We start from the raw sequence: 144,179 nt of genomic DNA, 5'->3' as shown, positions 1-144,179 counted from the left end.
TAGATTAGATATGATATAAAAAATCTACCCCATATTCTGTATCTCTTCTATAAACTTCTCCTTCAATCCTCTTTGAATTCACCTAAAAATGGTTTACCTTGAATTCTATGCCACTAGCTCATCAACCTTATCTTCCACCTAGTTCACATAATCCAATAAAACAAACTTGCCAGCTTAGATTCATCAAATTCATGATCTTTAAATAATGCAACCACTTGGCATTATCTAGCTTCTAATGCTCAGCACATACTACATTGCTTGACATCCTCTATTAAATTAAGTGGCATGAACTAAAGCTTACTAGTGCTCAACATTAACTAAAATTTACTTGACACCCATTATTCTTCTCGATGTACACTAGAATGAACATTTACTTGGCTCTAACTAATTTATGCTCAGCTTGCACTAACTTTTTTCGGTACCTACTATTTACTTAGTCAAGCTTGGCAAACAAACTTTATTTCACTTGTTCTTCTAAACTTTCTTAGTGTGACCAACCTTTCTAACCTTAAGTAGATTATCAATACATCATGTTATCACTATCTTAACTAATTATTGTACTTCTTTACATAATCATAACTCAACCTTTCCTCTATGTGCTATTGTTACATCTTTTGGTCAAATCCTCTTCATTAATCAAATAAGTGATAGTACTCAAATTATATAAGTAGTTGTCTTGTCAGCAAATAGTAGGCTTGAAATTAGTGACAAAATAATGATTGAAACATATAATCTCCCTCTTTAACAATCTCCTTCAATCTATTATAAACAATATCCCTCTTTGGCATTAATGGCAAAGCAAACTGATCAACCAAACTGATTAGGTTAAAATAATAAAACAATACCAAAAAGAAAATAATTCCTTGTATTGAAATTTCTTCCTCTACAAATTTCTCCCTCTATCAATAACTTCTGTCTTCTAAATAGGTTACAAAACTTTTTTGAGTCATTCTCTAAATTTTTTTCTTATATCTCCCTCTTACTAGGTAGATGTTAGGATTTCTCTTTCTTTCTTCTCCTAATCAACAACTATCTCCCTCTATGATTATTTTTAATTCATTCTTGTATTTCTCCCTCTAATCCGTAAATCTCTCCCTCTTTGACAACAATGCCAAAGACTTGTCATCTTAACATGTAGATATAGGCTTCTTTAGTTTTTCCCTTTGTCACCTTACCTATAATTGATTTGAAGTGCCTATTCCTTTGTTACTTTTGATAGCTCCTAAAATAGGATTCTCTACATAAATGTGTAACATATGAAGTTCAACGTCTTTGATGTAGGGCACTCTTCTTTTTACTTAGATAGCCTTTGATAGGCATATCATCCCTGATTTACCTCTTAGATACTCATGAGCATCGTTAGGTAATGCTTTTGTGAAGATACCAGTGATTTTCTCTTTTGTGTTAATATATTCCATCTTCACCTCTTTATCTTGAACTAATTCTCTCAAATAATGATACTTGATTGCAATGTACCTAGTCTTTGTGTGCATTGGAAGATTCTTTTATATATTGATAGCACTTGTATTATCACAATAAAGTGTCAGTAGTTTTGTGATGTCTTCCTTTATTTCTTTGAGTAACTATTTGATTCGTACAATGTTTGTACAATTTACAATAGCAGCAACATATTCAACTTCAATTATGTTTCTTGATAGTCCATGTAACCAACCTCTTGTCTAAGAAAAATGCTTCTCCACTGGTGCTTTTTTTGTGATCAATGTTTCTAGCCTAATCAACATCAGACTGGGATCTTAATTTAAATTTTTCATTTTTCTTATAGTATAGACCATACTTCTCTGTTCCTTTCAAATATCTCATTATTCTCTTTCTAGCCATCAAGTTATTCTCCCTGGGATTAGTAGAGAATCTTGCAACTATCCCTACAAATAATGCAATTTTAGGTCTTCCACGTACTACATATTTTAATTTGCCAATCATAAACCTGTATAATATTTGATTTATCTTAGCTGAATCATCATTCTTTGACAACTTGTGTCCTATCACCATAGGTGTACTTACTAGTTTTTGGAATCCTCCAATCCAAAAGTTTTCAGTATTTTTTTGACATATTTTGACTAAGTGATTATATATCATATTTCATCTGATATAGTTGCAAACCCATTAAAAATTTGATCTCTGCAAACATAGACATTTCAAATTCTTTCTTCATTTCATTTGCAAAAGCCTTACATAAAGAATCTTGACCTCCAAATATGTTATCATAAACAAAAATTTTAGATAATAAAACACCTTTGCCTTTCTCTATCTTCATGTATAGATTGTTGTTATCATCAATCCTTTCATATCCAATCTTCACAAGATACTTATGAAGTCTCCCGTACCATGCTCTGGATGCTTGTTTCAAACCATATAGAGTTCTGTGTGTATTATGTTCTTATTGTTAACATCAACAAATCCATTTGGCTCTTCTATGTAAATTACCACTCAAAAATGTAGATTTAACATCCATTTGATAAAATTTGAAACCTTTGTATGTAGAATAATCAAGTAAAGTTCTTACTCCTTCCAATCTTACAACAGGAGCAAATGTCTCTCCATAGTCAATTCCTTCTTCTTGTGCATATCCTTTGAAAACTAATCTTTCCTTGTTCTTTTTTACTTCACCATTTTTATCTAACTTGTTTCTAAATACCCACTTGGTGCTAATCATATTTTATCTTCTAGTCTAGGAACTAGAGTCCATGTTTTATTTTTCTCAATTTGTTCAATCTCTTCTTCCATGGCTTTACTCCAATCTACATTGTCAAAAGAATCTCTCACTGATTTAGGTTCATGCTCAGTGAACATGTATCATTTCTCAATTTTCTTCTTGTCATTGGTCAAGAATATTTATCTCCAATAATTTGGGTAGTAGGATGATATCTCTTGACATATTTGGACGATCTTGGTTCAGCTCTAGTTTTTGCATTTTGTTTTTCAACTTCTAACTAACTATGTACATCTCTATCAAGTAGTTAAACATCTATTTCATGTACACTAATCTTAAAATTATAATTTTCTTCTACTTCATTTTGTAACTTGGCATCTAAATGTAGCTCGATTCCTGAATGCATCTCAACATTCATAGTATGTGACTTAGTAGTCACTAAAACATGTTGTTGATTTGTATCTTGATTTGTAGCATCTTCTTCAGTAGGCATACCTTCATTAAGGTATCCAAATTCTTCTAGTTCTTTCATAGGTTTAACCTTATATACAAATTCTTCTAGTTCTTTCATGTTTTTTATTCTTCTAGTTCTTGCATAGGTTCAACCTTATATACTTCTATATATTCATCAAAATTCACATTTGCACTTTCCACAACTTTGTTAGTGTTAGCATTCAACCACTTATAAGATTTACTTTGTGTGGAATATCATAGGAATATACCTTCTTCAGTTTTTGCATCTAGTTTACTATTTCTAAAGTCTTTAAGAATTTAACACTTGTGTGCAAATACCTTAAAGTATTTTACATTGGGTGAGTATCCATACCATAGTTCAAAAGGTGTTGAATGAGTACCTTTCTTTAATTGTATAGGGTTCAAGGTATAGACAACTGTACTTACAACTTCTCTCTAGTATTTCAAAGCAACATTCTTCTACATCATGAGTGTTCTAGCATATTCCATTATGTATCCATTCCTTCTTTTAGAAATTCCATTTTGTGGAGGAGTTCTAGGTGCATATGTTTGTCTTTTTATTCCTTTGTTGTAGACACCTAAAGTTGATTACACCACTTTGGTAATCCTATTTAGTTATCTCTAAAGGCATCATTAATTAAATTCTTATTTAATTAATCCTTTTCCATCCCCTAGGTAATTAATTTAATTAATCATCTATTGTACTAATTGATAAATCAAATAACCTATTATTTATCAATTAATCCTATTCTTCTATCTAATTCCAAAATCCTCATTTATTAAATAAATCTATTTGATAAATAAAGCCCTCAAATATAATAACCCTTAAACTATCCTAAACCCCTTTTTTTAGCCTAATCCACCCCATCTACCCATACTAAAAAAGCTTAGCCACTAACTCACCCACCCTCATGAATGCCATCCACTTGCAAATCTCTAACAAGCCTAATCTAATCATAAATCACTCCTAATCCCCCCCCCCCCCCCCCTAACCTTGTCACATTTCGTAAGTACGCTTAAGACTTTCTTAAGCCAAGCAAAGTCAACAATCTCAACTCCCTCTAAAATATCCCAACCACTAAGCTTTGAATGCTCTTACAAAGGCCATAAAGACTCTTACAAGCCCATTCATTTCTCTTACAAGCCATTATGAAGTGTCTTTATGAAGATATTATCCCTTGAACTTCCTTTGTTGACTCATCCATCCCCTTGCCTCCATCTACTCATCCTATGACATGTGTCACTCTCTGATTGGTGCTAAACAAGCACAATCCTTGAGTTAAAGTTATAATTCTAGTTTGAGAAACCAAAGCCCTTAACCATACCCTTATGATGCCAAATTGAGAGCTCACAAAGCTACCAATTTTCCATTTTCCATTTCCATTGAAGCTAGTTTTGAGAACCTTGAGCATACATACCAAATCTAAGAAAATAGACTCATCCCTAAATCAAGTGACCATCCTCATTGGGAGAGCCATTCTATGGCTCATATTCTCATTTGAGGGTTTCACTTTGTCTCTCATATATGTTATGGTTTTTATGGTAGTTAATGCTTTTGTTCTTGAATAGATTAGTATTACTTGCTAACATATCTCTCATATATATTTCTTGAATAGAAATTCCATTTTGTGGAGGAGTTCTAGGTGCATATGTTTTTCTTTCAATTCCTTTGTCATTACAAAACATCTCAAACTCATTTGATGTAGATTATCCCCCTCTGTCAAATCTTAAACACTTCAAACTTTTACCTATTTCCTTTTCAACTCTTGCTAAGTACCACATAAACATTTGGAAAGAATTAGATTGCTATTTCAAAAACATAATTGTCATCATTCTAGAATAGTCATCAACATGTAGCATAATGTACTTATCTCCTTTGTATCTTTGCACATCAGTTGGTTCACATAAGTTAGTATGAACAATCTCTACTATTTTTTTAAAGGTATGAGATTTACTTTTAAAACTTGACTTTCTCATTTTTCCTAACTAACATTGTTTGCACATTAGATTATTAGACTTCTTCAACTTAGGCAAACCTCTAACTTTTCTCATGTTACTGATACTAACCAAGTTATCAAAATTAACATGATATAACATTTTGTGCCATAGCTATACATCATCAAACTTTAGAACTAGACAAATAGCATCCTATATATCAAGATAGAATAGATTACTCCTAGTTTGATCACCCTTTCCAATTAGTTTCCCATTACTATCATATATCTTAGCAATCTTGTTTTCAAACACAACCTTACATCCCAAATTATTCAGTTGTGTCACACTCAAAAAATTATAGTTAAGTCCTTCAACATAGTTAGTATTGTCACATATAATTTTATCTATGAGTTTGATAGAACCTTTTTCTTTTATCAAAAATGGTGCATTACTACCAAATCTTACACTATTTCCATCATAACAATTCAAGGTAATGAACTTACTTTTGTCTCTAGTGATGTGATGTGAACATCGACTGTCAATGATCCATCTATCATTCTTGTTCACACAAGTCACCAATGTAGTTGCCTCATCTTTATCAGATTCATCCTTCATTGCAAGATACACCACTTCATCATCATGTTCATCAGATTCATCTTTTGTTTCCTCTTTAACAATATAGAAAGACTTATTTCCTTTGTCTTTGTAGTCCTTATTGTCTTCATCTCTTCTACTTTTGTACTTTTCAGCACCTCTATAGCTCTTCTTCTCTCGGCATCTAGCAACAATATGACCAACATCATTGCAATTGAAACAAATGATAGGTAACTTACCTTTGAACTCACCTATACCTCTATAGAATCTTCTTGCAAGCTATTTCAAATTGTTCTATATCCTCGTCATTTGTATCACTATTATGAGACATTTACTTTATGTTTTAATTCTTCTTCTTCTCACCAAGTTCCTTCAATCCTACCTTTTCTTTGAAATTAGAATCAATATTTTTAGGTTTGTAATTATCAAACTTAGATAGCTCAAAAGTAGTGAGTCTACCTACTAGACCTTCATGTGATAGATTATTCCCTATTATACATCTTAGTTCTTCAATTGTAGAAACTCTAATAGTATATACATGCAATAGTGACCTTAAAATTTTTCTTAGTATGCTCTCATCATATATATTACTAGTAGCTTCTCTTATTTCATTAACATCTTCTTTTATGCTTGCAACATATTGAGCAATATTTTCACCTTCTTCCATTCTCATATCATCAAACTTACCTTTGAGACTTTGAGCTTTGGCTCTTAGAACATTTGCATCTCCTCCATAGATAGTGGTTAGGGAATCCCAAATTTTCCTTGTGCTATCAAGACCTTTGATGTCATCAAATTCAGTATAACTTAGGGTAGAGGCAATCTCCAACATTGCTTGATTGTGTTCTTTCTTCTTTTTCATATCCTCAGTAGTTGGTGCTCCAATAGGATTAACATGATTAGTAGTAATGGTAGATTGTACATGATCTCCAAGTCCTCCAAGGTGTAGCTTTATACAACTTTTCCATTTAAGAAAGTTATCTCTATTAAGCTTGGGTACTTTTCTTTTTGACATCTTTATCTTTGTGCTTCTAGTTCCTTCAAACTAGTCCTCTTAAGTAGATGGCTCTAATACCAATTGTTTGAATACTTTAAATAAAAGGGTGGGTGAATCAGTTATCCAAGGTCTAGATGTATAAATAAAACTTTTCATTTCTTAGTGAATCCATAAAACATTTATCATCATGCATGAATCCATAAGATTATGCAATCACTTAAAACTTTTAGATTACTATTAAATCAACTTGCATAAATGTAAACATGAAACATAAAAAATTCATTAACACACTTGATGCAATGATTTATGTGGAAACCCAATTTGGGAAAAAACACTTGTAACATGCTACCCTTTTTCACTCTTCTAAAGTGATGCCTTATGAAAGGCCAACCCTACTAGAGGTTATAATACACACTATTAAATGTGACTTTGTTAAAGGATTTCAATCACCCTATTAGGAGTGAGCCTTGTTAGAGGACTTTATACCATTCACTTGGAATGTTACCAAATTAAAAGATTTATGAATGACTATTAGGTCAGCCCTAATCAAAAGGATTTACCCTAGACTGATACAATTATTAGAGAGTAATAATAAGGCTTGATCTGGTAACAACTTACAACTCCATTTGTAGATTACAAATCACTATTTCAATCCTCCATTCACACATTTCAGCTTTAATTGCTAGTTCATCCTTCAAGTATTCATACCCTTAAGCCTTCTTGCTTAACATGCCAATACAGACCCTTCTCTTAGGTCACTCAATGAAGCAAAACCCTTGACTCCTTGTCTTCCTTAGGTTCTTGCACATGACAACCTTTTCTTCTAACTAATCATTCATATAAATAGGAAATTAAGATCTTTTGTTTCTCATTCTCCATCATTCAATTTAGGGTTAGGATGAATTAGGTAGGATACAATGAATCTACCCCTCATTCCATACCTCTTCTAGAATCTTCTCCTTTAATCCTCTTTGAATTTTCCTAAAAATGATTTACCTTGAATTCTATGCCACCAAGTCATCAACCTTATCTTCCACCTAGTTTGTACAATCCAAGAAAACAATTTTTTTGGTTTAGATTCATCAAATTCATGATCTTTTAAATAATGTAGCCACTTGACATTATCTAGTCTCTAATGCTCAACACATACTACATTGCTCGACATCCTCTATAAAATCGCTTAGCATGAACTAAATTTTACTAGTGCTCGACATTAACTAAACTTTCCTTGGCATCCATTGTTATGCTTGGCATACACTAGAATGAATGTTTACTCAACTCCAACTAATGTTTTACTCGGCTTGCACTAACTTTTCTCAACACCTACTATCCACTTGATCAAGCTTGGCACACAAACTTTGTTTCACTTGTTCTTCTAAACTTTCTTAGTGTAACCAATCTTTGTAACCTTAAGAAGATTATCAATACATCATGTTATCACTATCTTAACTAATTTTTGTACTTCTTTACATAATCATAACTCAACCTTTCCCTTAGGTGCTATTATTACATGTTTTGATCAAATCCTATTCATCAATCAAATAAGTGATAGTACTCAAATCATATAAGTATTTTTCTTACCAGAAAATAGTAGGTTTGACATTAATGACAAAATAATGATTAAAACCTAAAATCTCCCTCTTTAACAATCTCCTTCATTCTATTATCAATAGAACACCACTCCTTCTTCAATCAAGTACCAGTCCAAGCACTCTCTAAAGTAACTACTAAGGCTCCTCCCATGAACTCCAAAGTAGTCACCAAGAAAACACAAGATGCTCCTACATCATCTACCTAGAGGGGCAGCCTGTTCTAGTCCTAGATCCTTGATTAACTTAAAAGGAATGACTATATTAGATGCACCAAAATCAATCATACATTTTTTCAATGTCTTTTTACTTACAATGATACTTAGGAAGAAAGGATATACACTTCCTAGACATTGGTTCACATAATCATCTAAGTACATAGTTGGAATTTGGGATACGACAACCTTAGTTTCTATTTTCTTTTCAAGCTCATTAGGGATCTGATTTATATTATAGTCATGATTGATCTTACTATCTACACCCTTGGGCCATACAACAACTTTACTCTTATGTTTATGGTGTTAGAAATAGTGAATACTAAGAGGGTGGGTGAATCAATATTCTACAAATTTTTATTGCCAACTAGATATTATTAATTACTTTGAACCATGCATAATAAAGTTAACAAACAATGCTCAATAGTAAAACTAACCATACATAAAGAGAACTCATAACACCATATTTTGTTAACTAGGGAAACCCTAGCCAAAGGAAAACCTTGGTGGGAATGATGCTCACAAAGATATACTGATATATATGTTCCTTGTTAGAGGATGGACCATATTAGGAGTCAATAAGAAAATTAGTATATAGAGTCCCTGTTAGGAGACTTTGAATCCCTATTAGAAGTTGTCGAGTAAAGTATGCAAAAAGAGCTCACTTTCCAGACATGAACTTTCAATTACAAGAAGATCTCACTGCCCAAACAAGTAATTGAACTTTAAGTTCCTAAAATGTAAATCTATAGATGCTATAACTTTTTCTTGGTTGATCTCTAACCTCATCTTGATCTTAGATCACAAAATCAGGTTCTCAAAAACTTTGCATATATTGCTTCACAAAAAGTTTGCAATCACTTTTCACATAAAAAATGCACTCTTAATCTCACAAGATATCCTTTGTATAAATACCATGCCTTTTCAAAAATTGTTGTTGGGTTGGATAAGACCACAATATACTTTTCCAACTTAGAGTAATCATCTAGGATGTTGGCCCTAATTGGTCAAGTAATTATTTTGTAAATAAAATAATTTCTTTACCTTTCACTCTGATGTCCTGTACATCTTAATTATCATTCTTATGTACTATCCATACTAATGTTTTATTTTATACACTTCATTACCAACACGTATACTGTCTCCATCTAACCTCACTAGTCATAATATGACCTTAAAAACACTTTACATATAAACCAATGTACTACTATAAACCATTTTCATACTTAGACAATTTTGAGTACCCAAAAGCTAAGTAACTTTATTTTTAAGGTTTACTACAAGTATATACATCATGTGTTTCCATTAATTACAACATATTCATATCTTTATATAGCCACTTTTCAACAATCTTCCCCTTTGGCATTGATGGCAATAAAGAAAGGAAATTTGGCTAAGTAATAAAAACTTTACTGAAATCTACATTACTTATTATCTATTATAAATACTTCATATTAAAAATGCTCCCCCTTTCAATATGATTACTATATACATAACTTACTACAATTTTCTTCTACAACTTCTTCCCCTTTATCATCAATGACAAAGGTTGGAAGATCCACAAAATGTCCAAACTTCTTGCTACTTCAAGCTGATATTATCTTCATTCAATTATCAAAATTTGTCTTCAAATTGTTCATTCCTTTCTCCCATGTGTCCTTTGTTGCTTTAGCAGAGGCGAGGATTATGTTGGTCTAAATTTTCATATGATAGAAATCCTTTGTCTAGATATAGAAAAGTCAAATTGTACCCATTAATGGATAATAGGGTTTCTAGATAAGTCATCCGTTTGCTACCCTTTGAAAATTTTTGTGAAAACCCTACGTTTCATTCCATTCATAAATGGTCACGCACGAAATATTTAAATTTTCAAATAGGGTAAATATTCTATTGTCTTTTTATCTTCTGCACCCTCGAGCTACTTTTCCTCTCAAATTTCCTAGCCGTCTGATCTAAATAGATCCACCATTGTCATTTCCTCACTATGAAAACATGGGCCCTCTATATGTATAGTGAGGTAGCCAGTTCCATAAAGTTATAAGACGAGATTGCAAAATGAAGACACGACAGTCAAAGAATTATTTTCTAGCCAATTATTCAGTCATGTACACCCTACAAGTATTAGAAAAGGGAACCAGTGAAAGCAGTTAGAAGTCGGCGCCGGAATGAGCATTTTTTCGATACCTCACTACCTCGCTATCAAAAAACTTGGTCATCTCACCGTTAGTGAAGTAGTGAGGTGCCATAAAATTAAAGACATGGTGGCCTCAAAATTTATTAGTAACCATGATTTTTCCAGGTGGCATGACAAGTAATAACTGCTATTGTCAGAAGCAGTTGGTAGGAGCAATAACAATTTCATGGGTCATTATATTTCACGGAGTTGAGATTTATTAAAGTCATCGGAGCTCGCTACCCCACTATTGAAAAAATTTGATATCTTACCATTAGTGAAGTAGTGAGGCACCGTCAAAATCAATAGCCAATGGGACCTCAAGTAATGTGGATGGTGACTAGGACTAAATTAAGGTCTGGTTGGGTGCCAGCAATGCAGATTTTCTTACATCATCATTACCCCAAACCCACACCCCATTCATAAAGTGTACATGAGATCCTGATCGTCAGATCAAAGTAGAATCAATAATCCTCACTATTTCACTTTGCAAACTTATAAGTTGTTTAAGCTATGCGACATAGTGAGTATGGGGCCCACCACCTTTCAGGGAACTTCGTGCGATTTATCCACCTTTGATTTAATCTTAGATCAACGGCTCTCATTGTCTCACCATGAAGAGTTTCTAGGGCGATACATATAGCAAGATGGTGAATGAGGGCCCACCATTATATTTATAAATAGTATAGTAACATATCATTTGCAAAGATCAAGATCAGATCGATGGCTATTGCTACTTCACTGTGGAAAGGTGCTTGTTTTTTATGTATAGCGAAGTAGCGACTTGTTGACACATGTCCTTAGTCACCAGTAGGTCCAGAAAGAAGCACCATCAAGGAAGCAGCTATGTACATGGGAAATTTTCATTGGATCAATTAACCAACTTATCAAGTTCAAAGCCTAGTTGTCTTGCTCCATATCCCATGATCGTAGGATTTTTAAAGATCAACGACACAGATTTAAATGTAGAAGGTGGTGCCACTCTGTGTTTTAATTAGACATGAAAACTTCACATGTGAGGGAAAAAAAAGTATAAGATAGAAGATTTGATTAGTTTCACCTAATCCAAACAAATATTTTGACCTATTCCCAAGTAGAAGCAATTACTGAAGAAAATTGTGCTGGAGTTTGGCAATTTTGTTAAGCAGTTTGTTCACGAAAGAAGTTGTAGGAATACAAAGGAAAATGATGATAGAATTCAAGTAAGTAATCCTACTATAATCTCTATAGGTGTATTATTTCTAAAAATCATAATCAAAGAAGCGTCTGAAGAAGGGATTTTTGAGGTCAATTAAATTACTTAGATAGAAATGTACATGATGACTTGCTTGAGTTGCTGCCTGAGTCTACTGTAGAGACAGTGTAAGTTAAAAAGTTGACCTCATTAAACCCTAGGTTGAGGATAGCTGATGGGTAATTAGATAAGGGTAATTGGGTAAAGGATGCTCAAACCTAGTAAATCTGTTTAAATTGGTTCAAGAAATGGTCTACAAAAAGAAAATTGTATGCCCCACATGCTAATATATGGAATTTCAACCTAGGAAAACTAGTTGTTCTTAGTGTATTCATGGATTATGACCTCCTTGAGGTTGTAGTGAAGAGTTATGATCAAGCCACTAGGGTAGTGAGAAAAGTAGATGGTGAAATTCTAATCACCATCAGTCCATAAGAGATTAGGGAAGTTTTCCATTTGGGACCTCTCACTAGGTATCATGTGCACATTGATTTGATAGAGTTAGAAAAAGAATATATGTCAAAGAAGGATGTAGTTAGACAAGGTGTACTAAAGGCCGACATTGGTAGAATTGGAACCCTACCAACAATAGCATCATCCTCTAAAGAACCTTTCAAGAAATCATGCTTCAATGCCAGGGCAGTAGAGATATACACGACCTTGTCCAGAGTTTTTGGAGAGGGTGAAGAAGACTTTATCCTTGTGAGTTTTATGTATATGACCACTCAAAGCTCCTCATTTGGTGTAGAAATAAATTTTGATTTTTCTTCCTACTTGGCTGATGAGATTCACAATGGATTGGTGGGGATTGCAAAAGGGCAAGGTGGAGAAGGTTTGGGGCCAATACTTCCTGTTAATGAATATGTTTCTGTTTAAGGGTGTTACATACTTTGGTAAAGAAATGGTTTTGAATAGAGAACAAGAGGGGGAAGAACTATCAGTTCAATTATGGAGTGCAAATATGACTGGGGAGGCATAAAATGCTAGTTTTGTTAGATTTGACAAGCACTTTGCCTCAAAACTAAGATGCCTCATATTGAGTGACAATCCAAGAATTCCTAAGGCACTAAAGCACATTATTAGGCCTATGGACAATCCCCATAATTTGAAAGTTTTACATGATTGGGGAGATATTATCCCATATTCAATTTTAACTATTATTAGAATTTATGGATTCAAGGGATCACCCCATCTACTACCTTATCAAGTTCCCTTAAAGGTAGAAGTAGCTAAATTTTGGTGGTAGTTGGGAGGAGTAGAAGAAGCCTTTTTGCACAAAAGGGGAATAGGATCAATTTTTCCCACTTGCACAGTAGCCCGCCACTTCATAATAACCAACGAAGGGTGGGTCTTCCTCTACAATTTTTTGGAGCAGTATAAAATGGTAGTATCTCACTCTCATTTTTGTGATGCAGAAGGTTTCTTTAATTCAGCCCTTAGGCATAGGATCAAACTTCGTCCAGTTGAGCATGAATTCTATTTCCCTGAGGATGTAATAAGGAATGAGTACTCTCTGCAAGAGCAAGAAACAAAGAAAGAAAAATGGAGAGTCTATTCAAAAGTTTTGGATTTTATTAATTGTTTTGAAAAAGGTTACAACCCTCTTAGTAATGTTGTAGCTACTACAGATAGAATTAATAAGCTTATGAGTACATTCCCTGAAATAATGGAGGTAATGAATGAGAAGAAGCAACATTTCATTGATTCTTTTCTAGAAAAAGCTAGGAAAATGATGAGAAGATTGGGTTTCACTCCCAAAATAGGGGCAGGCCCACTAGTTGTGCAAAGGAGGATAGGATATACTATCATTCAAGATCAAACGCCAATTGTGAATAAAGGAAAACAAATAGTTGAATTTACTAGTGCTACTTTTGAAGAAAGACCACCTGAACCCTCTCCTAATAGAAGAAAAATAATAAGGGAAGAGCAACCACATGATGAAAGTTACTCACTTTCCCAAACCCCTATGAGAATTGAGGAGGAGGAGCTCACTGATGAGCAAATTGAACAAATTGGATCACAAAGGGGAGTCTTTGTTACCCAAGAAGAGATTGATGAAGGGAACCCCCAAGAGCCTCCTATGCCAAGTTTTGAGTTAACTATAGTAGATTTCAGGGGAAGGGATTTAGACCTTGTTTTGGAACAAGCCAGTCAACAATTTTTGTTTGATGCTAGTTTTGTAAGGTCTAGGGCTTTCCATTAGTTTTCTTGGAGGGAAAACATGCACATTTTTTAGGAAAGATGTAAAAATATGAACGTAGAGCATCCAAAAATGGATGAAGCCTCCATTCAAAATCAAATAAAGGCACAAATGATACAAGAGTTCTAGAATATAACCCTTGAAGAAGGGAGATAGATGGTAAAGTCTGCAAATATTTTATTATTGCCCAATTGGGACATTGCTGATGCATTGATTTTTAATTTTGTATCAAATAATTTGGGATTGCAAGATCCAGATAAAAGGAGTTCTTAGGAACTACATTCAGTAATGACGAAGCTGTTCTTGTTATGTGGTCATTAAGAAAAGGATCCAGGGCTACTTCATCACAACCTGATGATTCAAGATTAATAGGAAGTATCATTGTGAGGAGAGTATTCATGTACAGGTAGCCCACATGAATGTGAATTACTCTCAATTTTCCTTGGCTACTACAAAAAGGGAGGAAAAGGATATGATTGAGCTATAGAGCAAGTATGAAATAGTGGTGCATGCCTACAATAAAGAGGTAAAAAAGAGAATTGAGCTTGAGAATAAGCTATTGGGAAAATCCACTAGGCCAAGATTAACATACCCTCACCCCCCAGTTGAACCCTTCAAATCCACCCCCCTCATAGAAATACCAGATACACCCCAAAGGCCATAGTCCCACACTGTCAAGGATTTTGAAGAAGAAAAAGGTAAAATGTGGGCCTTACATGTAGAATTGGAATCCAAATATGAAGATAAACTAAGAAAAGCTCTCACATATTTGGGCTAAAAAGTTGAATGGCCACTAATTTATGATTAGCTAGCCAGGGTGATCAGTATCTGGGAGGATTTGAAAGCCAATGCTAAGGCTCTGAAACCTATTGTGAATAAATGGGTAAGAAAAGAGAAAGCAATAACCTTTTTGTGTTTGTCAGTTATAGATGATTCTTTTAATTAAATTGAAAAAACATTTGATATTGTTTCTGATCTTGCTAATTTTGACAATAAAAGGATTCATTTACAAAAAATAATAGTAGGCTACTTGAACAAGTACAAGAGCCAAAAATTTAGTTTGTTTCCTCATGCCGTAGATAAAAGAAATAATTTGAAAAGCAAAGAGGAATGGGCAAAAGAACTTGATGATTTATTCTATTTAAGAATGAATCAAGTCATAAATGAAATAGCACATGCATGGTGGGCTAACACACTAGAAGAAATGGTGAAGGTACAAATATTCTTTGATTCTTTAAACAAAGAATTTGTTGTTATTGATAATGAGGTTGAATATATATTAAAGAGATAGAGGGATATTTTGCAATTCAATTGGCCAGATGACACATTATTTAACAAGTGGATGGCATAAATGGCTCTTGGTGAATAGTTTGATGAAGATGAAACTAACAGTGATGAGGTGTAGGGTAAGGAAATCAAAATCATTGACACCGTCACTACTCAGGCCCAACTAGAAGAAGAAGACAAGAATAATCTGTCACTTTCAGTTGTAGACCCAGGACCACAGGATGTTGGTACAACTAAAGAAGGGGAAAAGGTAGAAGTTGTTCCTACCATATAGGATAAAGATGGTGAAAGCCTATAGGTGGAAGCTAATGTGCCATCATCAGAAAAAACTTCATCATTGGCTAATTTGGTAGTTGCATACAAAGAGGTATCAGATCAATAGCCAACTCATCAACACTACATGTGACAAAAGCTAACCCACCAAAAAGAATGTTTTGATTTGGATATCTTCTTTTACCCACATTTTTATCATTTTGTGATAGGTGTATGTAAATATTCCTTGTAAGGGACTCTTGTTAGTCACATTTTCCTGAAGCTTGTTGCATCTCACACTATATAAGTGAGATTCTAGGGCAAGAGAAAGGGTCCAAATTCTATTTTTTCTAAGTGATATACCTAGTCTGTTTTTGGTCCATTGTTCGGAGCAAGTTTTTGATGTATTTTCTCTATTAGTTCCTGAGAATACATGAATAATAGAATGATCCTTGTGTTTCTTCCAAAGGTCATTCTGAGTTTACTTTAAATGTATACAATTTTCAAAGAAAATGAATACAAATTATGAACTGTCCCCATATCAGTTCTTTCTGAATCTTGTCTCCTTTCGATTACTTGGTTATCTTGATATTGTATAAGTAAAGGCTTGTGCAATTGAATGCAATCTAGTTAGGTTGTACATCTGTTTATCACTACTATTAATTCAATGGGTAGAGTAAAAGCTTTGATTAATTTGATAAGATTGTTGTAGTAGGGGAAATGATTTTTTGAATGATGAATTCTGATAAGAATTGCCGATAAAATTTGTTGTAGACTATGAACCCCAATGGATTAGGCACTAGTCAAATTGATTTAGTTGAAAGAGAGATTTATCACAAATGGTTTTCAAATGTAGAATTATAATCAATTTTACTTTTATTTCCTAAATATTTTCAAAGTTGGCCTATACTTGTTTGCATGAATATTTTAGCTTCAGTTAGCCACTATTGCTGAGAACATCTGCAAACCTAGAGAAGAATTTTGGCTAGATATATTATATGGCATGTGTTTAGCAAATTTTCATGAATTATGCATGTATTTGAGGATTTGAGATGAGAATCAGAATGAAACTAAAATAATCCTCATACAATGTTTCCCAGTCTTGAATCATTCCTAGGTATACCCACCCTAGTTTTACAAAGCCTGAAGAGTAGAAAACCACCCTTGGTTTTATTGAAGTTGGGCCCAAATGGTTTGTGCATACAATTGTTAATAATAATTGGCTAGTCTTTAGATTGTGTGAGTATTTTCATCTTGGTATTGTCACCTTTGTCTAAACTTCTTAGAATTGAAGAACATAAGAGCAAGGCTTTACCGTGGTTGGGAGGGATAGGAAACATTAATATTGTTATAGAATAAACTATTTCCCAACAAACCCCATTACTAGTAGAGGAAAGTGGTATCATATCCCAGATTCCCCAGATGTTTTTAGATGATTCATTAGTGGCATTTATGGAAGATATTGACCCTTTTTTCCTCAGTCTGATGATAAAAGAGAAGACCCTAAAAAATTGCATGATAGACTCAGGAGCTTCTAACACCATAATGCCTTTCAAAGTAATGGAAGCCTTAGGATTGAAGGTGGATACCAAGTAGGGTAGATGTAGAGGAATGGATGCTAGGGAAGTCCTAGTCATAGGAACCATAAATGCTTTACCATTCAAATTAGTTGCATATCCCGAAGTAGAGTTAACTATGTCTATCTTTGTAGTGGATATACCTCCACATTATGGAATGTTACTCTCTAAAAAATGGAGTGTTGCATTGTGGGGAAGCCTACAATGTGATTTGACTTATGCTACTTTCCACATAGGGGATAAAGTAGTCAAGGTAAATAGAGAGCCTAGGGTCAGTCCCATTTTAGGGGGAGAAATTGATAGAGACTCCCCTTGTTTCTTAGATACTGGTGTAAATTCCTTCAGAGCTGAATTGATTATTCAAGAAGTTGAAAATTTACCTGCTATCACTGAACATGAAGTTGAATGTTGCATGAACTCACTAGTATTATGGACAATTTTTTTTGATGGGGCAAGTTAAAAAGAAGGTTCCGGGGTAGGGGTAGTTTTTGTCTCCCTTGAGAAAAATACTTTCAAATATTCATTTACTTTGCAGTTTTCTTGCACAAATAACATAGCAAAGTATGAGGCCTTGTTGCTAGGATTGAAAGTTGCCACACATCATGGGATTAAGAAGTTACATGTCATAGGGGATTCTGAATTAGTTATCTCCCAGATAAAAGAAACTTATGCATCCAAGAATAGGAGATTAAAGTAGCATATAAATGTAGTTTGGGATCAGATAGAATCTTTTGATGCATTTGGTATCTCATGGAGAGATAGGATTCAAAATAAGATGGCTGATTTGTTAGAAAATGTAGCAATCAAGCCTAAGGAGATATTATTTGCAGGAATATCTCAAATTGAGGTACAAAATAGACCTTCCATACATAATAATGTTGAAAATTGACAAGTCTTTGAAGATGACAAAGACATTATAAAATTTTAGTTAAATGAAGACAAGTACCATGGTTAGGAAATGGATTGCAATGAATTAATTATAACCATAGATGGTAGGGAAACCATTTTTGGGTAGGAGATCATGCAGTTGAAAACCAACAAGGTGCCAAAGGGGTTAGTGGTCTTGGAAAATATTTTTGATAACCAGAAGTTAAGGACCCTAAGCCTTAGGAATTAGAAGAGATAAATCTTGGTATTGATGAAGCTCCTAAAAAGGTTTATATTGGCCAAAATCTACCTGCTAAAATTAGAAAAACATTGATTGACTTGCTTAGGAAGTATAGACATGTTTTTGCATGGTCATATGATGACCTTAAGTCTTATAGGGAAGATTTTTTATAGCATGTCATACCATTAAAAGATAATGTAAAACCTTTCAGATTGAAACAAATACCAGTAAACCCTACCCTAGCTCCCAAAATGCAAGAAGAGTTGATGAAACTAAGGGATGGGGGGATAATCAAACCAATTAGGCATTCCACCTGGGTTTCAAATTTGGTACCAACCAAAAAGAAAAATGGATATATAAGATTGTGCATGGATTTCAGGAACTTGAACATTTCATCCTTGAAGGACATTTATGGATTACCAAATATGGAAGCCATGTTGCAACAAGTGACTAGTTCTGAGCTAATGTCAATTATGGATAGTTTCTTTAAATACAATCAAGTTTTGGTAAAGGAAAGTGAACAATTCAAGACAACCTTCACAACCCCATGGGGAACATATGTATATGTAAGGATGCCATTTGTCCTACTTAATGCAGGAGCTACTTTCCAAAGAGCCATGGATGTGGCATTTGATGATTATATTGACAAATGTATGGTTGTATACCAGGATGATCTTACATCATATTCTAAGAAGGTTGAGGATCACTATAGGCATTTGGAGAAAATCTTTATCAAAGCTCTGGAATATGGAGTATCGTTGAACCTAAAGAAATGGACATTCAGGGTCACAGAAGGAAAATTACTAGGACATATCATGTCCAAGGATGTGGTGAAAATAGACCCTGAGAGAGTAGCAGCTATTGATAAAGTCCCCAAGCCAAAGAATGTAAAAGGAATTAAATCCTTCTTTGCGCAAGTCAATTTTCTTAGAAGGTTTGTTACCAATTTTTTTGAAATTAGTAGACCTATCTCAAAGATGCTCAAGAAGGGAGTTACTATAGATTGGAATGGTGATCCTTGAAAAGCATTCCAGGATATTAAAACTACAATAAAAAGTTCTCTAGCACTAAGGACTCTAGATTACACAAAGCCTATGCATTTTTTTTTTTTGCATCCTTTCACACTGTAGCTGTAGTCTTGTTGCAGAAAAATGAAGGACATGAACAGCCCATTGCCTTTTCTAGTAAGTTACTGCAGTCTACTAAATTAAAATATGAGATAAATGAAAAACCAACATATGCTTTGGTAAAGGTTGTAAAGACTTTTAGATGCTACCTAGTAGGTGCTATTATTATTGCCTTTGTACCCAGTGTAGCTGTGAAGGACATATTTTCTCAACAAGAAGTATTAGGAAGAAGGTGTAGATGGATCAATAGGATCCAAGAATTTAATATTGAAATATAGATAACTAAGTTGGTAAGAGGTCAAGGTTTGGCTAAGCTCATGGCTAAATCTAATTTGGATTCCAATTAGATAAATGTGGTGGTCAATGACCTCAAATCAGACTTATGTGACATGGATCGTTGTGATTGGTACACCAATGTTATATATTACTTGCAACACATGGAAGCTCCTCCTCATTTTCCTAAAAAATGAAAAGAGGAGTACTAAATTGAAAACCATTAGATACATAATTGTCCAAGGCAGTTTATGGTGGAGAAATTTTGAGGGAGTGTTGTTGAAGTATGTTGATCATGAAAAGGCAAAAGAAGTCTTGGAGGAAATGCATGTTGGAGTGTGTGGAGGACACTATATGGCCAAGACCACTGCACATAAGGTGATGAGGGCTAGATTTTGGTTGCCTTCACTTTTCAAGGATGCTCAAATTATGATTAGAAAATTTGACCCTTGTCAGAGGTTTTTTGGGAAACTGAAGTTCTCAGGTAATACTCCATTGAAGCCACTGGAAGTCCAAGCACCTTTTCAACAATGGGGTATGGATTTCATAGAAGAGATTTCCCCCAAGTCTAGCATGAGCTATTCTTGGATACTAGTGGCTACTGACTACTTTAGAAAATGGTAGAGGCTATCCCCACAAGAAATGCAACAAGTAAAATTGTCAACAATTTCCTACTGAATAATATTATTTTTAGATTTGGTTGTCCGCAAAAAATTTTAATAGACAATGCAATGTGCTTTAGGTCTGAAGAATTCATCAAATTTTGTGATAAATATGGAATAACAAGATCCTCATCTTCTCCTTATCATCCACAAGGAAATGGACAAGCTAAATCCACAAATAAGAGCTTGTTAAATGTTATTAAGAGAACATTGGATGATAACAAGAAAGCATGGGATTCCAAGTTACAGTTAGCAATATGGGTTGACATGGTAACTATGAAGAAAGCCATTGTTTTAGCCCCATTTGATATGGTGTATGGAATTCAAGCACAAAAGCCTCAGAACAACTTGATAGAACTCTACAATTACATTCAGTTGTATGTTGAAGATACTATAGATGAAATGCAAGAAAGGGTGGATGAATTGGTAGGACTGATAGAAATCAGAAGAGAAGCATCTCTTAAGAACCAAAAGTTGCAACTACAAGTTAAGACACTCTATGATAAAAGAACATTAAGCAAGAAATTTGAAAGTGGAGATTTGGTCCTTATGTGGAATGCCAAGATAGAAGATAAAGGAAAACATGGGAAATTTGATCCTATCTAGTTAGGCCCTTATCTAATTGAAAATTCTTGGGGTGAGGATTCCTATATACTCAAAGATCTATTAGACAATATTCTTGAACTGCCAGTTCATGGACAGTTCTTGAAGAGTTATTTTTCTTGAAAAATACTTATTTTCTCCATGAACAGTAGTCCAGGTTTCCTTCTACATTTTGTGTAATCTTTGTCTTTTCTGTATAGTCCCTGTATATTATTTTGTTCTACGTTCTTGCTCTCTCTAAGTTGTCATTTTAAAGCTCAGGTATGTGGTCTACTTCTCCCCAAAAATTTGAGCCCTCACTTGAATCCATAGGATTCAATGTCCCCAGACAGAGCCACTATTGGTTTGAATTTTTGTATGATAGAAATCCTTTGTCCAGATATAGAAAAGTCAAATTGTACCCATTAATGGATAATAAGGTTTCTAGATAAGTCATCCATTTGCTACCCTTTGAAAATTTTTGTGAAAACCCTATGTTTCATTCCATTCATAAATAGTCAGGTGTGAAATATTTGAATTTTCAAATAGGGCAAATATTCTATTGTCTTTTTATCTTCCACGCCCCTGAGCTACTTTTCCTCTTAGATTCCCCAGCCATCTGATCTAAATAGATCCACCATTGTCATTTCCTCACCATGAAAACATGGGCACTCTTTATGTATAGCGAGGTAGTGAGTTCCAGAATGTTATAAGATGGGACTGCAAAATGAAGACATGACAGTTGGAGAATTGTTTTCTAGTCGATCATTTAGTCATGTACACCTTGCAAGTATTGTTAGTACCAAAAAAGGGACCCAGTGAAAGCAGTCAAAAGTCAGCGCCGGAATAATGATTTTTTTGATACCTCACTATGTCACTATCGAAAAAAAACTTTATCATCTCACCATTAGTGAAGTAGCGAGGCACCATAACATTAAAGACATGGTCCCCTCAAAATTTATTGGTAACCATGATTTGTCGAGGTGGCATGAAAAGTAATAACTTCTATTGTTAGAAGCAGTTGGTAGGAGAAATAACAATTTGATGGGTCCTTGTACTTCATGGTACCGAGATTGATTAAAGTTGTCAGAGCTTGCTACCTCACTATCAAAAAAATTTGACGTCTTCCTGTTAGCAAAGTAGCGAGGTGCCATGAAAATCAATAGCCGATGGGACCTCAAGTAACATGGTTGGTGACTAAGACTGAAGTAAGGTCTGGTAAGGTGCCAGCAATGTAGATTTTCTTATGTCATCATTACCCTAGACCCACACCCCATTCATAAAGTGTACACGAGATATTGATCATCAGATCAAAGCAAAATCAATAGTCCTCACTATCTCACTTTGGAAAGTTGGAACTTGTTTAAGCTATGCAACATAGTGAGTATGGGGCCCACCACCTTTCAGGCAACTTCATGCAATTTCTTCACCTTTGATTTAATCTCAAATCAATGGCCATCACTGTCTCACCATGAACAGTTTCTAGGGTGATACATATACCAAGATAGAAAATGAGGGCCCACCACTATCTTTCTAATTAGTACAATAACATATCATCTGCAAAGATCAAGATTAGATCGATGGCTATCGCTGCTTCACTATGGTAAGGTTCTCATTCTTTATGTATAGCAAAGTAGTGACTTGTTGACATGTGTCCTCAGTCGCTAGTGGGTCTAGATAGAAGTGTCATCAAGGAAGGAGCTGTGTACATGGGAAATTTTCATTAGATCAATTAACCAACTTGTCAAGTTCAACGCCTAGTTGTCTTGCTCCATATCTCGTGATCGTAGGATTTTTAAAGATCAATGGCCAAGATTTAAATGTAGAAGGTGATGCCACTCTTTGTATTAATTAGACATGAAAGCTCCACATGTGAGGGAAAATAGAGTATAACATAGAAGATTTTATCAGTTTCACCTTATGCGAACAAAGATTTCGAGCTATTCTCGAGTAGAAGCAATTACTGAAGAAAATCATGCTGGAGTTTGGCAATTTTGTGAGGCAGTTTGTTCATGGAAGAAGTTGTAGGAATATAGAGGAAAATGATGATGAAATTCAAGTAAGTAATCCTACTGTAATCTCTATAGGTGTTTTAGTTCTAAAAAGAATAATCAAAGATGCCTCTGAAGAAGGGATTTTTTCAGGTCAAGTAAATTACTTGTATAGAAATATACATGATGACTTGCTTGAGTTGTTGCATAAGTCTACTGTAGAGATAATGCAAGTTAAAAAGTTGACCTCACTATACCCTAGGTTGAGGATAGTTGATGGGTTATATGATAAGGGTAATTGGGTCCAAGATGCTCAAACCTCACAAACAAGTTTAAATTTGTTCAAGAAATGGTCTGCAGAAAGAAAATTGTATGCCCCACATGCCAATATATGGAATTTTGACCTGAGAAAGCTAGTTGTTCCCAATGTATTCATGGATTATAACCTCCTTGGGGCTGTGGTGAAGAGTTATGATCAACCCACTAGGGTAGTGAGAAGAGTAGATGGTGAAATTCTAATCACCATTAGTCCAGAAGAGATTAGTGAAGTTATATGTTTGGGACCTCTGACTAGGTATCATGTGCCCATTGATTTGACAGAGTTAGAAAAATAATATATGTCAAAGAAGGATGTACTTAGACAAGGTGTACTGAAGGCCCACATTGGCAGAATTGCAACCCTATGAGCAACAACATCATCATCTAAAGAACATTTCAAGAAATCATGCTTCAATGCCAGGGCAGTAGAGATATACAGGACCCTGTGCAGAGTTTTTAGGGAGGGTGAAGAAGACTTTATCCCTATGAATTTTATGTATATGATCACTCAAATCTCCTCATTTGGTGTAGAAATAAATTTTGATTTTCCTTCCTACTTGGCTAATGAGATTCACAATGGATTGGTGTGGATTGCAAAGAGCAAGGTGGAGAAGGTTTGGGGCCAATACTCCATGTTAATGCATATGTTTCTGTTTAAGGGTGTTACATACTTTGGTAAAGAAATGGTAATGAATAGAGAACAAGAGGGGGAAGCACTGCTAGTTCAATTATGGAGTGAAGATATGATTGGGGAGGCAAAAAATGATAGTTATGTTAGATTTGATAGGCACTTTGCCTCCAAATAGAGATGCCTCATATTGAGTGACAATCACAGAATTCCTAAGGCACTAATCCACCTTATTAGGCCTATGGACAATCCCCATAATTTGAAAGTTTCACATAATTGGGGAGATATTATCCCATATTCAGTTTCAACTATTATTAGAATTTATGGATTCAAGGGAGCACCCCAACCACTACGTTACCAAGTTCCCTTAAAGGTAGGAGTAGCTGAATTTTTGTGGCAGTTGGGAGGAGTAGAAGAAGCCTTTTTGCAAAAAAGGGGAACAGGATCAATTTTTCCCACTTGCACAATAGCCAACTAGTTTGTAATAGCCAAGGAAGGGTGGGTCTTCCTCTACAAATTTTTGTAGTATAAAATGGCAGTATCTCACTCTCATTTTTTTGATGCAAAAAGTTTCTTTAATTCAACCCTTAGGCATAGGATCAAACTTTGTCTAGTTGAGCATGAATTCTATTTCCCTGAAGATGTAATAAGGAATGAGTACTCTCTGTAGGAGCAAGAAACAAAGAAAGAAAAATGGAGAGTCTATTCAAAAGTTTTGGATTTTATTAATTGTTTTGACAAAGGTTACAACCCTCTTAGTAATGTTGTAACTATTGTAGATAAAATGAATAAACTTATGAGTACATTCCTTGAAATAATGGAGGTAATGAATGATAAGAAGCAACATTTCATTGATTCTTTTCTAGGAAAAGCTAGGAAAATGATGAGAAGATTGGGTTTCACTCCCAATATAGAGGCAGGCCTACTAGTTGTGCAAAGGAGGACAGGATATACTATCATTCAGAATCAAAGGCCCATTGTGAATAAAGGAAAACAAATAGTTGAACTTACTAGTGCTGCTTTTGAAGAAAGGCCACCTAAACCCTCTCCTAAGAGAAGAAAGATAATAAGGGAAGAGAAACCGCATGATGAAAGTTACTCACCTTCCCAAACACCTATGAGAATTGAGGAGGAGCAACTCACTGATGAGAAAATTGAACAAATTGGATCACACGGGGGAGTCTTTGTTACCTAGGTAGAGATTGATGAAAGGAACCCCAAGGAGCCTCCTTTGCCAAGTTTTGAGTTAACTATAGTAGATTTCAGGGGAAGGGAATTAGACCCTATTTTGGAACAAGCCAGTCAACAATTTTTGTCTGATGACAATTTTGTAAGTTCTAGGGCTTTCCATAAATTTTCTTGGAGGGCAAACATGCACGTTTTTGAGGAAAGATTTAAAAATATGAAAGTAGAGCATCCAAAAATGGATGAAGCCTCCATTTAGAATCAAATAAAGGAACAAATGATACAAGAGTTCTAGAATATAACCCCTGAAGAAGGGAGATGGATGGTAAAGGCTACAAATATTTTAGTATTGCCCAATTGGTACATTGTCGATGCCTTGATTTTTAATTCTGTATCAAATAATTTGGGATTACAAGATCTAGATAAAAAGGAGTTCTTGGGAACTATATTCAATAATGACCAAGTTGATCTTGTTATGTGGTCATTAAGGAGAGGACCCAGGGCTGCTGCATCATAGCTTGATGATTTAGGATTAATAGGGAGTATCATTGTGAGGAGAGTTGTTGATACCTCAAATGTACAAGCAACCCACATGAATGTGGATTATTCTCAATTTTCCTTGGTTACTGCAGAAAGGGAGGAAAAGGAGATGACTGAGCTACAGAGCAAGTATGAAACAATGGTGGATGCCTATAATAAAGAGGTAGAAAAGAGAATTGAGCTTGAGAACAAGCTATTGGGAAAATCCACTAGGCCAAGAATTACATACCCTCACCCCACAGTTGAACCCTTCAAATCCACCCCCCTCATAGAAATATTAAATATACCCCAAAGGCCATAGTACTACACTGCTAAGGATTTTTAAGAAGAAAAAGGTAAACTGTGGGCCTTACATGTAGAATTGGAATCCAAATATGGAGATACACTAAGAAATGCTCTCACATATTTTGGGGGAAAAAGTTGAATGGCCACTAATTTATGATCAACTGGCCAAGGTGATCAGTATCTGGGAGGATTTGAAAGCCAATGATGAGGCTCTGAAGCCTATTGTGAATAAATGGGTATGAAGAGAGAAAGCAATAACCCTTTTGTGTTTCTCTGTTATAGATGATTCTTTTGATCAAATTGAAAAAAGATTTGATATTGTTTCTGATCTTGCTGATTTTGACAATAAAAAGATTCATTTACAAAAAATAATAGTAGGCTACTTGAACAAGTACATGAGCCAGAAATTCAGTTTGTTTCCTCGTGCCATAGATAAAAGAAATAATTTGAAAAGAAAAGAGGAATGGGCAAAATAACTTGTTGATTCATTCTTTTTAAGAATGAATCAAGACATAAATGAAACATGGCATGCATGGTGGACTACCACAACAGAAGAAATGGTGAAGGACCAAATATTCTTTGATTCTTTAAAAAAAGAATTTGTTGCTATTGATAATGAGGCTGAATATATATTAAAGAGACAGAGAGATATTTTGAAACTCAATTGGCCAGATGACACATTATTTACAAGTGGATGGCAAAAATGGCTCCTAGTGAATAGTTTGATGAAGATGAAATTGACAGTGATGAGGTGCAGCATGAGGAAATCCAAATCATTGACACCGTCACTACTCAGGCCCAACTAGAACAAGAAGACAAGAATTATCTATCACTTTTAGTTGCAGACCCAGTACCACAGGATGTTGATACAACTAAAGAAGGGGAAAAGGTAGAAGTTTTTCCTACCATACAGGATAAAGATAGTGAAAGCCTATAGATGGAAGCTAATGTGCCATTGTCAAAACAAACTTCATCGTTGCCTAATTTGGTAGTTGCATACAAAGAGGGATCAGATCAATAGCCAACTTAGCAAAACTAGAACATGTGACAGAAGATAACGCACCAAAAAGAATGTTTTGATTTGGATATCTTCTATTACCCACATTTTTGTCATTTTGTGATAGGTGTATGTAAATATTCCTTGTAAGGGACACCAGTCAATCACATTTTCTTGAAGCTTGTTGCATCTCACACTATATAAGTGAGATTCCAGGGCAAGCCAAAGGGTCTGTATTCTATTTTTTCTAAGTGATATACTTAGTCTATTTTATGTCCATTGTTTGGAGCAAGTTTGTGATGTATTTTCTCTATTAGTTTCTAAGAATACATGAATAATAGAATGATCCCTGTGTTTCTTCCAAAGGTCATTCTAAGTTTACTGTAAATGTATACAATTTTCAAAGGAAATGAATACAAATTATGAACTGTCTCCATATCAGTTCTTTCTGAATCTTGTCTCTTTTTTATTACTTTCTTATCTTGATATTGTATAAGTAAAGGCTTGTGCAATTGAATGCAATCTAGTTAGGTTGTATATCTGTTTATCACTACTGTTAATTCAATGGGTTAAGTAAAAGGTTTGATGAATTTGATAAGATTTATGTAGCAGGGGAAAGGATTTTTTGATTGATGAATTTTGATAAGAATTGCTGATAAAATTTGTTGTAGACTTTGAACCCCAATAGATTAGTCACTGGTCAATTGATTCAGTTGAAAGAGAGATTTATCATAAATGGTTTTCAAATGCAGAATTATAATCAATTTTACTTTTATTTCCTAAAGATTTTCAAAGTTTTCCTATACTTGTTTGCATGGAATGTTTAAGCTTCAGTTAGCCACTATTGTTGAGAACATTTGCAGACCTAGAGAAGAATTTTGGCCAGATTTGTTAAATGGGATGTGTTTAGCAAATTTTCATGAATTATAGATGTATTTGAGGATTTGAGATGAGAATCAGAATGAAACTAAAATAATCCTCATACATTGTTTCCCAGTCTTGAATCATCCCTAGGTATACCCACCCTGGTTTTGCAGAGTTTGAAGAGTAGAAAACCACCCTTGGTTTTGTTGAAGTTGGGCCCAAATGGTTTGCACATACAATTGTTAATAAGAATTGGCTAGTCTTTAGATTGTGTGAGTGTTGTCATCTTGGTATTGAGCATTTTGTTGCTTGGTAGTTTTAAAACACCAACAAAATGGTGACTCTACTAGGTAGTTGTCCAACACATTTGTGCAAAGTACTGTAGTTTCATTGGTTCTGTTGTGTATGTGTGTGACAAGTTATTTAAGTTTTGCCCATGGTTATAAGGGAATATTTTACTGACATACCTTGAGAATTTAAAGAGGAAATAGCCCAAGTACCATAGCTACACATTGACGTATCCAGCCTACCCAAGTGTCTTATCTAACAAGCAAGAGTTGTAGTCTAATGATCCCAGTGATTGGTCTATCTACGTCAAATATTTCTAGTTCTATTTGTGTGTTTCTCCTTGGAGTCAGGAATAATTGTCATTTTCCCAAAAATAGGGTAGCAACTTAGTCAAGATTTTGAAGCTAGTGCTTGTTTTAACAAAAGGTGAATATGGCTAACAAGAGAAAGAACACAAGAGCTTATATGAAAGCCAATCTTGATGTACCAATGTATGCTGATTTACCCCAAGGTGGTAGGAAGAACCAAAATAAGAGAAGGACAGATCCAAATCCCACCTAGAAACCCAGAGGTAATGCATCCATCAATTCCTAGTATCAACTAGTATTAGGGAGAGAGTCTTCTTTACTTAGTTCTGAATCCAAAACTACAAGACTCTTAGGAGGCATTTTCAGTACCCCATTACCAGATGAGAGAGTTTTCCAGGACAAAGATGTGTCCATGGTAGGAATTGCTTCATCAAGTCTAGATCCCATAGTAGATATGAACTATAGACTAGGATTTAGGAGTTCATTTGATGATCCTTTTAATCTGAGAGCAGCCCCGTATATGGAGCCCAATCTTATAGTTCTTGACGATCCTTCTGATTTAAAGCCTACTTCTACGAATCTTAAAGAAGTACATTCTGAGATAGGAGTTCTAAAGAAATGAATTGTTGAGGAAGAAGCTAAACACATTCATCTTGAAAAGGAGAAGGAGCAAGCCACCTTGGATTCCATAATAGAAAGGGATGTTTTGCTAAGAAGGATGGCTGCCTTGAAGGAGCAAAACAAAACATTAGAAGAAAATACCACAACTCTCCATACTAATGTATTTGGAGATGTAGACAAACAGAGAGCTAAAGTTCAAGAACAAGGAAAATGCCTGAATCAAAGGCAAGAACTAGTTATTGCTCAAGTCCAAGCCTATAAACTTGTTTAAGTGGACCCTGTAGAGCCCACTGTGAAAGCTCCAGATAAAGGGAAAGGCAAAGCTATAGGAATCCAAATAAATGAACCTCAAGCTCTACCAAGAAAACCCATACAACCCTCCATGTCAAAATTAGATCTAGATCTGGAGAAGGCTAGAAAAGAGAAGGGAGATCTTACAAAAGAACTTGAGAAGGTTGAGAATGAAGCTCAAGCCACAGAAACTAGGAGAAAAATTCAATTCATAAAATCTAATTCTGCATTGGCTTCATGGCCCAATTTTTCTATCCCACCTACAACTCCTGCACCAACTAGTGGTCCAATAATCTCAACTCACTGAATATCCTAGTTTGCCCCTACCTCATCTTCAACCATTAGCACCCATGTCCCCTTTGTCCAACCTCAACAATCCCAAGCTACTCCTCTAAACCAAGCTAACATAGCTAGCACCTCAAATGTTCCTGGTTTCCAGAAGAAACTTGTAAACTTGGAAAAGTATAGAAAAATATCATTTGCTGGCATTCCTGGTGCTCCACATCCCATATCATTTGATTTAAGAGACAAAGTGGTTAAGTTCTCCAGGAATAATGTTGTTACTAGTGAAGAACATTTGAGAATTTTCATTGATATATTAAATGATTATGAAGTTGAACATGAAGGTATGGTAATGAAATTGTTTGTGCATTCACTAACTGAGGATGCAAGGGATTGGTTTAGGAGGTTGGTTGATGATAGTATCACCTCATGGAGTGACTTGGAGAAATTTTTCAAGGAGCAATATGGAGACAACACTAATGCAGGATTCATGTTGAATAAATTCAATAACATCAAGAAAAACCCAAATGAGTCTACTTTTGTATGTTTGGTTAAGAGAGTATTGTGGAATCTATCAATCACCTCCATTAATGCTCTTTATAAACTCTTGACTTTCCTATTCTTCTCAATCAATTTTGTCAAAGATGAGATCAAGTCAGTTTGATCATCATCATCACCTGTAAGGTTAGGAGAGATATTGTAATACCCCACCAAGGGATCCAAAATAAATCACCTAAAGTTTTACTAAGTTTGCCGATATTTTTTATTTTGAACAAGAAGAATAACATACACATCAAACATAAAGTAGCATAAGAAAAAGCATACAATCAACTATAAGCATACACAACAACTTACATTCCCTAAGGATCCCATGATGTTGAATCACATTTAATTTAATTAATACTAAGTCTAATAAATGTGTCATCCATATGAAAGAACAATTAAAAGTTCAATGTCCATTTAAATAATATACATTTATTCTAAATGCCTCTTGGAAAATGAAATTTGGAATGCTCAATCATCCACTGTACATGTCATAGGGTATTAAAGGCTAAAAGAATATACATATGTATAACTAAAAATACATCATCCTCCTCAGATCCATGATACTAGTATAAAAATAAAAATGAAACTATCCACCATACATGATATATCCATCCATTGTAAAAGATATAAACATCCATCATAAAATATAACCATCCATCATAATGATACATTGGTAGAATGAAAGGAAATGCAAATAAAGAAGTTCCAGCTATGGTGACTATGGATGGATCTCAATGGTAAGAGTAAAAAAGATCTACCACCCAACCACATGGAACCTAAATGGCACACTCCCACCACATTGAGGAGATAGTCTCAATTCCCAAATAGGATATTAAAAGTACTCTCTAAGTCCAAAAAATCCTAAAAGTATTCTAACTCAAGGGTTCCAAGATAAGTCAACATCTATACCTAGAGGCACACAAGACATGTAGAAAATCTACTATGCAAGTAGGCAAGTGTCATCGCATGAATCATGCTAGAGTTACCCTGGTAGTCTCTTAGGACCTTGACCCCCTAGTGATCCCTATGCAACCACTAGTATCCTCTTGTACTAACAAGGTATACTACATATGCAAGGTCGCAACCAAGCATTTTCTCTACTCCCATCCTAGTCTATATTAGCACTTGAGGCATGGGAAAGAACATAAAAAAACTCTTATTAGGCTCATTTTACTCTCATTTGGTTTAATGTTTTCACTTATTAAACAACTTATAATGGGTCACCCTAGTAGCCACTTAGGGCCCTGACCCCCATTGCAAGCCACTTCCTGACATTTCATATAGATAACCTACCCTAAGCTCATGAAACCACAAATCAAAGAATCATAGTAAAACACCTCAGTCCTATACAAGTGACTAGAAAACATCATAGATAATCACAATACCCTTCAGTTCTCAATGAGCAACTAGAAAGTATCACAATAGTATTGATCAAAGACTCAAAATGGTTAAGTCAAATATATCATAGCACTTATCTTGCTATGCCACAATAACGATGAAACCTAGTAAACAACAAATATAATCACACTCATCAGAGAGCATATCAACACATTACCATGGTTCAGTAAAAAAATCAAGATTGAGTCAGCATACTTTCACACTCACAAAACTCCCAAGCCTCTAGTAGACATCCTAGAACTGGTCAACAATCTAGTCAACCCCAAACTCCAAACATTGACATCACACAGAAAATAAGGTGTAAGTTTCATGTTTTGGTTTGTTTTTGAAAACATAAGGTTGAGTTAAATATAAGGTTTCAGTTTTCATCTCAGTGGATGTTTTAAGTAAAGGGATTCTCTATTTACCCTATAGTTTAACTCATTCATTTAATCAATCAAAATATAGGATTACCCCATTATATTTTAAGTCAATTACCTAAAATATTCTAAGAATAATCATTTATTTATTTATATTACCAAAATAATAATTAATGATCTTTCAATAAAATAGTTTCAATTTTAGAAAAATCAGTATCATTATAAAATAAAAATCTATTAAATATTCCTTATTTGCTAATTAATCTTAATTAAATTATATTTAATCAAATTAATCAATAACAATATAAATTAATTAATTATATTAACATCCTTTATTAATAATGATAATTATAATAATAAATTCATTAATTAAAAATGAATTAAATTGAACTATATTTTAAAATTTTATGAATATAAAAAAATTAATTTAATAATAAATTGTATTGATTAAATTTAACAATAAAATAAATTTGAAAAAATTATAATTTTTTGAAAAAACAAAGGTGTTTATTTTAAGGCCCGTCGGCCTTGGGCACATAGTACCTTGTTATCGCAAGGCCTACGGCAGTAGTGGTACAAAGTACCACTACCATCATAGTACCTACGATAGCAGTATTCGACCACATGTAAAGGCAGGGGGGTATGGGTTTATTCCCAGCTTCCCAAATTAATTTATATTTTTTTAAAATTTAATTTATTATATAATGATTTTGGGTTAAAATATATATTTTTTAAATTAATTTATTTTATAAAATTTTATAGTACAAAATTAAATTAAAAACATTTATTTAAAACCTATTTTTTAAAATCACAAATCTAGCACTAATTTGATGATAAAAATATAATGAACCCTATTATATATATATATATGTGTGTGTGTGTGTGTGTGTGTGTGTATATGTATATATATCTATATGTATATATATATGTATATATATGTATATATATGTATATGTATATGTATATATATATATGTATATATATATATATATATATATATATATATATGTATGTATGTATGTATATAAATATATCTGTGTACATATATAGACATGTCTATATATACATATATATATATGTATATATACATAAATATCTATGTATATATAGATACATATATATATGTACATATATACATATATATACATATATATATATATATAGACATGTTGGATACAATTAAGTAATTGTGTATTGTCTTTGATGTTACACAAATGTCATATCAGTTATCAGACAGAGTCTACCGAGCTCAGGTTGTCAGTAAAAGCCTTTTGCAGTGTATACCGAGCATTCCGGTATGTCACACGGTGAGTTAGTGTTAACCGAGTTAACTCGGTAAGCTAAAAAAAGTTTAGTCCTTACCGAGATCACTCGGGTATCAAAGGATTTTGTGGCGAACGGTTAAGTGTTAACCGAGTTCGCACGGTAAGCTAAGGAAAGCTGAGTTTTCACCGAGCTTACTCGGTAGTCGAAGACAGCTTTTACCGAGTCTAGTCGGTTTCCAAAGGAAGTGGCAGGATTACCAAATTTCTCGGTAATTGTAGTTCTTACCGAGTTCTGCCGGTTAACACAGGAAGGAAGTTTTTGTTCTGTATTGACCGAGCAGCGTCGGCCAGTGAAAGTTTTTTTTAGTTCAAGCCGACTTTAGAATATGTTTAGTCAAGTTGGTTGGGCAAGCTGAATTTGGAATTGTTTTAACAAGTTGGTTGGGCCGACCTGGTATTATGAATAATATATAAAGAGGTGCTCAAGATGAAAAAAAGGAGAGGAGAGAATGAATATACGAAAAGTGCAAGGAAGTGCAAGGAAGAGACTTGCGTGTGCCTAAGCAGAATTGAGCAAAGGGAAATCTTGGAGCTGCAGAGATATATTTGATCAGTAAGGATCTCGTGGAGCTAAACTGAGATCTGTATTCAGCAAGATAAGTTGCATGTATTTTCAGATCATTCATTGTTGCTTTCTAACCATTGTAACAATGATTCCAAAATCTCCTAACAGAGTTGGTTTAACAACCATTTCATAAATTCTTTAACAGGGTGGCAATTCAGTTGAATTGTTCAAAAAGACCTCTTACAAGGCCACTCCTAACAGGGTGATTAAATCCTCTAACAGGGTCACACCTAACAGTGTGTTTTGTAACCTTTAACAGGGTTGGCTCCTAACAGGGCTCACTTCAGAAGAGTGAAAATTGGTGACTAGTTGCTGGTGGTTTTTCCCATATTGGGTTTCCACGTAAATCTGGTGTCTAATGTGTTAATGATTACTTTCTTTTGCATAGTTGCTTATTTTAGTAAATGCTTCATAAATTAACTAAACACCTATCAAGTTTTAAGCAGTGATTTTTGTAGCAGCAGCAACTAAGTTTAAGGCATCTTTGGGACTTTTGAAAATATTTTTGTGGTAACTGATTCACCCCTCCCCTCTCAGTTACACCATCTTCATTTTTCAACAATTGGTATTAGAGCTTTTGGTGCTTGCAGGAGAAGATTTCAAAGATCTAAGCCAAAGATCAAGATGTCTTATAAGAGGGAAATCCTAAGGCTTAACCGAAACAACTTTTCAGCATGGCAGGGATTAATGAGACTTCATCTAGCTTCCATTGGTGACACTGGTTTGAAATATCTTGATGAGAAATATGTAGAACCATCAGGTACATCATCAGTCAATGACATTACTATAAAGAAGACTCATAACATTATGATGATTGATATTGCATCTGCCTTGAGTTATGAAGAGTTTGATGATGTCAAGGACTACACTACTGCCTATGAAATGTGGGAAAGACTGAAAAAGATCTATGGTGGAGATGACAATGTCAGAAGAGCCAAAGCTAAAAGTCTGAGAGGACAGTTCGATCAGATGAAAATGAAAGAAGATGAAAATATTGCCAAATATGTTGAAAGAATTAAAGCATGTGTCAGTGCTATCAAAGCTTCTGGAGGAAGTATCAGTGAAGAGACAGTCATAAGTAAAGTTCTTAGAACTCTACTTCCAGTTTATGCCATCAGGGTATCAGCCATTCAAGAAAGAAGGTGTGAGGCCAATCACAAGATAAACCTAGAGGCCATAGTTGGAAGATTGACAGCATTTGAATTAGATAATTTTGATAATTATGTTCCAGCTGCAAAGAACATTGAGTCTGCATTTGAAGCCAAGCTCTCACTCAAGGACAAAGGCAAAAAGAAGAAGGAATCTCAGTCAGAAAGTGAAGATCAATCAGATCAGAGCTCTGACAGCGACCTTGAAGTAATTGAAGCCCTACTTGCAAAGAAATATTCAAGAGGAAGAGGTAAATACAGAGGTAAAGTACCCCTAATCTGCTTTTCATGTGAAGAAGTCGGTCATATTGTTGCAAGGTGTCCAAACAAGAAAGATAAAGATGAAAAGAAAGATAATAAATGGAACAGTAAGAAAGATTTCAAATCATTTAAAGATAAAAGTAAGAAATCATGTTTTATGGCTAAAGATTCTAATGATTCTAATGATGAAGAAGAGGATGAGATTGTTTACATTTCTGTAAAAGATGAATCTGACAATGAAGAAATGGCACTCATCTCTCACATAAGTAAGAATGATACATGGATCATTGATAGTGGCTGCTCACATCATATGACTGGAGATAAAACAAAGTTTGATCAATTTGAAGAGTATGATGGTGGCAGTGTAAGATTTGGAAACAATGAACCTTGTTGCATCAAAGGAAAAGGAAGAATCACTCTAACTCAGGAACTTGTATGTGATAATTCTTATTGGGTAGAAGGACTAAAGCACAATTTATTGAGTGTGGCACAGTTACTCAACAATGGACTCAAAGTAGAATTCATCCAAGGCAAAGCAAGACTGCTGAACGGTAAAGGAAAGCTGATTGGATCTGGTATTCAAACTAAAGGTAACTTGTTCTATCTTGAACTTGATGAACATTCATGTTTTATTGTTCAAATAGAAGAGAGTTGGTTATGGCATAAAAGATTATGTCATGTGAATTTTGACAATCTAGTAAAAATAAGCAAATTCAAGAAAGTGAGAGGCATTCCTGATTTAAAGAAACCAGAGGTCGGTTTATGCAAGAATTGTCAAATTGGAATGATGGGTAAGTCTAGTTTCAAAAGCAAAAATTATCAGTCTGAAGATTTATTAGAAATTGTGCATACTGACTTATGTGGACCTATTGAAACTGAAAGCTATACTGGTGAAAAATATTTCATTCTTTTTGTTGATGATTATTCAAGAATGATAACCATCATGTACCTAAGGAACAAATCAGAAGCATTTGAAAAGTTCAAATGGTATTTGGCAAGAGTAGAAAAAGAAACAGGGAAAAGATTGAAATGCCTAAGGTCAGATAGAGGTGGTGAATTTATTTCACATGAATTTAATAACTTTTATATTGAAAGAGGAATCAAAAGACAGGTTTCAGCACCAAGTACACCTGAACAAAATGGCATAGCTGAAAGAAGGAATAGATCCATCATGGATTGTGCAAGAACCTTGATGATAGAAAAGAATGTTGCTATCAAATACTGGAAGGAGGCTATCAGTACAGCAGTTCATACTTTAAACCGAGTACAGTTAAAAAAGGACTCATTCAAAACTCCTTACGAAATATGGTATGGCTATAAACCCAATGTAAGTTATCTGAAAGTATTTGGAAGCAAATGTTATATCTTGAAAGAATCTAGAAAAAGAAAATTTGATGTAAAAGGTGATTAAGGTATATTTCTTGGATACTCATGTAAGAGTAAAGCATATAGATGCTTAAACTTATCTACTCACAAAGTCATAGAAAGTATACATGTGAAAGTTGATGAATTTGCAGAAAAGACTGAAGAAGAAAGCAGAAAAGAACCAGAAGATTACAAAAGATTCATCTTCAGTGATTTGGATATAATATCAACTACATCTAAGAATCAGAAATCTTCTTCTACCGAGTCATCACTAACCGAGTTGCAGGAAACATCTACCGAGCCAACATCTACTGAGCCAACGTCTACCGAGTCAGAAAATACTGAGTTAGAGATTATCGAGTCTGAGGTAACCGAGTAGGTACATACCATGCCAGTTGATACCGAGCCAGACCAAACCGAGCAAAGAGGAGAAATGCAAGAAGATAACGACAAAAATTATCCAAAAGAAAAAGAACCTATTCTAGCCAAATATGTCAGGAGACATCATTCAACAGATCAGATCATTGGAAATAAATCTAATGGAACCATCACAAGAAGTAAGTTGAAGGGTACTTGTTTACTTGCTGATTTTGAACCTAGAACTGTCAAAGATGCATTAGAAAATGATAATTGGATTGAAGCAATGAATGAAGAAATAGAGCAGATAGAGAAAAACAAAACATGGACTCTTATACCCAGGCCTAAAGACAAAAATGTAATCGGTACAAAGTGGGTTTTCAGAAATAAGTTGGATGAAAATGGTAAAGTATCAAGAAACAAAGCTAGATTAGTGTGCAAAGGATATTCTCAAGAAGAAGGCATAGATTATGGAGAAAATTTTGCTCCCGTTGCTAGATTGGAAGGTGTTAGAACCTTACTAGCATATGCTGCCTACAAAGGATTTAAAGTTTATCAGATGGATGTCAAGTCAACATTTCTAAATGGTATACTGGATGAAGAGGTCTACATTGAACAACCTGAAGGTTTTATTGATCCAGATAAAAAGAACATGGTTTGCAAATTGCACAAGGCATTGTATGGTCTGAAACAAGCCCCTAGAGCATGGTATGAAAGATTGCATAGCTATCTTATTCAAATTGGATTTCAAAGAAATAATGATAACAGTAGTTTGTATATCAAGGAAGGATCAGAAAATAAGATTGTCCTGGCAGAAATATTTGTAGATGATACTATTTTTACAGGGAATGATGATCTTTGCAAAGAATTTTCAGAACAAATGAGCAAGGAATTTGAAATGTCAATGTTCAGTGAAATCAAATTCTTTGTGGGACTTCAAATTCAGCAGAACAAGAATGGCATCTACATCACTCAAGCAAAATATATCAAAGAGATATTGAAAAAGTTTGGTATGGAAGACTGTAAACCAGTTGGAACTCCCATGTGTACTGGACTAAAACTTACCAAAGAAGATGATTCAAAGGAAATAGATCAGACATTGTACAGATCTATAATTGAAAAGTTGCAATATGTAGTTCATACTAGGCCAGATATTGCTCTTGCAGTTGGAATTGTGGCAAGATTTTTAGCCAAACCAAGAGAAAATCACATGATGGCAATCAAGAGAATAATGAGATATCTGAAAGGAACTGAAGATTATGGATTATGGTATAAACTTGGAGGAAACCTAGACTTAAAAGTGTTTACTGATGCTGATTGGGCAGGAAACCTTGACGACAGAAAAAGCACAAGTGGAGGTGCATTCTTTCTTGGAAAGAGGTTGGTTTCTTGGATAAGCAAAAAGCAAAACTGTACAGCTCAATCAACAGCAGAGGCAGAGTATGTTGCTGCAGCAGTAAACTATTCTAATATTGTTTGGTTCAAGCAATTGCTACAAAGCATGAAGATGGAAATCAAGGAACCAGTCGTCATGTTTTGTGATAACACAAGTGCAATCAGTATATCTAAAAATCCAGTAATGCATTCTAAGACTAAGCACATTGCAATCAAGTATCACTTTGTCAGAGAATTGGTGCAGGACAAGGAAATCGGATTGGAATATGTACATACAAAGGAACAGATTGCTGACATATTCACAAAGCCTTTACCTAAGGATGCATTTTTGTATCTCAGAGGTAAGTTAGGGGTTATTCCCCTATCTGAAGTTCACTAAAATAAGTTTTAGTGATGCATCAGCTCTTACAAAATTGAACAATCATCAGTTGATGCAGCAAATCAAGGAAATATTGCATATGAATCAGTACTAAAGGTACAATGAAATTCATTTGAAATTAGATGGTCTTTGGCATGTGTTGTCAAAGAGGGAGAGTTTTACTGTCATATCTTTTCCGAAATCTGAAATTTGATTAAGTAATTTCTTCATAGAGGGAGATTACTGTAAGAGGGAGAATTTTTAATTGTGTTGTGTTACAGTAGACTTGCTTTCAAATTTCATTTCTGCTATGACATGTTGTGTTGCCATCAATGCCAAAGAGGGAGATTGTTGGATACAATTAAGTAATTGTGTATTGTCTTTGATGTTACACAAATGTCATATCAGTTATCAGACAGAGTCTACCAAGTTCTATCAACCAGGAAAACAGTTTACAGAGTCTACCGAGCTCAGTTGGTCAGTAAAATCCTTTTGCAGTGTATACCGAGCATTCTGGTATGTCACACGGTGAGTTAGTGTTAACCGAGTTAACTCGGTAAGCTAAAGAAAGTTTAGTTCTTACCGAGATCACTCGGGTATCAAAGGATTTTGTAATGAACGGTTAAGTGTTAACCGAGTTCGCACGGTAAGCTAAGGAAAGCTGAGTTTTCATCGAGCTTACTCGGTAGTCGAAGACAGCTTTTACCGAGTCCAGTCGGTTTCCAAAGGAAGTGGTAGGATTACCGAATTTCTCGATAATTGTAGTTCTTACCGAGTTCTGCCGGTTAACACAGGAAGGAAGTTTTTGTTCTGTATTAACCGAGCAGCGTCGGCCAGTGAAAGTTTTTTTTAGTTCAAGCCGACTTTAGAATATGTTTAGTCAAGTTGGTTGGGCAAGCCGACTTTGGAATTGTTTTAACAAGTTGGTTGGGCCGACCTGGTATTATGAATAATATATAAAGAGGTGTTCAAGATGAAAAAAAGGAGAGGAGAGAATGAATATATGAAAAGTGCAAGGAAGTGCAAGGAAGAGACTTGCGTTTGCCTAAGCAGAATTGAGCAGAGGGAAATCTTGGAGCTGCAGAGATATATTTGATCAGTAAGGATCTCGTAGAGCTAAACTGAGATCTGTATTCAGCAAGATAAGTTGCATGTATTTTCAGATCATTCATTATTGCTTTCTAACCATTGTAACAGTGATTCCAAAATCTCCTAACAGAGTTGGTTTAACAGCCATTTCATAAATCCTTTAACAGGGTGGCAATTCAGTTGAATTGTTCAAAAAGACCTCTTACAAGGCCACTCCTAATAGGGTGATTAAATCCTCTAACAGGGTCACACCTAACAATGTGTTTTGTAACCTTTAACAGGGTTGGCTCCTAACAGGGCTCACTTCAGAAGAGTGAAAATTGGTGACTAGTTGCTGGTAGTTTTTCCCATATTGGGTTTCCACGTAAATCTAGTGTCTACTGTGTTAATGATTACTTTCTTTTGCATAGTTGCTTATTTCAGTAAATGCTTCATAAATTAACTAAACACCTATCAAGTTTTAAGCAGTGATTTTTGTAGCAGCAGCAACTAAGTTTAAGGCATCTTTGGGACTTTTGAAAATATTTTTGTGGTAACTGATTCACCCCTCCCCTCTCAGTTACACCATCTTCATTTTTCAACAAGACATACATATATCTACATACATACATATATACACACATACATATATGTATACTTATATATATGTGTGTGTATATATATATGTATATATGTATATATATACACATATATATATGTATATATATATACACATATACATATACATTATATTTATATATGTTTCTATATATATATATATATATATATAAAGAAGCTTTACACTTTAAATTCAAACCTTTCCTAGATTAATTTCTTTTCTTAAAATCTATTGAAAGAGGATTGTGTAGATCTTTTGATTTTCCCGTACACAGAAGATTTAATATTCATATTGGAAATACATAATACTAAAACATTCGTCACAAGAATTCTTTAGAAAAACATTCAACAGACATGATGAAGATAGAAAATAAAGAGTGTAATAAATTTTAGCAAATAATCACAAGCATCTACCTAAACACTGATGCTAATCGCTATGCCCAAGAAAATTGTAGAGAAGTTCCTCCTCTCAAAACCTTCTCCTTTCTAAAAATTCCTTCCTCTTTCAAAATTCATGGTCTCTCTAAAATGAACCCCTAAATTGTGACAGGAAGTTCTCTCCTAAAATCGGGGCACTAATTGTGCCCTCACCTGAGAGAACTCCTTGCTGACCAAACTTCAACTCTAAATTAACTTTTCTTTAACTTTTATTTTTTTCTTTCCCGTGTACATTTATTGAATTATTAAAATTACTTTATTTAATTTTTACTTGATTTTTCTTTTAATTAATTTATTAAATTTAATCTCATGCACGTATCATGCAAATCATGAAACTTTTAATAAATTAATTTCTTTTCCCATTTTTAAAATTATTTTTGAATGTTTAATTGATAAAATATTTATTAACTTAAACAATAATATTATTTAGCATTTATTTAAAAATAAACTCTAAATATATTACTAATAAATTAAATAAATGTAATCACATTCTAAATTTACTCTTATAACTTTCATCTTCAAATTCAATTTTTTTATTTAATCAATTTCCTAATTAATTAAATAAAATTAAATGTTAAAATATTAAAATAATTTCTCATTAAATTAAAACATTAATTTAATATTTTAATTAGACTTAATTAATAGTGAATTACACCAAAGACTAATAAAACAAAATATGAAAATCCATCAGAGAAAAACACATACAAAATCAAACTAAAGTGTTATAATCATGAATTAACATCATTCGATGCATTCAGAGGGTTGTCAACTCAAATACTTGTCCTAATTTTCTAAGACAAATGGTTTAAAGGTTTAGGATTTGGACATAAGAATTTATCTCCCCTCTCTTACCATTGAGATAATGTGATAGGGTACACTCATCCTAGAAATTTAGGAAAGTCGATACCCAGTATCTACAACCTACATAAAATCCACACATGTACAAACACAATATTCTAAGCTAAACAGGCAATGATAGGAAGTGGTGCATTGTGTAGATCCTAACTAGCAAGTGACTACAACTCCCTTCCTTAACCACATCAGAAATGCCATACATAAAGAAAACATACACGTGCACCATACACATGTAGTATGGGTTAAGTATCCAGAAGAGAATACATATGATAATCCATCTAACTAAACATCATCAATAACTGAAAACACTATAATAATCATCATGCATACATGAAGTATAGACTACCAAGTAATCTCATCATAAATCAACTGAATCTAAAATAATATTTGATAATCTCTAAACAATGCTACTAATCATCAAACATAAAACTAGCCTAAAAGAGTTGGGCAATGATAATGTAAACTAGGGGTAGGCACTACATCCACCTTGAGACTTAGGCTTACTCCTAGATGACTACAAACAAGTAGGGATATAAATCTCGTAATCTAGATGCATCCTCCCGTGTAGCTGATGAATCATCAGTAGGGTCCCATTGGACCCTTACTTGCTCTATGGTTTGACCCTTGAGGGTCAACTCTCGCTGCTCCAGAATGCGAACCGGCTCCAAAGCCAACTGCCTATCCTCTACCTGCAATCCATTCCAATCAAGAACATGTGCCACATTAGTTATATACTACCTAAGTAATGAAACATGGAAAACATCATGAATGCAAGCTAGGCTGGGTGGTAAAACAAGATAGTAGGCAATTGGACAAATCCTCTCAAGTATCTCGAATAGTCCCACAAAGTGAGGTGCTAGCTTCAAACCCTTTCCATAATTAATTGGACTCTTCCATGGATACACTCTTAAGAAAACCTTCTCTCCCATAGCAAACTGCTTATCCATCCTATGTGCATTGACATACTTTTTCTGCCTATCTCATGTCATAGTCGAGTGCTCTTAGAGAAGTGCTACATGTTGCTCCATATCTCAAAGTATCTTAGGACCCAATAGGATGTGATCCTCAAGGCTATCCCAACTTAAAGGTGTATGACAAGGATGACCATATAAAGCCTAAAAAGGTGCCATGCCAATAGAATTTTGATATCCATTGCTGTAAGTAAACTCCACTAGGTAGAGATTGTCCTCCCAATGAGTCTGCCTATCCATCACATACATCCTCAACATATCTTGATTCACTCTCTCTATTCTCCCATTTCTCTCTAGGTAATATGCTGAACTAAAATTCAACTGCACTCTAAGATCATGCTACAACAATGTCCAAAATGCGGAAGTGAAGATAGGATCCCTATCCAAAATGATATTTCAAGGAATACATGTAGTCTCACAATGTCACACATGAAGAAATTAGCTACCAAAGCTACAATGTAGGAAGACCCTATTGGTGAAAAATGTGTCACCTTAGTTAATCCATCAACAACGATCATGATAGTATCATGACGATGAGAAGTCATTGGTAATCCTACTATGAAGTCCCACTTATATGAAGGAATGAGATTTTTATTTAAAAGCCCTATTGGATGTTGGTGGTCTACTTTGACTATCAAACACTCAAGACACCTAGCTACAAAATCAGTAATGTCGTGCTTCATCGTTGATACCAGATTAATTTCCCACCAAGGGATCCAAAAGAAATAACTTAAAGTCTTACTAAGTTTGCCAACATTTGTTTTTTTGAACAAGAAGAATAACATACACATCAAACATAAAGTAGTGGAAGCAAAAACATACAATCAATTATAAGCATACACAATTGGTTATTCCTTAAGGATCCCATGACATTGAATCACATTTAAATTTAATTAATACTAAGTCTAAAAAATGCCTCATCCATCTAAAAGAATAATTAAAAGTCTAATGTCCATTTAAATAATATGCATTTCTTCTGAATGCCACTTGGCAAATAAAATTTGGAATGCTCAATCATCCACTGTACATGTCACAGGGTATGAAAGGCTAAAAGAATATACATATGTAGAACTAAAAATACATCATCCTCCTAAAATTCATGACACAAGTACAATAAAATAAATGAAACCATCCACCATACATGATATATCTATCCATCGTAAAAGATATAAATATCCATCACAAAATATAACCATCCAGCTATGGTGATTATGGGTCAATCTCAATGGTAAGAGTAAAAGAGCAATACCACCCAACCGCATAGAACCTAAATGTCCCACTCCCACCACACTGAAGAGATAGTCTCAAGTCCCAAATAGGATATCAAACCAAATATCAGAAGTACTCTCTAAGTCTAGGAAATCATAAAAATATTCTAACTCCAGAGTTCCAAGATAAGTCGTCATCTATACCTAGAGGCACACAAGACACGTAGGAAACCTACTATGTAAGCGGGCAAGTGTCATCGCATGAATTATGCTAGAGTTACCCTAGCAATCTCTCAAGACCCCAACCCTCTAGTGATCCCTATTTAGCCACTAGTATCCTCTTGTATTGAGAAGGCATGGTACGGATGCAAAGTTGCAACCAAGCATTCTCTCTACTCCCATCCTAGACTGTACTAACACTCAAGGCATTGGTGAGAACATACAAAGACTGTTATTATGTTCATTTTGCTCTCATTTAGTGTAGTGTTTTCACTTATTAAACAACTTACAATGGGTTACCCTGGCAGCCACATAGGGCCTCAACCCCCATTGCAAGCCACTTCCCAATATTACATATAGATAACCTACCCTAAGCTCATGAAATCTCAAATTAAAGAATCATAGTAAAATACCTCAATCCTATACAAGTGACTAGAAAGCATAATAGATAATCACAATACCCATCAGTTCTCAATGAGCAATAGGAATGTATCACAATAGTACTGATCGAAGGCTCAAAATGGTTAAGTCAAATATATCATAACACTTATCTTTCTATCCCATAGTAACAATGAAAACTAGTAAACAAAAAATATAATCACACTCATCATAGAGCATATCAACACATTACCATGGTTCAGTAAAAATAAAGATTGAGTCAACATACTTTCACACCCATAGAACTCCCAAGCCTCTATTAGACATCCTAAAACTGGTCAACAATCTAGTCAACCCCAAACTCGAAACATAGACATCACATAGAAAACAAGGTGTAAGCTTCATGTTTTGATTTTTTTTTGAAAACATAAGGTTGTGTTAAATATAAAGTTTCAGCATTCATTTCAGTGTATGTTTTAAGTAAAAATATTCTTCATTTACCTTATAGTTTAACTCATTCATTTAATCAATTAAAATATAGGATTACCCCATTATATTTTAAGCCAATTACCTAAAATATTCTAAGGATAATCATTTATTTATTTATATTACCAAAATAATAACTAATGATCTTTCAATAAAAGAGTTTTAATTTTAGAAAAGTCATTATCATTATAAAATAAAATAAAATAATTTAAAATTTATTAAATATTCCTTTTTTGTTAATTTATCTTAATTAAATTCTATTTAATCAAATTAATTAATAACCATATAAATTAATTAATTACATTAACATCCTTTATTAATAATGAAAATTATAATAATAAATTCATTAATTAAAAATGAATTAAATTTAACTATATATTAAAATGTTATTAATATAAAAAATTAATTTAATAAAAAATTTGAAAAAATATTTTTAAAAAAAAAACAAAGGCATTTATTTTAAGGCCCGCCGAGCTTGTGTACGCAGTACCCTATTGTCACAAGGCCTGTGGTGGCAATGGTACAAATTATCGCTAGCATCACAATACTTGCAACAACAGTACTCGACCACATGTAAAGGCAAGGGGGTACGGGATTATTCCCACCCCTCCCAAATTAATTTATAATTTTTAAAAAGAAGATTTATTTGTTATATAACATTTTCGAGTTAAAATTCTTTTTTTTCAAAATTAATTTATTTTATAAAATTTTGTTATTACAAAATTAAATAAAACAAATTTATTTAAAACCTATTTTTTTAAATTACAAATTCAACATTAATCTGATGGGAAACATATAATGAACCCTATATATATATATATTTTTTATAAAGAAAATTTTACAACTTTAAATTCAAACCCTTCCTGGATTAATTTCCTTTCTTAAAATCTATTGAAAGAGGGTTGTATAGATCTTTTGATTTTCTTGTACACAAAAGATTTAATATTTATGTGGGAAACACATAATACTAAAACATTTGACACAAGAATTCTTTAGAAAAACATTCAAGAGACATGATGAAGATAGGAAAGGAGGAGTGTAATGAATTTTAGCAAATAATCATAAGCATCTACTTGGAAATTGATGCTAATTGCTATGCCCAAAAAAATTGTAGAGAAGTTCCTCCTCTCAAAACCTTCTCCTTTCTGAAAATTCCTTCCTCTTCCAAAATTCATAGTCCCTCGAAAATGAAACTCCAAATTGTGATATAAAGTTCTCTCCTAAAATTGGGTCACTAATTGTGCGTTCACCCGAGAGACAACCTTACTCACCAAACTTCAATTCTAAATTAACTTTTCTTTATCTTTTCTTTTTTCTTTCCCATGCATGTTTAATGATTTATTCAAATTACTTTATTTAATTTTTACTTGACTTCTCTTTTAATTAATTTATTAAATTTAATCTCATGCACACATCACGCAAATCATGAAACTTTTAATAAATTAATTTCTTTTCCCACTTGTTAAATTATTTTTGAACATTTAATTGATAAAATATTTATTAACGTAAACAATAATATTATTTAGCATTTATTTAAAAATAAACTCTAAATATATTGCTAATAAATTAAATAAATTTAATCATGTTGTAAATTTATTCTTATAACTTTCATCTTCATATTCAATTCTTTTTATTTAATTAATTTTCCAATTAATTAAATTAAATTAAATATTAAAATATCACAATAATTTCTCATTAAATTAAATCATTAATGGAATCTTTTAATTAGACATAATTAATAGAGAATTTCACCAAAGACTCATAAAATAAAATACAAAAACCCATCATAGCAAAACACATACAAAATCAAAGGGTAGTCAACTCAGATACTTGTACTAAATTTTCTAGGACAAGTGGCTTAAAGGTTTAAGATTTGGACTTAAGAATTTATCTCCCCTCTCTTACCATTGAGATAATGCAATAGGGCATGCTCATACTGGCAATTTAGGAAAGTTGATACTCGGTATCTGCAACCTGCATAAAATTCATGCATGTACAAACACAATATTCTAAGCTAAATAGGCAATGGCAGGAAGTGGTGCATTGTGTAGATCCTGACTAGCAGGTGACTACGACTCTCTTCTTTAACCACATTAGAAATGCCATACATAAATAAAACATACACACACACACACACACACACACACTATACACATGTAGTAGGGGTAAGTATCCATGAGAGATCACATATGATAATCCATCTAACTAAACATCATCAATATTTGAAAACAATATAATAATCATCATGCATACATGAAGTATAGAGTACCAAGTAATCTCATCATATATCAACTGAATCATAAATAATATCTGATAATCTCTAAACAATACTACTAATAGTCAAACATAAAAGTATCCTAAAAGAGTTTGGCAATGATAAAACAGATGTAAACTACCTAGGTAGACACTATAGATATAGCAATGGATGAGCTAGATGCTTTTACCACATCTTCCTCTTATTTCCTTTATGTTGTTTTATATGATTTCCTCTCTTTTTATTATTTTCCTTCTCTTTATTTTCCTTTCTTTTCTACTTCTTTCTTGTTTTTTTCATTTTCTCTCCTATTTTATTTTTATTTTTGTTTCTTCTCCTCCTCAAGCAATTTCAACTTGGCTTCTTCAACTTTTTAATTTTCTTATTCTAGTTGTCTTTTCTCTTGTTCATTTAGTCTCAATTGATCCTATATATCTTTTGGGCAAGATTCTAGTTGATTGAAAGGGTTTTCATAAATGTTAACATTAACATTTGTCTGATCAATCTACATAGAATAACCACTTACAAATACTTCCAAAGTTTTCTCTACAGTGGTAGTTTATGCCTATTGACTCACTCATCATTTGATTGATGGTTGTTGTAGTTTCACTTCTTATAACATTCTTTTCTCCTCCCATGAACAAAAATGGACTCATCTTACTTCACAAGTAAGGTGCTAGTTTCTTCATCAATTTCTTGATTTCATCTTCATCATCCATCTTGCACATAGTTCTTAGCATTTACTTCTAAAGTTCCATATCTTTTTCATGAATTGGTGTCTTTTTAACTATAAGTCTATCATATACTTTTTGATTTATGATGCTTTTAATATTCTCAAGTTTGAAGTTATTAAGAATCATATATCTCACGGTAGATATATCTATTTGTTCCTTATCAATATCATCGTATAAATTGTAGAACTTGTTCATTTGCACAAATTTTTCTTCATTGACAATGGTTGTATTTATTTTCTATATCTTTGGTTTCCATGGTTGCCTTGTCTTACCTATTGGCTGCTTGGAATGGTAACCTTTTCTATTTGTTTGATTTCTTCTTCTTCTATTTCATCTTCATTAGAATCTTCAATTGTCAACAATTCCTTCTTCCTTTTTCTAGGTCTAGTGGCTTGTTACTTGAGTCTCTTTTCCTTGTGAGTCTCAACTTCTACTAACCTCTTAGACTTCCTCTTAGGTTCACTAGGTTGTTCTATTGATACAACAACATATGGAATGTTTTTTTCTATAGGAGTTTCTACAATAGATCCACTAGATTCTTCACCAACTAATAGAGGTGTCACAACACCTTGTTCGCTAATGTGTTTCAGTCTAAAGATCATTTATCTTACTGCCTATGACTTAGTTTCTATCATATCAACCATACTTAGTTATTTCTTCACCATAGTCTAAAATTACTTATGAGATGATTTCTCTAATGATGCCTAGTAGGACGACTTAATTACCTCCTCATAAGTTCCAAATTTTTATGAAGCTTGATCTATTTTTGGATTTCAACATTAAATCAATGTATCCAATAGTGGCATCATCATTCAACTCATAACCTAAGGGCTCAAGAAATGTTTCCCTTCGTTCCACTACTTAAATATAGGTTAGATCTATATCTACCATAAAACATATATATCATTCCTAAATTTGTCAACAATTGTAGGGGAAATTGTGAATCTCTATTTCATCTTATTCTAAAATGTCTTCATAATTAGACTTTCATTATCTAAGATGCCTTCTACACAAATATGCTATCTTATCCATGGTGCATCATTCACTGCTCATAATATCAATAAATGATAGAAATGGAAATCTCTTAAGTACATGAAAGAAAATGTGATTAATCAAAGATTGAAATCTAAATACACCATTCTTAGTCCTCTTAATCCTTTCCAAATTCTCAAGGAGTTGCACTCTCATAATGTCACTCAAATTCACTTGTTATTTCTCAAAACAAATCTTATAAGCTACATAAATGAAACCTACTAACAACTCATCACCTTTGGAACTTGCACAAATAGAATATGCAATGATTATGCTAAAAAATCTCACATCATTTTGTCTGATGGTGTTTGATCACCATTGCCTTACCATTGTAAATTGCTTTGGTGTTAAGTTCCACCTTCTTCTTTGTAGGAGTTGATGAAATCCAACTCTGTAGCTAATCAAGATCACCTACATGCAAAATAACCTATTGAAGGGAAACCAAGAAGGAAGAGGTGGAGCTTGGATAAAACCCTAAACGGACATGAGAGATAAATAATACAAAAATAAAATGAAAGTGGAATGTGAGATACAATGAGAGAGAGAGAGAGAGAGAGACCTAATATAAAGGCCTCATGGAAGCTTGTAGAACAAGTTGGAAGGTGGTAGAAGATAAGGTTCACAACCAAGTAGACTTCCACAAAAAGGTGAAACATGTTAGAAGGGAACAAACTCCCGTGTTGTCAACAACTCATCACTACATGAATTAAATACTAAATATTAAATAAATGCATTAACCTAAGTAAGTTTAAGTAATAGAATAAATAAATAATAATTAATTAATTAATTATTCTAACATTCCTAACTAGTTTCTCTCCAATAGGTACACTTCCTTGCTTACTAAGACTAATAACCTTATGTATAAGGTCAGCAAAAATATTAACTACACCTTCTCCCATCCAAATCTTTCTATTGTGAATTGTTCTTAATATAATTTGATTCCACTATTTGGTATCAAGTTTATGGTAAAAGTAATATCTAACTAAGTCTAAATCCTTTAGATCCTCATATCTGGACTTTATAGTCATATCATGATTTAAAACAATTTCCATGTTCTTGTTCATGAATTCACTTCCAATAGCCTCAAATTTGTTAGGCAAGTAACTTCCTACATCTTCCAAATATACTACATTGTTCAGAGTAATAGATAATGCCAAATTAGGGTTTTCCTCTAATGTTTTCATAGGAACAACTTTCACTTTGTGTCTATCAACATTATATACATTATGAACTATTGACATATCTAGAATTACACCAAAAAGAAATTTATCCAATAAATTCTACACAAGAAATGATAAAAATACCTTTTTTTGGAGTAGGATTTTTCTCAAAATCATCTTTACAAATCACTTATGCATGCTCTAATATTATGAGATGGTTTTCAATGCGGAAATAATTATGTTTTGTACTCCTTTTATCCAATATTGAACTTAGATTGATTGCATACTTTGCTAACTTGAAAATATTTTTAATTATATTCCAATATCAAATATCCACTTGAGATCATCTATCTGATCTTTAACTACTATTATAGGATAACTATAGCATCCATCCATCATAATAATGCTTCACAAAACTTTGCCTCATGAAATTCACTATAAAAACATAGATTCCGTCTACTATTATAGACTCAACCTTCTTTGATAACAACAATAACTCTTATTTCCTTCATAATTTGTTACTAAAAGATCCACATTACACATGAGCTTAGCCACAATCTAGAATACCTAGAGTTTTGAGTCCTAGTGCAAGCTTGATTCAACTTAGTTGAATCAAACTCAATTCTCGACTTTAATCATTTTATTTCTGCATCATCTAACTTTTCTTTAGAAATATTTAATACTTTTACAAATGCATCATCAAGTTCTTCTCAAAGTTCACTAACTACATTTGTTCAATCTTCATTATCTTAATTTGTTTTAGACTTTCTTTCATGATTCCTTATTTCATTTCCAAATTTTCTTCCATGGTTGATTCTATTCAAGAAGTTTGTTTCATGATTCCTTATATCATTTCTAAATTTTCTTCCATTATCACTTCTATCGATTATGTAGTACTTTTTTGTATGTATGAAGTTGTTGCATAACTAACATACTAGGGATTTTCTTTTGGGATTCTATTGATCAATAAGTGCTTGAAAATTCTAGGACATGTGTCCAAAGTTGTTACACTTATAACACAAAATATACTTTCATTCATGAAAAGGTCTTCTTTCTCTTAATGTCCTCTCATTAGATCTTCTTCTATCTACATGGTTAGTATTTCTAGGCATTCTACCATTCCTTTTATCATTATCATATTTAGGCATTTAACAATGAATTTCTTTATGACCCATACCATGACAATTATGACAATAAAAATTTGTAACATGATTAAATGACTTATTTGTACAATTTCTTTTTATATGACCTATTTCATTACATGAAAAACACTTACCTCTAAATTCATACCTAGTTTCCTTAGGAGATTCTACTTGCTTAGGTTTGTCCAATTTCTTAGTTTCTTTTTGTAGTCCAACTTCTCTAGATTTATCAAAAGATTGACTAGATTCAATCTTATCATCAAATTATATTTTTTTCTAAATTTGATCCACTTTTAGGTTTTTATGGACATATTAAAATAGGTAACCAAGACCAATCTTATCATAGGTAGGTCTTTGTATTGTACATAGATTCATCAAGTTTTTCTCTACTAGAATAAAGCTTTATAAGTTGTACCTTAGTTTGAGTTAGTTGACCTTTCACAATAGTATTGTACTTTTGAAGTTCTCCATGATCTTCTCTTAATGCTTCAAGCTCAGATGTCAAGTTTGCTAGATTGGCCCTAAGATCTAAATTTTGAGTCTTTAATTTTGATTCAACTTTGTTAGGATCACTCTTCAAACTTAGCTTCAAATTAATAATCTTCAACTCATGATTTAAGATCTTGTACTCTATTTTTTGCTTTGAATATTCATCACTGCTATTTTTGATCCAATAGATTCAGTCTTTGATTTGACATTTTCAAATTTTTCCTTTAGTTGTCCAATGCATACTTTGGAGTCTTCATATCTATCCTTCAGCTTATCTATTTCTTCAGTAAGGAGATCAATTTGTTCAAGTGCCTCTTCAAGGTTCTTCATCAACAATTCCATATCCATAGGGATCTTATTCAAGCTATTAATCCTCTTATGAGTAATTGTTCTCTAATACCAATCATTAGAAATAGTGAATATTAAGAGGGAGGTGAATTAGTTTTCTACCTGCTTTTGTCACCAACTAGATATTATTAATTACTTTGAACAATGGATAAAAAAAATAAACAAACAATATTAAATAGTAAAAGTAACCATACACATGGAGAACTCATAATACCATATCTTGTTAACTAGGGAAATTCTAGCCAAAGGAAAACCCTAGTGGGAATGATGCCCACAAAGATATACTGATATATATATTCTTTTTTAGAGGATAGACCCTATTAGGAGTCAATAATAAAATTCAATATATAGAGTCCCTATAAGGAGACTTTGAATTCCTGTTAGGAGATTCCAACCCAATTAGGAGTTGTTGAGTACAGTATGTGTTTTCAAAAAATATTGCTCCCTTGTCCAAAGTTTTATGTAAGGATAGCCTTTTGAAACATGGAAACAACCTTAAAGATGTGGGACTTGAATGATGAGGTTGAGTCTCTAGAGAAGGTTGACTTCCTCTACTATTAGGATACACTTAATCTATTCTTGAAGAGAAAAGGAAGAAGTAATACATGGAAACAACTACCTAATCTATTCTAATGAGGTGATGCACCAAATTAGGGTGTTCAAACCAGCCCTTGCTCATACATGAACAATATTATCATTATGGCATCTTAAATATATACAAATTCAGATTTGCTTTAATCTATAAATTGCATAAAGATCATACAATCACATGAGTGACTTAAGGAAAAATGCTTCATTTCTTATCATTTACGGGCCAAAGAGATATAAAAAATGTAGACTATAGATATCGATAATACATTGAGAAGGGTAGGCAGGCTTGCACATTATGATGACAGTTGAAAGGGATAAGGCAGATAGTCATATAATTCAAAGGCAAAGAGGGAATTTACAGTAGTATTCCAAGGCAACACTAGAGAAAAATAGGGAAGATCCAACCCATAGAAAGAGTACAATGTGTACCTTTATAGTGCTAGTATGTCTTGGATGACTTCTCTCACAAGGTAAATCAACCACTACAATCAAATCTTCAGAGAATATTCACTACAAAATTGGTAAGATCTAATTATTGAGTAAATCCATACATGAGAGGATCACTTCTCCATGAAATGAATGTTTGAGAGGTCAGGAGTGATGGTTACTTAATCTTTAACTAAATGAATAGATTGATTAATGATGGTGGAGTACCCCCTTTTTATTTATTGAGCCTAGGGATTGATGAGGGTACTTGTAGGAGGTTGAAAGATTAGATTTACCATTCAAATAACTATTTTCATAGCCACCAACCTCCAACTTGATCACGATTCTTGATTGACTAAGATTTAATCATCAAGTCTTACTATATAGACCAAACACTTCTTATTATTGTGCCTCTCTATCACCAGTCCAATCCTTACACCTTGCATTAACCATTTATTATTTTAGCCTCACCACTATCCTCCTTGGGTAATGGTTGCTACTTGTGAAACTACAATCCAATAGTTCATCATTACTTCATAACTTCCCTTTAGCATTCCTTACTAACCATTGCAACCCTGAAAAAGCTAAAATCTAACCAAATTTTCATCGTTACCACCCTAAGTTGATGTTACTAAAATTCCCCTATGATCAAATGAAACAAAGAAACTATTCGATCACAAGTCAAAACTTGGCTATCCTTTAATCTGCTTTTTCCACATTGTCGCAGCTTAAACCATAGTATGTCAATGCAATCATGTGATCATGAGAATACAAAGAAAATCACACCTTTGCCATCTTGACCTTGGTGAATCAAAACTATTTTAAGGTGTGATATGAAATAAGAATATGGCCAATGCTAAATCATTTCATAAGAAACCCTAGGTAACTACTGGGTGAATTATCATTTAAATTTGATTTTCTAGTGGGAGGGTATTTTAGTTAACATTTTTGGTGAATTAGAGGGGATGTAAGTCTTCTTAGCATATGACTAGTGACAATCAAAAAATCCATTGGACTATGGAGTCTCTAAAACTATGAAGCTCATCCATTTACCACCTCTACTATATTTTGGGCCATAACATGCCCTCTTCCTCGATAGCTTGCAAAACTAAAAACACCCTCAAAAAAAAATGTGTGCCCATGCACTTCTTGGTAAATAGGAAAGAACAAGAAAGAAAAAATACTCTAACTATATAAATAAAATATTAAACTCCATCAAAAACATAGCTTATGATGTATTCCATTGACTAGAATAGGAAAGAGTTCGCGATTAGGCCTACCCAACTGGAAAGCATTAGATTGTTCAGAACTAGTGATTGTAACATAGGGGCCACTCCATAAGGCATCAAACTTTGAGTGCCTCCTTAGTTTTCTCTGTCTACATCCCACTTAAGCACAAGATCACCTTCCATAAAATGTTTAGTCTTAGCCTTCTTATGAAAACTCCTCTTCATGTATTACTAATGTGCCTCTATGGTCTAGATTGGTTGACTTCCTTTCTTCTCTAGCTCCATAAAATCTGTCATTCTCATAGACATAGCACCATTTTCAATCAATTCCAGCTAATGAACTAGCTTAAAGAGTAATAAAATCTAGTGAGACAGGAAGCCTAGCTTCCCTTCCATAGAGCAACATGAAGGGAGAATTCCCTATGGCTCTTTTGGGTGTTATTCTATTAGCCCATAGGGTGGTCTTCAATTTTTGGTGCCAACACCTTTGGTTGTCTTCAATAGTCCTCTTGATGATTTTTATCAAATTTTAATTGGATGATTCAACTAGACCATTACCTTGAGGATGATAATTGGAAGATGTGCTCAAGTAAATACCATGATCAATTTCCCATGTAAAGATCTAAGATCCTATGAATGATTTAGCATTATCTAAAATGATAGGTAAACAGGCACCAAACCTTGAGAACATTCCATTAAGGAATTCTACAAGAGAAGCTTTTGTAGAGTCTTTTAAGGCTATTACCTCTTTCCATCTTGTAAAACAATCCATGGAAATTAGAATCCACTTATGACTAGAGCTAGAAGGTAGGTTAATAGGACCAATAAAATCCAATCCCCATTGACCAAAAGGTTGATCAACCTAGATGGGGTGAAGTGGGAGATCCACAAGCTTCTATTTACCTAAGAAGAAGGCACACTTCCCATACTTCCTTACATGTGTATGATAGTCATGGAACAAGGATGGCTAGTAGTAACTGGCTCTCATGATTTTTATCGTTGTGGATTTTTTTGAAAAGTGACCACCACTAGGATCATCATGAAGCTCCTTAACTACCCTTTGTGCTTGATCAACATCAATACATCTTAGTAGGGCTCCATTGAAGTCTCTCCTAAATAGAACGCCATTAATTTTAGCACAAGGAATATATTGTAGCTTATATTATCTCCTTTTAGCTTTGTCCAACCCTTGAGGATACCCATTCCTAGCTAAGAAGGTCCTCATATCATCTGTCCAACCACTTGTATTACAACTTCTTGCCTCCTACTTTTATGTCAATACAAGGACAACCTCATCATTAATCTCATGAGATGAGATCATCTATTTACACAACCCTTTTCCCATGATTAGTTTGGTGATCTAAATATCCACATTATATTCCATTATCTTGGTGATCTAACTAGTTCTTTTCTCACTAATGTCTTTTCTTAACAAGAAATCCTTTACACTAGCATGAGGAACCAACAAATGGATTTTGTTATGAGACAATAGCTGTCTAAATTTCTTCAAGGCTTTTATGACCACAAGGGCCTTCGTTTCTACATACCTATGTTTATTTTCATATTCCTTGTTTCCTTCACTAAAGAAATTAATATACTACTCTTTATTTTTTTCATTTATCTGATTCAAAATAGTAGAAATACTCAACTCACCTCCTAAGGTATATAGAATGAAATCCTTATCAAAATTTGGATTAATGAGAGTAGGAGTTGAAGCTATGGTTTCTTTGATCTCTTCAAAAATTGTTTTCCCTTCCTTGGTCCATAAGAAGGCCATATTACTTTTTAGTATAGTTCTAAGAGGTTTCACCATGGTAGCTAGGTTAGGAATAAACCTTCTCACAAATTTTATTCTACCTAGAAAGCTTTGCAGAGCTTTATTGTGAATAGGAAGAGAAATGGCATGTATTGACTTTTCCCTCTCTGGATTGATAGTCAAACCATCTTTAGATACAATGTGTCATAATAATTTTCCTTGATTAGTGGCAAAGACACACTTTCTTGGATTCAAGGATAGTCCCCACTCTCTACATTATAAACACTTGTCTGAGATGATCAAAATATTCTACTAAATTTTTAGAACATATTGTGATGTCATCAAGGTAGACTAACATGAACCTCTCAATCATATTTTTGAAGGTTTTCTACTTTTTAAAATGTGACACCTACAGTTTTTAGTCCAAAAGGAATCTTGCTATAGGCATAGGTACCTCATTTGGTAGTAAAATAAGTCTTATATCTATCAGCTTCCTTGACTAACACCTGATTATAACCTAAGAATCCATCTAAGAAGGAGAATCTCTCTAAACCACTAACCTTAGACAATATATGTTCCATGGAAGGGAGAGGATGGTGATATTTAAGGGAGTCTTTGTTAAGATCCCTAAAATCTATGCACAATCTAATATCTCTATTTCTCATTAGGGGTTTACTGGCCTTTATTACTACCTAATAGGCTTGACATTATCCACCAGATCTATAGTAGGATGAAACAAACTAGAGTTAAACCCCTTTAAATCATTGTATGTCCAAGAAAATACATCATTTAATTCTTGACATAGTTAGACAAAAAACTCTTGCTTAGTTTCAAAATATACCCTTCCCATGTTCAATGTCCTTCCATCAATAATGATAGTTGGCACATGGTCTTCTTTGCTTGTAGCAAGATTCATGCCTCTCATCGTCACTTGGTCATTAGGGTTGAAGAAACTTTCTAAGGTAATGAAACCCTTAGGAAATTTGTTGGAGCTAAGAATTTTTCTTCATTCTATAGGAAACTCACAATTTGTAAATCAGATTCAAAGACCTACCAATTGGTATCATTATTAGGGATGGTGGCTCTAACCACCACTTTGATCTTCTACTTACCTTCATCTTCAAGGATCCTTAGGACATCATAAGATGCACCCACCACTACAAGTCTATCAACACATTTATTTCCTCTTCTAAGGATACTTTGAATATTGAATGCATTGAAACCTTCAAGTAAATCCCATACTCTATGTTTGTAAGACTTGAGAAAATTATTCTTAGTGACATTTTGATTCCTCACCTAATTGATCACCAAATCACTATTCCCATACACACTCAATGCTTAGGTTCCTATTTTTTGATCAAGTAAGAGACCCTAAATCAATGCCTTATATTTAACTACATTATTAGTACAACTAAACTACAACCTAAATGAGAAATAATACATTTATGATGTAGGAGAAACCAAGACTATACCAGCCCCTAATCCATTTTTATTTCTTGATCCATCAAAATACATCCTCCATATTCTTCTTATATCTTCTTTGGCTTTTATCAAGTTAGGGACAAGAGCATCCTTCTCTAATGTAAAATACACACCCAAGCTAGTCTCTAAGGTTTCTGATATAGGGTCAAGCTAGTAAGCATTGGCCCACTCATCCAAGAGGAAATTAGGTGTATCAGCTAAAGAAGTGTTAGGATTGTTTGTTGTATCATTTTCATCTATTTCCAAGATGGTGCAATTGATATTGATGAGATTATGAGTATAAGACTCAATGTGGTAGATGACTAATGGTTCTTCTTTGATTGAAGCCTTGGTTCCATACCTAGTTCTAAAAAACATATATGACCAATTAGAAGATATGTAACCACCTATTTGGGTAGTGAAGTCTCTTGATAGACAAATAGAAAAGTGTGATTTGACCTCAACAATTGATATATCTTGAACTATAGTGCAACTTGGACATGCACGTAAGGGCATTTCAACATTCCTAAATATTCCCATGCTCTTGACGTTATTACTACCTAATTGCAACACATATTTAACAATGGGTTCACATTCCATTTCTAAGGTATCAAAAACACACTTAGTCATTACTGAACTATTGGCCCCTGAATTGATCATATAGTTGAATACTTGCTTATCTCCTATAATTAGAGAATCATAGAAGGGAGGAGGTCTAACATTTTTGTTTATCTCTGCCTCCTTAGATTTTTGTACCAATCTTGTAACATTCTTGGTGCTAGGTGGATGATCTCAAGCTTAATGCTTTCCAACTCCTACAGTAGAAACCTCCGTTGTGATAAAACAATAGTTATAGTATCCCACATAGAAATTTTTGTGTTGGGCTTCCTCATCTATTTTACTACACTAAAAGGAGCATTAGATGTTCTAGTAGGAGCCTTGAAAGTGGAAGCTTAGGGTGGGATAGTTTATTAGTTGTTCACATTATGTTTGCTTTCACCTTGCCTTTCTCGTTGAGAAGCATTGGTAGGTTGATTCACATTGTGTTGTTGGATGACTACTTGTACATGAAGTATTGCACTTGATGTGAAAAGCTGATTAGGATGTTGAGGAGCCATCTCTTAAAAAAATCTTTTTTTCTCCTAGTATTGTAAGCATAGGAATCCTAGTTTACATTTCCATTTTCTTCCACAAGGCAGTTCATAAAAGACCAATCATCCTATTGAAAGGTATTGACAAGTTGATTAGCATTGTGTTGCTAGACAACTACTCACTCTAGTATAGTTAAAGACATGTAAGATTCTACCTTTTGACACATGCAATATCCATAAGAGTAGTTACAAGAAGGGCATAAATCTTGAGCTTGGGCAAGGTTATTCTAAGGGACTAAGTCCCTATTTATGTTGGCATTTGAAGATAGAGTGTAGTCAATAGGTCTATTCTAATTGTAGCAGGGATGACTCTAGTTTGCAAGTCTACCATGAATAGGACCTTGACTCTGGATTTGGAGAGACTTATTATTCTAAGTTTGTTGCCTATTCATGGCTACAAACTCATTTCCCATTTTCTGTATTACTACACTATTTTCCTCCATCTTCTTTTCTTGATCTAGCATCCTTCTATCTACATTCTACATTAGTTTCTACATCATAGCCTTAATCTTATGAACTCCATTAGAGGATGTAGAGGCTATTGGAACCATAGCTAAAGGATAACATAGAGAAGGGACATGAATAGGGGCTACTATAGGTTAATGATTAGGCATGTCAGGGAGGAAAGGCATTGGGGTCCTTGAAGCTAACTTCCCTCCCTATATCAAGATATTTTCAGCTCTTATAGAAATCTCATAAGCATTTGGTAAAGTATCCCCCCCCCATAGATTGTAAAATGGTAGCTTTATCACTTTGAAGGCTTTGGGGTAAACAAGAATGCATTAGCGAGAGAAGGTTTCACTGCAATAGGTATTCTATCTCACATCTTCTAAAATCTATAATTGAAATCAGTCATACAATCATAGGGGGCCCTCTTGATAGTTTTCAGTTGTTCCAAAAGTGACAAGTGTTTACTTTGGTCCTCAAAATTCTTTTATAGGGTTGCTCCTAATCCATCCTAACTAGTAATGGAGCTATGAAAAAAACCTCTATACCATTATAATGCCTTTCCTTTTAAGGATGATGCCAAAAGTCTAACTGCTACATCATCCTCAGTGATAACATGAATATTATAGACATTAGAAACCTATTGAATATGTTTAATTGGGGATGTGGAGGTCTCACCAATAAAATTAGGTGCACTTTTAAGAGTTGATGCTAGTATTTCATGCCTTTGGGCTTATAGGAGGGGGCTTCCACCATTAAAGGTGGTGAAAATGTGAGCTCTAGCCATGTAAACAAGGGTTCTATTGATATTGTGCAAATGGTATTCTAGGCTGAGATCTAACAATAGGAGGAGTGGAGATAAATCTTGCATGGGTATATGTTACTACCATGCTCCTAATAGGTGATAAGGATAGTCTAACTTTTCTTCTTGAATTAGAGAGAGAATGCTCTTGATATTGGAACTCACCTCTTAAAGATGCCCTTGTTTGTCTCTTGAGCATGAACCGCAACAACTATTAGGATGCACTTAAACTATTCTTGAAGATAAAGGTGAAAAGGAATACATGGAAAAAAAATACCTAATCTATTCTAATGAGGTGATGCACCAAAATAGGGTGTTCAAACCAATCCATGCCCATACATGCACATTACTATCATTATGGTAGCCTAAAGATACATAGATTTAAAATTTCTTTAATCTATAAACTACATAAAGATAAAAAAACCACGAGTGGCTCAAGGAAAAATGATTCACTTTTTATCATTCATGGGACAAAGAGATACAAAAAAATATAGACTAAAACTATCCATAATATGTTGAGAGAGGTAGGCAAGCTTGCATTGTATGATGACAATTAAAAGAGATAAGGCAGACAATCATATAATTCAAAGGCAAAGAGAGAATTTACAGTAGTATACCAAGGCAATACTAGAGGAAAATAGAGAAGATTTGACCCTTAGAAAGAGTACAATGTATGCCTTTATAGTGCCAATATGTATTGGATGACTCCCCTCACAAGATAAGGAATCAGAGAATAACTACTACAAAATAGGGAAAATCTGATTATTGAGGAAATCTATACATGAGAGGATCACTTCTCCACCAAAAAAAAATCTCTGAGAGGTGAAGAGTGACAATTGCTTAATCTTTGAGTGAATGAATAGGTTGACTAATGACAACGGAGTACCCCCTTTGGATTTATCAAGCCTAGAGATTGATGAGAGTAGTTATGGGGGATCAAAATATTAGATTCATCACTCAATGAATTGTTTCCATAGCTGCCAACCTCCAAATCGACCATGATTCTTGATTGGCTGAGCTTTAATCATGGAGTCTTGCTAAGACCAAACACTTCTTATCATTATGCCACTCTATCACTGGTCCAATCCTTATGCGTTACATTGACCATCCATGATCGCAACCTTGCCACTATCCTCCTTGGATAATAGTTACTACCTACAAAACTATTACCCAATAGTTCATCGTTGCTTTGCAACTTGCCATTAGCATTCCTTACTAATTGCTGCAAGCCTACAAAAGGTAAGATCTGACCTTCATTGCATCTTTGTCACCTTGAGTTGATGTTATTGTTAGGCCCCTGTGATCAAGAGGTACAAGGAAATTGCTTGATCGCAACTCAAAGCTTGGCTATCCTTTGATCTACTTTTTCCACACTATCACAGCTTAAACCATAGCATGCCAATGTAATCATGCAATCAAGAGAATACAAAGAAAAGTGCACCTTTTCCATCTTGACCTTGGTCAGTACTTAACTAACTATGACCACATGAATCTAACCCTAGGTGACTATTGGGTGATTTATCATTTAAATTTGGTTTTTTCGTTGGATGGTGTTTTAGTTAACAGTATGTAAGAAGAGCTCACTATCCAAACATGCACTTTAAATTACAACAAGAGCTCACTTCCCAAACAAGTAACTAGAATTTAAGTTCCTCAAATATAGATGTATAGATGTTGTAACTTCTTCTCGGATGATCTCTGATCTCAACTCAATCTCAAATCACAAAATTAGGTTCTCAAAAACATCACATATAATACTCCACAAAAAGTTTGCATATCACTTTCCACATAAAAAATGCACTCTTAATCTCTTAAGATATCCTTTACAAAAATGCCATGAGTTTTAAATTTTTTTTGCTAGGTCAGCTAAGACCATAATATACTTTTCCAACTTAGAGTAAACATCTAAGATGTCAGCCCTAATTGGTCAAGTAATTATTTTATAAAAAAAATAATTCCTTTACCTTTCATTTTGACGTCCTATACATTTTAATTATCATCCTTTTGTACTATTTGTATTGATTTCCAAGGTTATACATGTCATTAGAAATATGTATACTAGCAATATGTATACTATCTCCATCTAACCTCGCTAGTCATATTAAGATGTTAAGAACATTTTACATATAAAAAATGTATTGTTGTGCACCATTTTCATACTTAGCTAATTTTTTGAGTACCAAAAAGCTAAGTACCTTTATTTTTTAGGTTAACTACAAGTATGTACATCATGTGTTTCTATTAATGAAACCATTTTCATATTTGTATATAGAAAATTGTCAATATAGGAATTCTTAACAACTTTAACAAAGGAACTTTTACTTTGATTTGTGATAATAGTGATAACATATCAATAGGAGGGACAATATAGTTATCAATTGACATATCTTTCACCTCCTTTTTCTTGTCAAATTAGCTCAGATTGTTCTAACCTTTTTTTTTTTCACTCATAGTAGTTGTTACCAATGATCTCTTTTCTCTCTTACTATCATACATCTGGATCTCAAGACCTTTTGCAATATCTTCTTTCTTGGCTTCCCACTCCTTATTAACAATTTTCACCTTGATATTGCTCTTGTCCTTTTCTTTACTGATCTCTATTTTCTTTGGATTAGTTTTCTTAATAAAAATATCATACATCTTATTACATTCATCCTTGTACATCATACCTCTCATCTACACTTGAGAAACCCTATCTGTAGTGATCTGATTAATCTCTTCCTTGGTTGGCATTCTAAAAGTTACTTCATTCTTTGATGACATCATATTGCAAGTAGAATCATCTTCATCCTCCTCATCTGAGAAAATTTGCTGGTACACTATACTACTAAAATGCCTTCTTTCATAAACAACATATTCATTGGCATCACATTTAGAAACATTATCAGAATATGAACCTACCATGTTACATCCAACATCTTCAACTCCACCATCGTAACGTAGCTATTATTCATTATTTTCTTGATTAGAAACAAATGATAAAGCAACAACACAATACTCTGGTGCATGTGGCAATTGATAGATCATACACCATTGAGGGTCATCAACCATGTTGATAGATGTCTTTTGTAGAGGATCAAGTGTACTTTTCTCACCAAAATTCTTAGTAAGAGGAACAACAGGCTTCCCATCCTACCATTGAGTGGTATCAGAGAAATTTTGCATTCTATTCTACTTGTTGTAATTATTGTTGAATGGAACTTTCTCTCCATTATTAAGATTATTCACATTAAATGCTAGTGAATTCATATTTTTAAGTAGGTTTATAACTTGACCCATTATATCCTCTTTAGGATTCTTACCTACAATAGGTTTTTCACTTTTTTTATTTGTGTATCTTGGATTGAATAGTTTTGGGTAATCTCTTCTTCCAACTTACCTGAGGCTCTTCTATTAATCTCAATATTCATAGCCATCTTGTCAACATCTCATAGTGTCTTGGGATCTTTGTCTCTAAAGGTATAGACCATCTTACTATCAAATGCACTAAAGTAAGTAGAGAGACAAACACCATCACCATGTCTCATTACTTGGAATAACTTGTACATTCCCTTTTGAAATTTGATATTGAAGTCAAAAGTGGACTCATTAGGCCTCTTTTTATTATTATTAAAGTCATTTATCATAAAGCCAACATTGGTATTATCCCCATACTATTCTTTAAAAAATGTCTCCAAATCACTCCATGAACTAATACTATCATTGAGCCATCTCCTAAACAAATCTCAGGCATCTTCAGTTAGTAAATGAACAAATAACTTCATCACCACATCCTTGTGCTCTACTTCATAATAATTGAGGATATTAGTGAATTTCCTTAGGTTCTCTTCACTAGTAATGGTATTCTTTCTTGAAAATTTAATGACATTATCTCTAAAGTCATTGGAAATAGGATGTGGGAACTTAGGAATTCTTAGAAAGGACATCTATTTATATGTTTCCATATAAATAGGCCTTCTTTGAAAACCAATAGTAGTTAATGTTCTTTCTCCAATGTTTTGAGTTTTTATTGGAATTGAGGCTGCCAAACCTAGTGAGCAATAGGATTTGGTTACATGTAGGTGAAGATGAAGCATGGGCTGATTGTGAAATATTTTGGAGAGGAATTGTTAGTATACAAGAAAGAACATGGGGTGTGGCTTGTGAGGACATATTTGGCCAAGAAGATAAAGTAGAATTAGATTTAACAAATTAGATTTTCCTTTTGGGTTCAGTTGCTTGTGCATAATTCTCAACCTTCTCAAGCTCTTTAGCTAAATCCTCTCTCACCTTCTTAGCTTTTTCTAGTCTAAATCCAATTTGGACATGCCAAGATCTATAGATTTTCTAGGAATGACTTGAGGTTCATTTATTTGGATCCCTACAACATCCCAATTTCCTTTTTCAAGATCTTTTATAGTTAAATCTATGATCTTAGGTTCAATAGGTTTATAGGGCCAGATTTGGGATATCACTAATCCTTCTTTTTCATTTAGGAGATGTTCCTTCTCTTGGACTTTAGAACTCAAATCTTGAACATCCCCAAATACATCTAAATGCACTTTGGAGGATCTCTCTTTCAAATTTTAGAGAAACCATTCTCCTAGGAAAATTATCTCTCTCAATGAGAGTGTTCATGCCGATTTATTCTTCCTCTTTTTTTGAATTAATGTGTTTGGTTTATTATTTAGAAATCCTTCTTCTAAGAAATTCTATCTCATAAATAAAGTCATCATGGTATGTGGTAGTTTCTTTAGATTCTATAGGGTCTTCCAAATCTATTAGGTTTCTCTCAATATATGGAACTTGCCCAAGCCATGTCCTATTAGATTGAACACTTCTGGGTCTGAGATGTTGGTTCAATTCTTCTATAACATTTGGACTGAAAAAAATATTTCCCATGGATGATACCATTTTGTCTTGGTAAATCCTATCTTCATGATATGGTTTTGTGAATATATCACCTAGGAGCCTAGTAATTTTAGATTCAAAACTATGGGATGAGATTTCTTTCTCAACTAAGGGCCGATACTATGGGCTAACCTTAGGTTTCCATGTATGATTGGATTCACCTTTCTTTTTGGGCCAATTCTTTTTACCACCCTTTGCTAATTCTGTATACAATGGGATATTAGGGTTATCCCTTACATAAGCTCTTATATTTTTCTTTCTATCAACCATATTTCACTTTAATAAAAGCACTAGTTACAAAACCTAAGGCTGAGTCACTACCCACTAAGAAAAAAATCTTTTATAATAGCTAAAAGACAAGAAACTTCACAATAAAAAATTTCCACAATAGATTTGAAAAAGGGACCCAACCCAAATGAAAAGAATATATTGTATACCTTAGGAATACAACTCTATATAGCCAATAAGGCACTTTGCAAGAAAACTCTATCTCAAACAGCTCCCATGGTATTGGAATTTTTAGATTCTCAAGGTTTGTCACTCAACAAAAACTAATATCATAGAATAGTTGTAACAATATAATAAAATATGATTGCAGATGTGTGACTCATAGCATAGATTTTAGAGTTCAAACTTTTATTTCTTTCAAAGGCTTCCCAACAAAGTCACCATTTTTTTGGTGTTTGAAAGCTACTAGGCTAATCTAAAACTGAATTATAGGATACATAAGACAAGACTCAGTCTATGGGTTAGCTACTTCCTATATTCAACTAAATTGTCTTCAGATCTGGACAAACATTAAAATAATCATAGGGATTCTCTACACTTTAGGCTCTACAGGTCCTATGTGGGTAAACCTTGGGGATGGAAATGTGACTGATTTATGACTCTTTCTTTAGACATGTGCTCACTGATATTATCTTATTAGATTTGTCCCTTATAGAAGAAATGTTCAATACTTCTTCTTAGATTTGAAAAGACTTGTTTGCAATAGCTAACTGATAATTTAGAGGGAATTTTTTATAGATAAGAAATGACTAGTAGTTTGTTTCCTCATATAGACGAGTAAATTTTATTTTATTTAAATTTTTTCTTTGTGCAACCATATCACAATTTTCATCTAAATTGATGATTAGTACCTTATCTATCTCTACACAAAGTCTAACTAGCAAAACTTGACCTATTTAATTGCCTTATAATTAAATTATTAGAAATTAACCCTAAATTTCATTCTTATGAATAGCCCTCCCACACACCTAGAAACCCTATCAATTCAATGAAACTATTTACTTAACTCCTTGAATTAAACAAAATCAATGAAAAGACATACAACCATCCAATTTGCATTAAAATGAAAGAACCTTGTTCATTTCAATCTCAAAATTATAGACACATGGAGATGGAGACAAAATTTAGAGATACAACTATTGTAGAATCTTTCTTTGTATTAATTTTCCTTGAAAATAATACATTATTGACTCAAGATATGAAAGTCTATCATTAAATGTTCAATTGTATTCTCAGATTTATTATATTGAATACATCACAAAATTTGACACAAAGACTAACTAGATCGACAACACAATAACAAAACACAAGAAATTATACATACTTCGAGCCCCAAATCCACATCTTGGAAATCCTTTTATAGGAAGGATTGAAACAAGATTCATATGTGAGGACACATGTCAAAATCCTATTTGAAAACAAATACAAATATATTTCATATTCTATTACATTTCAAACATTCTTTGTATTTCATCAAATTCTAGATGTAATTACAAAACTGGTAGGTGTCTTCAATAGAATTATGTTTATCTTCAAGTTCTTGTCACTTTCCTTTCCTTTTCTTTGTTTATTTTGCCTCTAACTACATCCCATTTTCATGCTTGCACTGTGTAATCATTATCATCAGATGGTAAGGTCTTTATGTCTCCAATAACTTCCCAAATAGTACTATCTATATCTATATCAAGCTAGGTAGCATCTCTAACTGAATCTAACCCTTCAAGGAATTTGTGTTATTGCCTTAATCTTTGTAGTTATTTTTGACATTTTTTATTCTGATTTTTTCCTTAATCAAATCATACACCTCTACTACACCTACCTCATCATTGTAGTATGCCAGTAATCTAGAATGGTTTAAAATTCTATCAAAAGATGCTAACCATTTTACCTAGTTCCTAACTCTACCATTACTCCCCAAAATTGTACGTATAATTTTTGGTGTTCCTATGGAAATTGCTTTCATATTATTTTAGATTAGCTACAACTTGCCAATAAAAAAACCATTTAGATCTCTTACCTTATTGATCATCTTTCTAGTATTTATAATAGTTACCTTGGGAAGATCTTTCTTCTATGCCAATAAAGGTACTAGACTATCAAGAAATGGAGTATAAGGACCCCATCTAGTAAACAAAGAAGATAATAGGGAAACTTCCTCTGAACATCTATATTCTACTCCATTCAATACAAGATAGTTGTTATGCACATTCTAGGAGACCAATTTTATTTATTTTATGAACCAACAAGTTCTTGATAGTTCTAATTTCAATCTCCTTCCCTAATTTCAAATCCTCTTCATCAACTTCTATAGCCTAATTTGAAGTAGCTCTAATCGTTGATTCTTGGCCCTCTATCCAGATGCTTTGGTCTTTAATTTCTATAGTAGATCTTACAATATTTCTTAATGTTGCTACCTCATTTTCCAATTTGAGGGTCTTGTATTCTAAGACATAAGTCTTCTTCATTTCTTCCTCATACTGCCTCCTAGTTTTAATGTACCTTTCATAGGCTCCTCCAATTGTGCTTCAAGAACATTCATCTTATTCTTTCTTAACAATGCCACAGATGTTTATATCACATATATTTGGCTACTATAGGTGGAGTGCACATTCCAAAATATAACATTCTCTCTTGGGGACTCTTTGATTTCCACCAGAGTAGGCTTCTAATTTTCTGGAGCCAAGCTCCATATTTCCATAGTTTGGGAATCAATATTATATTTAGAGCCTCTCAATTCTCCCAATTTTTTCTCATCCTCAAATGAGATAGAATTGTAAAGAATAAAGTATATCCCATCTTGGGAAGACAATCATGCCACTTCTTCTCACTAATTCTCTTACTTCTTCCATAGTGAGAATTTCACTGGCAGGATCATACTCTTGTAGTTTCTAAACCATCTCAGCCACTACCTCATCAAATTCCATTGGCTTCCGTTTCAAGGATAATTCATTATGTTTCAACTTGAATAGGAAGCTCTTTAACTCTTCATTTTTAATGAAATTATCATCGCTCATAAATTCATTAGCTTCAATGATTCTACTGTCAATAACTTAAGCTTGTAATTCTAATTTATTTTCCCTTTTCTCATCCTCAGAGGCCTAAGCTATGACATACCTCCTTCAAAAATCATTAAAGTATTGACTACCCCTTGGTAGAATTTTTAAGGATTTTTGTTAAACCTTTTGTGGAATTTCCATGATCTTTTGTTTCTAGTTCTTCTATTTTTCCTATTCTGAGCTTTTAGGATGAGCCTCTTCATTATCACTAACATCAAAAACAATGTCCTCATTGGAGTAATTAGGATCAACCTTCTTCCTTATCTCCTCAAGAACTTTGGCTGATATCTCATCAAAATTTTTGACACATTTGTCTAATCTAGCCCAATAGTCCTTTTTAGGATATAATCCCTTAAAGGATGGATCTACCTCTTTCATCTCTTGCTTAAAACTAACAACATCTCAAAACTTGATCATTATTTCCCTACAGAAACTCTCATCCAATCTTTCAAAAATGACATCCTCTTCCCACATAGGTTTTGTAGGAGGTAAATTGCACCCCCTCATGCTTTTTAGGGTATTCTTGACTATACTATAGGGGTCATACATTCTTGTTGGTCCAATTGGTAATTTTTAGTTTCTAAAATATGCATTAGAATCCTCAATAGAATTCTTTCCTATCTCAAAATCTCCTACCTTAGTGCATCTACACAAAAATGTTCCCTTCTTAACAAGTTTACCTAGATACTCTATGTTCAATGAGATCAACAAACATACAACTTCTACAAATCCTAGTCTCTCTGGGACATACTTGGGTAGAATGTGAGGTGGCTAAGGGCATCCATATATTGTAACAATGTCATACTCCTCAAATAGAAAAACACTCACCCAATCATGTGTCAATTGTTTCCCAACATCAAAACACATGTTGGACTTAATAACCTTTCTAATGCTCCTAGGTATTCTTCAATTAGAAAATTCTATCGTTTCTAAAATAGGATGCACAAAATCATTATAGGAGGAAATAATATTTGAGTTTGGATCAAACCTTTTCCATACCCTTGCCCACCTTTGCACTAGTATTCTTTCTCCACATTGCTGTGCAAATTCAAAGAAGCTCAAGTTAAATGAATCAACATTCTTGAAAAAGATCAAAGGCATGATCAATGAATAGTGAGGGAACCTAAAATTCTCTAGTTATTTCTGTTGTGCAAAAATGATCTCCTCATGTATCTTATCAGTTATGTATGTCATATAATTATACCCAACATTGGTGTTGGGGTCTTGAATATTTAGGGCCATGACATAATGTCGTACTAGGGCATTCATGGTTCCATCTACAACTATTACTTTGTTCAAGCCAAAGACTATATTCTGGAAATACTTTTGAAAGAATTCAAGAGGCTTGATTTTCTCTACTTCCTTCTTCTTTAGAGTTTCTCCCTTCTCTTTATGGGACATGGGGATATGCCTTGTCATTTTCTAACCCATATAAAAACTTTTATGTCTCTTGAAATTCTCAATCAGGTCATTGATGTCAATAGGAAATGGAATTGGGCACCTTAGATTGAATGCCTCTATGAATGTATCTTTGTCTAAGGATAGGAAAATGCTTTTGTCTCTCCTATGGAATGACTTGCTAAATGGATTGTAACATCTGGTCAATGCCTTTAATATGTTCACATCCACATATACTTCTAGCATAATTAGTTTGCCCATATTTTTGACCCAAGGGTTACAAAGTGGAACCTTCTCCATTTTTTTCTTATATAGGAACCATAACAATTAATATCGATTTGTATGTGGAACCTTTGCATCTCTATAGAATACATATGGATCTCTGAAAGTGTGGTCATTTATAGATTGTGCATTAGTTGAACTAGGTAGAATGTGCATCCTTTCTTCAAAAAATGAGTTAGGCATTTTTATTTGTGAAGTAGATTCTTCAATCATAGCCTATGCAATCAAATATCCTTCTTTTTGAGACATCTCTTCAAAATATTCAATCAATTCTAAATGCTATATCTTCAATAATAATTGGAAATCACTCTACAACTTAAATTTTTGTCTGAATGCTCAAACAATTATGCAATTGGTAATGAAATTCTTTGTCTTCCAACATTTATCTATCTCTGCAATAGGAGTGTGGCATTAATGGAATTTAAATTGGCACACTTCAAAACCTATCAATCCTTGAAAAGCTAGTAAAATATTTTCTTTTTCATATTTTGTACTTCCAACTCATACTCTTTTTATCTAGCTCTAAAATGGCCATTAAAAAAACTTTTACACTTTAAAATTGAAAGCTATGATGATGCAATGACCTTTTTCTTGCTACTTTACCAAGACTTTCTCTTTTCTTTCCTCCCCAGTTGTGACCATTCAAATAAGGCTATCTTTACCATTTTGGAACCTCACACCTCTTTTTTTTAACTGCTAAATTTGGTTTCTAACATTGTGATTCCCTTTGTTAGCTCCTTGAGAACTTCATTTCTTTATTTACCATGTGGTTTTGTGAAACTATATCCATTTTATTTTATTCTTTGTGACCACTTTGAAACCATTTACCACTTTATCTTAGTGACCACTACAACCTAGCAATGACCTTTTCCTTTACTAATTTGAGGTTGTTGAACTTAATAAATATATTCATATCGCTAGTCATATAATGTTAAAAATGATTGTCTATGATGTAATTATCTTTCTTTTCAACTTGTGACACTAGGGCTTTCGTCTGAATTATGAATTCATATTACATATCTAGTGTAAAACCTGTGGTATTGTGATTTAATTGAAATTCATTGAAATGCTACAATAAATGTTTTTGCAAGCCAAAAGTGATCCATTTAATTCAAAAAAAGAGTTTATACAAGTATGATGGATCCCAAGGGTCATCACTATCCCATGGAAATGAAAATGAAGAGTCCACAACATAATTAATTACAAAATAAATTCTAACAACTATAAAAAATACAAAAATCTCTATTACAAATAATGTCTACTTGTAGAAGACATAAATTTCTACTCGTAGCTCAAAATCATGAACCATTAGAATTTATGGAAATGTGTACTAAAGTTATAAATTTGGTGTACAAGTTCTTAAGCATAGCTATGATTCTATCACCTTGCTAAAGCCCAAAAATAACCTAGAGGCCTTCAAAAATGCAAAATACTAAAACATAGAAAATACCAAAAATTAGATTTTTGGTATTTTCCCATTTTTGCTTGTTCCAATATCCTTTGCATCTTCCTAGACTTTGTTTTGATCAGGATTTCTATTTTTTGACTTATTATTCAAGATTTTCTTCCTTTATAAGAACAAAGCCTAACTCGTCATCTCTTTCACTCTTTTCTATAGATTTATCATCATCATTTTCATACAATCATTATCTAGGCCTTTTAGAATTGTAATTATTCTTAAACTTCTTTACTCTCTTAGGACACTTAGAAACATAATAACCAAACTTATTACAAGTCCAAATTTTAAATATTTTTCTACCATCTATTTCTCTCATCACAAGAAAGATAATTCCTTCTTTAATCTTTTTGTCTTCCTCGGATGATCTATTACTACTAGCATAATATCCACTATTGCTTGCACTTCTTGATAAGGAAGCAAGAATAATTAATGCACCAAAAGTAGTCTCTAGTCTAGGAAAATCTCTAGACTATTTTAAACTTACTTATGCTACTTTCAATCTTCGAAGAAGAGTCTCTATAGAAAAAAATTTAGTACATAGTATCACTTTCTCAATCTTCTACATTGTCTTGTTGAATGGCGGTGTCAAAGTCTTCAAGATCTTCCATATGATATCATCTTCATCTTTAGTTCCATTAAAAGACTTGATTCATCCAATAGATGTTGATATTCTACCAATATAACTTCTTACAAATTAATCTTCCATCATTTTAGCCTCTTTAAATAACCATATCCAATTTTGCAATTTGTCTCTCCTAGCATGCTTATCCCTTTCGAAAGTAGGTTCCAAAGCTTTCAAAATTTCATGATATGATACCAAATATTTTATTTTATTGTACTTATTTTCAGGAAAAGCTAATTGTTGACTCAAAAGTATACAACCTTCCTTGAGGTATGACCCTCAAGTGACCTTGTGTAACATGCAAACAACCTCCAACTATGGGACTTGCACTCTCAGATTAAATCTCCAAAGCAGGTTGACTTCCTTACAATCAGGATGCATTTAGACTACTACTTTGAGGGAAAAGGAAGAGTGATTGCATGAAATAAAATGTTGAAATTATAGGGGGTGATATACCAGATTAAAACATGGTTACTAACTCTACCTACTATACACATGACACCAATAAAATATCCAAACATACACATTTCATAATCTTATAGAATCTAAAATACATATATGAAAATTGTAACTTAACATATGTTGCAAGAATAATGTATTCACAAAACAAAATCTACCATCTAATTTACACAACATATATGATAAAGATAGAGATGAGAATCACCCAACACAAGGCAATAAGAATATGCACAAGATAGTTCAATGCAGAAAAAGGTAAAACATGAGATTTTGTTACAAATTATAGTTGTAGAGAGGAACCTAGAAAATATTTTCAAATTTTATTTTTAAAGAGTTTAAGCATAACTCATATCTAAACTTGAAGTTCAAACCCCAACAAGAATAAACTTAAGAGTTGCAAAGAAGCAATAATGAATATCATAATAAAATATGATCATGAATGCAACTTGCTTCGAGAAGTGACAAGAAAGATCAAAAGAAAATGCACTCAACCATAAAAGATCAAATCCAAAAAGATCTTATCATTACAAGAAATTAATAGGCATGGGAATACATTGGCATTATGCAAACAAGGCCCAAAAGGTCACTCAAGATTAAAGAACTTGTCCTTGTGATGTGTGGTGGTCGCAAGAAGTCAAATCTCGCCACTATTAAAAAAGTGGGATGGGAGAACACACATATTAACCCACTTGTGTAAACTATAGAGTTGACCCACATGAAAAAATAAGGTTTTCCCATAAAAAGTGATGACGATTGATGAAGATCTCTCCATTTGAAATAGATGGCCCATATGCTTGTAAAAATCTCCCAATGAGTGATTAAAATACAATTGCATATGAAGACCCCTTTTAATTTAATGGCTGACATGTTTCCCAATGCATGGTGGAAGAAATAACAAAACAATTTCTCTATTTTGTAGGCTGCCAAAAATTATGTCTGCAAAATAACATGATGGGATAATATGAAAAGAAAATTGGCAATTGATGTGCTAACTCACGAAAGAATCTAGCCCATTGAAGAACTCCTAAATCGGTTATATGTGATGGGTTGAATGGGGGGAAAATATCCAACATTCTTGGTGACTCAACAAGATACTTTCTTGCTAAGCATAGATTAGTGGCCTTAATAAATCCATTAGGCATAGTGTCACTAGAAAATAGTGACACATTATCCCACATGAAACCTCATAAACTTTTGCTACAAACAAAAGAAAAAATCTCTAGATAGCTCTAGGAGGAGAACAACTATACCCACACATTTCTTGGAAAGATAAAATACCTACTCTACTATGTACAAGTATTTGCAAACAAAAAAAAAAGAAAAAAAAGGCATTAGCAGACTTGTTGAAATAGCCACTCTTCCTCATAATTTAGTTTCTTGTTCCATGCATTGGGGTAGTCAAATGGATCATAGGTATGAAAACATACTATTTCATGAAATACCTTATGAATGGTGAAAACAATGAAGCTTTATAGAATTGGGGCATTATCTTGGTGAGAAAGAGATGCTTGCTCCTTGTTGTGGAATTCACCATCATGCTCAAAAGTAAGCATGACTAAGGGAACTTGTTGATTTGTTGAAGAGCTAGATGTCTTATGGGACATCCTCTTGATGGCTCTAGGTCTAAGCATTTAGTCTTGACCATGATGTTGTGCTCTCCAAACTTGGTGTCTTTCTAGTTTGGAAGTGGTTACTACTCATCTTGTGTAGAAATAATCTCCACCTTATCTACATGTTTCTAATGAACAACCTTTTTGGCATCTAGAATCATGACCAGTGTGGGTTTCCACTTATTTCTATTGTAGAATATTCTCTTCATATATAATCAAACCTTATTTGGATGAAACCTTATTGTGAATTAGATAAATCAACATGTCATCTTTAATGGGACTACCACAATCATTAAGTTTTATTATCAACTCATTCACCTTAATGATAAAATCTTAGATAGAATCAAATCTCTTAGGATCTATGGAGATAATCTCATCTTCAATCTTGTAGACATCCTCCTCAATCACTTTTCCATATAGATTTTTTAGGGCATCCCAAGTTTTCTTGGATGTATTATATTTTATGATCTGATAGAGGATCTTGTCATTGACCCCTAACCTAATGAGTCCTAGGGCTTTCCTATCTTCTATTTCCAAAGCATGAATTTCACTTTGAGATATTTGATCATGGTTTAGGAAAAGAGCCATCTACATATTGGCAAACTTCTTCATTCATCAATTCACACTATTTTTTAACTAACCAAGTGGCATAATTATGTGGTGTTGACTTTGTAAATAGCAAGAAAAGAGGAACACAACACCAAGAGACACCCCCCCTTTTCACTCAATCAACCCCCCCCCCCCCACACAAATGAATGATTTTGGCACTTTATACTTAGTGCATTTACAATAGCCACTTTCCAATTTAGGCCTAAGTGGACTTTTGATTTTTCTATTTACAACCTCCTCCTAGAGTTCAAATCTAGTACTTAGCACTGTAGCTCAGATATACAACAATTTTGAAGTTTGATCAAAGAAATAAAATACAAAAAAGAACATATTTCTAAATGTGGTATTTTTTTTCCATACAATCTTATAATCTAATTGTAGATTTAGAAAGTAGAAAAAAAATTATACACTTTCAAAAAAATGGAACCTTAAAATGTGTCCAAATGAGCTCGTACGAAGCATTTGAATTTGCAAAATGCAGGATTAGATAGGTATAGTTGGCAAAAACTGAATCTTTTGACAAATCCATGCACCAAAACCAAAAAATAATAGTACGACTAAAATTTTTAGGAAATTATAGCCTAAATTTAAAAAAATTGTGCCTGATTTGGAGTCTAGATGACTAAGATATGGCCTCCTGAAGTTGAGCTATTAAATCAAAACTAAATATCATGAGGTGTCTACTTCAAAAATTGCTATGTTAAATTTGATGTCCAAACAACCATCACAATAGTGTAATATGGTCTACTTGTAATGTTCAACTGACCATCAAATTTAAGATAGTGATTATGATGACATCAACAAAATAGGCCAACTAGCTAATGTGACACTACAATTTGATGACATGTCAAATCCATACTGTACAGATAGCTGACTTGGATGCTAACTGTACAATATAATGTAGGTGATGCTGGCAAATAACATGTCTAGCTAAGCTATCACTTGATGTGTCTAATGATGAAGATCTAGTTAGCAGTGGTAACTTGTACCACATGACAAAAAATGTGTCATAGGGAGAAAACTATCTCCAACAAGAACTTAGTCTTTGGGAGCTGGTGGAAGAAAAGGAAACAGTCAAAAATTTGCATAGGTGTTGAGTTGGTGTCATTGAAACTATAGAGGTCACTAGCTAAGGTTGGGTGGCACTAGAATTATAGAGATCACCACCAGAGATGGAGCTCCAGTATCACACTGGTGTTTGGGGCTGGCAGGGGAGCAAATCAGTGATGGCCCAAAGGGAAATGATTGTTGGTCACTTTCAGGAGGGTTGTGTGGGTTTTGTCCCACATTCATGAGATTTAAGAAGGTTGTAGGTTATCAAAAGTGGAACCTATAGTTGTTTAACAAATGCAAAAAGGGATCGATTGTTGTGGGAATATTGAGACCACTGGTTTAGTGAGATCCATTGCAGTGGTTTCATTGGTATATTGTAACATTGATATGTGAGGTGAACATTGGTTATGATGTGCCTGATTCATAGAGGAATATACTGGCCATAGGCTATCAAGGTTTGACCACTTAGTTTTCCTACAATAAATGCTTTCCTATAGGCTTGATGGCCAATTTTTCTTGGAAAAAAATTGCCGATACAAAACAATGCAGAGATGTAACTAAAAAATATAGATCTAAAAATTAAATATACAATCTAAAAAGATCATACTGATTTTATAAATTAGGCCTTTGGGTTCCAATTTGCAAAAAGAAATCCTCAAATTTGACTATGGCCTAGGATAGGAAAATTTATAGTCAAAATTCACCAAATTGACGCTCTGGATGCAATGGTGAGGTTTTCTTTGGCTCTAAACACTCCCAATAGCTCTAGATAATCTTGATTTGAATCATGTTCCTTTGAGAGGTGAAGCAAAAATGGTCTCCAATGGCGATGAAATGAAGCTCCTTCAGCTTTGATACCATGTAAGAATTTGCATTAGGGAAAAATGATACCAAGATCAAGAAGCTCAAGAACTTAGCACAATATGGACCAACAATGTATGATCATGATAACAATATGAAAAATGAATAATTGATGTTTACACACTAGAAATGCTTGTATATAAAGGCCTCTAGAATGACTAGTAGTTAGCAAAGTGATAAGCCTCACAACTAAGCACATGTCCACTAAGAGTGGATTAACCTCCATTGAGCATAGGAGTTTGTCTATGTTGTTTGCATGACAACTCAGATGAATATGCAAAGTCTTATGTTGTCAACAAGACAAGTCATGTTACTACACATACTCCTAGGTGTCTACATGACAACTAATATGATAATGTATTAATCTAAGTAAACTTAAGTAAATTGTAAATAGTAATTAATTATTTACACTAATAGGAACTCACACATCTCTATTATTTCACTTTTAGCCTATGATTTCTTGGCACTCACACATCTCCATTATTCACTTTTGACATACAAATTCGTGCAAATTAATGTAAGTTTAATCTATCTTGAATATATTCTCTATTTTTACCTAGTTTTGACCTAATAGCTAATAATCTTTAAATAATGGAGGAATAAAATTGAGTATATTTTATTTTGAATATGTTATCATTACACTTAATGTATTCAATTTATTTTGCATTACTGATTTGGGAATTTTCAATTTCTTGGAATCATTTTAAGTTTAATCTGTCTTGAATCTATTTTCTACTTTCACCTAACATTTAATGATCTTCAAATATTGAAAAAATAAAATTGAATACACTTGATTGTGAATGTGTTATTATTATAGTTAATCAACCAGAAGTTACAATAATAAATACAAACTTGGCCTTGTTCTTTAACTTAAAACATAAGAATATAGGCTTTTCAACAGAGAAAAACATTAAATAATTGTAAATAGTAATCCAATATCAATGATCACTCATAAGAATTTTCTTTATATGTTGGAAAGAATGGTGTCTTTGACTCAAATAAGAAAAATTAGCTAGAATTTTATTTCATGACTATTCAGTTGATCATGTGACTTACACTAAAAGAACTAAACATTCACTAGCTAAAATTAATCAATAGTTTTGATATTGAAGAAAATCCTAGAAGATCATAAATCTAGCTATAAATCATAAAATTTATAAGTAATATCATCTCATTCTATTACAAATATTTTTTCATAGTTTCTGTGACTACTAAACTTTTGATTCCTTGAATGTTTAATTCAAATATTTTAGAGATTTTATCATTATCTCTTCATTTGACAATTTTATCCTTCTACCATCTTCCTCTTGCTAAAGAATTTGTTTACAAACTTAAATTTCTAATATTTTAAAGGAAATATAAATATTTTATTCATCTTCACTTTTTTTTATGCCCTGTGTAGATCTGGCTTCAAAAAATCCTTTTGAAGCATGTAGGTTTGATTTGTTGTCCAAATCCTTCAATTTATACTCCAATAGCTTCCAGGAGCTTGAGGAGATTGAGTAGCTAATGGATGTCAACAAGTCAAATATGATATTGATTAGAAATATAATCCATCTTCACTCCAATAACTTAATGGTGAATTCTCCAAATAGGACACTCATTAAGTTTTCCTAATTTATAAATAAGGAGAATGTTTTTTAGTTTGATATGATGTGTATGTAATAGAAGACAAAGCTCACAATAAAGCTTGTAATTGGGCATTTATAGTAGTGATATTTGTTCCATAAATTAAACTTATTAGGTACTCTACTTCAGCACTAAGATTTCAACATTAAGCTTGTTTCATGCATTGCATAATAGTGAAGTGATTGCTCCAAGCAAGGATAGTTTGTATACAATCATTAAGTGATGTAGATTTTGTTTTGTAAGATCAGTATCTTTTGTATTGTAGAAGTTTAATACTTGTATTAGTGTATTTAGTTATTAAATTGAAAGGAGAAATCTCTTGCACACTCCAATAGTTTTTTTTTGTTGTCTCCATTTGAATTGATTCCTCTACGTGCATAGATATAGAGCAACCATCTTTATGCATCCACCACTTTTCCCTTTGCAGATGAAAATATATTATTTTGGAGGCATTATTGTTGGTATTTGTTGTTCTATTTTTTTTGCTAAAATCTTCAAATGGTATTAGAGCTGATAACCACTTAATCCTATTGAGTTCAGGTATTTGTGCTTGTTGGATATTTTAAAGTTATTGTACATGAGATATGGCTAAATATGAGTGAAAATGTTGGCAGCAAGCACTGTCCTTTAATGGACATAACTAGCATGTTTGGGCAAGAAAAATGAAAACCATCATGATAGAAAATAATTTGTGGGATCTTGTGAAGAATGGCTTCACAGATACTATAGGCCCTACTTTGTTCGCTTTTAATTCCCTCAAAAACAACCAAAAGAATCCATTAAAAGAGACAAGCAGGGAAAATACTAAGGTCACGAGCATGACTGAAGTAGCCTTAATAGAGGTTTTAATTTTTAGAATAGCAACAACTAGTTCTTCAAAAGAAGATTGGGATATTATTGAGACTACATTCAAAGGGACTGATCAAGTCTATGTTGTGAGTTGCAAATGCTTCGAAGACAATTTGAATCTCTTTTGACGAAAGTGAATGAATATGATGTAGGATCATTATGGGTGTAGGAGAAATATTGCATCAACCAAGAATATTTATTTTTATTTTTTTGAATAAGAATTTTCTTAATGCTGAGTGGTTGTCTATGGAGGCTTGCTACTTAGTAAGTCAGTCATACAAGCTCAGAATATCCTAATTTTAGAAGTTGATGCTCATCTTGGATATATTAGCCTACCAATTGAGGGTTAGTTCCATATCATGTGTATTGATGGATTTATTAGGGATTTTTGGTGTGCAATTTTGGTATAAAAACTCCAGGCTCACTATTGAAGGCCTAAATGTGCCACGATGATTCCCAAATTGAAGCCTATAGATCAGAAGATGAGGTTTCTAAAAAGTGGGTATAATAGCTAATCAGAGCAACTGTTTGAGAGTTATGGCCTTCCAAAGTTAGGCCAACCAAATATTCCAAAATAAATGTCAAAAATGTATTTGGCCAATTGTACATATATTGTTAGGGTTTGGTGGCCCTAGATATTAAGTTTGAGCATCTAGAATCTACTCGAGTGGCATAATATTTCCTATTTCAAAAATGCTTGAACTTTGTCTAGGACAACTCTAGGTGATAGTTGTAGCTTTGTCTTGTAGATTATTGTAATGAAGGTGCCCATGTGGGTTAATATTTTGTAATCCTGAATTCTACAATTTCATATTTGTAGCAATAATAAGAAGCCCATAATTTGTTCTTACAAACTGTTGTTCTTCCTTTGTTTTTGTTATGTGTTTATAGTATTAAGAGGAGTACCATTCATCAAGTGGTATGAGAGTTGGAGTTCCTAAGAGTGTGGAAAGATTACTGATTATGAGATAGTTCACACCAAGACCATGGTTTGGGTTGAGCATGTAGACATATTTTTGAGTTTGAGTTAGTTTACACTAAGGTTTCAACATAAGTGCGAAGATGCCTTGATAAAGAGAGTGTGATGGGAGAGTTGTAGGTGTTACACCTAAGGGTTTTAGAGCCCTCTAGAGGCAAATGCAAGCATAGCAAGAGAAAATGCATAGAGGATTGAATCTTACTATAGGTGGTGATGAAAGTGAAGATGAAATGTAAGAAGAAGGAAATGTTGATCAAGTAGTAGAAGATAAAACTTTGAACCTAGAGGAGGAAAATCTTGTCAAGGATATTTCTAAGATTGTAAAAAGACCGAAGTTTGATGTTCCCACATTTTTGAAAAATCTTAACGTAGAGGAAATTGATCAATTGGTTCAATGAATTGGAAGATTATTTTGAACACGAAGATATTGAGGATCCTTATAGGGTCAAGTTTGCAAAAGAAAAACTAAAGGGTTTTATGAAGATCTGGTAGTAGGAGATCCAATTAGAGAAAAATAAAAGACGAAAAGAAAAAATCACCAAATGGGATCGAATGATAGCTAAAATGAAGTGGTAATTAATTATTGTGGATTATGAGCCTAATTTGTTGAAGAATATGCAAGGGTTTAAGAAAGAGGGAAGATAAATTCAAGACTAGATGGAAGAGTTCTAATTTTCTCATAAGAATTAGCCATGTGGAAGTTGATAAGGATAAATTTGCATGCTATCTTAATGGATTAAAGCCAAGCATTCAAAAGTAGCTGAGCTAGTTCTAATGACTAGTATTGAGGAGGCATACTAGTTTTCCCTAAGAGTTGAGTAGAAATTGAGCAAAAAGTTTGACAACAAGAATAGTGAAAGAGGTCACAGTGGAAGATCTGGTAGGTGATCTTATGGAGGCCAAAATGATGGTTTCCATGAACTAGAGGAGAAACAAATCCAATTGTTTCCATGATCGAAACAATAGAGATCAGAGAGAAAGAGGAAGAGGGAAAGGATCTAGAAGAGGAGGTTTTCATGGAAAATTATTCCACTATGGAGAAGAAGGGCATAGATAATTTTAATGTTTCCAATACTAAGGAAGGATACACCAAAGAATATAAGGCCAAGCCAAAGTTGCACATGTTGATGAAGATGCTAGATCATCATATTCCAAAGATGTTAAAAGAGGTTAGCATTAATCCACTGACAAAGGGAGAAGTTGAATCACATGAAGAAATGTGAAAGAGGGAGCCAATATAATTGATATTACAACTTCTGTCAGCATCGAAGAATATACTATTAGTATCATAGAAAGAGAAGTGCAAGTGAGTGAAAGATGAAAATAAGAATGAAACTATATTAATGAAGATCCTATACCAAATCATAGAGGAAATTGATAATTACATCAAGCAAAATATTTTTCATTTACATGGTAACTAGAGGTGTTGCTATCAATGCAAAAGAGGGAAATTGTTGGAAACTACAAATCGAACAATTATTAGGTTAGAATTGATGTCAAAACTACTAGAGAGACATTTACTAATGTCTAGAGTGTCATATCAATTGATTCAATTCTCAACCACAAATCATCACGTCCAATTCATAATCTCTTTTCAAGTACTAGATACATGGGATTTTCTTGAAAATGTTTCCCTTCTAGTGAGATTGAAAATGAACTTCTTCTAAGGGTGTAAATGATATATCAACACATATTGAGAATTTAGTTGTACATAAAAAAAGACATAGACTTGATTAATGGTAAACCATCTTGAGATAATGAGACTATCTCCTATGGGATCTTGTCTCAGGAAGTACCCTATTTAGTTTAGTAAAAATAACAGGGTTCACACTATTAGGAACTATGGTTGGTAATGATTTGAAGTTCTATTCTATCTTATCTTTATATGGGGGTTTGGAGAGCATGCATAAGATGGATAAGAGACATGGAGTTATTTGTGATGGAGCTATGAGGAAATTTTTCTTTTTGCATTAACACTTCCATCAGAGCCTTCTCCATTATTCCACTAAAGTTAGGGAAATTTGTTCATCAATGTATAATTTGAAACTTCTAGTGGGTAGTGATGGATAACGAGCACTACTAGCCTACTTTGCATGGAAAACTAGTAGTAGAAAAATATTTAGACCACCTTCCAAGCTCTACAAATATAGTAAGGATGACCAATAGAGTAGTAGGAAAGCCTTTTGAATGCTCGCTAGGATAGGTGATGAAAAAGAATTTAACTTGGAGAAATATGAAATACAAATCTTTGAGGAGTTTTTTGGGTCATTAAATATTTGATATGGGATTTATTTTGCATTATTGATTTCAAATTTTCTTGGAGCTCATTTTAAGTTTATTATTTTTTGAATCAATTTTCTACTTTTTGTTTGATAGTTAACAATCTTTGAATTTCAAAAAAATAAAATTAGAGCGCATGTGATTTTGGATGTAAACTTATTGTATTAATTTTCTATTGTACTACCAACTTGGAATTTTTATGTTATTGGTTTGGTACATTGCATTTTTCATGTGTTATTGGAAAATTTATCTTATTAGAGGATTTATTAATTATATTAGTAAACTTTAGACCTTTATATTCAATGATTCTCATATATAATTTTTTCATATATTTTAGTTTATATATTTCATTTTATATTCTACATTATTGAAGCAAGAAACCTAAAAGTGAATATTTTAGCCTAGCAAAAAAAACAACTTGAATACTTTTAAAAAAATTCAAATATTCAAATCAATTTATTAATCATACAATTTGATGGCTTCCATTTGGTGAATACATTTTTTTGAGAGGATAATATAAGAGGTAGTAAACATTGATCAAATGAGTACATGACTAACTCTTTTGTGAGCGAAAATCCCTTAATTGGGCCAACCATAATTAGTACTATATATTGGAAGGTTGGTCTCTACCATTTTATATCAAATTTATATTTTAAATTACAATAATTAGTTTAAAAATAATCTACTATTGATAAACTACTCATTTAGAGAGGTTTATAAAGTATATGTTTGAAAGATTTAAGCAAATAATACTAGAAATAATTTAGAGTAAGAATGAAATGAACAATCAATTATAGTTTTAACTTTTTAATTATCCTTATATAAGAAGGATAATTACATTAGATCAAAATAGTTATATGAGCTTAGGATGTGTGTAGAAACTACCATATAGGATATTTTTTGAAGGATCTTTGTTAGAGTAATTAATGTTTTTCAACATATGAAGTGGCTCCTATGCATAATAATGTGGGAGTATTAGCCACACCCTATCATCATTACAAGGATATGTCAATATAATAACAAAAGAATTGAGTTATTAGTTTTGAAAACAGAGAAATGAAAAATTGTGAGAAAGAACCAACCACTAAAAATATTAAATCTTTGTTACAAACTTGTCAATAAATATTCTTTGTATAATGAAATGACATTTTTAAGAGAAATGAGCCTCCATTAGAAAATAATGATGTGCTTATTAGTATCCATTTGAAATAATGACATTTTGCATCTCTCATAGAATTGACAAACAATTTTTTATATTTTTTTGAAATAAAATAATTATATGGGCTTTCTTCCTAGGTAGGAAAGGGCTTATTGGAGAAGGGTGAGAGTTCATTACAAAGAATGCAACATAAAAATGATTTACACAAACTTTGGGAGAGCTCCCTCCAAACCCAAATTTTTTGAGGCTAATGGAAATACTAGTAGACCAAAGAGGATTTGGAGGAAGCATCAATCAGAGAATATTCTTCATATAGACATACGGTTTAAAGATCGGTTGATAATGGAAATCACTATTCTAGAAAGGTTGATTTCCCCACATGTTGAATTTTTGAGAAAGATAGCACTTAGGATGCAGATTCAAATCCATAACTTAAGCAATATGGACATACAAGCATGGGTATTTAGTAATTGGCTAGGTACAAAAGAGATATTATTCCATGATCAAGTTTTAAACTATTTTGCTATTCTCTTTACTTTAGTTGAGACTAGGGGTTGGGTGCATAAATTCAAAGGGTGGTTCTATAAAGTTTTTGGTATATCTACCTATCCATTTTCCCCAAATTTTCCTCTAAGTTGAGTGATTTTATCTTTTTTCCCCACTAGATTGAATTACTAGATTTGCCCCTTGAATATAGAGACACATAAATTGTTGAATTGATAGAAAACAAGGTGGGTATATTTATTAGGCATGATCTTATCCATTTTTGAACAATTCTTTTGCCCAGTTAGGGTTTGCATACTTCTGAGCAATCAAAAACCTATTCCACAATATATAATTTACTACTCCAAATGGGGTGATTGGAAGAAAATTGTTTGTATTCAAGAACTAGAGGTTATTGATCAACATTCTTTAATTTTGGGCCATTTTAATGTTGATTGCCAAGGTGCTATTTCATAATAGATTATTGTATGTGAGGATCATTCATCAATGCCTAAGAAGTGTAAGTTTAGGTAGGTTTTTGATGTAAATAGTATAGATACCCATCAAATTTATGGTAATAATGATGTTACTCTACCTATTTATCATTAAGACTTGGATGTACCAAACAAACCTTCACAAGATCAAATCCCTACATCAAATTTGGAAATTGAGGGCACTATTCATTTAGATCATTCTTCCTTCTCTTTTTTAGGCCACTACTCTTGTGTAAATCCTACAATGGAGGTCTATAAGGATAACCAATTTAGTGATGGGCTAGAACTATAGATTTCCAATACTTCAGAGAATTTTCATAAGATTATGGATAGAAGGGGTTTAGTCAAATGTCATTTTGTTAAATAGCTTCTAATATACTTGCTAGGAGTAAGTTTTGAAAATCAATTTTTTTTGATGGCACATGCTCAAAAATTCCACAACATTTCATATCATCAAACAATTTGAAGGCAGTTGAATTCATGGGACTTTATTTTGCCTTATTGGAACAAAGAAAGTTGGTCTGCAATAGATTTAGTCATGCATCATGTTATGTTTAATTAGTCCCCTCTGGATATGTTTGTCCTGACATGTAAATAGGCCATACAAGGGCTCATGTTGGGTAGTAATGTGGAATTTGAGTTACATCAATTAGCTAATGAGATTTCAGCATTTGTGGTATCAAAACAATATTAATTAGTTTTAGAAGAAGTTATGCAAGAAGATATGACTCAAATATCAATAGAAAATTTTGAGGAAGGTCAAAGACAAGTAGGAAATTTCCAACCTGAACAATTGGTTAATGGCAACATTGGCCATGGGTTTACTTTTGATTCTTCACAAACCCTTTCAATTATGAAGTCACTTGGAGATTCCATTATGGTATCTCTACACCAAAGACTTAGGGCAGAAAGAGTAAAAGTACAAAAGTTAAAGAAGAAATTGTAGAAGGCATTCAATCCAATTTGTAAGAGAAATGTAAATTAGATAAAAGAGTCACTAGAATGACTAAATTTCCTCTGGTGGAAGGATGAAGATCATAACATGGAATGTCAGGGGCATCAATGCCCCTAACAAAAGAAGCAAGATTAAAAAACTGCTTCATGAGTTGAGAGGTGACATTATATTACTTGAAGAAACAAAGTTATCAAATGAAAAGTATAAGGAGTCAATTACTAAATGGAAATAATGGAAATATGGTCATTATCCTAGTGCTGGTGCATTGAGAGGTTTAACCAATGTGTGGAACTTGGAAGTAGTTACTGGAAGCTTAATAGATCAATATTTGGGTTGGCAATGTTTCATGTTTCAATATTTTGAAATTTTGATGGTTATCTTTAACATTTATGGTCCTTCAAGTATTTTAGATAAGGCTAAACTATGGAATTTCATTTCAAAAAAAAATAGATTTTTACCACAACAAAATTGTATCATAGGTGGTGACTTCAATGCAATTAAAAATAACAAGGAGAAATAGGGAGGAATGTTTTAATCTCTAAAATTTATGGAGGAATTTGATAAATTATCACTACCAATGAATTGTTTATAATTGAAATGTCCAATGGATGCTTCACTTTGCATAATAGAAGAGATGGTTTCCTACCAATTACTGAGAAACTTGATAGATTTTTAGTTTCACAAGCATGGAAAGTAACATCTATTTTATTCTTGGCAGAAATTCTCTCTTTTTTGGATTTGGATCACTTTTCTATTTCATTATCCTTAGATAATAAAGTGGACCAGTCAAAATGACATTATAAATCTTCATTTAAATTTGAAAGAATGTGGTTCAGACATCCAATGTTTCTTCCTTTAATTAGACAATGGTGGGTCAATGCTCCATAGGAAAAATGTAATAGTATGTTTTGGTTATATAAGAAACTCCAATATCTTAAAGATAAAATCAAAGTATGGAACAAATAGGTTTTTTAAAATGTTTTTGAGGAGAAAAAAAAGGTGCAGAAGGAACTTCAAGAAATTAATGAAGAAATCATCAGTTTTGGCTTGAATATAAATTCATATTCTTGCCAAAAAGAGAAGCAATTTCAATGGGTCGAGTTGTGTCATAGGGAGGATGAATATTGGCAGAAAAAATCTAGAGAATTATGGTTATGTGATGGTGATCATAACAAAATTCTTTCATGCTTTAGCAAGTCAAAAAAAAGGCAAGTAAATCCATTTTTTTCAATCATGGAACAACTTATGGGTAAGAAATTATTGGATGAGGCAAGTATCAAAAGGGAAGGGGTTAGATTCTTTAAAGAACTTCTTGATCCATCAGTGAAAATGGATGTAAATAATCATCAACTTGACTCTTTCTTAGAGGTAGTTCCAAGAATTATATCAGATCAAGATAATGATGCTCTACTGAAGCCCTTCACTTTGGAGGAAATTTGGAGAATAGTTCAATATCTACCTCTAGATAAAGTACCTAGTCCTGATGGTTTTATAGCTCTCTTCTTTCAAAAATGTTGGGATGTTCTGGGTTGGGATTTACTTATGGCTTTAGAATCCTCTCGACACAAGGGTTATATGTGTGGGAATTTTAATTCTACTAATATTTCCCTTATTCCTAAGTCTGGAAATCCCCAAAATTTTGCTGATTTTAGACCAATTTCATTGTGCAATACTATATAAAAAAATTTCACAAAGGCAATTTACTCTAGACTTCAAGTTTTGTTTCCCAATATCATTTTATAGGGTGGTTTTGTGCCAGGTAAAGAGATGTTGGAAGGGGCAATTTTCACTCATGAAACTCTTCATGATATTAAAGAAAACCAAATCCCTTCCTTTGTTATTAAATTTGACATGATGAAGGTGTATGATAGAGTTAATTGGTCCTTTCTTATTAAACTATTGGAGAAATTTGGATTTAGCAAAGCTTGGTGCAAATGGATTAAAACTTGTATTTTTAGGGTTACTCTTTTAGTTCTTATTAATGGGTCTCTAGAGGGATACTTAAAATCTTCTCAAGGTATCAGACATGGTGATCCTCTTTTACCTACCTTATTTATTCTGATGGTAGAAGCTTTTAATAGGGCCATAATTCAATCTCAATAGCTGGAGCTTTGCAAAGGCATCCGGTTTGGAGGAAATGTTCTAGTAGTCACTCACTCTCTCTTTGAAGATGACACTTTATTGTTTGGATCAGAAAACATTAATTAAGCCAAACATATTAAGTACTTATTGGACCAATATGCATTGTTCTTAGGTCAGATGATCAATAGGGTTAAATCTAAAATTTTCTTCTTCAACACAAATCCACCTATTGTACAAAGGATTAAAAAGATTCTTAATTTTGAGGAGGAAAAATTACCATCTACATATTTGTGTGTTCCCTTTTTCATGGGCAATAATAAAGCTTCTTATTGGAAAAATATAGTAGATAGAATTAAAGCTAGAACAATGGCTTGGAAGGTAAGATGGCTCTCACTATCTGGCAAAATTCTTTTAGTTAAGTCTATCTTATCAACTATCCCAAACTATTACTTCTCTATATTTTCAGCTCCTAGGTTTATTATTAAGTAGATTGAAGGCATTATTCGGGATTTTTTATGGATAGAAAATATATCAGGTAATAGCAAAATCCCTCTCATCTCATTAAAGGAAATGTCTCTAGAGAAGTACTAAGGTGGGGTTAATCTTCCTAATTTGGCTTTAAGAAATATTTCTTTTGGAGGAAAATTAGTTTGGCCTATGTATGAGAAAGCATATGCTAAATGGTGTAGGATCTTTTAGAGAAAGTATTTAGATTCTTCTAACTCCTCTAGAATTTTCACTAAGGATCATTTGCCTAAAGGGTCAGTTGTTTGGAACTTCTTGGTAGAATCTCAAGATTTAGTGGCTAGATATTTGACTTGGAAAATTAACAATGGTTTTAAGGCACTTTTTTGGTAGGATTCATGGATGGTCTTCCTCCACTTTGTAATTCTCCATCCTTTGACAACTAGATTACAATTTTTTGTGTTAAATGGGGCCCCTATGTAGCTAATTATTTTTAATGTGTTGATCCAATGTTAGGTAGAGTTACTTGGAAAAACCCAAACAAGTAACCAATTCCTGATTAGATCAAAAAAGAATTTGTTAGTATTTGCAAATCAAGGACTATTTTAGTATGTTATCTTCCAGATACATTGATTTGGACCCCACACCAAGAGGGAAGATCCTTAGTAAAATTGTGTTACTTAGCTACCAAGAATCTAGAAACTGGGTGCAAGTCATTTCAAGCATTCAAATTTTGTTGGAACCCAATAGTCTTACCAAAGGTAGGTAGTTTTTCTTGGTTAGCTTTAGAAAAGAGAATCTTGGTAGGCGAAAAGCTATCAAAATTTAATTTTTCATAATATGAAATGTGTTTTATGCATGGAGGTAGAGGAGAATGTTGATCACCTCTTTGTTCAGTTTAAATTAGCATATCAATGCTGGATCTTTGTTCTTCAAAAATTGAATTTTAGTATGTCCCTTCCAAACACCTTATGGGAGATGTTCCAAGATTTGCCAACTCTGATCAATCACTATTATTATGCATGTATTTGGAAGTGTATCCCAACAATAGTTATTTGGGCAATCTGGTAAGAAAGGAATAAAAGGATTTTTAGAAATCAATCTTTGACATTAGAATCTATCTTGTCAACTTTAGAAGTTCTAGTAGGGGAGGTTATAGTTGCCTATATCAAAAGAACTTTTGAACATCTTATTATCACAAGTTGGGATATTGCTTTGGCTAATCGATGGGCTTCTTTACCCTCTCCATCTTGCCAACTAATTACATCTGGTGGTCCTTGTGAGAAATTTAACAAAAATTTGGTTAAATGGATTCCTCCTACTAGGGGAGTTTTTAAGTTAAACTTTGATGGCTTCTTGAGAGGTAATCTTGGTGAATCAAGAGCTAGTGTGTATAAGAGATCACAATGGGTGGGTGTTGGGCATGTTAGCTCAAAAATTTTCGATTGGTACAAATAATAAAGCTGAAGCCATGGCACTCTTACTTGGTTTAGAACTATCATTTCTACTAAACATGGTTAATATTCACATTGAGGGGGATTCTTTAGTGGTTATTAATTCATGTGGAAAGAAAAAATCAGAGAATCGAAAGTTTGGTTATATTTTGGAAAAAGCTTGGGAAATGATTAATAAATTTAAAGTGGTGTCCTTCTCTCATACTCTTGGGGAGGGAAATCAAGTTGCAGATAATTTATCTAATATTGGTTGCAACTTGAAGACTATTGAGGAAAATATTACAAAGTTTATACCTACTAACTTTCCCATGTTATATTCCTCAATCTAGTAAGAGAAAACCTTTTAATACAAGTCCAATCCATTTATCATTTTATGATGGTTGCACATAAAGTATAATGATCAACAAGTAGATTTGAGAAATTCAAGGGTGTACAAATTCTATTGGAACTCAGTAGTTTTCCAAAAACTAGATCTTAGAAAGAGAATTTTGTTAGGGGAGAGTTTGTAAAAGTTGAAAATTGATCACAACTTTTAATGTGTGATGTGCTTTAGTGTCTATTGAGTGACTTGGTTTACAATTTTTGGAGATGCTCGAGTGTAGCTTTTGCCGACTGGCTAGATTCAATGATTACCAAGTGTCTCAATATAGAGCTGGCTGATTGACCCGAGGTAGAGTTGATTGACTTTGGTCGGGTTCACTTATTACTAAGTGACTCAATATAGAGCTGGCCAAATGACCCTATGAAGAGTACACCAAGTTAGGTTAGGTTCTTTCATTGCTGAGTGACTCAGTAAAGACCTAATGTCAAGTTGCTCAAGTTTGAATGGAAAGAGTGATTGCTGAGTTAATTCTGTCTAGTATTTACTCAGTGAGTCGGTTAACACTGGTTGAATTGCTCAAGTCTAGTTATAACTAGGTATGAAATATTAATTGGTTGTTCATGCTAGTGTTTAATATGGTTAGAAAAAATTTGATGTGCTTATGTCAACTTGTCATTTTAAGTTCAACACAAGTTAATTGAAGATTTGTTAGTGGATTTGGAGATTTACGAATTGCAAGTTAACAGAAATGGTACATTACATGGATGAATATTGGAGTTTGAGATCATTTCATGACATTCAAAAGGTGGCTTTTAGTATGTGTGTTCATTAATTGCTTTCATGGTTGAGATTGTTAAATATGAAGTTTTGTTTCAATTTCCCTAGTGTTTTTTGAATTTGGGATCATGGTTATTCAGGAAAGTGAGTGTGGATATTTTAGAGTGTTCATCTTGGGGAGAGAATATGAACTCCCATGGTTTTTTAGTGTGTCAATAAATGAGTTAAAGGAAGTTTTTCATATAAATTGTGATGTTTGCATGCATTGTTTTAGAGAAATTTTGGGTTCAACACCTTTTTGTTCAATGCAACCGCAAGTCTTTTTCCCATCTCATATCTTATCTTATTTCTCTACTAATGTTACCGGCCTACTTCAAGACTTGAGTCTGGTGGATGATGTTGTAGATAAGCTTGGTTTTCATACTCTACTTGGAATGGAATGTCTTAGGAGTGCTCTTCATGAGTATGTCTTGGTAGTGGGTGTGTTATCTTATGTAGAGGTGAGTGGTTTTTTGCAAGATAAGGGTAATTCGAACTTCTTATATTTTGTGGCATCCTTTTCCAAAGCTTTGGGTGGTGGAAACTTAGGACAAGTGGATCATTTAATCTACTTCTATAGAGGTTATTTATCCCAACAAGCTTGTGAAGAGTTAAAAGGAAAGGCTAGAGTAGTTGATGAACTTATAATGCATGATCATGAGGTATTGGCACAAATTAAAATGGTGGAGTCTTCAGCTAGAAAGCCTATTAGTACTATCTAGATTGATAACCCATTGGGCATGTTGGACCTCTCAATAGATTTGGCACCTTCTCAGATGGAGTGAGAACTATATTGAGGAGTATTGACCGACTACATACTTGTACAGTTGGTTTTTTGGTGAGAATAGTAATGGATAAAACATGCCTTCTACTAGTTTGTGGTTTTATGGTATCATGCTGGTATAGTTGGGGAGATTCTTTTTCTTTTTATTTGGATATGTAATACATTTTTTGCATACCAATTTGAGGCCAAGGTTGTTGGGGTGTACAATTTTCAATTTCACAATTTTGTTCTTAGTATGAATTCAATGATTTTTGTAAATGTTTGAATTTTTATTATTCACAAACGTAACTTTCAGCAAAGGAATCAATATTGTAGAAATGTATAGTTATACTCCAAGCAAGTCTTGTAATTAGGGTAAAGACTGAAGGGTTTCTTGCTAATTTCTTCCCTTCATGAGCTTTTGAACTAGCTTTATTAATATAATTATATTTTTGGTGGCTTGCCACCTTTCACCAAAAAAAACCAATCATTTTTTGAAAGAGGATATTTGAACTAATTTTATGGTTTTTCTTGCATGCATTGAGATTATAGTTGCAACATAACCATGCCAGATGTGTGCATATAATTATGATGAGAAATTGTGATGGGGAATTAAAGGTCTATTATGAACATATTAGTATATTGTATTGGCCTAAAGTATTGAAGACTAACTAGTAAACATCATCATCAAAGATGTTGTCATTTCTAGAAACACAAACAAAGGGATATAGATAGGTAAATTGACATAATTGGTAAGGAACACTAGTGTGTGATTCTAACACAAAAAAGGAAAGGAAGAAAAGATGAGAAGCCCAATGCAAATAATTGAAAAGGTAAGCCACTTAGACATAGCACATTAAGTGAAGTCCATGCAAGTAGAATGAAGACAAGTGATAGGAACAATGAATAGAGTAGCAAGGTGACTCAACATAGAGAGCATGAAGTAAGAATACTCATGACTACCTAATCATGTAGAGGGAAAATAGTGCACTCAATGTGCATTTAATGATGATGGGAGGAAGGATCATAGAATAGTTGAAAGAATTGAAATTTGAGTTCTTTATAGAAGATGCAAGTCACTACAAACACATGACACCTATGACTCTTCTACAAACATACCACAACCTAACAAGAGTAGCATAAAACTACAATAGGAAGTTGAGTTCTTAATATGGAGGTAATTCTAACTTTTAATTCACAGATTAGAGCTTTCAATCACAGTCAAAAGAAAAGATTAAAATGAAATGAAGGAGAAGGAGATAAGGTTATATTTCCCAATGAATAGCCAAAGATTTAGAAGAGCCAAGATAAAGTGGAATCTCATATAGTAAAGGAGATTGATTAAAGGAGAGATCATTTTAAAAGGAATTGATTATGCCAAGAAAAGAAGAGTGTTCTATATAGCTCAAAGACTATCCCATGCTTCAACAAGGTGAAGCAAGCATAGAAGTGATCAAAGGCTAAGGTTGTAAAGCCCAAAGAAGGAAATCATAGTTGCAAACTAGTCAAGTGAGCCAACCAAGGATCTATAACAAGCTAATTTTAGTAGCTAATTAGATTATTTTATTTTTGTTTACTTGCCCTGGCAACAACAAATCTCATTGAGGTTGGACTCGAATAGGATCTTTATACAAATTCCTTAATACGGCAGCACATTAACTTGTGTTTCAAAGTCATCTAACTAGGTTACTCCTAATAGAGTGAAATCCTAACAAGTTCTTTGTACAAATCCCTTAATAGGGTAGCACATTAACTTATTTTTCAAATTCATGTAACTAGGCTACTCCTAATAGAGCAAGATCTTTTTAATATTTTAACATGGATAATTTATTGACTAGGTGTACCTTAGAAGAGTAAAAACTTGTGAGGACTAACTCACTCATCATATTTTTTTCCCTATCTGGGTTTCCATGAGATAAATACTATGCTATGTGTTTCTACTTTCATGTGATATGATTTTTCTTAATCCTGACTAGTTAAGTTATAACCTACACTAACTTGTAAATAAGTAGTGGGTGTAATTTAAAGTAAAAGGATATGCATAGAAAGTATACTAATTCACCCAACCCTCTTAGTATGTTGACTTATGGTTGGAACAAAAAATGTCTATCAAAATCTAGATCTTGAGGAGACAAGAGTTGAATAGATCAAGGAAAAGATAAAGATGTTTAAAAGAGATGCACCATGTTATCTAGGGAGAACTATAGTTTATGGTGTGCAAAAAGATGAATATTCATTTGAAGACTTTGGGAGATACTTACTAGACTCATGTAGAAGTCAAATATGTTGAACCAATAGGCATGCTCAATGAAAACCAACCAAAGGAGAAGGAGATACACACTACTACAATCCATTCTCTAGTGAGCACCCTATCATACTTTTACTATAAGGATGTGGGAGAGATAGAAACCACATATGAAATGTGGGAAAAATTAAAATTTGTCCATGGTGGAGACAAACATGTCGAGAGAGACAAAGCAAAGAGCATGAGAAGAAAGTTTGATGACATAAGAATGAAAGAAGGAGAAGAGGTCAAAGCCTATGGAAAATGAGTGATGACATCACACTAGCCATTAAAGTATTCATAGGAGTAATATTCAATGATGAGTGTGTAAGAAAGATGTTAAGAATCATACTACCCAAATATTCCATAAGGGATTCAACTTTCCAAAAACTAAGAACCATAGATAAGATGGAGGTGTCACTTGACGCATTGATAGCAAAGTTCACTACATTTTCACTTAGCAACTATGACAACAATCAGCCATCTAAGGTTGAACTTGCATTCAAATCCCCAGTTGCACTAGCTACAATGCTAAGGGAACAAGGAGAATCAAGGTCATCTAGACATAGGAAATAAATAAAGAGTGTGTATGTTGAAGAAGTCAAATATGAGGAGTTAGAGGCTCTATTCACAAAAATAATAGTTAGAGGAAAAGTAAAGTACAAAGGAAAAATTCCTTTCAAATATTTTAACATGGAAAGAAGGTGGGATATTATTCTACTAGATGTCCTACGCTAGTCAAAAAAGATACCAGTGACTAGATAGAGAATAACAATTGAAAAGGTTCCAACAAGAAATGGTCCAAGAAGAGAGAAAAAAAGTGATGCTACATCATTGAAGGAGGTGTGACTAACAAAGAGTCAACCAGTAATGAGGATAAAGTATCCTTTTTTTCCATCATAGAAGAAAGGGTATAAAGATTCCTAATTTTTATCATGAATTTTGATGGTATTCCTATGAGTGAGTATTCTAACATAGTTGAAGTAGTGGAGAGACACTAGCATGACTTTGTGTTGCATTCATTACTATATTTTCCATTGATGCCAATATATTGAGAAGATTGACAAAGTGGAAAATAGAGAATAAGGACATACAGATCAAGTAATAAAGAGTAGCTTATGTGGAGTTGAAGACATGTTCTACAATGTGTCTTAAATTAGTGTACAAGTGCACATGCAAAATGTCAAAGATTGGTGAGAGCTTTTTGTGATTTACAAAAGATACCTTACATCAAGAGTACCTAAGAAGTGGTTTCTAGTAATTGGATTATATCTCTTAATAGGGATATAATCTGGATGATAAAAATTAGACAAAAACAAAAGTCAACTTGATGACATCAACTAGTGTGTGAAGTCCAAGGTTGAATATATGAAAATTTGTGAAGACTATGAGCAACAATATTTTATAATTATAAAAAATTATATTGTAGAATATTATCTTAATGAGGTCCTATTGTAGTTAATTGGGAAAGCATCAAGGCTAAATCAATGAATTATTTTGAGAAATAGTAAAAAGGAAGGATTGTTTCCTTGGTTGTAATAAGGTATATAAGAAAATTGTATTCGATTTTTGAAGATTGGTAAATGTGTGTAAGAAATCAAAGAGATCATTGTAATGTGAAGTTGGAGATCAAGTATTGAGAACTTAGAAGTATTTTGGTGCAATAGTGGTACAATAATATGATACATAAAATATTGAGTTTCTAAGATCAACTGCATTTCTGTTATTCTAAGAATAATATAGAGGCCTTTTGGGCAATGGGATTGGTGATTTTTTCCCTGAACCTATTTGGATAGTGGGTCCATCTACCTTCTAAGACTCCTAATAGGGTTGGGATATCCTCAAAGAGATTCAAAGTCTCCTAATAGGGAAAGATCAGTACTAAATATTTTTTATTGGTGCCAAATAGAGTTTATTCTCATAAAAGGAACTTATATATTAGTACATTATTTTTTGGGTACGATGCCCACCAAGGTTTTCCCTTTGATCAAGGGTTTCCCTAGATAACATATCTGCTATTATTTTGTATGTGCATCTTTTTATGTTCTTTTTTTTTATTGATCACATGTTTGAAGCTTAATAAGTTTGATAAAAGTAATATCAATCTAATAATTAATTCATCCCTCATCTCTCAGTTATCTTGGTGAAATTTACTTTCTAACAATTTGTATTAGAGAATTAGGCCCTTTAAGGAAAAGCTTAATATCTTAAGGAGATCAATGACATGTCATTTTAGAAAAGAAAGTCCAAGTTTGATGGAGTTAACTATCAAAACTAGAAAGAGAAGATGACAACACATCTTCTATGCATAGTTCTAGGATATTGGGTGATTACAAAGAATGAGAAGATCATTGTGGAAGAAAGAAAACTTGAAGAATGTACATAAGTTAAAAGAGATTTGTTCATGTGTAACATGTTTTCCATAGAAGAACTTTTATTAGCATTGGCTATTTTTCCCCCATTCAACCAATCATATATAACCAACCTGAGAGATCTTCAATGGGATGGATTCTTTGGTGGATTAACATGTTAGTTGGCGGTTGTATTTTCATGTTATCCCAACACATTATTTTGAAAAGGTTATTTTTGGCAGCTTGCAAAATAGAGAAAGTTTTTTTTTGTTTCTTCCACCATGTATTGGGAAATGTCTCGACTGCCAGATTAAAAGGTTTCTTCATCTATGGTTGTGATTTAATAATTCATCGGGGCCATCTATATCAAATGGAGCAATCTATTGGGAATTGACAAGTGGGAAATGCACTTCTAATTACTTGCAATCTACTAATGCTGATTTTAGATTCTTGTTCTATTCAATCTAATCCTTACTGATCTGGTATGAAATTGTTATGATCTTGATTCACTATTCTACTAACTGATACTATAATGTTCTCCTTCTTCTAAGTCAATTCACCCATTTCACTTCCTTCAAACTTCGCTAGCATTCTCTCCTTGCATGCATTCTCTTCTTGCATACTCTCTCATACATTACAAAATTAAGGGGTTTTGACCTCCTTAAAAAGGTTTCATAACTTAGGGTTAGGTATGAATCTATGATTGAGATTCATCCATCTTTCATGCTCAAATCTTTCCATTTTTCTAATTGACTACATGTTGATTGTATAGGGAATCAAATAGATTTATGATCTTATCTTTTAATCCTTCAAGATTTATCCATATGTTGGCTCAAAAATAGTTTACATCTTAGTTTGTGAGGGCACAAACTCTTATGCTACTTTTGTGTTATTTGGTACTTACTCGTTACTAATGCTTGGCACATACTAAATTCTATCTTGCTCAACACTTGAACTTTTCTTAGCATCTATTAGTCACTCGACATCTAAAACTTTCTCAACACTATCTATTTGCTTGGTATCTAAATGATTTGACACTTGATGAATTTTTGGCTCAACATATATTATGACTCAGCATCTATAATATGCTTGGCATCAACATAGAAAATTTCTTAAGTGTATTGACACTTAATTGTCAAAACCAATCTAAGATAAAAAATCTCCCCCTTTGACATGAGTGTCAAAAACACTTAACTATACATAATAAAACTAATCTTGTTGAGTGTAATATAAATTTTGTTCAACATATATACAAAACTTCAAAATTGTTCAAAATTTTGTGAAAGATTATATACTTCAAAATTTTGTATCTCCCCTGAGTTGATGTGTGATATCCTTCTAACCAAAATATCTATGAATAGATTAATGTGACTTAGCTAATACTCCTTATTTTCAATGCCGATACTCTTTCTTTGATGTGTCCTTGTTATGGTCTATTTTAATCCTTCCCTATTTATTTTATTATTCCCCTTTTTTATTTAAGCTCTTAGCTCCTCCTTTTACATGTTTCCCTTGTAGTTTTAAGTGTCCTTCTAGCTTTTCAATTTCTCCTTTTGTTTAATTTCTTCTCCCCCTTATTAACAATATCTCCCCCTTTTTTGACACTTATGTCAAAGGGTCTTAGACACTAACTGAAGACTTAGCCAAGAAGTTCTTATTTATTTCCATTACAATTCTCAGAGTAGCATCCCAATTTTGTATTGCAACTTCTAGGGATTTATTTTCAATGGTTGTCTATGTTGTAAGGTGAACTAAGTCATCTAATGTAGAAAGATTGGGATCTTTCTTTATTACATTCTCTATATAGGCTAGTTCCTTCTATAAAATTTCCATGTGAGGGGTGAGGGATGCTTGTATTTTTACTAGTTTGGCTCCTATGTTAGCCTCTTCTACTATTAATACAACTAATTCCTTTTGAGTATGAAACATTTTATTAAAATGCTTATCACTTTAAGCTAGATTTTTGGGTAGTTACATACTTGATATCTTCAAGTTCCTCTCCAAGCTCATGATTCTCTAGCTAGTTTCCTATGTGAAGATGGAAGGATCACACAATTTTGATTATAATGAGAAAATGTTCTCAAGTACTTGCTTCACCTTTTTAATTTTCTTTGCTAGCTCTACTTGAGATAGTGCTATCTCACTGGGTATTCTTTCATTTACCTTTTTCCAAAAGTTCTTTTCTAACCATTCCATTAGCTCAGAATTTGTATCATGGTCTTCACTTTGCACCTGGTCCACTATGTTTGGAAGTTTCTCCATTATGGGCTTTGTTTCATCAGGTGTCTACAAGCTAAAAGCATCTAAAAATATGTCCTTTATTTCAATCAATGCTTGCCTCTATAAATATACTTGCTTCTAAGTATCTCCTACTTTTTTTTCCTCTCTAGTACCTCTTGCACTTCATTAATTTGATCAATGCTCATAGTTTCATAATCATACTCAGGAATGACTATTTCTTCATCTAGTGTAGCGTCTCCATAGTGAAGTACCCTTGCAACCTTTGTAGAGCTCAAGACTGGTACTAATATTTGAAGTGGTACTATTTTAGTGCTTGAATTTTGTTGCATTTTCATTGGAGTCTCAGAGGTTGGTAGATTAACCAAAGTTTGAATTGTTTCTTGCTCCTTTTGCTTTGGGGTCTCCTTCTCCTCCTCTAACTTCTTTGATTAATGATTATTATCTAAGGTGGTGCACCTTATTCTTGTGTAGTAGGAATAGAGGTATCCATCTATCCTATTTTATCCTTTGCTAGCTCCTCAATAGTTGTAGTGACTATGACTATGAAGTCAACCTTGGCTGATGTATCTTGTATAGCTTGTTCTTTAGGTTGTCCACTTATAATTGTAGGGATGACTAGAGATGTTCCTTGTGTTCCCATCTTATTTCTAGTTAAGTTAGCTGCTACTTTTTGCAATTCATCTACATTGACCAACATTGGATTGCTACATAATTGGGCTTATAGTGTTATTTGGTCAAGCATCTTTGTGAGATCCTCTACAGTCAATGTATTTATGTTCTGACTAGAATTGTTAGCAACATCCTTTACTTTTATGGTTTTTTTAGGTGTAGAAGTGTCATGTGAAGGACTTAGAGGTGGCAATTGTGTGTCTTGCACACTCTATTCTATTTGCTACTCTTCAGTAGTTGCCATATCATCCTTTTTTCTTTCCTTCTCCATTGTATCTGCCTTTTCTTTTTCTCCTGAACCTTCCTTTTCATTTTCATCCTCCTCTCCATTATTTCTCCCTTAAAAGGGATCTTCTTCTTCTTCTTTTACTATTGTGAGGCCATAGATTAATTTCCACATTTGTGTGGACTTTTTCACAACATCCTCAATCTTATTCTAGAGGATACTGAATGCTCTATATTTAGGTGAAAATTTGCTCCCATGCTTCTTATTTGGGTAAAAGCACAAACCTGTGTCACCTTTTACAAAGAAACGTGATATCAGAATGTGACAGTTCAACATTAATGACAAAAAAATGGTATTTGTGTTTAAAATATGAAGATGATGTAAACTAATGAAATGTGTACAATTGTATGAATTTTATGCCTATAATTTTTATAATTTTTTTGACTAAGAATTTATTCATTTTATTTTATGTTGAAGTCCCTTTTTTAACTATAAAAAATATAGGATGTAGTTCCCGTCAAACAAGTATGTGCAAATCATCTTTTTTTGTTCTAATTTGAAAATATTTTATAGATGACATGTATAGCTAGTGAACAAAAAAAGAAATAATTATTTTTGATATTTATTTTCTTTGTTATAAGTACTCAAGCTCGACCTTGTTAGAATCCAACAGTTTTTTCCTCCCGTCAAAACTTCCCTATCAAATCTATACCTTCTTGAAAAAAAATTACATATTCATGAAGAGGATTCTCTCCTCTAGTGATAAATATAATTTTTTAATTTTTTTGATATGATTTACTATTTTTTTTCATTTTTTGAGAGAGCATCTTTTGAAATGTTGAAATATTGACTTATAATATTTTGAGATTATAACATATTATAATTAATCAAAACACTCAAAAATTTATATAATGATGATATTTAATCTGAGATCTATAAAAGGGTATTTTTAGTTTTTGAAAAAAATTGAGTTTTGATAGAGAAATGAGATTTGACCAAAACAAGTTTTTGTATCACAAACGGTGACACAGATCTGTGCTTTTACCCATTTGTCTTTCTTATTTTCCCTTTAGTGAGATTAGGTATTACATGAGCCAATGTTGTCTCTCTTATTTATTTCTTCATATTAAGGTAGTAATGCCATTTATTTTCAACAATAGAATATAACTCAAGCATCGAATTGTCAAGCTCAAGTGGAGTGTTCTTGAACTTGGCCATCATAGTGTAAATAGATTGTTCAACTATGTTCTATTCTTCTCTACTAAATTTATTAAAATTAATTCCTTTTAAGCTAGATAAGTTTGAATTATCTCTAATGTTATCACGTACAATTTCTAAATCTGACTTGGTGGTGTGACGTGCCACTCTAAATTGGCCATTATCATTAGATTCAGTCATTTCCTCATGTAATTTTGGAGGTGCAACATACTTTCTTCTCAGCTTCTTCTTAGGTAGACCTTCCTACTCAATATCCTTCTTCTTTTCCTACTCCTTAGTCTTCTTTTTTGTAGCTCTTGTGCTTGCCCTTGTAGTAGGTTTTGTTGGGCTTGGCTTGGCTATCTTCTTACCTTTGGGTTGAGGTGTAGGCTACTTTTGAGCTTTCCTTTTCTTTGGCTCTAGATTTATAGGTGTCTCCTCAGCTTTTTCTTCTTCATTAGCACCTTCTTCTTCTTTGGCATCTGCACCTATTCCTTTTGTTAAGGTAAGTGGCCCTTGGCCCTATTCTTCTTCTTCTACTTTAGTAGTCCCTTCACCAAATTTGGCTTTTAGTTTCTTGACTAGTTTATCCTTCTTCTTTAGGGTTGAAGTAGTCTTCAACTCCATCTCTACCTTGGATTTCACAACATCAAAAGTTCCAAAGGGCTTTGTAGTTTTATCAATGTCTTCTACTAGAAATGTTGTGATTGTTGCTGATGCCTCATAAAGTTTAATTTCATAACCAAGTGGCCTTATCCATCTTACCCTTGGTACTACTGCTTGGATGTATGTATAATCAATGTCAACCAAGAAACAAATATCATTTATATGTTGATCTACTAGAGATATTGGTATTTTGATCCTTTGCTTCATAAACTTATTAAAATCTTCAAAATAGTTTGTCATTAATGTTTCAAAATTGGCTCTCATGTACTCTATATACTCATTAACTTGTACTACTATAGACCTATTTTTTTTCCAACTTATTTTACCAAAAGATGGGAATTCATCCTGAACATAGAAAAATATATATATCAAAATTGATCCAAACATACACTAAGAACACTTGGATCTCCTTATTGTTCCTAAATTTTCCATAATCTATTATGGTTGCAGCTCTGCTAGATCATATTATGATCCTTCTTAACAAGTTTGTATCCTACATCAACTGTAATGCATGGGACACTATTTAGTCGACTTGACTAGTAGAATTTATGGGATATTATTCTAACAGAAAATTCTACAAGTGGATCTCTGATTGTGTCTATTGTCATGCCTCTTTTGTTCAACTTAGTCTCAGTGTTCTTCTTTGTAGCTTCCTTTCAATCACTCCTTAGGGTCTTTGGCCATTCTAGGGTTGGGTACCCTGTTACTCTATGTATGATTCTCTTTGAAAAACTTATAGGTCCACCCTCCAACCATAAGAATCCATCATGAATTCTACTCAACACTATCCTTATCCATTCAGTTTTGAAAACTATGGGCATGGGTTAAGCCCTTTCTCTCGACAATCTGGAATTCCTCCTTTAATACCTTATTTTCAAAAATTTTGTCATAAGCTTTCCTAATCTCCATGTCACCTATTGCTCCAACTTTGCAATTGTAATAATTTCTAACATCTTGCACCATATCAACCTTTGGTGGGATAATAGATAAAGTATTGGTAGGGTCATTTTTATAAGTGACTTCAAGAATTGCTCTAAAATCTAGTTGTTTTACTTCATTGCTGACCAACTAAACCTCAAATGATTCCTTATCCTTAGGTTTTCTAGAGTTGGATGCCATTTCTACAAACTAGGACTTCAAAATATAGAAATTTCATAACTGCATAGCTTGACACTTAAGTAAATACCTTAGATAATTTAAAGAATGCTAAATCTTTGCAAAAGTGTCAATATCTGCTTTTAAATAATTTCTAGGCTCTTCTTGCTCTCACTCTATGTTTAAAATGATGAGAAATGATCAAAAACTTGACCTTATAGCCTTTATTTCATAGCATTTAATGCTTAGTGTATGTACAATTGTCCACTCAGCTTCTAATGCAATTTTTCTTTACTCGGCTTCCATTGATTTTCCAACACTCAACATCCATAGGACTTTCCCTTACTCAGCTTCAATAAGAATTTTCCTTTTACTCAACAATCACTACACACTCAGCTCGTACAGACTTTGGTAGACAACTAGACATACACTAGGATTTTACTTAGCATCTGAGGGAAACTTTCCTTACTCGGCAACATTGTGAAAACTTTTGAAGTTTTAACCTTGCATCTTTATTCATGCTGATCTAACCTTTTCAATTCTAACTCATTCTAGGAATGTATGTATGATAAAGCATTTAAATATTAGTCCCACATACCTTCTGGCTTAGTTTGATGAAGTATCACCACTTAACCCTTTAGGTGAAGTGATCCCTTCATTTGATGTGTTCCATCCATCTTTCTTCTTCCATGTTTTATTCATCTCTCCTCTAATATGCTCAACATCTAACGTACCTTTTCCTTTGTTTGAGTTAGATTTAGGTGCCTTTGTCCTTGTTGGGTAGTGCTTGCTGATGTGACCATTCTTCAAACAACTAAAGCATGTAGTTTGGCTCAACCATCTATTGTAGCTTCCACTAAAATGTGTTCTTATGCAAGTTTCAAGGATGTGTCCATACTCTTGATAGTAGTAACAGCTATGTCTTGTGTTGTAATCCTAATTATAGGAAATTTCATGGCTTCTTCCCTTGTTTGATGAACATGTGGGCTTGGATCTACATTCAAAAGCTTTATGTCCATACTTCTGAAAATTGTAGCAGTGTCCTTCAAATCTTGTTGCATGCACTATCCTCATTCTACATTCATGTGCCTGATGACCTTGTTTGTTGCACTTGTAACAATGTGTCATATTATTTGGCTTAGCATTATAATTGTCATTCTTGTTCCTACAAACATTAGTTGTACGTTCTTTCTTAGCACAAAAATGATAAGTGGGTTCAGAGTTGTTGCCTTTGTCATTCCTTTGTTCAGCAGTTTTGGATGACTCACCTTCCTTGATACTTGTATAGCCCAAACCTAATGTGTCTTTACTAGATCTAGAGGATTTTAGTAGTTACTCAAAGTACTTGATGGATTCATCTAGCTTGTTGAAGCTTTCAATGAATTCTTTCTCTCTTTTAGATCATTTTGTAGCTGCTTATTTTGTAACTTCAATGTGGTTATTTCAATGTCCTTGACATTCAATTCATGATGGGCATTAATAATTTGGCTCAAGGTATCAAATTGCATGTTTGAGATCCTAGAAAAATCTGCTAACTTTTCTTAAAATTTGTTTGACAAAATTATTCTATCTTGTTCAATCATGCCCTTATGCTCAATAGCTTTCTTCTTTTGTTCATTTACTTCACATAGCAATATTGCCTATGATTCTTGCTCCAACTTGAGATTTATAATCTCTTTAACTTGTGCTCTATTCTTATCCATGAGATCTATAATTGCTGCATCAAACTCACATGAGATACCATCTACAAATAACTTTGTGGTGTTAATCTTCTTATATTGAGTGTCATTCTTAGCTATGGCAATCTCTTTCCTTCTCTTTACCAAACTCCTCAAGGCATTTCTGGCTTCATCCAATTGTTGCAGTATGAGGTGTATCTCAATCTCCTGATTCTCAATGGTTTTTCCCAAGTTGTAGACTTCCATCTCAAGATCTTTTCTCCAAGCTTTAGGGCCACTCCTGATGAGAACTAGGCTTTGATACCAATTGTTGGGAATTAACAAGTGAGAAGTGTACTTCTGATTACTTGCAATCTGCTAATATTGATTTTAAATACTTGTTCTATCCAATTTGATCCTCACTAATCTAGTATGAAACTATTGTGATCTTGATTCACTATTCTACTAACTGATACTACAACATTATCCTTCTTCTAAGTCAATTCACCCCTTTCACTTCCTTTAAACTTCACTAGTATTATCTCTTTGCATGCATTATCTTCTCACATACTCTCTAATACATTACTGAATTATGAGGTTTTGACCTCCTTAAAAATGTTCTGTGAATTAGGGTTACGTATGAATCTATGATTGAGATTCATGTATCTTTCCCACTCAAATCTTTCCATTTTTATGATTGGTTTCATGTTGATTGCATAGGTAATCAAATAGAATCAATCTTATCTTTTAATTATTTGAGATTTATCCAAATGTCAGCTCAAAAATGGTTAATTTACATCTTAGTTTGCGAGGGCACAAACTCTTATGTTGATTTAGTTTTTCTTGGCACTTACTGGTTATTGATGCTTGGCACATATTGAATTTTGTCTTGCTCAATACTTGAACTTTGCTCAGCAACTATTAGTCACTCAGCATCTGAAACTTGCTTGGTACTATCTATTTTCTCATCATATGAATGACTCGACACTTTTTGAATTTTTGTCTTAGTACATATTGTGACGTGGCATCTATATTATACTCAACATCAAGTTAGAAAATTTCTTAAGTGTGTTGACACTCAATTATCAAAACCAATTTGAGATCAACACAATCTTCATCAACAGTTATCACTTATTTATGGACAGACCTAATGTTTTCCATATGAGTGACCTCTATAGTTTATGTAGGTGGGTTAATATGCATGTCATACCATCCTGCATATTTTGATAGTAGCATGATTTGACTTCTTCCAACAACCACAAATCACAAGGAATGGATCTTTAATGTTGAACAACCTTTTGGTCCTTCTATGCAAGACGCCTATGTATTCCCATGCCTATTCATTACTTGTAATGATTAGATTTTTTGGATTTGATCTTTTACAACTGGGTGCATTTTATTTTTCTCTTTCATGTCACTTCCAACAACAAATTACATTCATGATCAAATTTTATTCTAATATTTATTATTGCTTCTCTACAACTCTTAACTTTGGTCTTGTTGGGGGTATGAACTTCAAGTTTAGATTTGAGTTATACCTGACCTCTTTAAAAACCAAAGTTGTAAATATTTTATGGGTTCTCATCTAGTTCTTTTGCATTAGCTTATGCTTTGTAACTTTAATTTCTAATGAAATCTCCTATTTTACCTTTTTCAACATTTAGCTATCTTGTGCATATTCTTATTGCCTTGTGTTGTGTGATTCTTGTCACTTTCTTTATCTTATGTATCATGTTACTGGTCTAGTATTTTTGTTCTTATGAATATTATTCCTATAACATTTATTAAGTTATAACATTCATATATATATTTTAGATGGTATAAGATTAGGAAATGTGTATGACTAGATATTTTATTGGTGTCATTTGTATTGTAGGTAGATATAATTTTAATCTTGTTCATCACCCCCTTTAATTTCAACATTTTATTTTATGCGATCTCTCTCCCTTTTCCATCAAGGAGTAGTTTAGATGGATCCTAATTGTAAGGAATTCAACCTTATTTAGAGATCATTAAACTCAAAGCATAAGTCTTGCACTTGGAGGTTGTTTCCATGTTGCACAAGGTTTCTTGAGGGTGTATACCTCAAGCAAGGCTGCAAACATTTCTGTCAATAGTTTTTGACATACTCGATGGGATGAAATTTTAGTTTCATAAGTCTATTGGTTAGCTATTTGATCTCTATTCATTAAGAATTTGGGTGTTTTTCTCAGCACAATTATCCTTTGGAGGCATTTCATCAAACACCATAGTGACTCTAAGTGTATATCTAATGGTTTCAAGCAGACCCAACATTGGTATGGAAAAATCATCTTTAATCTTTTGCAATTTTTAACTTTTCTATGAAATTGAAGCTGTTACAAAGTTCTAACAATGGACCCATTTCATAGGAACAACTACTATTCTCCCCTATATAATTTTTTTTATTCCTTAGCCCTCTAGTGCAGGAGAACACCTAGAAAACCTCTATTATTTGGTTAATTGTTGGCTTGTATTTGACTCTCTCCAAGTGAAGAGAATAGGTTAGTATTTTCTTAGACCTTAGAATGTCATTTGCATTGTTGGCTAGTTGAATTAGTCATTAGGATGAAGGTCACACAAATAGCCATTATTAGTAGTTATTTCAATTTCTTAGTGCTTAGAGGTAACAGCGAGTTTGAGTCATTAACTATGTCCTCACACATAGAATAAGTAGGAAAGATGCTTTAAGGTCATTTATGATGTTTATACATTGACCTAGAGGGGTTAGAGGTCCTATGAACAAGGGTAATGGCATAAGTGCAAAGATGCCAAATGCTACTAAAAAATTATCATGATAACATTTGCAATAAATTATAAATGTTGCATGCAACTCGGTTACATTGGATCCTGATGGGAGACCCCTCCAACATGGCCAATCATGGCAAGAGTTCACAATATTGGAGAAATTTCAAATCTGGGAACCATGGGGTAGACATGGTTTAGAAACTTGAAGTATATGTTTTAATGGTTATGTATAGCATTAAGATGTATTTTAAAAGCATTTCCATTAGAATAGGAAAGCGATCTCCATAAGGAGAGAATGTGGGAAACATAGGGCTTAAAAAGTGGAGGTATGGTTTTAATAACCAACCTTGTATAACCACCAGCAACTCTTTAAAAAGAAAGAGTGGGAACCGAATGGGCAGTTGGAGTTAAGAGAGGGTAATTACAAAAGAATCGATTCTTGGTGTGCAAGTAAGACTAAAAAGATCGGCTCTCTGGCTTGTAGCCAGAGAGCCATGCATGTAGAGATTTTAGAGTTAAATATTATGATTAATGAATAGTGTTTTGAGTTCATAATTTTCTTTGTGTCTCTATTGCTTATATTCAGTCTCCAATAATAATCTCGATTTGGGATGTTAATATTCATTTTAGTGGCCAAATTGATGCAGTCCCGATTTGAAATGGGAAGAAACAATATATTTCTATCTCCGCATGAGTACTCAATGTTATGGTTATTCTTTCATACACCTTCCATAACTATTAGGTTTTGATAGTGGCCTGCAAAAGAATGAAGAGTCGGTTATGATAATAGATTCTTGTTTTAAAACGTTAATATGAGGAAGCAGTTTCGTTTCTTATTTTATATATACGTCCCAATTTTTGTTCTATAAATGCATTTTGTGTTAGTGTTGAAGTACATCACTAGGGGTGATGGCCGTATTGACAAAGCATACGACGAACCAGTTGATGTGAAGAGAAACCGCAGGGTGGCTGTTCAATAGTCACTTGGTAGGAGACTGAACCCGATAGAAGGAAGGAGAAGCTCGATGGTAATGGTGGAAGCAGCTTGATTTGCAAAGGAGCCCAATAAGATTGTTTTTATTTCAAACCAACATGTCCAGAATGTAAAGGTGGCAGCTTTATTAATCAGAAAGATAGCGAGGTATGCAGATTTGGAGACTGGCATTGATGCTCTCTACATCAAGTGTTTGAAATAGAGAAAAGGTGGCAGCACGAACTACACGTGCACGTTTGTGTTTTGAAAAACATGGGTATTGTATGAGTGAGTGTTGGTGGGTTTTTGGCATATCAAAGTATGAACAGAGGCTCATGGTCTTGTGAGGGAGTGAGAACCTGACTTGCAAAGAGCAGGAAGCTGATGAGGACTCGATAAGGGAGATGAAATGGTAAAATTAAATGGAGCACCAGGATGGAATGCGATAGACATATAGGATAATGGGGATCGGGTCTTGAGATTAGAGAACGCAGTTTTACAGTTTAAGGGAAGTTTTTCAGCCTGTTACATCAGAGTGGTATCAGAGCTAGCGAATGGTCTGGTGACATTGCAGTGGGAAGAAGCATAAATGGTTGCATTAATCCATCAAGCTGCAGGAAGAATGAAGAGAGTTCTTGGGAAGGTCTCAGGCGGAGATCTCGATATTGTCTCCATGAGGATGAAGCTGGGTAGAAGGTGCAAGAAGCAACCACTGAGCGAGAGTGGGAAGCATCTTCCAGAATCTTCGATGGCTACGATGACTGTATAGTAGTAGTATGAAGAATGGTGGACAGCAATGATAATGCAAGGACGTCATCAGAGTGACGCAACGAAAGCTAAAGAGTGAAAGACCACGAAGAAGAAGCAAGCACATTTCCTTGGGACAAGGAAATTTGTCAGTCCGGGAGTTTGATGGGAGACCCCTCCAACATGGCCAATCATGGCAAGAGTTCACAATATTGGAGAAATTTCAAATCTGGGAACCATGGGGTAGACATGGTTTAGAAACTTGAAGTATATGTTTTAATGGTTATGTATAGCATTAAGATGTATTTTAAAAGCATTTCCATTAGAATAGGAAAGCGATCTCCATAAGGAGAGAATGTGGGAAACATAGGGCTTAAAAAGTGGAGGTATGGTTTTAATAACCAACCTTGTATAACCACCAGCAACTCTTTAAAAAGAAAGAGTGGGAACCGAATGGGCAGTTGGAGTTAAGAGAGGGTAATTACAAAAGAATCGATTCTTGGTGTGCAAGTAAGACTAGAAAGATCGGCTCTCTGGCTTGTAGCCAGAGAGCCATGCATGTAGAGATTTTAGAGTTAAAGATTATGATTAATGAATAGTGTTTTGAGTTCATAATTTTCTTTGTGTCTCTATTGCTTATATTCAGTCTCCAATAATAATCTCGATTTGGGATGTTAATATTCATTTTAGTGGCCAAATTGATGCAGTCCCAATTTGAAATGGGAAGAAACAATATATTTCTATCTCCACATGAGTACTCAATGTTATGGTTATTCTTTCATACACCTTTCATAACTATTAGGTTTTGATAGTGGCCTGCAAAAGAATGAAGAGTCGGTTATGATAATAGATTCTTGTTTTAAAATGTTAATATGAGGAAGCAGTTTCGTTTCTTATTTTATATATACGTCCCAATTTTTGTTCTATAAACGCATTTTGTGTTAGTGTTGAAGTACATCACTAGGGGTGATGGCCGTATTGACAAAGCATACGACGAACCAGTTGATGTGAAGAGAAACCACAGGGTGGCTGTTCAATAGTCACTTGGTAGGAGACTGAACCCGATAGAAGGAAGGAGAAGCTCGATGGTAATGGTGGAAGCAGCTTGATTTGCAAAGGAGCCCAATAAGATTGTTTTTATTTCAAACCAACATGTCCAGAATGTAAAGGTGGCAGCTTTATTAATCAGAAAGATAGCGAGGTATGCAGATTTGGAGACTGGCATTGATGCTCTCTACATCAAGTGTTTGAAATAGAGAAAAGGTGGCAGCACGAACTACACGTGCATGTTTGTGTTTTGAAAAACATGGGTATTGTATGAGTGAATGTTGGTGGGTGTTTGGCATATCAAAGTATGAACAGAGGCTCATGGTCTTGTGAGGGAGTGAGAACCTGACTTGCAAAGAGCAGGAAGCTGATGAGGACTCGATAAGGGAGATGAAATGGTAAAATTAAATGGAGCACCAGGATGGAATGCAATAGACATATAGGATAATGGGGATCGGGTCTTGAGATTAGAGAACACAGTTTTACAGTTTAAGGGAAGTTTTTCAGCCTGTTACATCAGATCCCTAAGTATGAGGAGTGTAATATCCATTAAGATAGCCTAAATACTAGGGAAAATGCATCTATTACTAATGAAAGGCTCAATATCAAGGGAGAGTGGGATATTGTAAGAAGTTCTTGAAAGAAATATAGTGATTGTGACTATCATTAGAGTGCAGACTGGGCATTTTATTCTTATGTGATGTTATATGGATTGAAAGAGTAAAATTTGCATTGGATTTGTGTAAGGGGATTAGTTTTAAGTTTTTTTCATTGTTTGTAATTTTAGAGTAGACTTAGTTTAGTTGCTTTAGAAAAAAATTTTGCATACAACTTGTTCACTAGATCTGTGTTGATCAGTCTGTGAAGAAATGGCTCCCCCATGAAATCTAACCATGGGAAACCCCTGGGAGTAGATGGAAAACTTAGGGGAGTCATTAATGTACACATGTATAGGACTTAGAGTTATAAAATTTTGGGAAGCTATTTTTAAACTCAAGCCCTAGGTGAGCTAGGAAGACCTGGTTAGATGTTTGACAGTGCTAAAACCAATGTTTAAGTGTAGGGAATGAAAAGGATGTATGGAAAAAGTATAGTTATAGGATGGAGATAGAGATATTTTGACATATCCTAAAGGTTGAGGTCTTACCAATCCATTTAGGTAAGTTTCTAAACAATTTTGTGGTCTACTGCTAGGAAATAGGCTTTTTAGTCCTATTTGACCTACATAATAGGAATCACCTATATAGATAAGTTAGGGTTCCAAGAACTATAAAATATTTTAGAGAATCAAAATGGGTGTTTAAATCTAGAGTTTGTTAACTAGGTTGTTTAGAGAGTTTTTGGAAGAAAGAGGAATTAGTAGATTATTAGGGCTAATTGGAACTAAGCCTAATTGGGCTTCTTGATAAAAAAATTGGAAATCATTAAGAAAGAGGTCTAAAGAAATTTCTAGATGGACATAAATGGAAGGAAATGAAGTGATCTTGTGATGTTTAATGACCCTAAAATGAAGGTTGAAGTTAAAGAGCAAGTTGCACTTAGAAACTTCTAAGTGTTGTAATACCCCAAAATTGGCACATTGCCATTAATTCTGATCTATTTGATCAACCCTAAAGTCCTATGTCACCAAGAAATTCTCATTCTAATTCTCACTACTTGACTCAATTGTCAAATGTGGAAAATCCTAATCTACATTAATCACACTATTTATTTAATTCCTATAGTATCGACTTGAATTAGCTACATTAAACCTATTGATTATATTTAATTTAATTTAAAGTGTTTATACTTTGGTTAAATTAAATTATCTCATAAAGCTAATGTGCCAAGGAATTAAATTTATTTAATTTAATAATGTCCTTATTTTAATTGTTGGGTTTAATTACTCAATTAATTTTTTATGCATATATAAGGTCATATCTCATTTTATTAAATTAAATAACCTTCCAAATCCTTCTCTTCAGTTTAGGAATGTGAATTCTAAATGATCTATCTCTCAAATTGGAATTCAATTAATCCACATATTCTCACACTCAAGTGAATTTCAGTTAACTCTCCATCACACTTAGGATTTGAGTTAGCTAACCTCATTTACATTGGGAATTTTCTATCTTGACTGGATCTCATCTTCAATCCTGGCCATTGATCTGATTTGATCTCATTCATTGATTGATTTTGGGAATTCTATTTAAGTGGCTTATAATTCCTCATTATAGAGGTTGGAATTTGAATTGCATCAAAATAGTACCGAATTACATACTAATTTGCTTAAATATTCTCATAGCTTTCATTGTTTAGCTTTAATATCATATAGATTAAAATACAATCATATAGTTTAATTTTCTTTGTCTAATATTAGATTAATTACATCTCTCATCTAGAATAACTGCATTATCATTTAGCTACATAAATCCTTCATACTAAAAGGTTAGTTTTCCCGCTTCTTGATCTGAGAGCAAGGCAAAATCGTTCTAGTTAGAAGGCAATAGGTCGTGCTGGTTAGATTACTTAGATGAATAATTTAATGATTATTTTAGGATGACCTCTTAGGTAACAACTATGTTGAAGTGTGTGTGAGAATTTGAGGCCCACAACTCAACCATGCATTTCTAGTGCTCACCATGTAGCTCAAAGAACCAATTTTTCTGGCCTCATCTACCTTTTTTTTTTTGTTATTTTAATGTTTCTATCACACACATTTGTACACATTTCTAGATTTTTGAACAAGAAATCTAATTTTTGCATAAAGATTTGAGGATTTTTCCCTTTCTTAGCATTTCTTCATGTGAAAAAGTGCATAATTGCACACTTTCTTGTATGCTGCACAAAATTTTCTTGCACGGGCCTATGTAAGATTTTGCACAAAATTTTGCAACATCATGCAAATTAGAGTTTTTCCAAAATTTAGTTTATCATTTCATTTGACTAATGTATTTTTCTTGAAGCATTTTCATTTTGATTTTTGGTTTTTCTATAGCATAAAAGTGGTTTTTAGGATGTTTTGATGAAGACGTCTTTATATAAACAATTCAAACATGTACTAATTGTGTGATTACATGACATTGTTAAAGAAATTTATGTCGAAGACCAATTTCAAAACTATTTTAAATGTCTTGTATTTTTCTTGCTTTCCACACATAGTATAATTAAGGCTTGTGAACTTCATAGTGTACAAGATAGGGGAATAGGGGAGTATGCTCTTTACCACTTGGAAGTCATGACCAACAGTAAATGAGAAACCTAGAAGCCTCTTAAAGACAACATTCGAGGGAGGCAAGAAAGTTAGTGGTTGTCTAGTATGAGTCATCTTCTACGAAGGGATGATAATTTCCTTTTAGGGAATCAAAATCTTGAGAAAGGAAAAGTCTAGATCGATTAAGCGAACTCAGTGATTAACATGTCTTGTGTGATTGGGTGAGGTGATGAGGTACAGGAGTATGCTCTTTCCCCTTGAGGCAAATCAGACATTCATACACTTAGATCCGAACCACCAATCTGAGTCAACCCATAGAGGCCTTCTAGAGTGATCCAACCTCTAGGAATGACCCAAGTGAGCACACTCCTTTTGCTAGAGATTCCAACTCACTATAATAAAGAAGCTTTGTAGAGAAAAGGACTCCAAAGCCATATTAATTTCTTCCTCTTGATTCCTAATATCACATATCAAGAGGAGGCTCTTTCTATTGCACTAGCTAATGCTGGCCCTAGTCTTTTTAGTTAAGTGTGTGCACTTTTAGATGTTGGTGTGGACTGTTAGTCTCAACTCTACTTGTGGAACCACCAAGGATTAATATAAATGGAAGCCAAGTAAAAACCTTTTAGTTATTTGCTACCCAATTCACCTCTGAAAGGGGGCATAATCTTTGTGCAAGGAGGGGGAAGAATCTCTTCTATAGAACTCACCATAGTCATGTACGTGGGTGTTGGAAGGTGGTATACATGCTTCATCCTTATCATAAGGGTTTCTATTTAGTGTATATGTTATTGAGCCCTTGGAATACACCAAAAACATGGGTGCCCTCTAGTAGGGTGACATGGCTATGTGAGGTGACCATATGTACATAAGTTGTGGGACAAAGGTTTTGAATTCTCCATAATTTTTTGTTTTAGGGATAAAGCATGTTTCTTATCAAGTCTTAAAATTGTCCAAACCTATCAAAACAAATTGAAAATCAAGACTCCCTCATCCCTCTGAGTTGCAATGTCCTTGGTTGGATTATATTCGACTATTGCTTGATTCACGCATCTTTCTAAAAACAACTTATCTTGTTCAAAACCAACCTTCCTAACTGTCTAAAATCTATCTAAACAACCAACAAATCTATCCAAAATAGTCTAAAACCTTTAAAATCTCTTCAAAATTTAGTCTTTGTTGTCGGTTTGCTCCCTATTTTCATGCCCAATTTTGAAAAATTTCACATGAGAACCTTTTGGTCATCAGTTCTTCATACGGTCCTATCTAGATTTTCACACTACCCTATACAAATCTCCATACAAGATCTTGCAAAATTTTCCTCTGTGTCAAGATCCTATTTTCCTATCATTTTGGCACATCCTCATGTAACTTTAAACAAGTCTTCACATGAGAAAACTTTGCAAAATTTGCTAATATAAGTCATTGCTTGGTTCATTGAACTTTCTTGCACACGTCCCTAGGAATATTCGCATGGTATCTTGCCTTGTGATTGCCAAAAATCTCTATCAAAGCTATCTATTCTTTAAGTCTAGTCTATACCTAGAACTTGTTACCTCTCTTTTGTCTACAAACAGTCTCAAACAATGGCATCTCACTCGGCTAACCACTTGTGACATATAGTTAAACTGGTCTCATCTCTTAGTTATGTTGTTCTTGTCCTTTAGTGCTTATTATACTCTGTGTCATGATAGTCATAATCTTTGGCAGTTCTAGCCCCTACTCAAACTACTTGTACCTTAGTATACAACACTCTTATCTTGTTTTCATAAGACTACATTCTAGTGTGGTCCTTTTCTAGGTTTTTCTTTTTGTCCTTGTCTATGACTATTTCAACAAGAAGCCAAAACGTGTTTTATCCCCTTAGACAATCTAGAGCTAGGGGTCATAATCATGGTAGAGGTTGCTTTATATTTCATACATGGTCTATTTCTATTTAGTGAGGAGTCTTCATTATCTCTTTCACCCATCAGATCAGCTCATGTTTAGAAAACATTCTCTATCAACTTACAACAAACCAGAAACCCCTTGTATCAAGAGGATCCTAAAACTAGCAAAGGTCCTACATCTCTAAACAACACAACTAAATTCTTATTCAGAGGACCTTTCCAATCAAAACATACTAAAATCATTCACATTCCTACAATAGCTGATCATGAACCCGAACATGGTGAACATAGTAGAGACCAAGATCAACATAGGAATGAATGACATAAGGAACCTCTCTTTACTTATGAGAATGAAGAAGAGGTAGAAATACTCCTTGATCATATTGAGAAATTTCATAAGGACAAAAATTTCCAAAAGGGCATGGAAATCTTGCTTAACGATGAGAAAGAGAAATACTTTCTCAAAATTGCCTAAAAGGGAGCCAAGTTGCCTCATCACTTTAACATGGAAACCGTCATTACACCTAAGGAGGAAATTGACACTTCCAAATTGCAAAAATAGTTGAAGATCATCCAAGACCAACTAGCCAAAATGATGCATGATAAAGACAGACCTGCAAGAACATACACTTTAGATGCTCTTTGTTGTCCATTCCCATTTGACAAGAGTATAGACATGCTTCCTTTTCAAAGAGGAGTTGAGTTACCCAAGTACAAAAAATACTTTGGAACTACTGATCCCCAAGATCATCTGTAGGAATTTAGGGCCTTGTATATTGAATTTATACATAATTAGACTTATCTCATGCATCTATTCCTAAGAAGTCTAGGTGGTCAGGCCATGGAGTGGTTTTCACACTTGCCTCCTAGTATCAAAATGTTTCAATGAGATTGCTAACCTATTTTTCCAATAGCACTCTCATAACATACAACACCCAATTAACATCTAGGACTTGTGTAATCTTAAACAAAGAGTTGGGGAACCTTTCCTCACATTTCTTCAGACATGGAGACAACTTTACACCAAATATTCATGAAAGATTCCTAAGATGGAAAAGCTTGGTATCTTCATTGATAACCTCCTACCTAATTTTGGGTATAGAGTTCAACTTCAAGGTCCATGCACCTTCAAATACATGGTCACACAAGCTATCTATGTAGAGGAACTCATGGTCAAAAAGGGTGAACTTACCCTTCAAAAAGACACAACACAAGGATCCACCTCTAACAAGGAAAAACTCAAGTATATGAACAAAAACCAAGATGTTGTACATGATGGCGTTGTTGAAAACATCACTTCTAAACCTGCCAAGGTAGCATTCAATCTTTACAGATAATCCCAAAGCATCCATTAATGTTGAGAAATTTCCTTCTAACAATAAGGCATATGGAAATAAACCAAGGAACTCTTGGGTCTTACACCCAAAATGAGAGTATACAGCTCCTTGTGAATCTTTGGATGTGGTCTATAAGACGTTGCCACAAAATAAGCTCATTTCTCCATTGGATAACTCTTGACCTTATGATTTGCAATCATAATCACCATGGTGGAACAAAATTGCATTTTGTGAATATCACCAAAACAAGGCTCACAAAACTAGCAACTGCATAAACTTGTGTCACAAAGTCTGAGACTTGATTGATGATGGTGACATTGTTGTGGATGGACATAACAAGAACTTAGTGTAGACACCTAAATTTGATTACACTGCTTTGGTAATCTAATTTACCCATCTCTAAAGGCATCATTAATTAAATTCTTATTTAATTAATCCTTTTCCATCCCTAGTTGATTAATTTAATTAATCATCTATAGTCCTAATTGATAAATCAAATAATCTATTATTTATCAATTAAATCCTATTCTTCTATTTAATTCCAAAAATCTCCATTTATTAAATAAATCTATTTGATAAATGAAATCCTCAAATTCAAAAACCCCTAACCTATCTCTAATCCTCCATTTAGCCTAATCCACCCCATCCATCCATGCTAACCAAGCTTAGCCACTAACTCACCCACCCTCATTAATGCCATCCACTTGCACATCTCTAACATCCCTAATCTAATCCTAAACCCAAGCCTAATCCACCCCCTAATGTTGTCACATTCCTTAAACAAGTTTAAGACTTTCCTAATCCAAACCAAAGTCTCCCCTCAAAAAAACCCAACCACTAAGTCATGAGTGCTCTTACAAAACATAGAGACTCTTACAAGCCCACTCATGACTCTTACACCCATCTTCCACACTCTTCCCTCTTTCACACTCATTCCTCTTACATCCCTCTTACATACTCAACCTCACTCATCATGACTTTAACCAACCCTTTACCCTACCCTCTCACACTCATCCTCCTTGTGACAAGTGTCACCTTCCCATTGGTGCTAAAAAAGCACAATCCATGTGCTCCCTTTTGAGTGCATCTTAGCCCTCCTTAAGCCTTCATCCATCCTTGCATCTAAGCCCTCCATCCCTCTACCCCTTAGCCTATAAATTGAATCCCATCCCAAGCCATTTCATCAACAATCTTTGAGCTAAAGTTACCATGCTATTTTAAGAACCAAAGCCATCAACCATACCCTTATAATGCCAAATTGAGAGCTCACAAAGCTACCAATTTTCCATTACCCATCTCCATTGAAGCATCTTTTGAGCATCTTTGAGCATACATCCACAACAAAAGGACACATCTACAGAATCAAGAAAGCATGGAGTGTTTTTTCTTGTGAGGTATGCACTTCTTGTTTTCTTCCTTTGTCTAAGCATATATGTGAATTTAGTTTTTGGTTTGTGAATGTTTACTTTATTTGTTAATTTTCTTTGCATACTGATTTTGGTTCTACATTTTGGCACGCCCGGTGGGACCCCACTATGGGTCATTTAATCATCTATTTTCATCTATATGTCATTTTTCTAACCATCTAATGTTTGTTGTTGTTTGAGTGTGTTGTGAGGGTGTTTTGCTTATTTTTGCAGGTTAAAGAACGCACTTAGGAAGAAGAAATACCATCTTAAAAAAAAAAAAATCATGTTTTTCAGCTTTTTTGGCACAGTTTTGGCGTCTACAACCTGTTTTGTCTGCGAAAATCTGCGTCTGCAAAAATCGACATCTGCGAAAATTCGTGTTTGCGAAAATCGACGTCTGCGAAAATCTGCGTCTACGAAAATTGACATCTACGAAAATCCACGTCTACAAAAATTGTCGTCTGCGAAAATCCGCATCTAAGCAAATCGGCGTCTCTGCTTGTCACCTGTGTTCTGTGCTGCAAATCTGTTTTGTCCTCTTCATATTTTGGCATCTCTATATTTCAGCGTCTTCGTATTTTGACAGACTGTCTTCTCTGCTTGCTTATGTTGCATTTCTGCTTTATTATTTCTGCACTTTTAGTGGTTCCGTAGGATTTAGACCATTTTAAGCATTTTTACGCGTAGAAAAAACAACAAAAAAAGTTTTAAAAAAATTTCCCATAGTTAAGCTCTCATTTTTGAAGATTTTGGCTAACTAACTAAATTGCTTTTTTTTTGTCTCATTGCAGGTTGGAGCACATATGGAACCACTAACCATGTTTCTTGCAGGTTTTCATGTTGCTAAAAAATGAACTTGAATGTTTAACCATTTGTCTTTGAATGCATGTTGCTAAAAAAAAAATTTGAACTTGAATGGTTAAACACATTTTCCATTGAATGAATGTTGCTCAAAACACACTCTTGAATGTCATGGATTAAAATCAACTTTCTTTGGAATGCATGCTTAAAACAAAAAATCCAATCTTGAATGCCAAGGATCAATTAACCATTACAATATCAAACACTTCATTTGGAGCTTCTAAAATTGAACAAAACAAATCTCTTTTTCACATGCAATCTAGGTAAAGTTTGATTTTTGGACATTTAAGAAACTTTGTTAAGTTAAAATACAAATTTACAAAAATCAATTTGAGTAGTTCCTTGGACTCACCTCTTTTCTAATCACCCATCAAATATTAACCATTGGTTGCAATCTCAGTGCCATTTATGGGGATGGGTCTACTTGAAAAAGGTGTTAAATGTTCCACAATCTAACTCACTCACTTGGTCTTTGAACGTTTGCTTTAACTTTATCAAAATTCTTAAATGGCCAAAACTCTAGATTAAATCGATCACACTTCAAGTTTGGGCACTAAAATTGAACAACAACTAATGTGGAGAGCCTCCGGGCGCGCGCTTGAAATTGAATCTCACACACTTTTGTTTTGGGCTTAAAACAAACTCACACTCAATCTTGAATGCCTTAAAGAAAATTAATCGATACTTGACGTGGAGGGCCTCCGGGCGCGCAAGTTTTCTTTTGTTGACCCTAACTCTTCTTATTGTTTGCATTCTTCGATCGATTTACTTTTGTTGGCACTTCAAGTTGAAATTGAACATTGTCTCTTAAACATGAGTGCTTGCAAAGTCTAGATTAGCACACATAAGAGTCAGTTGGTAAAAGAACAAGCATGTTTTTTTAGCCCAAGGTCATCTGAGTCTTCTCTCCCCTTGTCGTCTTTCGAGGCCATCTTGGGTGCATAAGATTAGGATCCAAAACCTTGTTTCTTTTTAGGAGGCCTGCTTGGGGATTTCATCACCCCTTGGACGACCTCAACTCCAGCGCTCCGGCAGAGTATAAGAATCGGGAGGTGAATCGAAAGACACCTCTCTTGGGATCAAGATTTTGTCATTCGGGCTAAGCCTCAAGGAACTTTATACCCTTGAGAAGTGAAAGAGGAGAAGTGGGTTACCGCTCCTCTCGGCTGTGTGACATCCTTTTGGTCTCATCTACGGATTTGGGCCTCACGTACCTTGCATATATCGAGGACTCCCTAGCTAAACCAATTGTCAGCCTTGCAGAAAACCATCTAGGATGTTAATGTGTTTGGAGTGATTGATCGAAACATTTGTAGAACATACACACTCCTTGGCACAAGTATCACATTCTGAGAACCACAAACTTCTATCTAGGTGTTCCTATCTATTGCTTGTTTTTATTTTACTTGTTGAATGAATGTTTGCCAAACTTGGTCAATCCTAGCTTAGGGCACACTTAGCGTAGTCACTACCTATTTTGGAAGTTGAACAAGTTGAAGCAAAACAACTGAGATTTTTCCCAAAGCCAAGAAAATTCAGGAATTTATGTCGGAACAACCCAAACCCAAACAGAAGTTTCACAAGGTCAAACTCAAGCCATCTCTAGCATACCAAGAACTTTCAGCCAAGAGAAAAGAAATAATACCAAGCCCACGAATTGCCAAACTCCACAAAGCAGAGGACAAAGCTACCGACAAAGCACTTCAAGAGGCCTAGTTAGAGCGCACCATCAAATTTAGCCAACATCCAAGAGTTAATCCTGCTTATGCCTTACCAACTAGGCATGATTTCTATGATTAGACACCCTTGTTTCTCCACATCTTCTTGGATAAGCTTCACTTTAGAGTCATCTTTGTAGAAAATCCAACCATCTTAGGTTATACCCTTAAGCATTATTAGCTCATCCATCTCATTTAGAATCAAACCATCTAGCCAGCAATCCAAAATCCGCACATCTAAGCTTTCAAAATTGTTGTCACCTTGCTAAAAGTTTTCCGCTCCTAAAATCTTCCAAATCCACCAATCTCACCAAGGTTATCCCTTTGACAGAGCTTTGTCTAGGGTAATCTAGCTTTGTCACTTGTTATCCCTCATCACCTTGAGCTAAAGGTTGGGATCCACAAGTGGTCAATCTCGTGTTCTTCCTAAAGGATCATTAGTCTATCCTTAAGTTGACACAATCACCACCAAGCTTGCACATAGGAAAGCAGACCTTTTATGCTTTGACAACATATCTTTGAAGTTAGAATCCCCAATCCAATCCTCCTTAGGTTTTGTCATATAGCTTTGCCTCAACCTAGGAAATCATTTGCATAGAAAAGCCTTCCCCCTTTTGCATCCATCAGCATTATTGCATCTCATCCCTAGGAGCATTTTTCATGCCACCCATCACTCGCTTAGCCAAGAAGAAAGAAACAATGGAGCCCTATCATTTGGATCGAACAGCCTCACCCCCCTTGAGCACTCAGCCATCCTTCAGCCCAGAGCAAGCTATGCCATCACCTACTGACATTGAAGCTTTCATGAACCAACCAGGAAATGCAGTATTGGTAAATGCCATTATAGACAAAAACAAAGAGACAATCATGGCTAATTTTCGAAGGGACAATGTAGGAACCTTTGACTTTGGAAGACCCCCTCCATTATCAGATCCATCTCACCCATTGTTTGGGAAGCTAACACCACCCATAGGCTCTTATGATCCAAATTATCCTCAATATATTCCAAAAGAAGAGCCTCCAGCCAATCCATATGACCCAACAGACCCAAACATACCATCATCCACCCAAGTTGAAATCTCCATGCCGCAAGCCAACCCAGCCACCACCACTCCATCCTTGGTTCATACCTCTCCACTCCAAACCCCCTTTACCCAAAACATCTCACCGTTCACCCCCTTCACTATTGTTGCTGCTCCCACACCTAGCCTTCCAAATCCACCCATCTCCGAAATTAGTGCTAGCATCTTTGGCCAACCTCAGCAATATACAACAGGGATGCCAACCATGGGGCCAAGTAATCAACCTTTCATCGCCCCCAACTTGTTCACCACAGCCCAAAGCACAATCCCATCATTTCCATTAGGTCTCGGGAGCTCAATACCACCAGCCACAAATCCACAAGCTACTACCTTCACTCCACAAAGCTATCAAAACCCACAAGCTACTGCCAATCTTCTACCAAGCTCCCAAGTGACCCTAGCTCCCACCACCACTCTAAAAAGCTTCCAAATCTAGCCACAAAGCTATCAAACCCCATCAGTTCCATTCCCAAGCTTTCAATTCCCACCACCTCCACCACCAACTAATCCATTACCTCCAATTACCAACTACTTTTCAATGCCACTTCTAGGAGGTAATCCACCACCCCAGCCAACCACCAATTATTTGCAGATGCCATCCCAAATGGGGGCACAACCCACATATATTGGTCAAACCCCACAAGCCCTCTGATCCTTTCCCTAGGCCTCACAACCATCTTATACCTTACCTCCACAAATAAATCCATTTACCCCACAGCCAGCTTATATTCCTCAATCCCAACCTCAAATCCTATATCAATAGCAAGCCTCGCAGCACATTCAGCAATATGCGCCACCTCCCCCTCAACAACCCGTCATCCACCATGCAGCTACCCAAACAATGTACAATCCCTATCAGCAAATCCCTCATAACCATCCATATTCAATGGCCCCATCCAGCACATACCTACCTCAAGGCACTCCTACATTGGGGGCACCCCAACCATCACCTATCAATTCATAGTGGGAGCAAATGAAGACAGCTCTGAAAGCCATCCAAGAAGGGAATGATCCAAAGACATTCAAGTTTGAGAATGTGTGTCCTTACCCATTTGATAGAGCCATTACCATGACACCATTTCCCAAACACTTTGAGGTACCTAAATTTGACAAATTTAGAGGAAAAGGAGACCCTGTCACACATATCAAAGAATTTTACATGCATTGCCAGGAGGTGGCATACAATGATGTCTTCCTCTTGCGCCTTTTTCCCAAAAGCTTGGCTGGACCAGCTCTTGAATGGTTTTATAGAATCCCCTATGGCACAATTAAAAACTTTGCTGAATTATCTAAGGCATTTGTAGCCCAATATGCCCATCTTGTTGAAACAGAGCTATCAATAGTTGATCTTGTCCACACCAAGCAAAAAGGTGGAGAAAGCCTTGCCGAATACTTGTAAAGATGGTAAACCCTTACCACCCGCATATCCTGCACCTTGCCAGAACGCCATGTGGTGAAAATGTTTATTGATAATGCACATCCCAGCTTGGCTCACCACATGACCATGAACTGTTTGCAGACCTATAAGGATATCAAAGAGAAAGGAATGATCCTTGAGCAAGGACTCATCAAAGATGGTGTGGTAAAGATTTACAAAGAGGCCAACCAAAATCAATCACATTCCAATGACAAGTCTAGGTATTGGAACAAAAACAAGCATGTTGCAACAGATGGGGTTACTGACACCAGACATGTGAATATCGTTGGTCCTTCTCAAAACCAGTCTAACCCACCATATATAACAAACAACCAACAAGCTACCAATTACCAACAATGAAATAACCAAAGCTATCAAAACCACAATACAAGACCCAACTTTCAAGGGTCTAACAATCAAGCTAATGCCATCAATGTAGCTGCAGGGCAAAAGCCCAGATTCTGACCTACACCTAGAAACTATACACCCCTTGGTGAGCCATTGGATGTTATTTTTGAGAAATTGGCTAAGGAAAACCTCATCAAATTTCCTCCTACCCAGCAAATTGATCCAAGCCAATCCAAAGCTGCATGGTACAAGGACAATGAGTATTGCAAGTTCCATAGGGTAAACGGTCACACCACCCTTAGATGCATGAAACTAAAAGACTATGTGCAAGACCTCATTGATCGCAAGGAAATCACTGTTGGTTCCCAAACCTCTCCCAATGCAGGCTTACAGATTTATCAAAATGCTTTTCCTCCACACAACAACCAAAATCCTAGAAAAGCACCTATCCAAAACAACACCAACAACCGCCAGCCAAACCAACAGCATGGGAAGAACAATGACCACACTTCATCCTATATAGACTATGGTAGCCTTATAGGTTGTATATCTGAGAAAGAGCCTTCTGTCAATGTTATCAATATCCGAGGACCAGACAATGAGTGTGCGGTCACCACTCGAAGAGCGCAATTTAACATCGCAGGCCCACCAGTTTCATCAACACCATCAGCTCCATCAAAAAGCCGGTACAATATCTTGGAACACCTTGGGAACATGCCAGCCCAAATATCCATTTTAGACCTTCTCCGCACTAGTCCTGTGTACAAAGACATCCTTGACAGTGCTCTCATAGAATCTCGTGTCCCTTCTGATATCAATGCTACTGATTTTCATAATCTTGTTGGACACCTTTCATCCTCATGTGCCCTATCTTTCAAACCCACCGACATACCCGCGGTTGAGCTAGATCACACCCTTCCGCTTCGCATAGCCATCATGGTATCCAATTTTGCCGTGAAAAGAGTAATGATAGATAATGGATCAGCCTTGAACATTTGCACCCTAAAATTCATAAAACAAGCTGGGTATACTGAGGCAGATATGATCAGTGAGGTTATCACCATCAAAGCTTATGACAACTTGGAAAGGACCACAGAAGGGACTATTTTGCTACCAATCAAGGTTGGGCCAGTCATTCAAGAGACAGTTTTCCATGTTGTTGATCTAAACCTACCATTTAACATCCTCCTCGCTCGCCCATGGATTCATGCTATGAAGGCCGTTCCATCCACCTACCATTAGTGCATCAAATTTCTGCATCAAGGCACTGAGGTAACCATCCATGCCGATCCAGAACCCTTTGCTTACTGCAATGCGGTTGAAGCTTCATATACAAACCATTGCCCTAGAATAGACATCGGCACAGCCATCGCCAGCTCATCCCACACTTGTAATGATGCAGAAACCATCCTTGCCTCCACCCTATCTACTGTAAAGATCAATAACAAAGGTTGTGGAGAATATATTCTATCAGATGCATTTGCTGTCGAAGCAATCCCACTTGATCCACATACCCATGGATGGCCAACATATCACAAAGCTAAGGAGATTCCACCTCCTTGATACAAATAGTTTGGCCCAACCACCTTTGTGTCCTCAAAAACCCCTCTTCATGAGGAGCTCACTCCAGATATCAACAATTGGCTACATAAGGATGCACCTCTAAGAAATCAAGCACGCCTTGATCACTTCAGCCAGAAGTATCCCCAACAACATAAGCTCGTCACTAAAAAATGGAACTATCAAGGAGGTGGACGAGGACCAGAACAAAGGGGCATGCAATGTCCCATCGAAGCACATGATTGGGAAATAAAGTCAGGTCTTGGCTTTGGCATACCCACAACTGGGGGCACCAATGAGAATGGTCACGCTTTTTCGAACATCCATCGCGACCTTGTCGAAATCGAAGACATTCCTGAGGAAGTTGAAAAGAGAGCCTACGACGATATCCTAGACCAAATCTTCCTAGGAGACTCTATTCTCTAAGAACTATCCATCCATCTCATTGACCTACCACTTGCTCATCCACAACTCATAGATTGGGACCAACCAAGTGTCATACATATTGATGAGTTCGCATTAGAGGAAGCACTTCTAAGATTCATGGGAGTTGAAACTCCTCATAAGAAGACAAAGCCAGATTCTTCCTACATCTACAAGCTAGATCCCAAAGGGTATTTTGGAGAAAATCCCCAACCTAGTTTCAATACACCCAAAATTGGAACTAAGGTAAATCTGGGACTAGCTAAGGCAGCGAAGAGAACCCCTCAGCAAGAAAATCTAGAGCCACAAGCAGAACATGAGGATTTAGTATTGCCTCCTCAAGATAATTGACCAGAGGTGTCTTCTATTCTAATAGAGGATACTAGAGAAGTCAACATTGGTTCTTCAGAGATCCCTAGAATTGTTCACATTGCTGCATCCCTATCACAAGACCAAGCTGACCTCCTCTTTGAGGTTTTACGAGAGAACATTGGCCAATTTGCATGGTCATATCAGGACATGCCAGGACTTGATCCAAAGCTTGGAGTTCATCATCTTGCAGTCGATCCAAAGATCAAGCCCGTCAAACAAAAGCTTAGGAAAATGCACCCCAAGGTGGCATTACTAGTCAAAGCTGAACTAGAAAGAATGTTAGCTGCTAAGGTTATCCGACCTATCGACTACTTAGAATGGATCTCCAACATGGTCCCTATCACTAAGCCTTCCGGTGACATTAGAATCTGTACTGATTTTAGAGATCTTAACAAAGCTTGTCCAAAGGATGATTTTCCCTTGCCCAACATAGATATGATTGTAGATCTTATAGCTAGACATGAAATCCTGTCCCTTATGGATGGATTTTCTGGGTATAATCAGATCAATATTGCAGAAGAGGATCAACATAAGGCAACATTCACTACCCCCTGGGGAACCTTTTGCTACACCATGATGCCTTTTGGCCTAAAGAATGCTGGGGCTACCTATCAAAGAGCTATGACAGCCATTTTCCATGATCTTATCCATAGCATTTTGGAAGATTATGTGGACGATATCCTGGTCAAATCTCACACCTTCATGGATCATCTTGCTGACCTAGAAAAAGTCTTTGATAGGTTGGCCCAATATTATCTCATGCTAAATCTCAAGAAGTGTGTCTTTGGGGTCACATCTGGCAAGCTTCTAGGCTTCATAGTTTCTAAATGGGGTATAGAGATCGACCCCAAAAAGGTCCAGGCTATCTTAGACATGCCTCCTCCCCAGACACTGCGACAGCTTCACTCTCTTCAGGGAAAACTTCAATCTGTCCGGCGCTTCATCTCCCAACTTGCAGATAAGTGTACACCATTTTCACACTTGCTAAAGAAGAATGAGAACTTCAAGTGGGATCTTTTATGTCAGCACAGCTTCTATCAGCTCAAGCAGTATCTCACCAATCCCCCTATCTTGGTTCCACCAGTTCCTGGTCGTCCCTTGATCTTATATATATCAGCAACACCTACTGCTCTAGGGGCACTTCTAGCACAACATGATGATTATAGCAGAGAGAGAGCCATCTACTATATCAGTAGAACCCTAGTTGGTTATGAACTCAATTACACTCCTATGGAAAAAGCTTGTTTGGCAGTTGTTTTCTCAACTCAAAAGCTTCGCCACTACATGCTAAGTCATACCATCCAACTAGTCTCCAAGATTGACCCTCTCAAGTATATGCTCTCCAGAACAGCACTTACAGGCCATTTGGCCAAATGGGTTATGCTACTAAGTGAGTTTGACATCCACTATGTGGACAGAAAGGCAATCAAAGGGCAAGCTATAGCAGATCACCTAGCTGATGCACCTCTAGTAGATGCATATCCTTTGCTCATAGAATTTCCAGATGAGCATATCTGCCTAATTGAAGAATAGCCCCCATGGAAGCTTTATTTTGATGGCTCATACACCTCTCATGGATCAAGGGCAGGAATATTAATAGTTACACCTCAAGGAGATTACATTCCAAAAGCCTTCAAGCTACAATTCCCTAGCACCAACAATATAGCAGAATATGAAGCTCTTGTAGCAGGATTAAAGATAGCTGCAGAATGGAATATCACTGAGTTACAAGTCTTTGGTGATTCCCAACTCATCATCAAACAAGTCTTAAATGAATATCAAACCAAAGATAAAAAGCTATTACCCTACAAAGAGCTAGTTGATCAGCTAACCTAGCATTTTACAAAGCTTCAGTTTACACAAGTGCCTTGAATGCAGAACAAGGTAGCAGATGCCATGGCCACTATCGGCTCGCTCTTGGAAATTCCCCAAGAAGCTATGCAGTATGATTTTTTAGTTGAGCAGCTCCTCAAACCTGCCTATGCGAATGAGGATTCAAACCGTGTTTGTATCTTGGTTGGTCCCCAATCCCCTTGGTACCATTAAATTCACACTTACCTTAACGATGGTATCATATCCCCTCACCTCACACGTACCCAACGCCAGAACCTCATCCAAAAATCATCCCGCTATGTTATCATAGCCAATACCCTATATCGTCAGGGTTATCACGATACTCTCTCTCGATGTTTAGATGAAAATGAGGCCGCGATGGCATTAAAAGAAGTACATTCTGAACTTTGCAGTGCCCACACGAGTGGTATTGTCCTAGCACGACAAATCCTTAGAGCAGGCTACTATTGGCCTACCATTGAAGAAGACTCTTGTGACTTTTTCAGAAAGTGTCTCCCATGTCAGCAGCATGCAAATCTTGTGCACGCTCCAGCACAGGATCTACAGCCTATTGCACCACCTTGGCCTTTCGCTTGTTGGGGCCTTGATCTAGTTGGAACTATCAGCCCTCTCTCATCTGATGGACATAAATGGATAATAACAGCTACAGACTATTTCACTAAGTGGGTGGAAGCAATCCCCCTAGTCTCAGCTACAGGAGTTCAAGTCTCCAAGTTCATCTTGTACCACATTGTTTGCTGCTTCGGCATACCATCCACCATCTTCACTGACCACGGAGGTAACTTTGAAAATCTCAACATGGAATAATTATGCACTTCCCTCCGCATCCATCACCGCTTTTCTAGCCCATATTTCCCACAAGGTAATGGCCAAGCAGAGGCAACTAATAAAACCCTCCTCAAAATCCTAAAGAAAGTTGTCAATGATTCCGGCCGTGATTGGCACCTTCAAAAAAATTTGGCTCTATGGGCCTATCAAACTTCCTTCCATACATCCACAAGCACAACTCCATACTCCATAGTCTATGGTGCTGAAGTGGTATTACCTATAGAAGTTGAACTTCCCTCACTACGCATATCTTTGCGAGGGAAAATCTCAGATGAAGAATACAGAGTAGCTCGACTCACCCAGCTAGATCTCTTAGACGAGAAGAGACAACAAGCCTATGACCATCTCACAGTCTATCAAACTCGTCTCAAAAGGAATTTCAACAAGAAGGTGCTCCCACGACAATTTCAGCCAGGTGACATGGTCCTCAAAGAAAATATGAAAGTCCAAGCAGATCGAGAAAAGAAAGGCAAGTTTGAACCTACATGGCTTGGCCCCTATGTGGTTACTGCCTCCTTTGGCTCTGGAGCCTATCAATTATCTACACCAGAGGGAGAACTCTTGAATGATTCCACTAACATCATTCATCTCAAGAAGTTCTATGCTTGAAGATCCTTAGTATACCCAGCTTTTGAAAAAAAACAAAAAAAAAAATAGTAAAGAGAAATAAGCGTCCAATGGTGAAAACTTGGCAATTCAAGCACCTTGGGTAGGTACCTTGGTGAAAACTTGGTAATTTAGGCACCTTGTGTGCTAAAGACTAACCCATTATCTATCACTATCCTATCCCTCATCCATCCCCCCACCATCCCATAAAACACCTGCTTGTTCCCTTGGTGTTCCAATCAAATATACAAAATCTAATGGAGCTTGTCAATACCTCCTGTACAACTTGTAAATCTTGTACCAAAGCTTGTATTATACCTTGTAAATCTTGTACCATACCTTGTATATATTCGAATCTTGTCCAAAGCTTGTACCATATTCCATCTTGTAAATGATCTTGTATCCTAGCTTGTATCCTATCACATGCACACACAGAATTCCATTTTCCTTAAGCTTTTCACAAACCATCTACCTATCCACCTATCAACTATTATAGACACCCCATCCTTCACAAACATTTCCATCTCACAAAAAACCAAAACATGAACAAACTTGTACATTTGTAACATATCTTGGTCTGTCAGCTTGTACATCCTCTTTAGCTTAGTATCATTGTATCTATCCGACTTTCGTGTTAGTTCATCCTTGGTCAACATCTTGCACACATCGCACACCTTGGTTAGATATTCCAATGCATCCTTTAGCTAGATCTCCTGTCACCAAAGTGTTATCCTTCTTAGTTTAGCTTGCCAGATGCATCACTCATCCCGATCCATTAGCTTAGGTGCTCTCCGATAGGTCCTTGCAAGATATAGCTTTCCTCATGTCTAATCTTGGTCCGTTAGTACCTCGTCCTACCCATCTCGTTGGCAAACACTTCTCTTTTGGATTTTCACTTTCTTTTGATTTGGGATCTTCCCTTTTGGGTCTTGAAATATCTTTTCCAAGCAATCTCCTTGTTCCCTCCTCAAGGTTGCCATGATCTTCCATATCATGGTATGCTGCGAATGGGGCAATTAGAGCGTAAAGTCTTGATCAGGTCTTTTGCTTGTTTTCTTTTTCTGCTTGTGGGTTACCTAGTGTCATTTCCATGCTGCTTCCTCTAGAATTCATGTATGATACTGGGGCAATCATTGTGTGTTTGTTTTGAGTCAGTTCGTCAGTCCTCTGGACGGTTGGTAAAAAGGCCTTGATGCTCCTTGTAACCCTGGCAATTAACTAACAGTCTTATAGCAAATCTAGTGCTCAACTAGATGGTGGTACTTCTCTTTGAAGTATCCCCCTGCTCAAAAAGCTTCAATGGATTCCCTTCATCTCCATTATCCCCCATCCATATCCTACATATGTCACTCCTACCCCAGCTTATGCATCAGTATCTCTTTGAATCACTCCTCACGCTTAGTTTTAGGGATCCACAATCCTAGTCTTAGGGATCCACCAATCAAATCAATCCACCAAGCCTCATCCTTCGAGATCCACAATCCTAGTCCTAGGGATCTCCGAAACCCATCTTTCACCAGTCTGACTCTTTGAAATCCTATTGCATCAGCTTTATCATTCTATCATCAATCTCCCTACCATGGATTCCTTTTATAGCACTCCGCTCCTCCATCTCCCCCCCCCCCAATCCTAGAAAGTCTTAAGCTTGCTTTACTATTGTGCCTCTGATTTCCCTTTATCATTCTCCCGTAGTGAGAGTTTGAACTAATTCAGCCCCTTCTCTTTGCCAACCTGCGTCTCAACTCATCTCAATTTCTTGTACTTTTCAAGAAGTCATCGAGCCTCATTTCTCTCCCCGCCGCCTTCTTGAGGGGGCATCATCTAAGTCTAGTCTCTCCTCTTCTTATCCAAGATTGGGGCAACCTTGTTGCTAAAACATCTTCCTCGTGTCATCTTCATTCGAACTTCTTTGAAATAGTGTTGTTTCAACACTATGTCAAAGAGTGGCAAAATGTAGACACCTAAATTTGATTACACTGCTTTGGTAATCTAATTTACCCATCTCTAAAGGCATCATTAATTAAATTCTTATTTAATTAATCCTTTTCCATCCCTAGTTGATTAATTTAATTAATCATCTATAGTCCTGATTGATAAATCAAATAATCTATTATTTATCAATTAAATCCTATTCTTCTATTTAATTCCAAAAATCTCCATTTATTAAATAAATCTATTTGATAAATGAAATCCTCAAATTCAAAAACCCCTAACCTATCTCTAATCCTCCATTTAGCCTAATCCACCCCATCCACCCATGCTAACCAAGCTTAGCCACTAACTCACCCACCCTCATTAATGCCATCCACTTGCACATCTCTAACATCCCTAATCTAATCCTAAACCCAAGCCTAATCCACCCCCTAATGTTGTCACATTCCTTAAACAAGTTTAAGACTTTCCTAATCCAAACCAAAGTCTCCCCTCAAAAAAACCCAACCACTAAGTCATGAGTGCTCTTACAAAACATAAAGACTCTTACAAGCCCACTCATGACTCTTACACCCATCTTCCACACTCTTCCCTCTTTCACACTCATTCCTCGTACATCCCTCTTACATACTCAACCTCACTCATCATGACTTTAACCAACCCTTTACCCTACCCTCTCACACTCATCCTCCTTGTGACAAGTGTCACCTTCCCATTGGTGCTAAAAAAGCACAATCCATGTGCTCCCCTTTGAGTGCATCTTAGCCCTCCTTAAGCCTTCATCCATCCTTGCATCTAAGCCCTCCATCCCTCTACCCCTTAGCCTATAAATTGAATCCCATCCCAAGCCATTTCATCAACAATCTTTGAGCTAAAGTTACCATGCTATTTTGAGAACCAAAGCCATCAACCATACCCTTATAATGCCAAATTGAGAGCTCGCAAAGCTACCAATTTTCCATTACCCATCTCCATTGAAGCAGCTTTTGAGCATCTTTGAGCATACATCCACAGCAAAAGGACACATCTACAGAATCAAGAAACCATGGAGTGCTTTTTCTTGTGAGGTTTGCACTTCTTGTTTTCTTCCTTTGTCTAAGCATATATGTGAATTCAGTTTTTGGTTTGTGAATGTTTACTTTATTTGTTAATGTTCTTTGCATACTGATTCTGGTTCTACATTTAGATCACAAGACTTTCAAGGAACCATCCCCATCTTTTAAAAAAGGAGAAACATCAAAACAAAAATCTCATAACAAGATCAACTATACATACTCTAATAATGAAAATGTGATCAACATGGTTGAACTTGTGGATTTTGAGTACTGTAATGTTTTCACCATCAAGGGCAACCAAGATAATAATAAACCTAAGATACCATTTTTCTTAAGGGTCTCTAATTCCAACACATTTGACAATGAATCATCACAATCTTGTGCTAACATTGTTTTGCCTTCTCATGCTAAGTTTGTCCTCAAAGGCCCTACGCCTTCTACTTTTGAGTCAGATCAAAACAAAGACAAATTGATCTATCTAGAAAAGGTGCAAAACATGCAACAACTTCTATGGCTACTATCTATAATATCCTCAATGAGTTATAGCAAACTAATGCTCAAATCACAAACTTTGAGTTGCTCTAAATCTCACCTACTCATAGGCATTTTCTCAACAAATCTCTCACTGAGGCAAACATACCTCAAGCTTTTGATCTTGAGAGGTTCCAATCTATGATAGGTCATATGACCTCACCTTACTATATGTCCTTGTTTGAGGAGGATGAAAATTCATTGAGTCACCGGCATAATAAACCTCTACACATTGAGGTCATGATACATCAGAAACATGTCCATCATGTTCTCACCAATAATGGAGTTGGTTTAAACATTGTCTCTACTACTTTGCTCAAACAATTGGACTAGTTTGAAGAGTCCATTGATCCCAATGTCAAGATCACTATCAAAGAATATGAAAAAGTCAAGCAAAAATCTTTAGATTTGTAGTGTTGCCTCTCTATGTTCATCTTGTAGAAAGGGATGTCACTTGTCAGGTCCTTGGCATTCCCTTGGCTTACAATATTCTACTAGAAAGGCCATGGATATATGAGATGCATGCTCTGCATCCACATACCATCAATGCATAAAATTCCCATTTCATGGCTCTGAAGTCACCATACCTACAAGCACCAGCTATACATGTAACATGCTGAAATCTACTAATAAATTTGTGCCTACTAATAGGGAATCTATGGACTATCATGATAACAAGTTGAAGCAAATTGAGTAGTCATTTAAGATGAAGGAAACTAGAATGGGTGAATGTCACATGGAACTAGGTCTATCTCTGACATCTATTCCTAAGCCTCCCTATCATTATGGGGGACCATCTGAAATGAATAGACTTTTCATGATGACACCTCAAACTAAGTTTGGTGGTACTTTCATCTATTCTATTGTTCCTCTTAAGGAGGAAGCTGAAAACAAAGCCATTTTTGCATGGATCTACAAAAAGGAAACTCTAGTTGATCTCACTGAATAGGCTCATGAAATTACTCCTAATAAATATGTTCCAAGTCTTAGACTCATCAAACACTTTGGCTGCTAGGGAATTGGTCCTATTGGATGCAACAAAAATGGTCTGATTGATCCTATCAAAGTGATAGCTAGAAGGAAGTAAGATACATCTAGTCTTGGCTTCAAAAAGGTCCCCTTCCATCTAGGAAGTAACAAATTCATACCAAAACTTGAGAGTTCATCCAAACATGAGTCACACCTTGAGTTTGATGACCATGAAGACAATGTTGATAGTAAGGATACTTATCCTTATTCAATTCCTGATGACTTGGCTAGATTCTTTACAGAACTAGATGACTTTTACCACATGTTAGTGACACGGATGGTGATAGTGATTCTTCTGAGGATACCACTTGTTCACATCATAACCAATAAGGACAAGGAGAGTCTACTAATTCTTTACACATTGAGTACCTTTGCAAAAATCTAGAAGATTAAGGAGATTTTGTTCCTATTACTATCAAAGAATTCTATAGTCTGTCTCCATGCAGTACAAGTTCTCGAGAGTATGAATTCAACTCTCTCCTAGAAGCAACTATAGAAAAAGACATAGATCAAGTTCATGTCTATGAAAACCTTTTAAAAGTAGCTAAATCATCTAGGGTTAGGTTGGATGAGTCCTATCCAACTAGTATCCTCAAGTCTTTGATTGATGATGTTAGTGCTAAAAGGCATTTGAACACCCTTGTGGCCGAAACTACTCTAGGTCTCAAATTGCATATCCAAGCATTTAATGATTATACCATGAACACACTTGAACATGCCACATCTCTTTCATTCACCTATCTTGAACTCATAGACTATAATTCTAATACATCTAGAAAAGTCCTCACATATAAGAATGACTATGCTCTAGCCTTCTACTTAAACATTGTCAAACCAGTAACATCTTCCACCAACAAAAAAAGTGTCAACATGACTGAAGCTAACATCAAATATCTTTGTCATACAATCAAAAAGAAAATAAATAAAAGGTTTGATGGTGAAAACCACATTGTGGTAGTGTTAGAACCTAAAAAGGTTTAAAAAAAGACATATCCAAGGGTGAAAACCTCTTTGAGGCACCCATGGATGAGATATTTGATGCACTTCCTAGTCATTTTTTGAAAAGATCACCCATGTTGATAAAGACAACATAGTTGATTAACTTAGGAATAGAGGAATAGGCTCATATGATACATTTTACATAGTCACTATCTCCAAAGAAAAAATAGGAATTTATTGCCTTCTTCTAAGAGAATAAGATAAACTTTGTGTGGACATAATCACACATGCCGAGATTTGATCCTGATCTCATTATGCATCACTTGTCTATTGCTCCTAAAATTAAACCAGTCAAACAAAAACTTAGTAAAATACACTCTCATGTTGTGTTGCTTGTCAAAGCTGAATTGGAAAAACTTTTAAAGGCTAGTTTTATCTATGCTATTGATTATGTTGAATGGATATCAAACATTTTTCTAGTTTCCAAGCATGACAAATCTTTCATATTTTGTATAGATTTCTAGGATTTTAACTTAGCATATTCAAAGGATCATTTTGTACTCCCTAATACTAATATGATAGTGGAAATGACAATAAGATATGACATGTATTCACTCATGGATGGTTTTTCTAGTTATAACCAAATCAAAATTACACCAAAAGTTCAGGAAAAGACCACTTTCACTTGTGCATGGGAAAATTTATGTTGCAACGTGATGCTATTTGGTCTAAAAAATGTTGGTGCTACATATTAGAGAGTATTTACTACAATCTTCCATGACATGATGCATAGGACTATGCAAGACTATGTCAATGATACATTAGTAAAGAGCACAAAATGCCACACTCAACTTCAAGATTTGGGACCTATCCTAGATCACATGGAGAATTTTAGTCTCAGACTTAATCCCAATAAATGTGAATTTGGCATAACATTAGGGAAACTACTAGGCTACATTGTGTCTACAAAAGGAATCAAGGTTGATCTAGAGAAAGCTCAAGAAATAATGGACACGCCTCCACCTTGTAATATTAGTTAGATGAGGGGCTTACAAGGAAGACTCCAATCCATTCACATATTCATCTCACAACTAGCAGATAGGTCATAACCTTTTACCAAGACTCTACATAAAGGTGTGAAATATAACTGGAACCAAGATTGTAATTAGAGTCTAACACAGAGAAAGAAATACCTTTCTAATTCATTGATCTTGATGCCTCCTATTCAAAGGAAGCCTCTTATTTTGTACATCTTTACAATAGAAACATCTTTAGCAATCTTGCTAGCTTAAGAAGACAATTATAACAAGGAAAGAACCATCTACTATCTAAGTTGCACATTGATCTCTTATGAAAAGAATTATAGTATCATTGAGAAGGCTTGATTGCTAGTTGTCTCCACCTCCCAAAAGTTGAGACACTACATACGTTCCCATGCTACATGACTGGTTGCTAAAATTGATCTGTTGAAGTACTTACTTAGCAAAGCAACTCTAACAAGAAGGTTTTCTAGATGGGTCATAATACTAAGCAAGTTTGACATCTAATATGTTGAACAAAAGGCTATCAAGGGAGAAGTGATTGCTGATCAGCTAGCAGATGCATCGATGTAGAATCTTCTCCCAATGAACATTGATTTTCTTGATGAATAAATTCTAGCACTCACACACCAAACTTGGGCGATGTTCTTTGATGGTTCTTTCACGCAATAGGGATCCTATGCTAGGTTACTATTCATAACACTATAGAGGTATTCACTTCCTAAAGTGTACAAGATTTTGTTTCCTTGTGCAAACAATATTGCAAAATATAAGGCTCATATTAATGGCATGATGATCACAATTGAATGGAGATCCAATTAGTTGAACATCTTTGGTGATTCACAACTCATAATCAACCAGGTCAATAATGTATATCAGACAAAAGATGATAAATTGATTCCTTATAAATGTATGGTTGATGAACTAAAGAGATACTTTGCTCATATCACTTTTCAATAGGTTCCTCAAGCAAACAACAAAGGGGTTGATGCAATGACTGCTCCTTCTTCCTTGTTATAGATGCTAGAGAATGATCTCTAACATGAGTTCTTGGTGGAAACATTACTCTAGTCTATTTATGATACCCCTAAATCTTGGATTATTTGTTCTATTGCAAGGCATGATTCATCCTCCTACCACCACATATACTCCTATCTACATGACCAAACCATTCTAGACGGTTTAATTCAAAATGAAAATGTCACCTTATCTATAATGCTCTATGGCATGTCATTATTTTTGATGAATTGTTTAGGAGAGATCTTGAAGGAACACTCCTTAGGTTTCTAGAATCCAGTGAGTCCAAACATGCTTTAATCGATCTCCATGAGGGCATTTGCAGATCTCACTCTAACGGCTTGACACTAGCTCATAAACTTATTAGAGTTAGTCACTATTGGTTGAATATAGAGCAAGAGGCAATCAAATATGCCAAGTCCTACAAACAATGCCAGCTTCATGGTAATCTGATTTATGCTAGCTAAGGAGCTAATTCCATCTATCACATTGTGGCCATTCCAACAATGGACCTTTGATCTTGTAGGTCAGATTCACCCATCTTCTTCTTCAAATGACACAAGTTCATTATTATAGTTATAGACTACTGCACTAAGTGGGTAGAGGCAGTACCTCTCTCTATGGAAAATGGCAAAATTGTAGGTTTGTTCATCACAAATTACATCATTTGTAGATATGGTGTACCTACCTCCATTATTATTGACAATGGAGGACAATTTAAAAACAAGGATTTTAAAGAGTTATGAAAAAATCTTAGAATTATGCAACACAATTCTTCTATCTATTATCCTCAGGGTAATGGTCAAGTAGAGGCCTCCAACAAGGTGATACATAAGATCTTACATTGCACAGTCATCAAATCTATAAGGGACTGGAACCTTCAGATTAATCCAAATTTATTGTCTTATGGAACAAGTATCAAAACTCCAACAGGTACAACACCCTTTGCTTCTATCTATGGAGTGGATGCTATAATCCTAATTGAGGTTGATATCCCTACTCTAATAATCTCCATGAAGGGCTTTGTTACTAATGATGACTATAGAATATTTCATCTTCAAGAGCTAGGGTTATTAGATGAATTTTGGCAAGTGGCATGTGATCATCTTTGAACTTATCAGCAACACAAGTCCAGAAGTTACAACAAGAAAGTTAAGCCACACAACTTCCAACTAGGTGATCTTGTTCTTAGAGAAAACCCTAAGAATTAGCAACAAACAGTATAAAAGGGGAAGTTCAAACCCAACTAGCTTGGTCCCTACATAATTACTATAGTGTTTGGATTTGGTGCTTACCAACTTTCTACAACTAAAGGAGAGGTGATCAAGGAGTCCATCAACACTCTCCACCTAAAGTGGTTCTATAGCTGATCTAGTTCCAAAAGCTCTCTATATATCTAAATTTCGTAAAAAAATCTAAAAATTGCAAAAAGTCCTAAAAAACCATTACCTTGGTGAAAATATCACAATAGGCACTTTGGTAATATAAAAAAAAATACAAAAACTCAAAAATACAAAAAAGAACAAAGAAAGAGAAAAATACAAAAAAATTGAAAAAGAAAAAAAGTGCCATTGATGAAAACTTGGTAAAAAGGCATCAAGGTAGCAAAAAAAAAAATCTCTACTAAGAAGGTGAAAACCTAGTAAATAGGTGCCTTTTCTTCCCAATGCTACATCTTATGGTGCATCTTTTGGCTCATGTATAGTTCTTTCCTGCTTTACTTTAATGATTTTGTTTATGTATCCATAGATTGAATCTTGTCATAACTCGAGGGAAACACCCTAAAATGTCATAGGAATCTCTTGCAATACTCACCATTTGTTCTAACTTTGTTTGCCTATTGTCACTAGTGTCAATTTTTGAGATTCCTCTCATGGACAATCTCTTTTGTGATAGTCATTAGTTGTTCTAACTGCATTTGCCTACTGTCGCTAGTGTCACTTTTCGAGATTCCTCTCTTCAAAAATCTCTTGCAATAGTCACCAGTTGTTCTAACTATGCCTACCTACTATTTCTAGTGTCACTTTTCAAGATTTCTCTCTTCAATAATGTCTTGCAATAGTCACCAGTTGTTCTAACTACATCTACCTACTATCACAATCTTTGACAATCTCTTTCGATAGAAACCAATTATTCTAACTGTGTCTACTTATTGTTACTAGTGCCACTTTTTGAGATTCCTCTCATGGACAATCTCTTTCATAACAATCACCAGTTTCTCTAACTGCATCTTCCTAATATCATTAGTGTCACTTTATGAGATTCCTCTTTTTGACAATCTCTCGCAATAGTCACTAGTTATTCCAACTATGTTTGCCTACTATTGCTAGTGTCACTTTTTGAGATTCCTCTCATGAAAGATCTCTCTCGAATTAGTCACTAGTTGTCCTAACTATGTCTATCTATTGTCGCTCAGTTTCCTACTAAGGTTATTCTTATTGAAGACTCCTCTTTGATTTTAGTCACTAGTTATTCTAACTACATCTATCTACTATTCTCACCCTACCGAAGAGATTTCTTTCATCCATGTTATGGACATTGACACTTGACATCAATCCTATAACACAAAAAATGAACTCAAAATGACTAATTTTGTTGGGATATGCTAAGCTTTTCTTTGTTTGTTTCACTTTTTCTTTACTATGTCTCTTCAACCAACTTGATAATGTCTCTTTCAACTAAAGAAGCAAGGACTGAGGGCATGATCTTTTCTCTATCTTATGTTTGTGGTTTAGTTCAATGATTTGGAGTGTCCATATAAGAGGGGTGTCCACTATAAGAGCCTCTAGCTTTTACTAGATGGTTATGTGTACCTCAACTCCTTTTATATGGACTCTTCATTGAGGTTGAATCTTTTCCTTGCTTGTTTGAGTGAATTCTATATGGTATATTAAATACTGATACTTTTCCTGCTAAGTGAATGTACAAATCACTGTGAGTATATCTAGCACATTGTTGTCTTAGGTTACAGATGCAAGGGTCATTACAGATAGAACACTGACTAATTACTTAGCATAAGAAACATATCTCATTTTTTTGGTGTGTGTGCATCCAAGAAATATTTTGGTCATCCTAGCATTTATGCTTTGATGCTTATGTTAACTTGCTACATTAAAAGGGGAAAATGTTCTGGTCATTCTAGCTTCTTGTGCCTCGAATGCTTACATTTAATCCCAACAAAACTAGAACATGTGTCATATTTATATTCCTATGATTGCAATATCAGTGTGAATTGTATGATAGGTGGGATTTATCTAAATACTCAATGATGATAATTGTCAAAGATTGATCCAGGGTTGCATATAGTCTAAGGTTTCATTTAGTAGTGGCTTGCATTGCATAAATACATGGTTCAATGACTAATTCATTTACATCCTTTGTAATGATGGATTTTTTGCTCCTTTAAAGTATCATATTTCTTCATGGATGCACAAGTGTTTGGTTTTTTGATTCATTCTCTCACTCCTCAAAGGATGCTTATTACTATAAAAAAAAAAATGGAATGCTACATGAGATGTTAGTCCATTCACATTTTGCATTTCATACATAATTTCATAATCCATCTCATCTACACTATATTCATACATCAATTCAAATTTGCATTCATACATCTCATCGTATTTGTATCACTTAATCATAACATAAAATATCTCATGTACATCAAATTAAAATATAGAAAGTGACACATGCAAATGGTACTTGGCTCAAAATCTTGTATATATATATCAGAAAGAGTACATTGATGCAAAAAAATGGGCACTACTTGAGCATTTAACATAATCAGATTTCCACAATCCATTAGTAATGTGAGCAATGTTTCTGGATTAGATTGTGTGAGTTTTTTTAGCATCAACGTTTCGGATCATACTACATGATCCATCATCAGGATGAGAGAGCATCAGAATATGAAATGTGCAGACTAGGAAACCACAAGCAGTCCTAAAAGGAGAGGGAGGGAGGGGCACAAAAACCAAGAAGACCAAAAATAAAGACACAACCACAAAGAGAACAGGTACAGAATAACCAATGAGAAAATGGTAGGAGCAAAACCAATAAAATTAAGTAGAAAAGGTTCAAATGGACACTGGAGAAGGCGAAGAATTATTAAAAAATAAAAAAGATCAACTAGAAAAAGATAGAACACACAAAAAATAAATAAATATATAAATATAAATATATAACCGAGTATATGTATATACATGCATATAAATAACTAAACCAATGTACTAATATATATAGATATATATGCATCTATAACTAAATGAATAAATTTATGTACAAATATATATACATATACACACACACACACACACACACACACACACACACACATATATATATATATATACATATATATATATGTGTGTGTGTGTGTGTGTGTGTGTGTGTGTGTGTGTGTAAGTATATAAAAATATATATATACAATTATAAATAAATCTATGCATATACATAACTCTATATATATATGTAAAGGAATTTTATTATATTTTTGAATTATTTTTTTTTAAAATAAAATAAAATTCCTTTACATATATATATATAGAGTTATGTATATGCATAGATTTATTTATAATTGTATATATATATTTGTATATACTTACACACACACACACACACACACACACACACACACATATATATATATATATGTATATATATACATATATATATGTGTATATATATACATATATATATGTGTATATATATACATATATATGTGTATATATATACATATATATGTGTGTATATATATATATATATATGTATGTATATATATATATATGTATATACATATATATATATATATATATACATATATATATATATATATACATACATATATATATATATACATACATACATATATATATATATATATATATGTATATATATATATATATATATATATATATATATATGTATATATATATATATATATGTGTGTATGTATGTATGTATGTATATATATTTGTACATAAATTTATTCATTTAGTTATAGATGCATATATATCTATATATATTAGTACATTGGTTTAGTTATTTATATGCATGTATATACATATACTCGGTTATATATTTATATTTATATATTTATTTATTTATTGTGTGTTCTATCTTTTTCTAGTTGATCTTTTTTATTTTTTAATAATTCTTCACCTTCTCCAGTCTCCATTTGAACCTTTTCTACTTAATTTTATTGGTTTTGCTCCTACCATTTTCTCATTGGTTATTCTGTACCTGTTCTCTTTGTGGTTGTGTCTTTATTTTTGGTCTTCTTGGTTTTTGTGCCCCTCCCTCCCTCTCCTTTTAGGACTTCTTGTGGTTTCTTGGTCTGCACATTTCATATTCTAATGCTCTCTCATCCTGATGATGGATCATGTAGTATGATCCGAAATGTTGATGCTAAAAAAACTCACACAATCTAATCCAGAAACATTGCTCACATTACTTGAGCATTGTCAATCAAAAATGGTACAAAATAGTGTTGACACACAAAAGGATATAGATCCAGATAAAAATTAGAATAAAAAAGAATATAAATATCTCTTTCCCCCTCACCTCCTAGTGGTAGAGGAGGAAGAGGAAGAGGAGGCATATCTAGTCTCGTTGTAGGGTGTAGACCTCCTAACTCTTGAGAATATCATGAAAACCAAGGCACTTTCTCTACCTCATCTAGCACAACACTAAGTTATTCATAAAATAGTAGGCTACTCAGGCTGACTACAACTGGATCTCATCCTTCTACTGCTCACTCTAGCCAATCTCACAACTCTTGGATCTCATGCTCCCAGTCCATAATTTGGGAGTCTCTAATAGCTACCTAGATTTGTAGCTCTTTAAGCTTTCACTGTGCAACCTATATCCTCGCTTAGGATCTCCTCAATACATCCTATGTCTATACTAGGAGATCCCCACCCTAAGCTCCTCTAGCAAGCTAATCCTACATCTCCTCATCACCACCCTTAGTTGGCTACTCCTTTATGTGAGGTCTCTATAATTTCCTCTAACCTATCCTACTCCCACCAGTATCTAGGTCTAATCCCATCTATCTCAATAGAATTTGAACTCGTATGGGCTAATGTATCAACTGCAGTGGCTACTCTAGCTTCTATGGCGGTAGCTAGGGAGCCTGCACTAGCTATTTGGGAGCTGCCATCCCTACTAGATCTATAAAGCATGAGAAGGAATGACTCACAAAATATGCTTTGTAAGTTGGCTTCATCCCTCTGTCCACTACCACTGGTAAGCATCCTAATGTGTCACAACCAAGTTGCACACATCGATCATAGACCTCCCAGGATCCAATCACTGGGACCATCTGCACTCCAAATCTCTCACTAATCATACATAGGAGCAATACTCTTATGAGATATCTTGTGGCCTCCTATATTTCTGCCACACACGAGTAAGTGGAAATCTCTCAACTATCTATACAGATCAACGTATTAGTGGTCAAGATGCTAACATATAACTCAGCTTCCCAGGAAAATCATCCTAGGACTTAGCCTCTCTTTGGGACTACCACACAACACATACCAAGTAATCGAGACAGGCCCTCCACTAATTAGTCTTCCCTAGAGTTCTCTATGGAATCTAGCCTCTATATATACAAATATAGGGCTCCATAGGCTGCCTGTTATCCTCAAAAATGGGCCTCATGATTGGTAGATGCTCCCATGCCCAGATCTAGAGAACATAGACCCTAGTAGCCATGCTCTTCTGCTCTGGATACACTATCTCATGCATCTCATGGTACATATGTGCAAGCATGCACTATCCCCACTCATATCTCTCTAGGATCTCTAACATCATCTAGAGCATCTTACCCCATCCACTCTAATCTATGTTGGCCTCTATCAGGCATCAAGAAACAACTGATTAAAAACCCCAAAACTGATGCTAACCTATGAATGGGATGATATGTATGCATGAGCTCATCACATGTGATCGCTCTACTAATAATCAAGTCCTGCGAAAAAATTTCTTGCAACACCTCTTTACCTACCTGGGGAACTCTATCATAGACCACTCTCAGCCTATGGAAAGGGATCCTCAATATTTGATAGATGTACTCTGGCGTGATAGTCACCTCCCCTTGTGAAAGATGAAGGTGTTTGTCTCCAAATAGAAACCCTCCACCAGTCAGAAAGCCATGACTCACCAACATTGGTGGAATTTGGTTTAGATATGATAAACCCAATCTATCAATATGCACCATATCTACATCATCAAGTTGCCACAATAAAGCTCAATGTGGTAGGTAATGGGATCAAAATCTGGTATCATCAAAGGTAACCTACACACACGAACAAATAAAATAGGAAAATAATCAGTCTCTGCTCGACAAATGAATAAAACTAAAAAAAAAACTATAAAAAAATGCAACAAAAAATCAAAATTTCAACTTTAAAACTTGCAAAGAACACTAGGATTTTGTGTAAAAGCATAGGTCCTCACAAGAGATTGTACATCTTTGCATGAGGAAACAACTATTTGTGCAAAGAGAAATCAAGAACTCAATGAGAAAAACCCAATATCTAGGGTTCCTTATGCGACATGTAGGCATCTCCCATGTGAGAAAATCCACCAAACTAGGTGAAGAAGTAAAAGCTTGGTACTTTTTTAGATGTGAAGAGACTGGTTTCGTGCAAGGAGAGACATCCTCGTGCAAGAATCGATATGATGCTTTTTAAAATCCCTATAAACATGCTAAAAATAAATCATAAAGCATGAAAAAGTTAATGTGGGGCAAGGTTATCAACCACTTACCAAATGCCCATAGTCCATTGGTTAGTTATGTCGTTGGGAGAACTCAAATTGATGTGTAGACAATGGGATCACCATCTTCGCCTTAGAGCTCTCTTCTTTACTAAAGAAAAAAATGTAAATGATTTGAAAATGAACTTGTTGGCCCTTCTATAGGTTTAAAATCACCCCTAGCTAATTTGACCATTCTAAATCCATTTTCAAGATCAAATTTGAAATTTGACACACTTACATAGCCCAAAAATGCATTAAAATTTTTTGAGACCGATGCGATCGAATGCTTGTGCAGCCCAATTTTTTTGATAGTTGTGAATCTTGGAATCTTCTCAAATCACCTTTTTTTCAATTTCTCTAAATTTTTTGGAAAAAGTCAACTTGAGTCAACTATAGTAAACCTTTGGTCAAACTTGGTCTTTTGGACCTTACAATCACTTCGGATTGACTTCAAATTTTCTCCTGATCATTTTGATCTCTTCTATAATATTTTCAATCTCTAATTTCTTCTATAACTATCAATATACTCCTCTATATCATATTTTTTGTGTGTCATCTTTTGATTTCACTTTTGAGGGGACATGATGCTTACATCATTGAATTTGAATATCAACTCAATCTAAATCTTATGTCCTCATCACTCAGGACATCTTGTCCCCTTTCTATCTGACATCTATGTCATCTATCTCATCTTTTGATTAGTTGATCACATCTTATAGTAGTCTTTATCAGAGTTTAATGGATAGGTATCAGGCCTTGTTTTGGGGATGATTCTATGATTCACGATGGGATCTTGCTATCTTTTAATTTAGGTATCTAGGTGTTCAATCTCGATCCCTTGAGATTAAACTCC

This window comes from Cupressus sempervirens, chromosome 6 (assembly GCF_028749045.1).
Source record: "Cupressus sempervirens isolate cs-2001-9-10 chromosome 6, ASM2874904v1, whole genome shotgun sequence".
NCBI classification, from domain to species: Eukaryota; Viridiplantae; Streptophyta; class Pinopsida; order Cupressales; family Cupressaceae; genus Cupressus; species Cupressus sempervirens.
Note: the sequence above shows the minus strand (reverse complement) of the source record.